Source organism: Chiloscyllium plagiosum, unplaced genomic scaffold (genome assembly GCF_037043375.1).
Source record: "Chiloscyllium plagiosum isolate Xiang-an unplaced genomic scaffold, Cpla_swu_hap1 HiC_scaffold_36, whole genome shotgun sequence".
NCBI classification, from domain to species: domain Eukaryota; kingdom Metazoa; phylum Chordata; class Chondrichthyes; order Orectolobiformes; family Hemiscylliidae; genus Chiloscyllium; species Chiloscyllium plagiosum.
Window position 1 is genome coordinate 3,106,681 of NW_028270174.1, and position 142,787 is coordinate 3,249,467.

Genomic DNA, 142,787 nt, shown 5'->3' on the forward strand with positions numbered 1-142,787 from the left:
CTTGTTGAAAACATTACTGAAATCGAGAGGGCATTTTGAAGTACTTCACTCCTGGGATGTAGGCGTCGCCGGCTGCACCAACACTTATGGCAGGGAGGGCCAGCATTGACACGACGGGCTGAATGGTCTCCTTTACTACCTGCACATTGGGACACCGACCACTTGGGAATATTATTGGTCAAACGGCCCATCAATCACTGGCAGCTGATAGGGTTGATCGGCTCTTGGTCCCGCCTCTGACAGGATTCCGGCTATGGTTGGTCACTAGGCCTGCCCATCAGAGACCGATCAATTAACTCATCCGACATCCGGGTAGTGATTGGTTTATTCGCCCAGGAGCCGGACGACTATTGAGTGAGTCTATTTCCCGCCCATCTCTTGGGTGGTACCAACCGCTGATTGGTCTTAGCGGCGAACAACTTGAATCCGACTGGCTAGCGGTGACGGTAGCCCCGCCCACCTAACAATGCAGGGCTGTGATTGGCCCACCTCCGGATTGGGGCCTGTGACCGGGAGGGGAAGCCGCGGCCTAAATTTCTCAGAGAAGCGGGATGTTTGTTTTGATTTATCTGTAACCCGGCGGTGGGGGAGGGTCTGCTATCCGAGAATGACGGGTTCGGATTGATTTGCTCCCGCGGTGGGAATAAAGAAGAAAAGCGAAGGAAAGGCCGGCTGTGGGAGTAGGGGAAGCCTGCGGCCTAGTCGGTTGCTAGGGGCGACGCGCAGCCTGGGGCTGGCAGTGAGGAGCCCGGGCCCGAGCCATGAGCTCCCGGGTGCGGCCTCAGCCGCCGCTAGCAGCACCGGCGGGGGGAGGAGGAGGAGGCCGGTTCACCCCAGCTGCCGGGTCCCGCACCCAGGGAACCGAACAACTGGAGATGCGGCGGATCCGAGCTCCGGACTCGGCCTCCTCCCGCCAGGCCTGGAGCCGGGAGAACCCGGGATACGAGCCCGGTGATGAGGAGCTGGACTGGGCCGGCATCAGCCCCAGCAGCGGGACGGGAGGCTCCGATACCCGGGGAGAGGCCGGCCCCGGCCCCGGCCCCGGCCCCGGCCCCGGCCCTGGTCCTGGTCCTGAGGACCAGCCACAGCAGCAGCAGCAGCTCCGGGCAGCCCTACCCCAGAGCCTCCTGCAGAAAGCCCGAGGTGAGTGAGACAAACGAGAGCATAAAACACAGGAGCACAAACAGGCCATTCAGCCCATCTAGCCTGCTCTGTCATTCACCTGAATGATCTGAAAATCCTCAACTCTTACTTCGCTTCCTTTCCCCATAATCTTCCTGTTTCAGCCTCCAATATCATAGAATGTGGGTGAAAGTGAGGGCTGCAGATCAGAGTTGAGTGTGTGTTGCTGGAAAAGCACAGCCGGTCAAGCAGCATCCGAGGAGCAGGAGAATCGACGATTTGGGCGAAAGCCTTTCATTGGGAATGCGGCTCGGAGAATGTACACAAGCAGGAGGCCGGAAGAATACAACAGGCCAGGCAACATCAGGAGATGATGAAGTCAACGCTTCGGGTGTAATCCTTCTTCAGGACTGGGGATTGGTGTAAGGGGAGCTGCAGGTGGAGGGGGTGAGGGATAGTTAGGATAAGTGTGGAAACAGGCCATTTGGCCCAACAGGTCCACACTGACGCATTCCCCCCACCCTATCCCTGTAACCCTGCAACCCCATGGTTAATCCACCTCGCCCATACATCTTTGTACACTAGGGGGGAAATTTAGCATGGCCAATCCACCCTAACCTGCACATCTTTGGACTGTCGGAAGAAACTGGAGCACCCAGCAGAAACCCACATAGACACAGGGAGAACATGTACAGCTGCAGCATGATCTCATGGTTCCAAAACTCAATCCCTCTACTGATAAAAGCTAACACACCCATATGACTTCTTAACAACCCTATCAACCTGGGTGGCAACATTCAAGGGTCTGTGTACCTGTGCACTGAGATCTGGTTGAGGCACATAAGGAGGAGGAGGTGTTTGCAATTCTGGAAAGTGTAAAAATATGTTCCCTGGCCGGATGGGATTTATTCTAGGATTCCCTGGGAAGCCAGGAGGAGATAGCTGAGCCTGTGGCTTTGAGCTTTATGTCGTCATTGTCTACAGGAATAGTGCCAGAAGATTAGAGGATAGCAAATGTTCCCTTGAACAAGAAGCAGAGTAGAGATAAGCCTGGAAATTATAGACCAGTGAGCATTACTTCGGTTATGGGTAAAGTGTTGGAAAGGGTTATACGAGAGGAATTATAATCATCTAGAGAGGAATAAGTTGATTATGGATAGTCAAGACGATTTTGTGAAGGGGAGTTGTACCTCACAAACCTTATTGAATTCTTTTGAGATGGTGACCAAACAGGTGGATGCGGTAAAGCAGTTGATAAGGTTCCCTACAGTAGGCTATTGCACAAAATACAGAGGCATGAGATTCAGGGTGATTTAGCAGTTTGGATCAGAGATTGTCTTTTTTCAGCTAGCCAGAGGGTGGTGGTTGATGGAAAATATTCATCCTGGAGTTCAGTTACCACTGGGGTTCCATAAGGATTTGTTTTGAGACCGCTGTTGTCATTTGTATAAATGATCTGGATGAGGACGTAGAAGGATGGGTTAGTACATTTGTAGATGACACTAAGGTCGGTAGAGTTGTGAATAGTGACAAAGGATGTTGTAGGTACAGAGAGACATAAATAAACTGCAGAGGTGGCAAATGGAGTTATGTTATGTGCTGCCCCAATATATTTGATGATCCAACCATAAGAGTGGTAAAGAATTCTACAAATTCCTTCTCATCTCGACTTAAATGTGTGACCCCTTATTTCTGAGATTATACCCTTTGGTTTTAAAATCTCTCACACGGAGAAACAACCTTTACACACTTCTTGTTAACTCCCTCAAGAATTCTATATGCCTCTCATTTTGCTAAATTGCAATGGGAAAGGCTCGACTTATTCATTTTCTTCCCATTTTCTTCCCTCCATATCTAAGATGAACCTAGTGAAGCTTCTCTGGATGTTACAGAAGAAAAGATTGTTTACAACAACAAAAAATCAATGTGGGATAAGACCTACCACTCTGGAACAAATTCAAGCCCCATTTCCAAAGATAAATTGGATATCTAACATACCCCTTTCCATACACTGGTTTGTATATTTTTAAAAGAAATTTACAAACAAAAGTTAAAATGACACTATTGCCTTTGAAGTTTGGAGAAGTGTGCTGTGGTTTTCAAATGTTTTGCAACTTTATGCAAAATCATTTTTAACATAATTTCATAAATATTTAGAAACAGATTTTAACATAGGAACATACAAAAGTTAGGAGCAAGAGTAAGCCATTTAGCACTTGGTGCCTGCTCTTCCATTCAATATGATCACGGTTGATTCTCTACCTCAATGCTATTTGACTCCTTTCTCCCCATACCCTTGATATCTTTAAAATCTGAAAAAGGTCTATCTGTTTCTTAGATGTATTCAATGACTTGACCTCTGCCACCTTTTGTGGGAGAGAATTCGGTAGGTTTACTACCCTTTGAATAAGGATTTTTTTTTCTCAAGCCTAAGTGGTCTATCCTGAATCCTGAAACTCTGACCCCTGGCTCTACATTCACCATTCATTGCAAATGTCTTTAACAAACAAACTTTCACTGCAAAATGTTTGGACATTAAACATTGTAACACTTTTGTGAGGTTTGTGAATAGTAATGTAACCTTTTCTGTCATTACTTTTCAAAAAGTTTATAAAAATGACTTTTCATAGTTTGGGCTTGAAAATTGGAACAAAGTTTGTAAAAGTATGTTATGTGTTCCACAAGTTGGTTTTAACGCACAATAGAATCAAATTCATTATTCTTAGTGTTAACTGTGACAATTGCCACAAATGTTTAAAATCTAATTGGCTTACAGAAGCTGTGCCACAGAGTATAGGAGAAGAAATATATTCCTAGCACATTGAAAGTTCCAAGCAATGAATCTGAAAATGTGATAATTGTGCTTGCTCTTGTACTAAAGAAGAGCTTGGATTGCATTGCCTTAAGTGTCTCAGAAACCCCATGGTGCTGTGCTTACAATCAGTTACTTCAAAGTACAAGCACTTTTCTTACAGTGGGGATAGTTTAAGCTTAGCACTCGGCCTGAATTTCAATCTTTTGCATATTTTCCGAGTATTGAATCCTGGATGTCTAATGTCTAGAGAAAGGCTTCAGATATTTAATGATATGCCAAATCTAAAATGAAATGCAGGAAGAATGAATCAAATGGAAACCAACTGTGGGAGGAAACCAGAGCACCCGGTGGAAACCTACGCAGACATGGGGAGAATATGCAAACTCCAGACAGACAGTACCCAAGTCTGGAATCGAACCCAGGTCCCTGGCACTGAGGCAGCTCTGTTAATCACTGAGCCACCATGCCACCCTAACATACCCTGCTGCTGGGGAATGGACAATAAATACAAACACAGACAGTGACACCCAAATCCTATTAACAAACAAAAATAAATGTATTGTATCTTTTATGACAGAAACTGAATGTCCTTATCCACTCCTGGCCTCTATCTATCTTGACTTCAAATTTCTCTGTCTCATTTTCATATTCCTCCATGGTTTCTCTCCCTTCCTATCTCTCTAACCTCCTCCAGCCCCGACACTTCTTCCTTTCTCTGTAATCTCCTCCAGCCTATACACCCCAACTTATCCCTGGAACCTCATCCAGTCCCTTTAGCCGTCCCTATATCTGTAAGATCCTCTCATCCTTACACCCCTCACTATTTCTGTAACCTCTTCCAGTCCCTACACCCCACCCCTTTTATCTCTAACCTCCTATAATCCTCTGAGATCTCTGCTCTCCTCCAATTCTGGCCTGTCAGGCAACCCATATTTTCCATCATTCCACCATTGATGGCTGTGATTTCAGTTGTCTGGAGCCATGAACTCTGGCATTCCCTCCCTAAATTCTCTCTTGCTCTCTTCGGGCTATGGGTCAAGGCTCAAAAATGGGATTGGAATACTCAGGTGCTTTGTTTTGAATGGTGTGGAGGCGATGGGCTTTTGTTTTTACTGTATTGTAAGCCTCTATGACTTATTGGGAACAGATTTAGGCTGGGGTGGAAGTTTGTTCAAATGGTGAGGCATTACCAAAACCCTATTAAACCTCAGAAGGGAAAGGCCAGGCCTAATGCAGCAATAATCATCTATGCCTAACTGGCAGGTATGTGGCAGGTACATATTGGGACAGGTGCAGTGGATGTTTGGCTTTTTTAAGCACTAATTTAAATTAAAGTTGTATTTCATCAGAAACTAGAATCATTGTTAAACTTTGAGGTTATTATTGAAATGTGTTTGGTTCCATAAGAAACCGTTCTGTCTGCCCAGCTGGTAGGAATGTGATCTGTTAATGTAAACTTTGATTTTGTGACCTTTGCTTTGTTGTTCAGTTGCAGCTCCCTGACACAGCTATTTCCCACTTTGTACCGGTGGTTATATTGAGTGTTTGGGGGTTGTTTAGTTTAGTTGGCTGGACAGTTGCTTTATAATGTAGAGTGCTACCAACAGTGTGTTTTCAATTCCTGCACCAACCGAGATTATCATGAAAGACTCTCAATCTCTCCCATCACCTGATCCCTCTCCCCTGCCAATCTTCTCTCTCTTGTGAGACAACAGTCCTATTGTCTGGTAAGACTGCAGCGGCTTTACCTTAATTTATTAAATGTTAGTCTTTTCCTTGGATAAATCCAGAAATTCTCCTAAGAAGTACCATTGTTAAATACCAAACATACTTCAGTGGAATCACCTTCTATAGTGCATTTAGGAATGACCGATAAATGCTGGCTCAGTCCCGTGAGCAAATAATATATGTAAAATATCTGATTGTCGGGGAGGTCAGTGGATGTGTTGCTCATTCGACTGTAGGCTATTTGATAGAGTGCAATATCCTGATGGAACATTGATAGCTAAGGGAAACCTTTGAATGGTTTTGCAGTTTATCCAAAATGCTAAAGCAAAAGAATGTTAAGTGATACATCATGCAGTGATCGGGTTGATCCAAAAATTGCTTTTGTGGTTCATCAAAGTTATATCACTATGGTACTTTAAACATTTGTGGAATTTGATCTTTTTATGTGTATTTGTGCTCTAAAGTTTGAAGTCTAAATCTTTTTGCTTTGTAATAACCCTCTTTGGAATGGTATACTGGTTTATAACTGTTTGAAACTCTTAATGTTGCTGAATTTTGTGTAGCCTGATTTTACAAAAGTTCATGATGCTTTCCTGTTTTATTCAATCTTAAGCTTTATGGGGAACACGACTGACTGTGGATCACCCTGTGAGCAGAGAAAGATACCTGAAGAGAATGCTGCGAGAATTGGTGACATATAGCATTTTCCTGGTGATTTTGTGTGTCTGTAAGTGGAATCTCTAGTTGCTTAGCTGATCCAAAAGAAATAGTGGTATTATTTTGAGTTCTATACATTCCGAATGGTGTGTGTTCTCTATATGGTAATTTTGAAATTTGTTTATAACAATGGAATCTTTTCAATTTTGTGGTCAACACTTGGAAAAGTTCATTGATTTCAGAAAGGTTAGGAATATCCTAATTGAAGTTTTGAAATTGTAGAAGCAGCAATGTTTCATGTCTGAGCCTGCTTTACATCTGTTATGCTAATAGAAATCATTGGAAAGAATTGTAGAATCCCTACAGTGTAGATCAAGGCCATTCGGCTCATTGAGACTCCCATCCTATCCCTGTAACGACACATTTACCATAGTTAACCAACATAGCCGGCACACACACAGCAGTTTAGCCTGGCCAATTCACCTAACCTCCACATTTTTGGTCTATGGGAGGAAACTGGACCCCCCATGAGGAGAACGTGCAAATTCCACACAGACAGTTGCCCAAGGCTGGAATCAAACATGGATTCTATGAGACAGCGGTACCAACCATTCTGCCATTCTATCAGGACTTTTTTCCCTGGTTTTTTGAGGGTTTTTTCCACTTTTCTGTGCGTGTAGGTATTTTTCTCTCCGTATAAATTCAGCATTTCATTCCACCTGCAGTGTTACTATGAATTCACAGCTCGTTTAGAGACAGGTCAGCTTGGATGGATGGTCAGTTGTTTGCTTGATCCTGAGATTCTCATAATTTTCTTCCATTCCCAGAGATTTAGGCCTAGGGTTGGAGGGAGAAGCAGAAATGTGCTTGTGTTCCAACAAGCAGAAAATGTTGGATTTACACAACAAGTTTGAATGTGCACTAGATTAGATAATAGTATTTATCATAATTAGCCAAGACTGAGGCATCCCTCATACAAGTGATCAAACTACAGAATATGCAATAAAAAGTATAGAAAATAACCGCAGGAGTACACCATTTGACCCATCAAGCCTGCTCCTTCATGATTGATCATCTGTTTCATATCCTGTTCTCTCCCTATATCCACTGACACCTTTAGCTTCTAGAAATCTATCTATTTCTTCCTTAAGTATATTCAGTGACATCAACTCCACAGCTTTCTGTACAAGACAATTCTGCAGGGTCATCACCTTATTTCACCTCTGTTTAGTCCAAAATGACCTTCACTGTATCCAGAGACATGACCCCTTGTTCTGAGTCAGTGTCCAGGGAGGAGCATGATCCCTGTATCCAGTCTGTCCAACCCTGTCAGAACTTTATACATTTAAATGAAATTCACTCTCATTCTTCTGAATTCCAAAGATGCTCAGTCAACCTAATCTCTCCTCATACAGCAAACCTACAGTCCTAGGAATCTGTGGTGAACCTTCTCTGCACACTATGTATGGCAATTATATCATTTCTTGGTTCAGGAGTCCAAAACCGCACACAGTACTCCAGGTGTGGTCTCACCAATGCCCTGCACAGTTGAAGTAAGACTACCTTGCTCCTGTACTCAAACATTTTTGGAAAGATCAACAAGCCATTATCCTCCTCAGCCACAAAGCAGAGATCAAAAATCACACCAATGTTTCTGCTCCAGTGACCCTTTAGAATTGAACTGAGTTCTGAAGATGGGTCACTGGACCCGAAATGTTAACTCTGATTTGTCTCCCCAGATGTTGTCAGATCTGCTAAATTTACAAACAATTTCTGTTTTTGTTTCTGATTTCCAGCATCTGCAGTTCTTCCATTTTTCTTTAAAATTGTTTACTATTCAAGGGGAATTGTGATTCTTCAGCTCTTTTTCTCTGTAGAATGCAGTTGTGCTGTTGAAGGTGGATAGAAATTGATGTGTTTTTTAATTCTTTCGAGGGATGTGGGCATCACTGGCAAGGCAAGCATTTGTTGCCTATCTCCTAACTGTCCTTGATCTGAGTGGCTTGCTTGACAATTTGAGGGCAATTAAGAGTCAGCTTCATTGCTATAGTTTTGGAGTGATACATAGGCCAGGTCAGATGCGGGCAATAGATTTCCTTCCATAAAGGATGTTAGTGAGTCAGATTGGCACCACTACTGAGACTACATTCCAAGTGTATTAATGTAATTTAAATGTGGTCAGCTGTCCCAATGGGTTTTGAATCCATGTGAGCACATTAGTCTGAACCTCTAGATTTCTATTCCAGTGAGTTAGATGCCCCACCCCATAGATTTCTATTCCAGTGAGTTAGAACCTACCCTCTGGTTGCAAAAAGACTAATTTCACTTGTGTTCAGGATGGATTCAGTAAAGTTTATATCGGTTGAGATTGTTCGTCTTGAAATATTTAACCAGCTGGTAAAACCACCTGATCGGATTCAGGGGAATGATTTGATGTGGAATAGGATAAACTTAGAACTGTGGGATTATACAGTGCACGAGACCATTTCTTGTCTGCTGACTCTTGAGGTATCCCAGTTGGAACGTGTACTGCTGGAAAAGCACAGTTGGTCCGGCAGCATCCAAGGAGCAGGACAGTCAATGTTTTGAACATGAGTTCTTTATCAGGAATGAGGGCATCCCATCAATCTCACTACTCTTTCCCTGTAGCCCAGCAATTCTTTTTCTAATCAAATAGATTTCCAGTTCCCTTTGGAAAATTACTGTAGAATCTGTTTGTACCATTCTTTAAGGCAACCTATTCCAGGTCATAGTAAGTTGCTGTGTTTTTAAGAAAAAGATCTCCGAAAGGGAAGTTTCTCACATTGCTTCCATTAATACCCCTTTAATGTTGATTATTTTTTGCTTCTGGGATTCTCTGCTCTGAAGGAAACAATCCCAGTTTCTGTACTCTGCCCAGATGAAGTCCCTCATCCCAAGTGTCAGTAACCTTCCTCTAGGCGAAAGTGAGGAGTGCAGATGCTGGGCTTTTGCCCAAAATGTCGATTCTCCTGCTCCTCGGATGCTGCCTGACCTGCTGTGCTTTTCCATCACCACACTCTTGACAGTAACTTTCCTCTGCAGCTTCTCCAAGGCCATGACTTTCTTAGAAATTGTAATGCCCAGAGATATAGGAAGTGCTGTAGCTGAGTTATAACGCAGGGTGGCTCAGTGGTTAGCCCTGTTGGCTCATGGCGCCAGGGACCCAGGTTTGATTCCAACCTCGGGCGATTGTATGGATTTTAAACGTCTCTGCGTGTTTCCTCCCACAGTCTAAGGATGTGCCGGTTAGGTGGTTTGGTCATGCTAAATTGCTGATACTGTGCCGGGATGTGCAGGTTAGGTGGATTAGCCATGGGAAATTCAGGGTTGAGAAGGGTGGGTGTGTATGGGATGCTCTTCAGGGGGTCGGTGTGGAGTTGATGGGCGAATGGCCTGCTCCATACAGCAAAGGATTCCGTGATCTAACTGCTTACTTTATAATAAAGTTTGACATCCCTTCCTCGTTTTGGGACAACACTGTGGCTCAGTGGTTAGCGCTGCTGCCTCACAGCACCAGGGACCGGGGTTCAATTCCAGCCTTGGGCGACTGTGTGTGGAGTTTACACGTTCTCCCCGTGTCTACATGGGTTTCCTCTGGGTGTTCCGGTTTCCCCCCACAATCCAAAGATGTGCCGGTTAGATGAATTGGCCATGCTAAATTGCTCAGAGTGTCCAGGGATGTGGAGGTTAGGTGCATTAGACAGGGATAAATATAGGGGAATGATCTGGATGGGTTACATTTCGGAGGCTCGGTGTCACCTTGTTGGGCTGAAGGGCCCGTTTCCACACTGTAGGGATTTTAATTCTAATTTTGATTTCTTCATTCTGTACCAAATTTCTTTGTTTCATTGTTTATGGATTCAAAATCTCTTGCTGATATGAAACTGGTGGCTGCCTGTATATTGTGAAACTTTTGCATGTATTGTTTGGCCTTGTTCTTGCTGGCATGGGATGTGGGCAGAGCTGGCCAGGCTAGTATTTATTGTCTATCTCTAATTGTCCCAAGGGTAGTTGAGAGTCAACTATTGTTGCTATAGACCTGAAATCTCACACTGGCTAGACCAGGTGAGGATGGCAGATTTCCCTAAAGGACATTAGTGATCCAGATGGGTTTTTCCAACAATTGGCAACAGTTTCACTATCACCATTAGACGTTTAATCCATGATTTTTATTGGTTTCAAATTCCACCATCTGCCATTGGTAGAATTTAAACTCAGGTCCCCAGGATATTACCTGGGTTTCTGGATTAATAGTCCGGTATAAGACCAGTAGGCTATCACCTTCCTTTATGTGAATAGTTAATAGTTAGCAATGCATAGTTTTTAAAAAAAAAATTCCTGTGGCATTACTCACATTGCCTGAGGTTTCTTTAAGAGATGGGTTTAATGCCATTCAACATGAGCTAGGACATTGACATGACTTGGGGATGTCTTGGGATCTGCAAGCACTCGAAAGGGGCCTGTCATTACTGAGCTTAAGGTCTAGATATTTGAAATCAGAAGCATTGAAATGCTAAATGTATCTTTGTGCTCTGCTGGTGAGTTTGCTGACATATACAATCCGTAGCAAACAAAAATTTCCATAAATTACGTGCTAAAGCCGTTATTGAATGTGCTGCTCTTAAGTTCAAACATAAAATTTCCTCAAGCCTGAGTGTGTTGGGGAAGTTTTCTAACTTGATATAAAACCAATATAAAAGTGAATGACCAAGCAAAGACAATTAATTCACAGTAAACATGTAATTTCCTTCCCATGAAAAGAAGAACCAAGATGACTACTGTCTGCCTGGGCAGTTTGTAATAGAAAAGGGCATTTCCCGTTGACCAACCCTTGCTTAAAATAACATTTGGAATTAAATCCCAAGTTTGTCTTATGGGAAGAGCTAAGAAATTCTTGTATTCTCTCAGGATGTTTGTAATTCCTGTTGATACAGTTTGCAAACTCCAAACTGCACATGTTCTTAGGATAGCCAAATATGATCATTAGACGTTTAATGCATGATTTTTATTGGTTTCAGATTCCACCATCTGCCATTGGTGGAATTTAAACCCAGGTCCCCAGGCATTACCCGGATTTCTGGATTAATAGTCCAGTGATAATACCAGTAGGCTATCACCTTCCTTATGTAAATAGTTAATAGTTAGTAATGAATAGTTTTTAAAAAAAAAAGAAATTTCCTGTGGCGTTAACTCACATTGCCTGTGAGGTTTCTTTAAGAAATGGGTTTAATGCCATTTAGTTCTTTAGCTCTTGCGATAAATGTTGCCATTTGTCACCTAGGTGTTTTGAAGTAAGAAATTTGAAAAGATAAATTTAACTAACTTGCTTTGCAATTCATATCCAACCTTTTGCATCTTGCATTTCACTTCAAATTTTGTTTGTGATTGACCGAGGAAAGATAAGACATGGCCTCCATTCTAGCTGGGACTGAAGGTGCCACTACATGCAGCCTTTAAAATAGATTAGGGCTCCAGTTAAGTTTTATTCTGGAGATAAATCAATAAAATTAGCCATGCATTTGAATGGCGGAGCCTATGCAATGAGGGTGCTTGGCGTATGTCTGTGTTAATTTCTTACTACTTGATATTGAGCCGCTAAAATACTCCAATTCAACAGTCCCAGTTACTTAAACTTGTACATCACTGTATTCATGTGCACTGTCATGAGAACCCCGACTGGTTGAAAATGTTTATATGCCTTAAAATCTCCAGAATGAACATTTGTAACAAAGTTTCCACATATGTTTACACTTGTGTTACAGTGACCTATGGAATGGTCAGCTCCAATATGTACTACTATACCAAAGTCATGGCCAGTCTCTTCCTAGATACTCCCTTTTCCAAAAATGAAAACACCAACTTCAGAAGTGTGTCCAACATGGATGATTTCTGGAAGGTACTGTTGCAGTTTGAATACTTTAAATGTAAGGAGTTAAAATACAACCACAAAGCGTAATGAACCATGATTCATATTCTAGTACTTGTATGTGTTTATATTGCAGATTATCTGGTGGCCTTAGTTTTAAAGTTACTGTAAGTTGGGTATATCAAAGTGTTGTTTTATTGCAAGAAAACTAGAGGTAGATGCCTTTTTGAAGTGCCTTTGTCATTAACCAAGGGGTTTTCTATTTGTTGGAAGTGGGGTTGGAATAGCTTTTTTAAAAAAAGCAATTTAAAAAAACTTTTTAAAAACCTCCCTTAATAAAACAAAATTGGAGGATGTCTGAGGAAAGATATGTTGAGAAGTATTACAGAATTTAAATAACAAAACATATGGCTATTTGGTGAATAGTTTCTGTCTACTATAAGGTAATAACCTGGATTTTTGTGATGGAAAATATTGATAAAGATGTTTGACAAATATAGCATCTGGAAGCCAGGTTTGAGAGAGACTGCAATAATAAAACTAAGGAAGGATTAGAGCAGCAGATGCATGGGATCACTACTTCCTGGAAGTCCCCTTATCCCATTTTGAATTGGAACTGCATCACTTCATTGATGCTGGGTCAAAATCCTCAAATTTACTCCCCAATAGCATCCTGAGTCCACCTAAATTCACTCTCCAACAGCCCTCTGGGTCAACATATAGTGGTCGTTGGGGGGGGGGGGGTGCTGAAGTGAGGGGAGCTGGAAGAGTCTTCATTTGAAATTACAGATTCAAAGTAAAGCATGCATATATACTTTCAAAAGACCCTTTAGGTATTGATACATTTCACAGATGATTGGGAATAATCCAGTGTGTGTTTGTTAAATATCATCTTTCCTAGTTCGCAGAAGGCCCTTTGTTAGATGGGCTGTATTGGGATGTGTGGTATAATAATGAAACACTGGCTGAGAACAGAAGCTTCATTTACTATGAAAATCTGCTTTTGGGAGTGCCTCGCATAAGGCAGCTGAAAGTGAAGAATGAATCATGTAAAATACATGAAGATCTGAAAGATGAAATCAAGGAATGCTATGATGTCTATTCAGTTGCAAATGAAGATACATCACCATTTGGCCTGATGGCTAAAACAGCGTATGTATCATTTTATTTTTAATTTCTGCTATAGTTTTGTGAAAATTCTTCATAATGAGTGATGACTGTCTGAAATACTGTACTGCACAATGGAAAACATAATCTTGAAATGACAATGACGTCTGCTGGGCAGCTGTGAGAAGTTGTTTGGATCTGATTTTTAATTTTCTTAATGGAACATTTGGCATTTGCACTAGTGGTGATGCAATCACTTTGACTGTTCTCCCTGTCAGCATTATCCTGTATGAGAGGTTTTGTGCTTAGCATATGAATTTAATTTGTGCTTTGACTGCATTTGCAGCAAAATGCGTTGACACCCTAAATATTTCAGAGAAGGAAACAAAGGGAAATGCAGTAGTCTATAACCTTAATTGGAATGAGTTGGAGAGTTGGGTTTACTGTGGTGCTGTCCTGTTACTGACTCACCCCTGTCGTGGTACAATTTCTCTTGGGAGCATGGGATCACTTTCCATTTCGGCTTCCTCTGTGGGGATCAAAACATGGGCTCCACTGACACACAAGTTCCATTACGTTGCCGTCTATCAGCTGGTTCTAATTCTTCCAGTTAATCAGTTAAGATAATTCACTATCACTTTCAAATAATCACATTGGGTCAGTGTAACCATACTTTGCCGACTTCCAGATTTGATTTCTGTGCCTGGACTGAATTGACTGATCTCAGCCAGGCAGTAGCTCAGGCACTGTGATGCTGAAAGCAGTTTGGGCACCAAAAATACTTAACAAGTATTGTTGCTGTTATTTGTTGTTTCTTGATCTAAGAAAGAGTAATTTTGTGGCAATTTGTTGTAGGTGATATCAGAGTCAATTGTGATATCTTCTGTAGTCAAAAAGTCTGAAACACAATCCTTGGTCACTTGCAAAGAATGGCTGCTTCAATGAATTATGTGAAAGTGTACTTTAAGTTTTACACGTTCTGTTGCAATCAGATTTTTTGAGGTAATTATTTCACTTCTCTTTGCAAAATAAACCAGCTGGATTTATACAAGTGAAGAAGATTTGAAAGAGACCCGTTACTGGGGGTTAATTGCGACCTACAGTGGAGCTGGATATTACCTGGACCTGGCAAGGAATAGAGATGAGACAATGACAAAGTTAAAACTGCTGAAAGAGAACCTCTGGCTTGATCGAGGCACCAGGGTTGTGTTCATTACTTTCTCCGTCTACAATGCTAACATTAACTTGTTTTGTGTGATCAGGTATGACAAGTTTTAAATGCTTTTCTTGTTTGTCATATGCAGGAAACCTCAAACTCAGTGGCTTTTCTTTTGTAAAAGAAAACTGTGTCCTGACTTTTACAGGACGTGAAATTCTGCTATATTTAAGGAAAATGTCTTTGTACCTGTGTTATGCTCTGCAGTTTGGTTTATTGCTATAAATGATATGTCAGCATTATTTGGAATTGAACAAGTTTAATCTAAGGTAAAAGCAATGACTGCAGATGCTGAAAACCAGATTCTGGATTAGTGTGGTGCTGGAAAAGCACAGCAGTTCAGGCAGCATCCGAGGACAAACTTTGATAGATGTGGAAGGCTCCTTTGGGGCCTTGGATGACGTGAGGGAGGAGGTGTGGGCGCAGGTTTTGCAATTCCTGCGGTGGCAGTGGAAGATGCCAGGACGGGAGGGTGGTTGTTGGGGGGTGTGAGCCTAACCAGGTAGTCACGGAGGGAACGGTCTTTGCGGAAGGTGGAAAGGGATGGGGAGGGAAATATATCCCTTGTGGTGGGGTCTGTTTGGAGGTGGTGGAAATGTCATTGGATGATTTGGTTTATGCGAAGGTTGGTAGGGTGGAAGGTGAGCACCAGGGGGTTTCTGTCCTTGTTGCGGTTGGAGGGGTGGGGTCTGAGGGCAGAGGTGCGGGATGTGGACGAGATGCCTTGGAGGGCATCTTTAACCACGTGGGAAGGGAAATTGCAGTCTCTAAAGAAGGTGTGTTCTGTGGTGGAACTGGTCCTCCTGGGAGCAGATACGGCGGAGGCGGAGGAATTGGGAATACGGGATGGCATTTTTGCAGGAGGTAGGGTAGGAAGAGGTGTAATCCAGGTAGCTGTGGGAGTCGGTGGGTTTGTAATAAAAAAAAATATGTGCTGTAGGAGACCTCCTCCTACTGCCCCCTCGACCATGACCCCACCCTCCATCACCAAACCATCATCTTCCAGACCATACAGAACCTCATCACCTCAGGAGATCTCCCACCCACAGCTTCCAACCTCATAGTCCGGGAATCCCGCACTGCCCGGTTCTACCTCCTTCCCAAGATCCACAAGCCTGACCACCCTGGCCGACCCATTGTCTCAGCATGCTCCTGCCCCACTGAACTCATCTCTACCTACCTCGACACTGTCCTATCTCCCCTAGTCCAGGAACTCACCACATACGTTCGAGACACCACCCATGCTTTCCACCACCTCCAAGACATCCGTTGCCCCAGCCCCCAACGCCTCATCTTCACCATGGATATCCAGTCCCTCTACACCTCTATCCGCCATGACCAGGGCCTCCAAGCTCTCCGTTTTTTTCCTCTCCCGACGTCCCCAACAGTACCTTTCCACTGACACTCTCATTCGTTTGGCCGAACTGGTCCTCACCCTTAACAATTTCTCCTTCGAATCCTCCCACTTCCTCCAGACAAAAGGGGTAGCCATGGGCACACATATGGGCCCCAGCTATGCCTGTCTCTTTTACTACGTAGAACATTCCATTTTCCATAGTTACACCGGCACAACTCCCCACCTCTTCCTCCGCTACATTGATGACTGCATCGGCGCCACCTCGTGCTCCCGCGAAGAGGTTGAGCAATTCATCAATTTCACCAACACATTCCACCCTGACCTTAAATTTACCTGGACCATCTCTGACACCTCCCTTCCCTTCCTGGACTTCTCCATCTCCATTAATGACAACCGACTGGACACCGACATTTTTTACAAACCCACCAACTCCCACAGCTACCTGGATTACACCTCTTCCTACCCTACCTCCTGCAAAAATGCCATCCCGTATTCCCAATTCCTCTGCCTCCGCCATATTTGCTCCCAGGAGGACCAGTTCCACCACTGAACACACCAGATGGCCTCCTTCTTTAGAGACCGGAATTTCCCTTCCCACGTGGTTAAAGATGCCCTCCAAGGCATCTAGTCCACATCCCGCACCTCTGCCCTCAGACCCCACCCCTCCAACCGTAACAAGGACAGAATCCCCCTGGTGCTCACCTTCCACCCTACCAACTTTCGCATAAACCAAATCATCCGCTGACATTTCCACCACCTCCAAACGGACCCCACCACCAGGGATATATTTCCCTCCCCACCCTTTTCCGCCTTCCGCAAAGACCGTTCCCTCCGTGACTACCTGGTCAGGTCCACGCCCCCCAACAACCCACCCTCCCGTCCTGGCACTTTCCCCTGCCACAGCAGGAATTGCAAAACCTGTGCCTACACCTCCTCCCTCACCTCCATCCAAGGCCCCAAAGGAGCCTTCCACATCCATCAGAGTTTTACCTGCACATCCACCAATATCATTTATTGTATCCGTCGCTCCCGATGCGGTCTCCTCTACATTGGGGAGACTGGATGCCTCCTAGCAGAGCGCTTTAGGGAACATCTCTGGGACACCCGCACCAATCAAGCACACCACCCTGTGGCCCAACATTTCAACTCCCTCTCCCAGTCAGCCGAGGACTGGAGATCCTGGGCCTCCTTCACTGCTGCTTCCTCACCACCAGACGCCTGGAGGAAGAACGCCTCATCTTCCGGATCAGAACACTTCAACCCCAGGGCATCAATGTGGACTTCACCAGTTTCCTCATTTCCCCTTTCCCCCACCTCACCCCAGTTCCAAACTTCCAGCTCAGCACTGTCCCCATGACTTGTGCTACCTACCTATCTTCCTTCCCACCTATCCACTCCACCCTCCTCTCTGGCCTATCACCTTCATCCCCACCGCCATTCACCTATTGTACTCTATGCTACTTTCACTCCACCCCAACCCCCCTTTCATTTATCTTTCCACCCTTCAGGCACTCTGCCTCTTTCCTGATGAAGGGCTTTTGCCCGAAACGTCGATTTCCCTGCTCCTCGGATGCTGCCTGAACTGCTGTGCTTTTCCAGCGCCACTCTAATCCAAATTTAATTGAACAAAAATCATCAGTTTTGCATAATTTAAATTATAAGTAACAAAGTTTGAAGAGGACGTACATTCATTTTCTGACGTTAGGGAAGGGGTTAAAGTAGAAGTTGGATATTTTTAAAAACAAGGCTTAGTTCAAATTATTATAAAATTTTCTGCCTTTTGTAACAAAAGCTAAGGTTAGTCTAAATGCAGGTTAATCATGGGACCTCAAGTAAGTATTAAGTGAAATGGAGGTCTTTTTAATATCTACAAGTATGAGAAATCAGAAAGTGTGATGTGGAGGTGCTGGTGTTGGATTGGATGGACAAGGTCAGAAGACACACGACACCAGGTTATAGTCCAACAGATTTATTTGACAAGCTTTCGGAGTGCTGCTGCTTCATCAGGTGAAGAGATTTCAAATAAAGTTGTTGGGCTATATCCTGGTGTCATGTGGTCTCTGACCTAAACCAGAAGGTGACAGCTGTGAAGAAACACAAAGAAGTGAATATACATCGAGCACATTTGGAATCTTGATGAAGTGATTGAAAATATTGGCAATGCTGCTGTTCATGTTTCTTAGAGAGAAAAACAAAGGTGTGTGGATGTTGGTGATCGAAAGCAAACTATGCTGGAGAAGCTCAGCAGTTCTGGCAGCATCTGTGGGTAGAAAAACAGTGGCCCAGCAACCACCTTTAGAATTGTGTATATGTTCCTTAGGTGCTTTGTAGGCAAGATTGTTCCCTTCCGTAAAATTATTGAGTATGGTCAAATAAGATTGGCTTCTACAATATATCATGATCTGGAATTTCTGCAGGAATCCTCCTAATTTTCTGCCCTGTTAGGCCCTCTTGGAGGGGTGGTTGGAATACCTGGTGGCACCATTTTTCTAGGGGTTGCTCTGATTCCTCAATGAAAATGCAGTTCACAACAAACCTCTCCCTCATATGGCAATTATTCAGCTATTTGTCACTTCAACCAAAAGCAGCAAATGATATTTGCAGAAAGTTCATTTTGTTTTCAAGTTGGTAATATACCTAATTGCCAGAGAGCATTTTGAATTTTGACAGTGTATTCTTTCAGTTAATTGTGTCTGATTACATAAGATCTGAAGGAATGGGATCAGGCTTAGGCTGTCAATCTCATCAAACCTGGGACCTGCTTCTCTATTCAGTATCATCAGGATCGAGTTGTGGCCTTGACTCCACTTTCCTGTCTGTGTCCCATGATCCTTCTCTTCCTTCTCATTCAAAAGTCTATCTAACTCAGTTTTGAATGTATTTTATGACCCAGCCTCTACTGCTCACTGCACGAAAGGTGATGCTGAAAATTGTTCATCTCCTGACAGAAAATACATTCCTTCTCATTGCTGTCTTCAACGTGAAACTCCTTATTTTAAATCTGTGCCCCTCCTATGAAAGGAAACATTTTTCCATCCTTGATCTTATCTCAGCTTCTTGGAATCTAGTTTCAATAAATCACTTCTTGTTCTTCTAAACTCCAGTGAGTTGAAACCCGATAGACCACCCCATCATCCCAGGATTAAGGCTGGTTCACCCTCCGTAAATTGCTTCCAATGCAAATATATCCTTCCTTTATGTAAAAGAACCAAAATTGCAGGCAGTAGTCCAGAATAATCGAGGGAAATCAGGGAACTTGCTTTAGATAGTTCTAACCTTTTATTCATCCGACATCTAACTGTGTGGGCCGTGTGATGTATCTTGACCATTCACAATTTGTTGTATGTACTTTGTTTTAATGTAATCTCTGTTAAATCAGGAATTAAGTGATGTTAGTCCTATCTTTCAAAAATGATCTTTTTGTCCCACTTGCCTAGGTTGGTGGTTGAATTTCCAGCAACAGGCGGGGCTCTTTCATCATGGCAGTTTCAGACAGTGAAACTCATTCGCTATGTATCCTCATTTGACTATTTCCTGGCAGCTTGTGAACTTGCCTTCTGTATTTTCATATTTTACTACATAATTGAGGAGATTCTGGAGATCTATATTCACAAGTTATGTTACTTCAAGAGCGTTTGGAACTGTTTGGATGTTGTGATTATTGTGGTAAGTGTCCATCCATGGAAAGAAACTATTTTGCAGCATTTTGTGCTGGAACCTCCAAAATTACTAACTAACATTACTAGCTAAATGAAAGAAAGACCTTCTGCCAGCAACATTACTTATAGAAACGAGAAAACCTTACATTTTAATAGATCTCAGGATGTCGAAGCACTTTACAGCTGGCAAAGTGTAGTCACTGTTTTAACATAGGAAATTCTGGCCCCTGCTAGTTTCTCAGGCCTTTATTTCTGGGACCTGGAAAAGTATATGAGGCATTCTTGCATATCTTGTCTCCACAGTTGTGCAATATTGTACCTTAAAACAATTAACTCCTCCTCCTCCTCCTCCTCCTCGTCCTCCTCCTCCTCCTCCTGCCACCCTATATAGTGGTACTGCACACATGGATCTTGTGTTGGTTGAGTGCTCAATGAGGATTACCATAACTTCTAATGTTGGGTTCTTGTACCCTCCCGTCCTCATCCCAAATAAGCATTGCTTGACTCAAGTTGTATAACTTTGTGATGTTGACTCAATGGTTTAGTAATTGTTTTAATTTCTTGTTTTCCAGTTATCCTTGATAGCAATTTGCATCAATATCTATCGCACATCAATAGTTAATGAGCTTTTGGGAGAGTCGCTTGAGAACCAGAATTCATACCCCAATCTTGAATCTTTAGCTTATTGGCAGATTCAGTTTAACAATATGGCAGCAATGGTTATATTTTTTGTATGGATTAAGGTATGTATACAGCCAGGTTATACAACTTGAACATCCAAATTAAGTTCCTTGATCAACTTTTTAAACTCCTAACTTCCTGATTTCATTTATTTTCAATTAAGTTGTAATAAGGATTATGTTTAAATGTGGATAGTGAACTATGAGGGTGGGTATAAGATGGTAAAAGACAACTATAATTTGGCCCACATGGCGATAGGTTACTAACCCCACTTCATGGTTGTATTTTCATTCATACAGGAGTCATTGCTCTTGAAAGGGTGGGAGCTGGATGAATACTGTATTTTTTAAGTTTGTTCTTTCATTGGACATTGCCATCTTTGACAAAGTGAGCATTTATTGCCCATTCCTGATTGAACTGAGTGTCTCACTAGGGCCATTTCAGAAGACAGTTAAGCATCAGCCAAATTGCAGTTTGTCTGGAATCATGTAGGCCAGGCCTGGTAAGGACAATCGGGTTTCTGTCGCTTAATTACATCAGTCAACCAGATGGGTTTCACTGTCAGAGACCAAATTTATTAACTGAATGTACCTTTCCTGTGGTGCTGCTATGGGATTTGAACTGATGACTCAGTGTATTAACTTGGTTTTCTCAAGTATGAGTCCAGTGATATTATTACAACATTACTTCCATAACTGGGTGACGGGTGATTCAGCTGAAGTGTTTGAGACAATTAAATGATTTCGTGGAATAGATACAGAGAAACTACTTACTCTGTCATGGGACTTTAAATTTAAAGCTCAACCCAAGGTTGATGTTAGGAAGCACTTCACATAAAGGTGAATGAAAATGTGGAACACTTTTCCCTCCAGTGAGTTTATGGGAAGCAATTAAAACTCAATCCTGAGATTCATTTTTGTTTATTTGTTTTAAGGGTATTAGCAAGGTCTGGAGCGAATGTGGTTAGACTGAATGATAGAGCAGACTTGGGGACAGAATGGCCAAATCCTGGTCTTTTTCTTCACTTGTTCAGAGGATCTGGGCATTGCTGGTGGGCCCACATTTATTGCCCATCCCTAGTTGCCCTTGAGAAGGCGGTGATGAGCTGCCTTCTGGAACTGCTGCAGACCCTGTAAGCAGATGCACAATGTCGTGAGGGAGAGAATTCCAGAATTTGACTCAGTGACAATAGACAATAGGTGCAGGAGTTGACCATTCAGCCCTTCGAGCCTACACCACCATTCAATATGATCATGGCTGATCATTCCTAATCAGTATCCTCTTCCTGCCTTATCTCCATAACCCTTGATTCCACTATCTTTGAGAGCTCTATCCAACTCTTTCTTAAATGAATCTAGGGACTGGGCCTCCACTGCCCTCTGGGGCAGACCATTCCACACAGCCACCACTCTCTGGGTGAAGAAGTTTCTCCTCATCTCTGTCCTAAATGGTCTACCCTGTATTTTTAAGCTGTGTCCTCTGGTTCGGCACTCACCCATCAGCGGAAACATGTTTCCTGCTGCCAGAGTGTCCAATCCTTTCATAATCTTATACGTCTCAATCAGATCCCCTCTGTCTTCTAAACTCAAGGGTATATAAGCCCAGTCGCTTCAGTCTTTTAGTGTAAGGTAATCCCGCCATTCCAGGAATTGACCTCGTGAACATATGCTGCACTCCCTCAATAGCCAGAATGTCTTTCCTCAAATTTGGAGACCAGAACTGCACACAGTACTCCAGGTGTGGTCTCACCAGGGCCCTGTACAGCTGCAGAAGCACCTCTTTGCTTCTATACTCAATTCCTCTTGTTATGAAGGCCAGCATGCTATTAGCCTTCTTCACTACCTGCTGTACCTGCATGCTTGCCTTCATTGACTGGTGTACAAGAACACCCAGATCTCTCTGTACTGCCCCTTTACCTAAATTGATTCCATTGAGGTGGTAATCTGCCTTCCTGTTCTTGCTACCAAAGTGGGTAACCATACATTTATCCACATTAAACTGCATCTGCCCACTCACCTAACTTGTCCAGGTCACCCTGTAATCTTCTAACATCCTCATCACATTTCACCCTGCCACCCAGCTTTGTATCATCAGCAAATTTGCTAATGTTATTGCTGATACCATCTTCTATATTATTAACATATATTGTAAAAAGCTGCGGTCCCAGCACGGATCCCTGCGGTACCCCACTGGTCACTGCCTGCCATTCCGAAATGGAGCTGTTTATCACTACCCTTTGTTTCCTATCAGCCAACCAATTTTCAATCCAATCTAGTACTTTGCCCCCAATACCATGCGCCCTAATTTTACTCACTCACCTCCTGTGTGGGACTTTATCAAAAGCTTTCTGAAAGTCCAGGTACACTACATCTACCGGATCTCCCTTGTCCATCTTCAGAGTTACATCCTCAAAAAATTCAAGAAGATTAGTCAAGCATGATTTCCCCTTCATAAATCCATGCTGACTCTGTCCTATCCGACAGTGACAGTAAGGGAACAGTGATAGATGTTTCTAATCAACCTATTCAGACATTTTATGACATACCTATAGCGCATCTCTGTGACTTGAACCTGTGCCTACTGGTTGAGAGGTAGGGACATTACCACTGCACTACTGGAATCCTTGACACTAATGATATACTTGTATTCTATGACATTTGCTGCTTCAGTCAGCAGTTATTAATGGGGAGATGCCATTTAAGGTTTGCAGTACACTTGAGTTAAATTAAGTGAAATGGATTTATGACCTAAACTTTTATTTTCACAGATCTTCAAATTTATTAGTATCAATAAGACCATGACACAGTTGTCTTCTACCATGTCTCGCTGTGCCAAAGACATTATAGGATTTGCCATCATGTTTTTTATTGTTTTCTTGGCTTACGCTCAGTTGGCATACCTAGTCTTTGGCCCTCAGGTTGATGACTTCAACACTTTCCACACTTGCATGTAAGTGTCTTATTTTTAGCCAAGAATGGGAATATGAGTCTGACTCAGATGGAGAGTTCAAAATCATAACTTGTTTTATATTTTCTTCTACATTTTGTGTTTCTTTTTCTGTGTCGACCCATCTAGAAATACAACATTCTAGATGGGTCACCATTTTACATGCTTTTTTTCATATGTGCATGCAAGATCTTTCACTCTCATCTGTCTTTTACTCATTTGGGACTGGTCTGTCTTACTCTGGGCACTCTCACCAATATTTCCTGGTTGTTAACTTAAATTTAAAATTCTCCACAGGTCTTTTATGCAATAACTTGATTCGGGTTCATGGATTAACAAGATTCCCTGAAATAAAACAGTGATTGATATTTTGTTCCACTGTTTTTGTATCCTGGGTCCTCCAGGTCTCCCTCCATCTGTAAATATCCATCTGTTTGGATCTATAAATCTGTGCTGTATTTGACAAAATGGGACTATTGTCTGCTTCTGAATATTTTAAAGAAAAGGGCGCTTTAGCTAGTTGCGACTCTAGCAACATTCCCTGGTACTTCGAGTTAGTGTGTGTCTGTGCTAATGTAGCCTATGTAGATATTGAGATTGGAATATTTGTCATAGAAAATGACAATTTTTGACTATGTACTATTCAATAAAACTCATTGTACAAATAAATTACAACAATGGAGAAATGATCTCCCTTGTCAAAAATATATTCTGTCTTATTTATCTATTCCTCATTGATATCAAATGTAGGTGGAGGTGGCAGAGAAATAAAAGTGGCCAAAACTAATATTTTTCTCTCCTATTCTCTTTTTTCTTTTTCTATCCCTTTTTTGTAGTTTTACTCAATTTCGCATCATTTTGGGAGATTTTGATTTTGCCAAAATTGAAGAAGCTGACCGGATTCTGGGACCAGTTTATTTTGTCACTTTTGTGTTCTTCGTTTTCTTTATTCTCTTGGTGAGTCATAAATGCAGTCATCCCTGAAGGAAGTATATATTTAAAAAAATCCGAATATGCTACTTGCAACATTCTTGGTTAGTTTTATTATTTTCTGTTACTACAAGACCCATCTTTACATGTGTGAATATCTACTCTGATGCTGCCTCAAAGTCTGCCAGTGCGTGGCCTTTGGCTGCTAATCGGGTGCTGATCCAGTCAGGAGAAGTTAGTTGGGGTCAAATTCATTGGAATCATCATTCCATCTGAATTAATACTTTATACACTGGGTTCAAATGCAGTTCTATCAAGAGTTACCTTAAGCTTCAAACTTCACAACAGGCAAGATTATTACAAAGACCAGGCTTTAATAACTCTTAGTATCTCTCAGTTTGTAAAAATAGCCCAATCCTTAATATATACTTCTGCTGTTTGGAGGAGAGTGGGTAGCAGTCCTAGGTTTTCAAATATTCAGGTTCTTAGGGGAGCACTGTTCATAATACTCCTGACATTCTAATGTTGCTGACTCCCCGTGAGCAATGCCAAGGCGATTTGCTAACATATTGTGAAACAAATTGTTTCCATTTATAATTTAGTTTTATTTCTACTTGAGATTTTGTCTTTCACTTGATTTCTGTTCATTTCACCAGAACGTGTTTTTGGCCATTATTAACGACACCTACTCTGAAGTGAAATCTGATATGGCTCAGCAGAAAAATGAGATGGAACTCACTGACCTTATCAAGAAGGTATTGGTTTGTTTTTTGTTATAATGTGGCTTTGCTTCAGTAGAAAACCACATTGTTTTGTGCATTAGTGGACATAGTTGTAGGGTTTAATGATTGTGTTTGTGATTGAGAATGTCATCTGGCCACTTAATATATTGCTGCCTTACAATGTGTTCAAGTTTGTAATCCTAGTAATAATTTACAAAACACAAAGGAAGCGACGGCCTACTGATATCATTACTTGGCTGTTAAGGGTGCAAAGCCTATGGACCCTGACATCATTCTGGCAATAGCTCCAGAACCTGTCACTCTCCTAACTAAGAAATGCATCAAAAATCCTTAGGCAGCACTTTCTAAACCCACGGCGACTACCATCTGGACAGACAGCGCAGCAGATAGATGGGGACATCACCCCCTGCAAGTTTCCCTCCAAACCACTTGCCATCCTGACTTGGAAATATATTACCATTCCTTCACTGTCACTGGATCAAAATCCTGGAATTCCTACCCTCAGGGCATTGCGGGTCTACCTACAGCACATGGACTGCAGCAGTTCAGGAAGGCAACTCAAAGGGCAACTAGGGACGGCAGTAAATGCTGTGCCCAGACAGTGATTTCCATGAGTGAACAGAGAAGTTTATAACTGCTGTAATGTTTTGTATTTAGAAGCTAATGATTGTTGGTCTGATTTGGTGCCAAATGTTTCAGACAAAATGTTTAATTGCTATTAGAAACAATTATACTCAGTTAAGTATTTCACAAGAAACGTCATTAGCACCACAGTGCAATCTGTGCCAGGAGCAGCTCTGAAACCACATTCTTGATTTGGCTGCTTAAAACTCACCCTGCACTGTTCCACTAGCTGGCATGTTGTATTCTACAGATTTAATCTTCAATTCATGGCACACTGACACTATTCCGTATTGTTGCAGTCCTGATTTGAAGATTACTTGGATTTATCGCCAAAGGTTTGGCTCATTACTTGTGTGGTTATTATTATGCTGTTTTATGAAGATACATGTGGCACTAATTGTTTATGAAGCTAGTGACTTTGAGTACCAGAAATCAAAGGTATTCAAAAGCTTAATTCACCGAGAACTACATACGTGTTATATACCATGCATATCCTGCCCTGGAGCACTGATGTATTATGGAAAAATCCTGCCTTGATTTTGTCCTAAACACAACAATTAATTTACATTTCGCATCAACTTTGATCTAGATTCAAGATGTTAGCTTGATGTCTCTCCACAGATGCTGTCTGAAAACAACAAAATCAGTGGTTCAATTAATTCAGCCATAAATAGAAAGGGTTTGTCTAATGAACCTTTTATTCTGAATAAGCCACAGTTTTCCCACAGGTACCCACTTTTGTATTCTATCTGTTTAATTAGCAGTGTTTCGGTAGTCACAATATAATGCAGAATCCTGTTGCCACCGTGGCTAAAGTATATTCTTAATCCAGGATTGACTTGAATGAGCATGCAGTCACGAAGAGATTCCGTTCAGTGATTCAGTGCCCTCCATTTCGGGTAGGGATATTTAACTGTGCAGTCAAGATTTCTGCTAAGTGGTATGCATGCAATAAATATCACTTATGCATACAAAAGAAAGTAAATATTCACTACATGAAACCTTTGAGTACAACACAACTTGTCTGGTTACCAAAGTCTTGGCTGCTCATAATGTCTTGATCCTCAATCCAACTGCTTTCCAACTTATTATCTTGTCTTATGAAAGTTCATCCTGGCTGCAACTCTCTCTTTCTAAACTAGGGATGCAGCAAGGCTATGGTGAAACTCCGGCTGAGGAAGACTACAGTAGATGACATTACTGAGACTCTGCGTCAAGCTGGAGGAAAACTAAACTTTGATGAGTTACGTCAGGATCTGAAGGGGTACTGTGAAAATTGTCATCTTGGAAGATTTCTTTTTCCCAGTTGGTATACAGTTGTTTTTTTTTTAAATGCAATTTTCACTCTGTAGGAAGGGTCATACTGATGCAGAGATTGAAGCAATCTTTGCCAAATATGATCAGGATGGTGATCAGGAGCTGACAGAACATGAACGTCAACAGATGAGGGACGACTTGGAGAAGGAGAGGGTGAGTTAATCATCATCTTTGCTTCATTTGTGTAAGTTGGAGTGTACTTAATATGTTAAATAATCTGTAAATCAGTCTGTGGTGCCATCATGTGCAAATGTAACTTTTTTTTTGTAAATTAGTATGATATTAGTTAAATCTATTTCAAATACTGGATTAATGAAGTGAAAGATAATGGGGGTCAAGAGGGTATAGTCCTACTGGACCGTAGGGCTGATGATTATATAGAGAGACAGAGAGAGACGACTGGTGCTGGTTTCACGTGAGGGTCACCATGTCTCAGGCAAGGGGAAAGTCTGAGAAGGTAGGACCTTTGGTACCAGAACTGGATCCATGCAGTTAGTGTCACTTTGCACCGCAGTCCAGCCATCCAACAATCAAGGTAACCGCCTCAGCAAAGTATTATTAATGGTCTGAGCACCGATTCCAGTGACTCATTTTATTTTTTTCTTAACCAACATCAAGGAGATGAAATCTTCTAGGCAGTCATGGTAAATCATGAAGCCATGTGATGTTCTTAAATCTGTACAAACAAGAAAAGGTGCCTTGTTTATGCGTGTAAGAAGAGTATTGCACTGTATTAATTTACAAACTAGTGTCAAATTCAAGAAAGTAGTGTGTGTGTGTGTTCGTTCAGATTCCAATTCAATCAGGGTAGGAATATAAATTTAGCCACCAAATACTCCCCTTTGTTTTAAAGGATGATTTGGACTTGGATAGGAGCTCACTGCCTCGATCAGCGAGTGGCCGGAGCTTCCCACGGAGTATGGATGATTCTGAGGAAGAAGATGAAGACGACAGTGGGCATAGCTCAAGGAGGAGAGGCAGCAGCTCCAGTGGGGTATCATATGAAGAGTTTCAAGTGTAAGCATTTCAATTTAAATTTCATTTATCAACCCAATCTAAAGCATAATTTACAAGTGTACTGATTTTCTATAGACTTGGAGCTGGTGGTGCAGTAATAATATCATTGGACTGACATGCACAGCCCACACCTATTGCTTTGGGGACATGGGCTTGAAACCCACCATGGCAGGTGGAGAGATTTGAATTCAGTACAGTCTGAATTTTTAAGGAAACCCTCTAAGGGTGCCTATATAACCATTGTTAATTGGTTACATTAAAAATCTGGTTCACTAATGTCCTTTAGCAAAGGAAATCTTAGTCTGCCTTACGTGTGACTGTGAATTTTTCACTGCCTTTTAAAATGACTGAGAGAGCTAATCAGTTAGGGATGGGATGCAAATGGTAGCTTTGCGAGCAGTACCCACAATTCATGTTCACAAATACAAAAGTAGTAAGCTAAGGCACAGAGTAACAGATTTTGGAATGGCATATGAAACAAGAAACCAAGACAACTCTGTTTTTGAATAGAGTTTATTGACTACTCAATCTTATAGCTCCTTTTTAACCTGAATTTTACAGGTGCTACCTATATAGAAATATGGCAATAATTTCCTAGTCAACCTATTCAGAGATGCTCTTACAAACCTTTATTGAACAGGTAGGATTTGATCCCTGGCCTCCGAGATAGAAATATTACCACTGCACCACAAGAGCCTCGAATACCTGTACATCGTTATTTTCTGATCAACCTGTTCAGAGATAGTATTAGACATCCCTAAAGCAGATGTAACTTGAACCTGGGCTTCTTGGTTCAGAGGTAGGAACACTCTCTCTGTGCCACAACACTCCCACTACCTAAATATCAATATTCTCAAATTAACCTGTTCAGAGACGTTATGACACCTCTCTGGAGTAGGTGGGAGTTGAAATCAGGCCTCTTGACTCAGAGGTAGAGACACTAGCTGCTTCCTATATATAATACTTGCTCATCGACCTGTTAAGAGATGTTAATGCTCTTCTCTGGAGCAGGTATGACTTGAACCCGGGTCTCCCGGCTCAGAGGTACGGATACTAACCACAACCTTTTATAGTTTATATTTTCTAATCAACCTGATGCTACGTGGTCCAACAGGTAATAGCCTCCATGTGCTGCTGCTTAACCTTTAATAAACTTCAGTTTTTGTGATTTAACCAGCCATTACCACAAAACCGAGTGGCGTTGGACAGATTAATGCAGTTTGAAATTAATCTATCAATTCAAGTGATGTTATCACTTGTGTGAACAATAAGAAAGCTAATTAAATGGTCTAATTTAAAGGAAGAAGGTTCCAGTAGTGCAGTGGTAGTATCTCTGAGCCAGGAGGCCCAAGTTTTAGGTCCATCTGCATGAAAGATGTGTCATAATGTGGCTGAACAGATGGATTAGGAAATAGCTAGATTTTAAAGGCAATATAGAAATCAAGAGACCTGGATATGCAGATAACCAAATGTTTGAAGTCAGCAGTACATCGGCGGGGGGGTGGCTGATAAGGGGAATGGGATCCTTTGCTTTAGTAATAGTGAAACAGAAGATGAAAAGAAAGGAACTTTGCTAACTTTTAAAGGATGTTGGTTTCAAATATTCCGACATGGATTTTAAATTAATGTAAGAATAGATATTAGGATTCACCAAATAGCAATCTGGGATTATTAAATTGTCTAAAGAGAAAGCACATGAGGGAGAAAGGACTGGGAAGGTGTTGAAAGAACAGAGAGAGTGAGATGAGAGGAAACTAGTATGAAACATAGTATGGGCTGGTTTGGCTGAATAGCCTGTTTCTGTGCTGTAAAACCTTTATTGAACAAAGTAGAGGCTATCCATGTTAATAAAACATCTTCCCAGATGAGTAGGCTTATTTTGCAATGATAAGTCCTGGGAACAGTTTGTAAAGTAAATGACCCGATTCCTTGATGTTCAGGCTGGTGAGGCGTGTGGATCGAATGGAGCATTCCATTGGAAGCATAGTGTCAAAAATCGACGCAGTGATTGTGAAGCTGGAGGCCATGGAGAGAGCCAAGCTGAAAAGGCGAGATGTGCTTGGCAGATTGCTCGATGGTGTTACAGAGGTGAACCTATTTAATATTTAGGAGCATAAGCGGATTTACAGTATTTGGTGTTAACAATTAAGTTGGTGCTGCTGGTCTGTATTATCTTGACCATAGTGGGTTTTGTTTTTTTAATTCGAGTCAAGAGTTTTTACTGCAGGGATGAGGCCTTTTGGCCCATCATTTCTACACCTGATCATCAGGCACTCATCTATTTGAATCCCATTTTTAGGCAAGTGCTCCTTGTCCTTGTGTGCTGTGGCATTTCAAGTGTTCATCTAGATATGTTAAATGTTTTATGGGCATCAGCATCTACCACCCTTTTAGGCAATGGGTTCCAAATGCCTGTTAACCTCTGGGTGAAAAGGTTCATCTAGAATCAATGGATATTTGGTGACCAGTGCAGACATGAGCTGAATTCAGCCATCATCTAATTGAGTGGCAGAACCGATTTGAGGGGGTTGAATGGCTCCGCTTAAAAAGTAGGAGAGGCCATGGAGAGAGCCAAGCTGAAAAGGCGAGATGTGCTTGGCAGATTGCTCGATGGTGTTACAGAGGTGAACCTATTTAATATTTAGGAGCATAAGCGGATTTACAGTATTTGGTGTTAACAATTAAGTTGGTGCTGCTGGTCTGTATTATCTTGACCATAGTGGGTTTTGTTTTTTTAATTCGAGTCAAGAGTTTTTACTGCAGGGATGAGGCCTTTTGGCCCATCATTTCTACACTGATCATCAGGCACTCATCTATTTGAATCCCATTTTTAGGCAAGTGCTCCTTGTCATACTGGAGTTGAATGTTTATGCTGACATACTGGAGTTGAATTGATTGAACCTGGCTTTATATATCCAAATAAAAGCAAAATACTGGAGATCTGAAATAAAAACAAAGCCTTGGAGAAGCTGAGCAGGTTTCGCTGCATCTGTGTCTCCAAATGAGTCATTTCAGGTGTGAAAGTTTAACTGTGTTTCTCTCTCCACAAATGTTGCCAAACCTGCTGAGTTTCTCCAGCAATTTCTGTTTTTATTTTACATTAAACTCCACTCTCCATACACTACTTTGCATTCAGTGAATAAATGACAAACTACGCTTTTCATTTCTAAGCCCGTCTAACAAATGTGAGAAAGGGAACCACGGTGATAATGTTGCACATTCTTTGCTGTTTGTGGTGGGAGGGACTAGAATTCTGGGAAAGGCAGCCCTGTAAAATCGCGTATAAAGCTAAGGAATTGTCTTGTAGGATGAGCGACTGGGTCGTGACAATGACATTCACCGAGAGCAAATGGAGCGTCTGGTGAGGGAGGAGTTGGAACGCTGGGAGTCTGATGAGACCGTGTCGCAGCTGAGTCAGCATCTCGGAACACCTCTGGGAATAAATGGGAGATCCCGCTCCCGCAGTTCCCGCCCATCCTCATCTCAGTCTACTGATGGCCTGGAAGCTGGGGGGCTAGGGGCCAGCCATGTTTAGTCTGTTAATGCCATGGTCAGTTAATCCCTCTCATACATCCCTGAACCTATACTGTCATGGCAGTTTGACAGTAGATCAGTATTTTTGCATTTTAATTTCAAATCACTTTTTTACCGAGTCGTGCCTTGATCAGCTGAGCTTGAATGAATGCACACAACACTTTTTGGGATAATTCACAAAATATATAATCATGAATTTTTGTACACTCTTACCGTTCAGAACAAATGAATTGAGTGCACGTTTCATCCAGGAGTTCAAAGAGAGGTTCACTGTTGAATGCATTAGTGTATTAATAAAAGTTTCTCAACACAATTTTTTTTTGTCTGGCAAATGTAATAAGAATTTTCAAAGGCAAAAAAATTATTTGGCCAGATCCATTTCAGACATATGCGGACTTGCTGCTTTTACACAAATTGATTGTGAGGAATTTTTTTTTAAAACCTCGTTACTGAACAGAGGTTGCAAGCAATTACAGCCTAAAGGTCTTGAAGGGGTTTTCCTTTAGTACTTTTATCAATCTCACATGGGTGATATGTTTCTTTATCACTGGGCCTCTCTGACAGGACAGGAATTACATGGAAACAGTCAAAGTAAACATGTTACATATGTTTGTTTTATAAAGTTATTTGGGAACTTTGTTTGCTTATAGATCCAACACAGATATTTGTTGTATTAGATTAAAAACAATTCCATTTCCAAATAAGAGACCAGAGCAAATCTAAACCTTTTTTTAAGAAAGTATTTGTATTTAAACAGTTACATTTTCAAATTGAGAAGGAATGTGCCTATTGCCAAATGTAAAGACCACTTGTAAAAATGTCTTCCTACCTATTGTATACTTTTTCCTAATAGCCTAGATTTAACATTATGCAAGTGATGTTGAATAAGAATTTACTTGTACCTATTAATGCATCACACAACTTTTATGAACCAAATAAAGCCTGTTAATATGTGATGTGTAGGAACCTTTAACAAACTTCATTTTGGAGTGCGTAATTTCATGGGGTATCCATGTTGTGTCTTGACGCTGTGCGTACCAATGCATAAAGTGTCTAGTTTTGTAGAGTTTGGGTTTTTGTATTCCCTGCATTTTATAATCCCAAATATGAGCTTTAATTTAATTATATAAGCATGTATCATGTAACAACTCACTTTTAGGTTTTTAGAACCATGTGGTAGAGCTACAACTTAAAATGGAAGACTTGTGATCTAAAATTAATAGTGGATTTTTTAGGTTAGGGGCCTGTTGTATTCAAGCACTTTATTCAATAAAGAAAAAAATCTGCACAATTAATTGTCTACCTGTATTTTTTGTGTAGCCAATGTCGGACAGGGCATGAGGAATAAATATATTTTCTAAACCTGTTCAGATGTATTATTACACACTTATGGAACATGTGGGAATTGAATCTGGATCTCCACACCCAGAGGCAAGGACACTACTGGTGCACCACGAGAGCCCCTCATGAAGAAACAAGGCACGAGTCTTGGTAGATGGAACTTAACGTAAGCAAGGGTATGGTAATGCATTGTGGTAGAAATGACTACATGGCAGCCTAGTATTTCAAAGAAACGTAAGTAAGATGTTCTTGTACATGTAACACAAAAGTTAGCATTAGGTGCAGCAAGTAATGAAGTTAAATGTAATTTTAGCCTTTATTACCATGGGATTGAAATTTAAAAATAGGGAAGTCTTGTTTAAAATCACACACCAGGTTATAGTCCAACAGGTTTAATTGGAAGCACGAGCTTTTGGAGGGCTGCTCCTTCATCAGGTGGTTGTGGAGGGTTCAATTGTAAGACACAGAAGTTTTTGTTGCAATTGTACAGGGTGTTGATGAGACTGCCCGTACAGTACCTTATTCCTAGTTTTTATTTTACTGCTGTTGGAGGCAATTCAAAAGAGATTCATTTGGCAGGTTCTTGGGAGGGAGGGTTTGACTTATCAAGGACAGCTAAACAAGTTAAGACTTCATTAATTAGAGTTTAGCAGAATGCAACATGAATCTTATTGAAACAAAATTCTGAGCGGGTTTGACAAGGTAAATGTTGAGAAGATCTTTCCAAGAGTGAGGAAAATCTTGACGTATGGGACATAGTAACGAACTGTGGAGGAATTTCCTCTCCCAGAGAATGGTGGTTGTGTGAAATTCTTGACCATTTAAAGAGATGGTGGATTTTGAAATATCAGGAAATTAATGGCGATACTGAGCTGGAATGAAAGAAGAATTGAGGCCATGGACTGATTGACCTTGATCTCAATAGTGGGCCAGGCCTGAGGAGCTGAATGACCTACATCTGATCCTATTTCTGATGCTCTTCCTGAGAGAAGACACCAATTGTCGGTTTCAAGAGGAGAAAAATTATAAATGTAGCCCTTGTTTATCTGGGAAGGGAGCAGAACAGTGAGTTCCAGATTCCCACTCCCCATTTTGTGAAGAAGCGCCTCCTTCCATTCCTCCCCCCTGCCCCCGAATAGCTCACATTGAATGGTAAAGTTCATTCCTCAGTAAAGAAGTGCTTCCAGTGCCACTCTGAGAATGGAAACCAGGAATGTCCCACCCCCAAAAAACAGACTATACGGTTCTAATTGTCTCTCTGTTGAAGCTGACAATTAGTGTCTTATCTGTGCATGGGATTTTTGGGATCAAGCTAATCTGAATTCATCAGAATTTCCTGATCCCCTTTACATCTGCATTTTTTTAATGAATTGAACTGAAATATTAGCTTTTATTTCTGTCTCTAAAGATACTGCTGACACGCTGAATGTCTCCAACATTTTCTGTTTTTATTACTATATTACAATTCCTTCTCTGGTGAATTATATATGGGGTGGGAATGTTACTGAATAGAATCTATTCTCCCTCTATGTTGCTATCCATTTTTGAATTACCAGTAATTTATACAGCTTGAGCATACCTGTGATACATGACAGTGTGTGAATGTACCAGTATGTTCACAGTTAATCCATGTTGAGTATTTTTTACATGTTGTGTACAGGATGTTGAGATCTATATTAGGGGAGTTAACTCCTTTGTTTACAAAGATAGCCATTCCCAAAACTGGAGCAAAACGTGGACAAAATAAACATATTTATTAAGATACAAGTAAATAATTTCAAAAGGTGAAGCAAATTTCAGTTTGTGCCACTTCCCAGGGATTTCAGTAGCTTGAATAAATATGAACATGATTTTCAGTCTGAGGAGTTGGTAAAGTCCGTGCTCTGTGGCTGCAGGAAGGCAAAGTGATTGAAGTTCATCCACAAATTATTTATTCCATTCTTAATATCCAGACCAAAGGGCAATCCTCGACTTACAGCTCATGAGAATTTCTTCATGTACAAGAGTTTCAAGTATGCAATGCATAGGAAGGTGGTAATTAGTACACTCAATCCCACATGGTTCTGCCACAGATCCCATGAGGCTGTGCCAATCCCCATGTCCTGAAGGTGCTGAGTTCCTGTGCACCTGTAATGTAAAAGGATCAAATCAGGATTTTAACAAAGGGATTTTTAAAATAACATATAACAGTATTTACTGCAGAGAAACTGATGCTTCAGCCCAGTAGGCCTATGGTGCTGTGTGTATTCCACTCCTCCCCCTCTCGCTCTCTCGTGCTCTCTCTCTCTCTCTCTCTCCATATGTTATTCCTAAACCATCACGTTTACCCAGTTTCCCTGTCATTGTATCTACATTATTCACCTCCCCCATTCCACATGGGGCCAAGTTCCACGTTCTCACTGCTCTCTAAGTATTGTGTGCAGTTTGGGTCTCCTTATCTGAGCAGAATGTTCTGGTGATGGAGGGAGTGCAGCAGAGGTTTACCAGACTGGTTCCTCAGATGAAATTACAGACGTTTGAGGAGAGGTTAGATCAGTGAGGATTATATTGCCAGAGTTCAGAAGAATAAAGGAAGTTGGGGGAGATCTTGTAGAAATTTATAAAATTTTATCGGGTGTAGACTTGGGTAGATGCAGGAAGGATGTTCCCAATGACCAGGTAGTCCAGCACGGTTGGTGTGTTGCCTCCCAGATGCCAGGGCTCGTGATGTCTCTGATCGTGTTTTCGGGATCCTTGAGGGGGAGGGGGAGCAGCTCCAACTGGTGGTCCATAGAGGCACCAGCAACATAGGTAGGTAAAAAGAAGGCAGAAATTCAGGGAGCTAGGGTGGAAGCTTAGAGCTAGGACGAACAGAGTTGTTGTCTCTGGTTTGTTGCCCGTGCCACGTGCTAGTCAGGCAAGGAATAGGGGGAGAGAGGAGTTGAACATGTGGCTATAGGGATGATGCAGGAGGGAGGGTTTTGGATTCCTGGATAATTGGGGCTCTTTTTGGGGAAGTTGGGACCTCTACAAACAGGATGGTCTTCACCTAAACCAGAGGGGTACCAATCTCCTGGGGAGAAATTTGCTAATGCTCTTCAGGTCAGTTTAAATTAATTCAGCAGGGAGATGGGAGCTGAAATTGTAGTTTGAGTATACAGGAAGTTGACAGTAGTGAAGTCAGAACTAAGATTTCAAGATCGCAAGAAGGCACCGGTAGACAAGAAGTTGGTTTGAAGTGTGTCTTTTTCAATGCCAGGAGCATCCGGAATAAGGTGGGTGAACTTGCAGCATGGGTTGGTACCTGAGACTTCGATGTTGTGGCCATTTCAGAGACATGGGTAGAGCAGGGACAGGAATAGTTGTAGGTTCAGGGGTTTAGATATTTCAGTAAGAACAGAGAAAACAGTAAAAGAGGGGGAGGTGTGGCATTGTTAGTTAAAGACAGTATTACAGTTGCAGAAAGGATGTTTGAGGACTCATCTACTGAGGTAGCTTGAGCTGAGGTTAGAAACAGGAAAGGAGAGGTCACCCTGTTGGGAGTTTTCTATAGGCATCCGAATAGTTCCAAAGATGTAGAGGATCGGATAGCAAAGATGATGCTTGATAGGAGCGAGAATGACAGGGTAGTTGTTATGGGGGACTTTAACTTTCCAAATATTGACTGGGAATACTACAGTTCAAGTAGTTTTTGTCCAATGTGTGCAGAAGGGTTTCCTGACACAGTATGTAGACAGGCCAACAAGGGGCAAGACCACATTGGATTTGGTACTGGGTAATGAACCCGGCCAGGTGTTAGATTTAGAGGTAGGTGAGCACTTTGGTGATAGTGACCACAACTCAGTTAGTGATGGAAGGGGATAGATATATACCGCAGGGCAAGAGTTCTAGCTGGGGGAAAGGCAATTATGATGTGATTAGGCAAGATTTAGGATGCATAGGATGGGGAAGGAAACTACAGGGCATGGGCATAATTGAAATGTAGAGCTTATTTAAGGAACAGCTACTGCGGGTCCTTGATCAGTATGTCCCTGTCAGGCAGAAAGGAAGTTGTTGAGCATGGGAGCAGTGGTTTACAAAGGAAGTTGAATCTCCTGTCAAGGGGAAGAAGGCGGCTTATGTTAGGATGAGATGTGGAGGCTCAGTTAGGGCGCTTGAGAGTTACAAGTTAGCCAGGGAAAACCTCAAGAGAGAACTAAGAAGAGCCAAGAGGGGATATGAGAAGTCATCAGTGGATAGGATCAAGGAAAACCCTAAGGCTTTCTGTAGGTATGTCAGGAATAAAAGAATGACTAGTGTAAGATTATGGCCAATCAAGCATAGCAGTGGGAGGTTGTGTGTGGAGTCAGAGGAGATGGGGAAATGCTAAATGAATACTTTTCACCAGAATTCACTAGAAAAAGACAATGTGGTCGAGGAGAATACTGAGATACAGGCTACTAGACTGGATGGGACTGAGGTTCACAAGGAGGAGGTGTTAGCAATTCTGGAAAATGTAAAAATAGGTAAGTCCCCTGGACAAGATGGGATTTACCCTCGGATTCTCTGGGAAGCCAGGGAGGAGATTGCCGAGCCTTTGGCTTTGATCTTCATGTCGTCATTGTCAACAGGAATAGTGCCAGAAGACTGGAGGATAGCAAATGTCCCCTTGTTCAAGAAGGGGAGCAGAGACAACCCTGGTAATTATAGACCAATGAGCCTTACTTCAGTTGTGGTTAAAGTGTTGGAAAGGGTTTTAAGAGATAGATTTATAATCATCTAAGAGGAATAAGGTGATTAGGGATAGTCAACACAGTTTTGTGAAGGGTAGGTCGTGCCTCACAAACCTTATTGAGTTCTTTGAGAAGGTGACCAAACAGGTGGATGAGGGTAAAGTGGTTGATGTGGTGTATATGGATTTCAGTAAGGCGTTTGATAAGATTCCCCACGGTAGGCTATTGTACAAAATACGGAGGCATGGGATTGAGGGTGATTTAGTGGCTTGGATCAGAGATTGGCCATCTGAAAGAAGACAGAGGGTGGTGGTTGATGGGAAATATTCATCCTGGAATTCAGTTACTAGTGCGGTACTGCAAGGATCTGTTTTGGGTCCACTGCTGTTTGTCATTTACATAAATGACCTGGATGAGGGCATAGAAGGATGGGTTAGTAAATTTGCAGATGACACTAAGGTCAGCAGAGTTGTGGATAGTGCCGAAGGATGTTGTGAGTTACAGAGGGACATAGATAAACTGCAGAGACGGGCTGGGAGGTGGCAAATGGAGTTTAATGTGGAAAAGTATGAGGTGATTCACTTTGGAAGGAGTAACAGGAATGCAGAGTACTAGGCTAATGGTAAGATTCTTGGTGGTGTAGATGAGCAGAGAGATCTCAGTGTCCAGGTACATAGATCCTTGAAAGTTGCCACCCAGGTTGACAGGGTTGTTAAGAAGGCATACGGTGTGTTAGCTTTTATTAATAGAGGGATCGAGTTTTGGAATCATGAGGTTATGCTACAGCTGTACAAAACTCTGGTGCGGCCACACTTAAGAGTATTGCGTACAGTTCTGGTCACCGCTTTATAAGAAGGATGTGGAAGCATTGGAAACGGTGCAAAGGACATTTACTAAGATGTTGCCTGGTATGGAGGGAAGGTCTTATGAGGAAAGGCTGTTTTCATTAGAGAGAAGGTTGAGAGGTGACTTAATTGAGACATATAAGATAATCAGAGGGTTAGATAGGGTGGATGGTGAGAGCCGTTTTCCTCGGATGGCAATGGCTAGCACAAGGGGACATAACTTTAAATTGAGGGGTGATAGATATAGGACAGATGTCAGAGATAGGTTCTTTATTCAGAAAGTAGTAGGAGCATAGAATGCATTGCCTGCAACAGTAGTAGCTTCGTTGACTTTATGAAAGGCATTTAAATGTCATTGGATAGGCACATGGACGAGAATGGAATAGTGAAGGTTAGATGGGCTTTAGATTGGTTCCACAGGCCGATGCAACATCGAGGGGCCGAAGGGCCTGTACTGCGCTGTAATGTTCTATGTTCTATATCCCATCACGCTGATGTTAGCAGCTGGTTCTGGTATCAGACCAAGAAATCCTGGCTCTTTGCAAGAATTCCATTTCTTGTGCACCTTCCAAACCCATGACCACTTCCATCTAGAAGGACAAGGGCAGCAGATACATGGGAACACCACCCCCTGCAAGTTCCACTCTGAGCCACTCACCATCCTGACTTGGAAATATATCGCTGTTCCTTCAGTGTCACTGGGACAGAATCCTGGAATTCTCTCCCTAAGGGCATTGTGGGTCTACCTACAGCACATGGACAGCAGCGGTTTAAGAAGGCAGCTCACCCCCACCTTCTCAAGGGGCAACTAGGCACGGGCAGTAAATGCTGGCCCAGTCAGTGACACCCATATCCCACGACTGAATACATTTAAAAAATTACTTACGAGATCTCAACCGGGGTTGGATTTGGACAATGACAGCCTTTCCCCATATCCGACACATTATATGAAAAGGTCAAGTCCACAAATTCATTCACCATGAGAGCCTGTGAGATTGAACAGGCCAGGAGTTACACTGGGGAGCCAGCGCATTTGCAATACAGCACAGTATTCTTTGAGGAAGGCCAGGTAAGTGCTGGGATTAGTAACACTGTGCTTTCGTTATTGGGCAAGTAACCTGGAGCTGTGAGTCCATAATCTACCGTGACTTTGAGAATTTTAGTTTCATTAATTAGATATATTCGGAATTTAAAAAGCTAGTCTCACTGATAGTAACCAGGTAACATCAGATTGTTGCGAGAGCCCATCTGGTTCATTAATGTCCTTTAGGGAAAGAAATCTGCCAGCCTTACCTGGTCTGGCCTACATGGGACTCCAGACCCACAGCAATGTGGTTGACCCTTAACTGTCCTCTGAAATCTAGAAGGACAAGGGTAGCAGATACATGGGAACACCATCCCTGTGAGTTCCCCTCCAAGCCATTCACCACCCTGACCTGGAAATATATCACTGTTCCTTCAGTGTCACTGGGTCAGAATCCTGGAATTCCCTCCCTAAGGGCATTGTGGGTCACCTCCACCCTCTCAAGGGGTAATTAGGCAGTGCCCTCCCCTTCCCAGCTGAATAAAGGAGCTCTGCGGTGCCTTGTCCCTCGGCACACAGTCTGCTTGTCTATGTCATTGCGATTTTAACGTCATCACACTTACTTCCAGAAAATAGTCCCATTAATTAGCTTCATAACAATGATGAACATTTTGTAGCCACGAACATATTACAGAGAAGATGAATAGATGACAAAGGGTTCTCTCACAGGTGGTTATATATCAATTCTGTTGTTTTTACTGTTCTGTCAACAATAATTGTTAGTGCCTGGACAATGATATCAATGAAGAAAGTAATTCGATAACAGTTCAGTGCTGGGCACACAGACAATCAAGTTGAATAGTACCAATCAGAGAGTGAGCTAAATTACAGAGAGTATCCTACTGTGTAAACTCAGAGGGCAGGGAATGCACATGTATTTATAGATATACACCGCCTCCCCCACACTCTCAGATGGTCCATCCCAGACCCTAACCACTGCCTCCCCCACACTCTCAGACCGTCCATTCCAGACCCTAACCATGGCCCTCCCCCACACTCTCAGACAGTCCATCCCAGACCCTAACCACTGCCTCCCCCACACTCTCAGACAGTCCATTCCAGACCCTAACCACTGCCTGCCCCACACTCTCAGACAGTCCATCCCAGACCCTAACCACTGCCTCCCCCACATTCTCAGACAGTCCATCCCAGACCCTAACCACTGCCTCCCCCACACTCTCAGACAGTCCATCCCAGACCCTAACCACTGCCTCCCCCACACTCTCAGACAGTCCATCCCAGACCCTAACCACTGCCTCCCCCACACTCTCAGACAGTCCATTCCAGACCCTAACCACTGCCTCCCCCACACTCTCAGACAGTCCATCCCAGACCCTAACCACTGCCTCCCCCACACTCTCAGACAGTCCATCCCAGACCCTAACCACTGCCTCCCCCACACTCTCAGACAGTCCATTCCAGACCCTAACCACTGCCTCCCCCACACTCTCAGACAGTCCATTCTAGACCCTAACCACTGCCTCCCCCACACTCTCAGACAGTCCATCCCAGACCCTAACCACTGCCTCCCCCACACTCTCAGACAGTCCATTCCAGACCCTAACCACTGCCTCCCCACACTCTCAGACAGTCCATCCCAGACCCTAACCACTGCCTCCCCCACGCTCTCAGACGGTCCATCCCAGACCCTAACCACTGCCTCCCCCACGCTCTCAGACAGTCCATTCCAGACCCTAACCATGGCCCTCCCCCACACTCTCAGACAGTCCATCCCAGACCCTAACCATGGCCCTCCCCCACACTCTCAGACCGTCCATTCCAGACCCTAACCACTGCCTGCCCCACACTCTCAGACAGTCCATTCCAGACCCTAACCACTGCCTCCCTCACACTCTCAGACAGTCCATCCCAGACCCTAACCACTGCCTCCCCCACACTCTCAGACAGTCCATCCCAGACCCTAACCACTGCCTCCCCCACACTCTCAGACCGTCCATTCCATATCCTAACCACTGCCTGCCCCACACTCTCAGACAGTCCATCCCAGACCCTAACCACTGCCTCCCCCACACTCTCAGACAGTCCATTCCAGATCCTAACCACTGCCTGCCCCACACTCTCAGACAGTCCATTCCAGACCCTAACCACTGCCTCCCTCACACTCTCAGACAGTCCATTCCAGACCCTAACCACTGCCTCCCCCACACTCTCAGACAGTCCATTCCAGACCCTAACCACTGCCTGCCCCACACTCTCAGACAGTCCATCCCAGACCCTAACCACTGCCTCCCCCACACTCTCAGACAGTCCATCCCAGACCCTAACCACAGCCTCCCCCACGCTCTCAGACAGTCCATTCCAGACCCTAACCACTGCCTCCCCCACACTCTCAGACAGTCCATTCCAGACCCTAACCACTTAATGACTGCAAAACGTTTATCCTAATCTCATCATCACTCCTTTTGTCAGTCTCCACCAATCAATGCCCTCGGATTCTTGATCCTCCTACCAATGGGACCTGGTTTTCTCTCTCTCCGCCCACTCTGCCCAGAACCCTCGTGATTTTGAAAACCTCAATCAAATTTCCTCATGACCATTTCTTCACCAGGGAGAACACTCCCAACTGTTCATTAATTAGGTTTTGAGAGAAGAATGTTAAGAACTTGACAAAGCCTGCTGTTGGATTATAAAATAGACAAGCAGGAGATTGGAAGAATACAGCATCAGGAGGTGGAGGAGTCAACATTTCGGGTGTAGCCCTTCTTCAGGACTGAGGGTGGGTATGGGGGGAGCTGCAGATAAAGCGGGTGGTGGGGGCATGGTGGTGAAGTTGGGATGGTGAACACAGGCAGAGGGAATGACCAGGTTGGCCCACGGGAGGAATGGATCTGGTTGGTGGCAGGAGCAGTGGGTGGGAGAGGGAAAGGTCGGGAAGGAGTCAGGGGATGGGGAGGGAGGCTACTTGAAATTGGAGAAATCATTGTTGTGTCCTCCAGGCTGTAGGATGCCCATGTGAAGATGAGGTGTTGTTCTTCCAGTTTGCAGTTTGGTTCATTGTGGCAATGGAGGAGGCCAAGGATGGTCATGTCAGAAAGGGAGTGGGAAGGGGAATTAAAACGGGCAGTGACTGGGAGGTCAGTCGGTCCCTGTGGGCCCAGCTGAGATGCTCAGAGAGCCGTTCCCTAAGTTTATGTGTAGTCTCCCTGATATAGGGGAGGCCACACTGGGAGTACCTGATGCAGTAAACCGGGTTGGAGGGATTATAATGAGCCAATCTGGGAGTTTGCCAGTGAGCCTGTATCCTTGTGAAAAAACTGACTGGACCAAACCCTCCTTTATCATCTCTGATTTAATTCACCCACAGCATCTGGATTTCCATCGAATACTCAAGGCCTGATCTCCTCAAACTGTTCTCCATTTGTTTAGAAACCTCGTTACCCATTGGCTGGAGCACTCTTTCTAAACTGAGTTTGCCTCAGCAGTGCACTTGTACTTTCCTTCTGTACACAGCCCTCTAGCCCTTTTCCTTCAACCAGCTACTTGGTCAATCACACCGTGGTCCCCCAGCCTGACCCCGGGATTGATGGTGTTTGATCAGTGTTTCTGTGAAGTTTGTAAGGAGGATTTTCCAGTTTAAAGATACTCTCTCTCTCTCTCTCTCTCTCTGTCCCTCTCTTTCTATATATATATATAAATTGTGTGCAGTGATTATAATTGCAAGCCACTTACAGTGATTCCATAGCGAGTGATGCTGAGGTATTGTAACCAGCTCAGCCATTTCACCATTCCTGGCAGATGCACCAATAATCCAGAATAGATCTAAGTGTAATTATTCAGAGTCAATCTTTTTCACAGATAGACCACGGACAACATCACTCCTACAACTAGACCATTCAATCCCAAAACAGGATATCAGGGCCAGGCTCAAAGGGCTGAATGGCCTCGTCCTGTTCCTATATTCCGCTCTCTAATGGCTCGGTTGGTTCTTCTCGTCCCTGAGTCACAGAGTTGTGTGGATAATGTTCCACTGTCGAAGCTCCAGGCAGGAACTGCAGGATTGGTCACTTCCCTCCAGTCCTGAGGGGACTGATTATGACCCCAGCATCCAGAGGCTGAGCAGGGGTTCCCCACCTACACCAAGCCCCACTCCACCCCCGCACCACCCTCCGTTGTGCTTTTTGTATGTTGAACGGCCAGTGATCCAGGGCAGAGAAAGACAACTTAACATAGACAGAAAGACATTCTCCCCTTGACAACGTAACATTGACAACAAAGAGCATGAGGAGTCTGTAACCAATTATTCAAAATGGTGATGGAGTGTCCAACGAGTGGCCTCTCTCTGAGAGTGTCATGGCAAGAACGATGAGGCAGAGTGAAGGAAGCAGACCCCATTCTCTGGATCTCCCTGCCCTCTGGGACCCCAGGAGAGGTAATAAACAGGAACCCCAGAGGAAGGATTTCATAGAATGATGGGAATTCTGTATTTGGGATATTGGGGGATGAAGAAGCAATGAATGTGACAACAATTTGGCAGGTGATGGGTGAAAAATGGGAGCTTCTTGCAAAATGGAAGGAAAGTTACTCCAAGCCAACACTCAGGAAGAGGTCAGCTGTCTAGGCTTTTCCCTAGCAATCCCATTCCTACTGTCACATCCAGGATCTTCCAACATTGACATGCTTCAGGGGTAAATTGGTCACATTTCACCCTTTTACATCCTGACTAAGTAACCTGGAAAACGCGTTTGATTTGTTTGTTGATTTGACTTACCGTCATCATGACGAAAGTGAGCGATAGCATGATGATCGCAATAGTTACAGAATTCCCACCAGCTGCAATTGCCAGGGCCAAAGCTGAAGAGGTGTATGAGACCATGATCAAGGTGAGTATCGATATAAAAATCGCAGGAACTGTCCGTTTCAGACCTGGGACAAAGAGTAAAACAAAAGTCTGAGCTCACAATCACTCTGGCTGAGATTACCATGAAGGAGTCTCCTTCTCACCCTCTCCCCTCGCCTGAGGCACGGTGAGCCTCAGGTTAAACCACCCCCAGTCGTCTCCCTCTCTCTAATGAGGGAGTAGCCCGATGGTCTGCTAAGACAATAGCAACTTTACTCCAAGAACATCAGCAGGACAGCACAGGAACAGGCCCTACAGCCCACTGTGTCTGTGCTGACCATAATGCCATTCCAGACTAATCCCATCTGGATCCCCATTCTCTCCCTCTTCATGTGTCTGTCTAAATGCTTCTTAAACATTGTTAATGTATCTGCTTCTACCCCCTCCCCGGGCCACACATTCCAGGCATCCACTACCCTCTGTGTAAAAACAAACTAACCTTGCACATCTCTTTTAAACTTGCCCCCTCTCACCTTAAACCAAAGCCCCCTGGTAATTGACACTTCCATCCTGGGACAAAGACTCTGATTATCCACTGTATCCATGCCTCTCGGAGTGTTGTATACGTCTATCAGTCTCTGATGTTCCAGTGAAAATATCCGGGTTGGTACAGCTCTTCTTCCAGTCTGTTTTTATGTAACTCAACAACAAACTGTTCAACTGAAGAAGTGTCAAACTGGACCTGAAAGATTCACTCTGTTTCTCTCTCTCCACAGATGCTGCCAGACCTGCTGAGTTTCTCCAGCAATTTCCGATTTTGTTTCAAACTGTTTAATACCAAATGGTTTAAGGAGAAAGAAAATCTTCACGATGTTGGTTCTAAATGAACCATCGAGGAATTCATTTGGTACCTGAAATTATATGCTCTCTCTTATCATATCCTCTTATCCAGGAAATTACTACATGGGAATTTTACTCATAGCTGGAGTTCTTCTTGGGATATGTTCGCCACTTGGTGAGTTCCACAATGGGCCAATCCATTAGGTTCCACAGCTATCAATCTGTTAGTGTCTAATCTGAAACCTTGGGGGTCAGTTCTCCAGGTTACCACCCAGTGAGTCTCGTAATAACGTCAGAGATCCCTAGAAATCAACTGCAGAGTCTCAAGGATATGGATCTTTGCTTGCTCATTATAATGAACAGAATGTGTGCTGACAAATGCCTAATCTCCCCTTCCAGCAAGACAGGAGGAAAGGGATGGGAGGGAAGGAATTCTGAATCTTTACATGCAGCAAGTGGTGATGACTTGTCTACCACTGCCTGTGGATGTGGTGCTAATAGTTATTATATAATATTTATGATAAGTAACTTCCTGCAGAATTTGAGTAGGATCCTGTAGAGAATAAATTGGAGTTTACAGGGATTGGATGAGGGATTGGGGCCCTGCAAAGAGCTGACATCAACTTGATGGGCTGAATGGCCTCTTTCGGTATCATAATGGCTATGCAACTGTTCAGGTGATGAGACTTGTCTGATCTTATCTGATGTCCTTCCTTTGATGCGTTAACAAGTTGCTGGAGTTTGGGTTGAAAGGTGGAAGATGAGTTTCAGTGCAGAAAAGTGGGAGGTGATACACTTTAATTGGAAGAACATTGTAAAACTACATAAAATAGAGGGTACAATTCAAAACGAGGGAGTGTGTAAAGATCATTGAAGGAGGCAGAGTGCACTGCCTGGAAATGTGGTGGAGGCAGCTTCAGCTGAGACTTTCAAGAGGGTATTGGGTGGTTATTTGGATAGAAATGACGCCTGGAGATACAGGGAAGAAGGCAGGAGGTTGGCGCTGGGTAATTTAATGAGCCAGTACAGGCACGATGGACAAATGGCCCCCTTCATGCTGTAACAGTTCTGTGATTCTGAATAGTTTTATGGTGAGAGTTTGAAAACTTAAGGAGCAGCTTGGTTTCCACTTACCTGCGAGAAAGTAAGTTGTGCTGTTATAAATAATGCTCGTCATTGTCCGCAGAGGGATCACTTCAAATAATAACTTGGAGATGAAGTATGCTGGCAATGAGTAGTACCCACTGATATATTCATGGCTAAAGGAAAACAAAATAAAAATCAACAAATATCACTGAGTGACATCAATTACAACTTTGAGATTCTGCTGAAGGGCTGAAAATGTGTTGCTGGAAAAGCGCAGCAGGTCAGGCAGCATCCAGGGAACAGGAGAATCGACATTTCGGGCATAAGCCCTTCTTCAGGAAGATTCTGCTGAAGGCACAACTTTTGAAATTACTGCCAAAAGGTGTCTACACTGGGGTGTCTACACTGGGGTGTCTACACTGGGGTGTCTACACTGGGGTATCTACACTGGGGTGTCTACACTGGGGTGTCTACACTGGGGTCTCTACACTGGGGTGTCTACACTGGGGTGTCTACACTGGGGTCTCTACACTGGGGTGTCTACACTGGGGTCTCTACACTGGGGTGTCTACACTGGGGTATCTACACTGGGGTCTCTACACTGGGGTGTCTACACTGGGGTCTCTACACTGGGGTGTCTACACTGGGGTGTCTACACTGGGGTGTCTACACTGGGGTGTCTACACTGGGGTGTCTACACTGGGGTCTCTACACTGGGGTGTCTACACTGGGGTCTCTACACTGGGGTGTCTACACTGGGGTGTCTACACTGGGGTATCTACACTGGGGTCTCTACACTGGGGTGTCGACACTGGGGTGTCTACACTGGGGTCTCTACACTGGGGTGTCTACACTGGGGTCTCTACACTGGGGTGTCTACACTGGGGTGTCTACACTGGGGTGTCTACACTGGGGTCTCTACACTGGGGTGTCTACACTGGGGTGTCTACACTGGGGTCTCTACACTGGGGTGTCTACACTGGGGTATCTACACTGGGGTATCTACACTGGCGTCTCTACACTGGGGTGTCTACACTGGGGTATCTACACTGGGGTATCTACACTGGGGTGTCTACACTGGGGTGACTACACTGGGGTCTCTACACTGGGGTGTCTACACTGGGGTATCTACACTGGGGTATCTACACTGGGGTGTCTACACTGGGGTCTCTACACTGGGGTGTCTACACTGGGGTATCTACACTGGGGTGTCTACACTGGGGTCTCTACACTGGGGTGTCTACACTGGGGTATCTACACTGGGGTATCTACACTGGGGTGTCTACACTGGGGTCTCTACACTGGGGTGTCTACACTGGGGTATCTACACTGGGGTGTCTACACTGGGGTCTCTACACTGGGGTGTCTACACTGGGGTGTCTACACTGGGGTGTCTACACTGGGGTCTCTACACTGGGGTCTCTACACTGGGGTGTCTACACTGGGGTGTCTACACTGGGGTCTCTACACTGGGGTGGACAGGCTTAACTTCACAATCTGTTTGAATTGTTTCAGAAAGCGCCTGACCAGAGTAATCGAATGCAATCATCTGGTGACCTTTTCCAATAACAAGTGAAAGGCCTTACAAGCAGTTTATCTCAGGATTATGTTGAGATTTAGCGGCTCAAACTGAGGCACATTAAACCCACTGTACACAAGACCATAAGAAATAGGAGCAGGTGTAGGACATTCAGCCCTTCAAGCCCTTCTCTGGGATCGTGGCTGATCCGATGTTCCTCACATCCACTTTCCTGCCCTTTCCCTGTAATCCTCAATTCTCCGACAGATCAAGAAGCTCTTGAACTTGTGAGGTTCTGATAGATTATGGTCAGATTCCAACAGTGTAGGTTCTCTTCAAACCTTCCCTGATATGCCGTGTTTATAATACATAATGTAAGATATAGAATGACAGATACATTCAATAACATTTTTATAATACAATTAAACCACAATGTCTTGCATTTATGTAGCACCTTTACCAAAGTAAAAGTTCCCTAAGATGTTTCACTAACACAAGTTCATCATTCCAGCTACTGAGAGAGTTATTGAGTTTTTATAGGATGGAAGAAGGCCCTTCAGCCCACACTGGTCTTGAGGAATCTTTCTATTCTAGCTCCGTTTCCTCGCATGTGGTCCATAGCGTAGTTTACTGCGACATTTTAAGTGCTCATTGAAATAGTTCTTAAATGTCTGTTCAGACCTATTCAGCCACTGCACTGTGATAAACCCAGCTTTAACCCAGCTAAACCCCACCCTGCTCACAGAGTGGAGAAGAATTAGGGCAGCACAATGGCTCAGTGGTTAGCACTGCTACCTCACAGCACCAGGGACCCGGGTTCAATTCCCGCCTCGGGCGACTGTGTGGAGTTTGCACATTCTCCCTGTGTCTGCGTGCGTTCCCTCCGGTTTCCTCCCGCGGTCACAAAGCTGTGCAGGTTAGGGTGAATTGGCCATGCTAAATTACCCGTAATGTTCAGGGCTGTGTAGGTTAGGTGATTTACTCAGGGGTAAATATCAGGGAATGGGTCTGGGTGGGATACTCATTGGAGGATCAGTGTGGGCTTGTTGGGCCGAATGGTCTGCTTCCACACTATAGGCATTCTCTGATGAATACCTACCCCAGTGATGTTGAATGACAGAATAAATAGTTGTTACTCCTACAGCAGAAGCAAAGTTCTGTTATAAGAATACCAGCAATGATTTCACAAGTTCCATCGCATCCCATTTAACATGCTTGATGGTATTTTTCTGATTAGGCTGTAAGTAAAGTTTGAGGTCATCCAGCTGTTCAATCACAAACTCTCAATAAACATTTTGTATTGGGTCAGATTGCTGACCTTTGACATGGAAGTGAACCTTTATTAAAAGTCGGATTGTTCTCCTTTGAGACTAGGAACATTTAAAAGGGACATTCAAAATAATTTGAATGGAATAAAGGGCGATGAGACACCGCAGCTGAAATAGGCCACTCAGCCCATTGAGACTGCTCTGCTATTCAATGGGCTTGTGGCTGATCTGGTAATCCTCAACTCCACTTTCCTGCCTTATCCCGATAACCCTCAATCCCCTTCCTTATTAAACATCTGTCTCTCTCAGCCATGGATATAAACAAGGAGGAAAAGGGCCAAGAGCTTACATGGGTCAGATGGAACAAATGGCCTGCTTCCATGCTCGGAGATTCTATTTTGAGAATTCTTTGGGTGAAGGTTAGATGGGAGCAGCTGCCACTGAGAGGCCCTGTTCTGATTTAGTTTCGGTACCATTTCATTTCCAACAAGTACCTACATTAAAGTCTTCTTTTCTGTGACCAGAAGTTCAATGCTGGCGATACTGCTGTACATCTGGCAATTAACAATAAAAAACAACAGCCCAGATCTGTAAGGAAAAGAAATGAAATAATTAGTCCTTACAATCACCAAAGGACAGTGTGCAACCCGTGACAGGGTTGATCTCTCAACCACGACAATCTTTCTTGACCACCAACAGTAACTCAGCCCCAGCTCCATTTGTAGAACAATAGACCAGAGGGGCTGAATAGCCTCCTCTTGTTACTGTGTCACAGACCAGAGGGGCTGAATGGCCTGTACACTTTCCAGTGTAACAGTGTGAAGGAGCTGAATGGCCTCCTGTTGCAGTGCCACACACTACCTTGATATGGAGGGATATTAGCATGACTGGGCCATCACTGGATAAAGTTCCTGGAGCAGGGGTTAGTTCTGGGCCTCTGAACTGCTCGTGTAGTGCTCCTCCACATTAAGAGGTCGGGCTGCATTGCAATGCTGGCCTGTAGTTTCTCCCTGTCCCCGTGTTATCGGAGCGCTCCCTGTCCCCGTGTAATCGGAGCGCTCCCTGTCCCCGTGTTATCGGAGCTCTCCCTGTCCCCGTGTTATCGGAGCGCAGTCTCCCTGTCCCCGTGTTATCGGAGCGCTCCCTGTCACCGTGTTATCGGAGCGCTCCCTGTCCCCGTGTTATCGGAGCGCTGTCTCCCTGTCCCCGTGTTATCGGAGCGCTCCCTGTCCCCGCGTTATCGGGTCGCTCCCTGTCTCCGTGTTATCGGAGCGCTGTCTCCCTGTTGCCGTGTTATCGGAGCGCTATCTCCCTGTCCCCGTGTTATCGGAGCTCTCCCTGTCCCCGTGTTATCGGGTCTCTCCCTGTCCCCGTGTTATCGGAGCTCTCCCTGTCCCCGTGTTATCGGAGCTCTCCCTGTCCCCGTGTTATCGGAGCGCTGTCTCCCTGTCCCCGTGTTATCGGAGCGCTCCCTGTCCCCGTGTTATCGGAGCTCTCCCTGTCCCCGTGTTATCGGAGCGCTATCTCCCTGTCCCCGTGTTATCGGAGCGCTCCCTGTCCCCGTGTTATCGGGTCGCTCCCTGTCCCCGTGTTATCGGAGCACCCCCTGTCCCCGTGTTATCGGAGCTCTCCCTGTCCCCGTGTTATCGGAGCACTCCCTGTCCCCGTGTTATCGGGTCGCTCCCTGTCCCCGTGTTATCGGAGCTCTCCCTGTCCCCGTGTTATCGGAGCTCTCCCTGTCCCCGTGTTATCGGAGCGCTGTCTCCCTGTCCCCGTGTTATCGGGTCGCTCCCAGTCCCCGTGTTATCGGAGCTCTCCCTGTCCCCGTGTTATCGGAGCGCTGTCTCCCTGTCCCCGTGTTATCGGAGCGCTCCCTGTCCCCGTGTTATCGGAGCTCTCCCTGTCCCCGTGTTATCGGGTCGCTCCCTGTCCCCGTGTTATCGGAGCTCTCCCTGTCCCCGTGTTATCGGAGCTCTCCCTGTCACCGTGTTATCGGAGCTCTCCCTGTCCCCGTGTTATCGGAGCGCTCCCTGTCCCCGTGTTATCGGAGCTCTCCCTGTCCCCGTGTTATCGGAGCTCTCCCTGTCCCCGTGTTATCGGAGCAGTCCCTGTCCCCGTGTTATCGGAGCGCTCGCTGTCCCCGTGTTATCGGAGCTCTCCCTGTCCCCGTGTTATCGGAGCGCTCGCTGTCCCCGTGTTATCGGAGCTCTCCCTGTCCCCGTGTTATCGGAGCTCTCCCTGTCCCCGTGTTATCGGAGCTCTCCCTGTCCCCATGTTATCGGAGCGCTCCCTGTCCCCGTGTTATCGGAGCTCTCCCTGTCCCCGTGTTATCGGAGCGCTCCCTGTCCCCGTGTTATCGGAGCTCTCCCTGTCCCCGTGTTATCGGAGCGCTCCCTGTCCCCGTGTTATCGGAGCTCTCCCTGTCCCCGTGTTATCGGAGCTCTCCCTGTCCCCGTGTTATCGGAGCTCTCCCTGTCCCCGTGTTATCGGAGCGCTCCCTGTCCCCGTGTTATCGGAGCGCTATCTCCCTGTCCCCATGTTATCGGAGCGCTCCCTGTCCCCGTGTTATCGGAGCTCTCCCTGTCCCCGTGTTATCGGAGCGCTCCCTGTCCCCGTGTTATCGGAGCGCTATCTCCCTGTCCCCATGTTATCGGAACGCTCGCTGTCCCCATGTTATCGGAGCTCTCCCTGTCCCCGTGTTATCGGAGCTCTCCCTGTCCCCGTGTTATCGGAGCTCTCCCTGTCCCCGTGTTATCGGAGCGCTCCCTGTCCCCGTGTTATCGGAGCTCTCCCTGACCCCGTGTTATCGGAGCGCTGTCTCCCTGTCCCCGTGTTATCGGAGCGCTCCCTGTCCCCGTGTTATCGGAGCGCTGTCTCCCTGTCCCCGTGTTATCGGAGCGCTCCCTGTCCCCGTGTTATCGGAGCGCTGTCTCCCTGTCCCCGTGTTATCGGGTCGCTCCCTGTCTCCGTGTTATCGGAGCTCTCCCTGTCCCCGTATTATCGGAGCGCTCCCTGTCCCCGTGTTATCGGAGCGCTGTCTCCCTGTCCCCGTGTTATCGGGTCGCTCCCTGTCCCCGTGTTATCGGGTCGCTCCCTGTCCCTGTGTTATCGGGTCGCTCCCTGTATCCGTGTTATCGGAGCTCTCCCTGTCCCCGTGTTATCGGAGCGCTGTCTCCCTGTCCCCGTGTTATCGGAGCGCTCCCTGTCCCCGTGTTATCGGAGCGCTGTCTCCCTGTCCCCGTGTTATCGGAGCGCTCCCTGTCCCCGTGTTATCGGAGCTCTCCCTGTCCCCGTGTTATCGGAGCGCTGTCTCCCTGTCCCCTTGTTATCGGAGCGCTCCCTGTCCCCGTGTTATCGGAGCGCTCCCTGTACCCGTGTTATCGGAGCGCTGTTCCCTGTCCCCGTGTTATCGGAGCGCTCCCTGTCCCCGTGTTATCAGAGCTCTCCCTGTCCCCGTGTTATCGGAGCACTCCCTGTCCCCGTGTTATCGGAGCGCTCCCTGTCCCCGTGTTATCGGAGCGCTGTCTCCCTGTCCCCGTGTTATCGGAGCTCTCCCTGTCCCCGTGTTATCGGAGCGCTCCCTGTCCCCGTGTTATCGGAGCTCTCCCTGTCCCCGTGTTATCGGGTCGCTCCCTGTCCCCGTGTTATCGGAGCGCTCCCTGTCCCCGTGTTATCGGAGCGCTCCCTGTCCCCGTGTTATCGGAGCGCTCCCTGTCCCCGTGTTATCGGAGCTCTCCCTGTCCCCGTGTTATCGGAGCGCTGTCTCCCTGTCCCCGTGTTATCGGAGCGCTGTCTCCCTGTCCCCGTGTTATCGGGTCGCTCCCTGTCCCCGTGTTATCGGAGCGCTGTCTCCCTGTCCCCGTGTTATCGGAGCGCTGTCTCCCTGTCCCCGTGTTATCGGAGCGCTGTCTCCCTGTCCCCGTGTTATCGGAGCGCTCCCTGTCCCCGTGTTATCGGAGCGCTGTCTCTCTGTCCCCGTGTTATCGGAGCGCTGTCTCCCTGTCCCCGTGTTATCGGAGCTCTCCCTGTCCCCGTGTTATCGGAGCTCTCCCTGTCCCCGTGTTATCGGAGCGCTATCTCCCTGTCCCCGTGTTATCGGAGCGCTGTCTCCCTGTCCCCGTGTTATCGGGTCTCTCCCTGTCCCCGTGTTATCGGAGCGCTGTCTCCCTGTCCCCGTGTTATCGGAGCTCTCCCTGTCCCCGTGTTATCGGAGCGCTGTCTCCCTGTCCCCGTGTAATCGGAGCTCTCCCTGTCCCCGTGTTATCGGGTCTCTCCCTGTCCCCATGTTATCGGAGCGCTGTCTCCCTGTCCCCGTGTAATCGGAGCTCTCCCTGTCCCCGTGTAATCGGAGCTCTCCCTCTCCCCGTGTTATCGGAGCTCTCCCTGTCACCGTGTTATCGGAGCGCTGTCTCCCTGTCCCCGTGTTATCGGAGCTCTCCCTGTCCCCGTGTTATCGGAGCGCTGTCTCCCTGTCCCCGTGTTATCGGAGCGCTATCTCCCTGTCCCCATGTTATCGGAGCGCTCCCTGTCCCCGTGTTATCGGAGCGCTCCCTGTCCCCGTGTTATCGGAGCGCTGTCTCCCTGTCCCCGTGTTATCGGAGCGCTCCCTGTCCCCGTGTTATCGGAGCTCTCCCTGTCCCCGTGTTATCGGAGCGCTCCCTGTCCCCGTGTTATCGGAGCTCTCCCTGTCCCCGTGTTATCGGGTCGCTCCCTGTCCCCGTGTTATCGGAGCGCTGTCTCGCTGTCCCCGTGTTATCGGAGCGCTGTCTCCCAGTCCCCGTGTTATCGGAGCGCTGTCTCCCTGTCCCCGTGTTATCGGAGCGATCCCTGTCCCCGTGTTATCGGAGTGCTCCCTGTCCCCGTGTTATCGGAGCGCTCCCTGTCCCCGTGTTATCGGGTCGCTCCCTGTCCCCGTGTTATCGGAGCTCTCCCTGTCCCCGTGTTATCGGAGCGCTGTCTCCCTGTCCCCGTGTTATCGGAGCGCTGTCTCCCAGTCCCCGTGTTATCGGAGTGCTGTCTCCCTGTCCCCGTGTTATTGGAGCGATCCCTGTCCCCGTGTTATCGGAGTGCTCCCTGTCCCCGTGTTATCGGAGCGCTCCCTGTCCCCTGTGTTATCGGGTCGCTCCCTGTCCCCGTGTTATCGGAGCGCTGTCTCCCTGTCCCCGTGTTATCGGAGCGCTCCCTGTCCCCGTGTTATCGGAGCGCTCCCTGTCCCTGTGTTATCGGAGCTCTCCCTGTCCCCGTGTTATCGGAGCTCTCCCTGTCCCCGTGTTATCGGAGCTCTCCCTGTCCCCGTGTTATCGGAGCGCTCCCTGTCCCTGTGTTATCGGAGCGCTGTCTCCCTGTCCCCGTGTTATCGGAGCGCTGTCTCCCTGTCTCTGTGTTATCGGAGCGCTCCCTGTCCCCATGTTATCGGAGCGCTCCCTGTCCCCATGTTATCGGAGCGCTGTCTCCCTGTCCCCGTGTTATCGGAGCTCTCCCTGTCCCCGTGTTATCGGAGCTCTCCCTGTCCCCGTGTTATCGGAGCTCTCCCTGCCCCCGTGTTATCGGAGCTCTCCCTGCCCCCGTGTAATCGGAGCTCTCCCTGTCCCCGTGTTATCGGGTCGCTCCCTGTCCCCGTGTTATCGGAGCTCTCCCTGTCCCCGTGTTATCGGAGTGCTCCCTGTCCCCGTGTTATCGGAGCTCTCCCTGTCCCCGTGTTATCGGAGCTCTCCCTGTCCCCGTGTTATCGGAGCGCTCCCTGTCCCCGTGTTATCGGAGCGCTGTCTCCCTGTCCCCGTGTTATCGGAGCGCTCCCTGTCCCCGTGTTATCGGAGCTCTCCCTGTCCCCGTGTTATCGGAGCTCTCCCTGTCCCCGTGTTATCGGGTCGCTCCCTGTCCCCGTGTTATCGGAGCGCTGTCTCCCTGTCCCCGTGTTATCGAAGCTCTCCCTGTCCCCGTGTTATCGGAGCGCTCCCTCTCCCCGTGTTATCGGAACGCTCCCTGTCTCCGTGTTATCGGAGCGCTCCCTGTCCCCGTGTTATCGCGTCGCTCCCTGTCCCCGTGTTATCGGAGCGCTGTCTCCCTGTCCCCGTGTTATCGGAGCGCTGTCTCCCTGTCTCTGTGTTATCGGAGCGCTCCCTGTCCCCATGTTATCGGAGCGCTCCCTGTCCCCATGTTATCGGAGCGCTGTCTCCCTGTCCCCGTATTATCGGAGCTCTCCCTGTCCCCGTGTTATCGGAGCTCTCCCTGTCCCCGTGTTATCGGAGCTCTCCCTGCCCCCGTGTTATCGGAGCTCTCCCTGTCCCCGTGTTATCGGGTCGCTCCCTGTCCCCGTGTTATCGGAGCTCTCCCTGTCCCCGTGTTATCGGAGTGCTCCCTGTCCCCGTGTTATCGGAGCTCTCCCTGTCCCCGTGTTATCGGAGCTCTCCCTGTCCCCGTGTTATCGGAGCGCTCCCTGTCCCCGTGTTATCGGAGCGCTGTCTCCCTGTCCCCGTGTTATCGGAGCTCTCCCTGTCCCCGTGTTATCGGAGCTCTCCCTGTCCCCGTGTTATCGGGTCGCTCCCTGTCCCCGTGTTATCGGAGCGCTGTCTCCCTGTCCCCGTGTTATCGAAGCTCTCCCTGTCCCCGTGTTATCGGAGCGCTCCCTCTCCCCGTGTTATCGGAACGCTCCCTGTCTCCGTGTTATCGGAGCGCTCCCTGTCCCCCTGTTATCGGGTCGCTCCCTGTCCCCGTGTTATCGGAGCTCTCCCTGTCCCCGTGTTATCGGGTCGCTCCCTGTCACCGTGTTATCGGAGCTCTCCCTGTCCCCGTGTTATCGGAGCTCTCCCTGTCCCCGTGTTATCGGGTCGCTCCCTGTCACCGTGTGATCGGAGCGCTGTCTCCCTGTCCCCGTGTTATCGGAGCGCTGTCTCCCTGTCTCCGTGTTATCGGAGCGCTCCCTGTCCCCATGTTATCGGAGCGCTGTCTCCCTGTCCCCGTGTTATCGGAGCGCTCCCTGTCCCCGTGTTATCGGAGCGCTCCCTGTCCCCGTGTTATCGGAGCTCTCCCTGTCCCCGTGTTATCGGAGCGCTCCCTGTCCCCGTGTTATCGGAGCTCTCCCTGTCCCCGTGTTATCGGAGCACTGTCTCCCTGTCCCCGTGTTATCGGAGCGCTGTCTCCCTGTCCCCGTGTTAACGGAGCTCTCCCTGTCCCCGTGTTATCGGAGCGCTCCCTGTCCCCGTGTTATCGGAACGCTGTCTCCCTGACCCCGTGTTATCGGAGCGCTCCCTGTCCCCGTGTTATCGGAGCGCTCCCTGTCCCCGTGTTATCGGAGCGCTGTCTCCCTGTCCCCGTGTTATCGGAGCTCTCCCTGTCCCCGTGTTATCGGAGCGCTCCCTTTCCCCGTATTATCGGAGCGCTGTCTCCCTGTCCCCGTGTTATCGGAGCTCTCCCTGTCCCCGTGTTATCGGAGCGCTCCCTGTCCCCGTGTTATCGGAGCGCTCCCTCTCCCCGTGTTATCGGAGCGCTGTCTCCCTGTCCCCGTGTGATCGGAGCTCTCCCTGTCCCCGTGTTATCGGAGCGCTGTCTCCCTGTCCCCGTGTTATCGGAGCGCTGTCTCCCTGTCCCCGTGTTATCGGAGCGCTGTCTCCCTGTCCCCGTGTTATCGGAGCGCTCCCTGTCCCCGTGTTATCGGAGCGCTGTCTCCCTGTCCACGTGTTATCGGAGCGCTCCCTGTCCCCGTGTTATCGGAGCGCTCCCTGTCCCCGTGTTATCGGAGCGCTGTCTCCATGTTCCCGTGTTATCGGAGCGCTGTCTCCCTGTCCCCGTGTTATCGGAGCGCTCCCTGTCCCCGTGTTATCGGGTCGCTCCCTGACCCCGTGTTATCGGAGCGCTCCCTGTCCCCGTGTTATCGGGTCGCTCCCTGTCCCCGTGTTATCGGAGCGCTGTCTCCCTGTCCCCGTGTTATCGGAGCGCTGTCTCCCTGTCCCCGTGTTATCGGAGCGCTCCCTGTCCCCGTGTTATCGGAGCGCTCCCTGTCCCCGTGTTATCGGAGCTCTCCCTGTCCCCGTGTTATCGGAGCGCTCCCTGTCCCCGTGTTATCGGAGCTCTCCCTGTCCCCGTGTTATCGGAGCGCTGTCTCCCTGTCCCCGTGTTATCAGAGCGCTGTCTCCCTGTCCCCGTGTTATCGGGTCGCTCCCTGTCCCCGTGTTATCGGAGCGCTGTCTCCCTGTCCCCGTGTTATCGGGTCGCTCCCTGTCCCCGTGTTATCGGAGCGCTGTCTCCCTGTCCCCGTGTTATCGGAGCGCTATCTCCCTGTCCCCGTGTTATCGGAGCGCTGTCTCCCTGTCCCCGTGTTATCGGAGCGCTATCTCCCTGTCCCCGTGTTATCAGAGCGCTGTCTCCCTGTCCCCGTGTTATCGGAGCGCTATCTCCCTGTCCCCGTGTTATCGGAGCGCTGTCTCCCTGTCCCCGTGTTATCGGAGCGCTGTCTCCCTGTCCCCGTGTTATCGGAGCGCTATCTCCCTGTCCCCGTGTTATCGGAGCTCTCCCTGTCCCCGTGTTATCGGAGCGCTGTCTCCCTGTCCCCGTGTTATCGGATCTCTCCCTGTCCCCGTGTTATCGGAGCGCTGTCTCCCTGTCCCCGTGTTATCGGAGCTCTCCCTGTCCCCGTGTTATCGGAGCTCTCCCTGTCCCCGTGTTATCGGGTCGCTCCCTGTCCCCGTGTTATCGGAGCGCTGTCTCCCTGTCCCCGTGTTATCGGGTCGCTCCCTGTCCCCGTGTTATCGGAGCGCTCCCTGTCCCCGTGTTATCGGAGCGCTGTCTCCCTGTCCCCGTGTTATCGGAGCGCTCCCTGTCCCCGTGTTATCGGAGCGCTGTCTCCCTGTCCCCGTGTTATCGGAGCGCTCCCTGTCCCCGTGTTATCGGAGCTCTCCCTGTCCCCGTGTTATCGGAGCGCTCCCTGTCCCCGTGTTATCGGAGCGCTGTCTCCCTGTGCCCGTGTTATCGGAGCGCTGTCTCCCTGTGCCCGTGTTATCGGAGCTCTCCCTGTCCCCGTGTTATCGGAGCGCTGTCTCCCTGTCCCCGTGTTATCGGAGCTCTCCCTGTCCCCGTGTTATCGGAGCGCTGTCTCCCTGTCCCCGTGTTATCGGAGCGCTCCCTGTCCCCGTGTTATCGGAGCTCTCCCTGTCCACGTGTTATCGGGTCGCTCCCTGTCCCCGTGTTATCGGAGCTCTCCCTGTCCACGTGTTATCGGATCGCTCCCTGTCCCCGTGTTATCGGAGCTCTCCCTGTCCCCGTGTTATCGGAGCTCTCCCTGTCCCCGTGTTATCGGAGCTCTCCCTGTCCCCGTGTTATCGGAGCGCTGTCTCCCTGTCCCCGTGTTATCGGAGCGCTCCCTGTCCCCGTGTTATCGGAGCGCTGTCTCCCTGTCCCCGTGTTATCGGGTCGCTCCCTGTCCCCGTGTTATCGGAGCGCTCCCTGTCCCCGTGTTATCGGAGCGCTCCCTGTCCCCGTGTTATCGGGTCGCTCCCTGTCCCCGTGTTAACGGAGCTCTCCCTGTGCCTGTGTTATCGGAGCGCTGTCTCCCTGTCCCCGTGTTATCGGAGCTCTCCCTGTCCCCGTGTTATCGGAGCGCTGTCTCCCTGTCCCCGTGTTATCGGAGCGCTCCCTGTCCCCGTGTTATCGGAGCGCTCCCTGTCCCCGTATTATCGGGTCGCTCCCTGTCCCCGTGTTATCGGAGCTCTCCCTGTCCCCGTGTTATCGGAGCGCTGTCTCCCTGTCCCCGTGTTATCGGAGCGCTCCCTGTCCCCGTGTTATCGGAGCTCTCCCTGTCCCCGTGTTATCGGAGCGCTCCCTGTCCCCGTGTTATCGGAGCGCTGTCTCCCTGTCCCCGTGTTATCGGAGCGCTCCCTGTCCCCGTGTTATCGGAGCGCTCCCTGTCCCCGTGTTATCGGAGCTCTCCCTCTCCCCGTGTTATCGGAGCGCTCCCTGTCCCCGTGTTATCGGAGCGCTGTCTCCCTGTCCCCGTGTTATCGGAGCGCTCCCTGTCCCCGTGTTATCGGAGCTCTCCCTCTCCCCGTGTTATCGGAGCGCTCCCTGTCCACGTGTTATCGGAGCGCTGTCTCCCTGTCCCCGTGTTATCGGAGCTCTCCCTGTCCACGTGTTATCGGAGCGCTGTCTCCCTGTCTCCGTGTTATCGGAGCGCTGTCTCCCTGTCCCCGTGTTATCGGAGCTCTCCCTGTCCCCGTGTTATCGGAGCGCTCCCTGTCCCCGTGTTATCGGAGCGCTGTCTCCCAGTCCCCGTGTTATCGGAGCGCTCCCTGTCCACGTGTTATCGGAGCGCTGTCTCCCTGTCCCCGTGTTATCGGGTCGCTCCCTCTCCCCGTGTTATCGGAGCGCTGTCTCCCTGTCCCCGTGTTATCAGAGCGCTCCCTGTCCCCGTGTTATCGGAGCGCTCCCTGTCCCCGTGTTATCGGAGCGCTGTCTCCCTGTCCCCGTGTTATCGGAGCTCTCCCTGTCCCCGTGTTATCGGAGCGCTGTCTCCCTGTGCCCGTGTTATCGGAGCTCTCCCTGTCCCCGTGTTATCGGAGCGCTGTCTCCCTGTGCCCGTGTTATCGGAGCTCTCCCTGTCCCCGTGTTATCGGAGCGCTGTCTCCCTGTCCCCGTGTTATCGGAGCGCTCCCTGTCCCCGTGTTATCGGGTCGCTCCCTGTCCCCGTGTTATCGGAGCGCTCCCTGTCCCCGTGTTATCGGAGCGCTGTCTCCCTGTCCCCGTGTTATCGGAGCGCTCCCTGTCCCCGTATTATCGGGTCGCTCCCTGTCCCCGTGTTAACGGAGCTCTCCCTGTGCCTGTGTTATCGGAGCTCTGTCTCCCTGTCCCCATGTTATCGGAGCGCTCCGTGTCCCCGTGTTGTCGGAGCGCTCCCTGTCCCCGTGTTATCGGAGCTCTCCCTGTCCCCGTGTTATCGGAGCGCTCCGTGTCCCCGTGTTGTCGGAGCGCTCCCTGTCCCCGTGTTATCGGAGCTCTCCCTGTCCCCGTGTTATCGGAGCTCTCCCTGTCTCCGTGTTATCGGAGCGCTCCCTGTCACCGTGTTATCGGAGCGCTCCCTGTCCCCGTGTTATCGGAGCGCTGTCTCCCTGTCCCCGTGTTATCGGAGCGCTCCCTGTCCCCGTGTTATCGGAGCGCTCCCTGTCACCGTGTTATCGGAGCGCTCCCTGTCCCCGTGTTATCGGAGCTCTCCCTGTCCCCGTGTTATCGGAGCGCTGTCTCCCTGTCCCCGTGTTATCGGAGCTCTCCCTGTCCCCGTGTTATCGGAGCTCTCCCTGTCCCCGTGTTATCGGAGCGCTGTCTCCCTGTGCCCGTGTTATCGGAGCTCTCCCTGTCCCCGTGTTATCGGAGCTCTCCCTGTCCCCGTGTTATCGGGTCGCTCCCTGTCACCGTGTTATCGGAGCTCTCCCTGTCCCCGTGTTATCGGAGCTCTCCCTGTCCCCGTGTTATCGGGTCGCTCCCTGTCACCGTGTGATCGGAGCTCTCCCTGTCCCCGTGTTATCGGAGCTCTCCCTGTCCCCGTGTTATCGGAGCTCTCCCTGTCCCCGTGTTATCGGAGCGCTCCCTGTCCCCGTGTTATCGGAGCTCTCCCTGTTCCCGTGTTATCGGAGCTCTCCCTGTCCCCGTGTTATCGGAGCGCTGTCTCCCTGTCCCCGTGTTATCGGAGCGCTGTCTCCCTGTCCCCGTGTTATCGGAGCTCTCCCTGTCCCCGTGTTATTGGAGCGCTCCCTGTCCCCGTGTTATCGGAGCGCTGTCTCCCTGTCCCCGTGTTATCGGAGCTCTCCCTGTCCCCGTGTTATCGGAGCGCTCCCTGTCCCCGTGTTATTGGAGCTCTCCCTGTCCCCGTGTTATCGGAGCTCTCCCTGTCCCCGTGTTATCGGAGCGCTGTCTCCCTGTCCCCGTGTTATCGGAGCGCTCCCTGTCCCCGTGTTATCGGAGCGCTCCCTGTCCCCTTGTTATCGGAGCTCTCCCTGTCCTCGTGTTATCGGAGCGCTGTCTCCCTGACCCCGTGTTATCGGAGCGCTATCTCCCTGTCCCCGTGTTATCGGAGCGCTCCCTGTCCACGTGTTATCGGAGCGCTGTCTCCCTGACCCCGTGTTATCGGAGCTCTCCCTGTCCCCGTGTTATCGGAGCGCTCCCTGTCCCCGTGTTATCGGAGCGCTGTCTCCCTGTCCCCGTGTTATCGAAGCGCTGTCTCCCTGTCCCCGTGTTATCGGAGCGCTCGCTGTCCCCGTGTTATCGGAGCTCTCCCTGTCCCCGTGTTATCGGAGCGCTCCCTGTCCCCGTGTTATTGGAGCACTGTCTCCCTGTCCCCGTGTTATCGGGTCGCTCCCTGTCCCCGTGTTATCGGAGCTCTCCCTGTCCCCGTGTTATCGGAGCGCTCCCTGTCCCCGTGTTATCGGAGCTCTCCCTGTCCCCGTGTTATCGGGTCGCTCCCTGTCCCCGTGTTATCGGAGCGCTGTCTCCCTGTCCCCGTGTTATCGGGTCGCTCCCTGTCCCCGTGTTATCGGAGCTCTCCCTGTCCCCGTGTTATCGGAGCTCTCCCTGTCCCCGTGTTATCGGAGCGCTGTCTCCCTGTGCCCGTGTTATCGGAGCTCTCCCTGTCCCCGTGTTATCGGGTCGCTCCCTGTCCCCGTGTTATCGGAGCGCTGTCTCCCTGTCCCCGTGTTATCGGGTCGCTCCCTGTCCCCGTGTTATCGGAGCTCTCCCTGTCCCCGTGTTATCGGGTCGCTCCCTGTCACCGTGTGATCGGAGCTCTCCCTGTCCCCGTGTTATCGGAGCTCTCCCTGTCCCCGTGTTATCGGAGCGCTCCCTGTCCCCGTGTTATCGGAGCTCTCCCTGTTCCCGTGTTATCGGAGCGCTCCCTGTCCCCGTGTTATCGGAGCACTGTCTCCCTGTCCCCGTGTTATCGGAGCTCTCCCTGTCCCCGTGTTATCGGAGCGCTCCCTGTCCCCGTGTTATCGGAGCGCTGTCTCCCTGTCCCCGTGTTATCGGAGCGCTCCCTGTCCCCGTGTTATCGGAGCTCTCCCTGTCCCCGTGTTATCGGAGCTCTCCCTGTCCCCGTGTTATCAGAGCTCTCCCTGTCCCCGTGTTATTGGAGCGCTCCCTGTCCCCGTGTTATCGGAGCTCTCCCTGTCCCCGTGTTATTGGAGCGCTCCCTGTCCCCGTGTTATCGGAGCGCTGTCTCCCTGTCCCCGTGTTATCGGAGCTCTCCCTGTCCCCGTGTTATCGGAGCGCTGTCTCCCTGTCCCCGTGTTATTGGAGCTCTCCCTGTCCCCGTGTTATCGGAGCTCTCCCTGTCCCCGTGTTATCGGAGCGCTGTCTCCCTGACCCCGTGTTATCGGAGCGCTATCTCCCTGTCCCCGTGTTATCGGAGCGCTCCCTGTCCACGTGTTATCGGAGCGCTGTCTCCCTGTCCCCGTGTTATCGGAGCTCTCCCTGTCCCCGTGTTATCGGAGCGCTCCCTGTCCCCGTGTTATCGGAGCGCTGTCTCCCTGTCCCCGTGTTATCGAAGCGCTGTCTCCCTGTCCCCGTGTTATCGGAGCGCTCCCTGTCCCCGTGTTATCGGAGCTCTCCCTGTCCCCGTGTTATCGGAGCTCTCCCTGTCCCCGTGTTATCGGAGCGCTCCCTGTCCCCGTGTTATCGGAGCGCTGTCTCCCTGACCCCGTGTTATCGGAGCGCTATCTCCCTGTCCCCGTGTTATCGGAGCTCTCCCTGTCCCCGTGTTATCGGAGCGCTGTCTCCCTGACCCCGTGTTATCGGAGCGCTATCTCCCTGTCCCCGTGTTATCGGAGCGCTCCCTGTCCACGTGTTATCGGAGCGCTGTCTCCCTGTCCCCGTGTTATTGGAGCTCTCCCTGTCCCCGTGTTATCGGAGCTCTCCCTGTCCCCGTGTTATCGGAGCGCTGTCTCCCTGACCCCGTGTTATCGGAGCGTTATCTCCCTGTCCCCGTGTTATCGGAGCGCTCCCTGTCCACGTGTTATCGGAGCGCTGTCTCCCTGTCCCCGTGTTATCGGAGCTCTCCCTGTCCCCGTGTTATCGGAGCGCTCCCTGTCCCCGTGTTATCGGAGCGCTGTCTCCCTGTCCCCGTGTTATCGAAGCGCTGTCTCCCTGTCCCCGTGTTATCGGAGCGCTCCCTGTCCCCGTGTTATCGGAGCTCTCCCTGTCCCCGTGTTATCGGAGCGCTCCCTGTCCCCGTGTTATCGGAGCTCTCCCTGTCCCCGTGTTATCGGGTCGCTCCCTGTCCCCGTGTTATCGGAGCGCTGTCTCCCTGTCCCCGTGTTATCGGGTCGCTCCCTGTCCCCGTGTTATCGGAGCGCTGTCTCCCTGTCCCCGTGTTATCGGGTCGCTCCCTGTCCCCGTGTTATCGGAGCGCTGTCTCCCTGTCCCCGTGTTATCGGGTCGCTCCGTGTCCCCGTGTTATCGGAGCTCTCCCTGTCCCCGTGTTATCGGGTCGCTCCCTGTCCCCGTGTTATCGGAGCGCTCCCTGTCACCGTGTTATCGGAGCTCTCACTGTCCCCGTGTTATCGGAGCGCTGTCTCCCTGTCCCCGTGTTATCGGAGCTCTCCCTGTCCCCGTGTTATCGGGTCGCTCCCTGTCCCCGTGTTATCGGAGCTCTCCATGTCCCCGTGTTATCGGAGCGCTCCCTGTCCCCGTGTTATCGGAGCGCTGTCTCCCTGTCCCCGTGTTATCGGAGCGCTGTCTCCCTGTCCCCGTGTTATCGGAGCGCTCCCTGTCCCCGTGTTATCGGAGCGCTCTCTCCCTGTCCCCGTATTATCGGAGCGCTCCCTGTCCCCGTGTTATCGGAGCGCTCTCTCCCTGTCCCCGTATTATCGGAGCGCTCCCTGTCCCCGTGTTATCGGAGCTCTCCCTGTCCCCGTGTTATCGGAGCGCTGTCTCCCTGTCCCCGTGTTATCGGAGCGCTCCCTGTCCCCGTGTTATCGGAGCGCTCCCTGTCCCCGTGTTATCGGAACGCTGTCTCCCTGTCCCTGTGTTATCGGAGCGCTCCCTGTCCCCGTGTTAACGGAGCTCTCCCTGTCCCCGTGTTATCGGAGCGCTCTCTCCCTGTCCCCGTGTTATCGGAGCGCTCACTGTCCCCGTGTTATCGGAACGCTGTCTCCCTGTCCCCGTGTTATCGGAGCGCTCTCTCCCTGTCCCCGTGTTATCGGAGCTCTCCCTGTCCCCGTGTTATCGGAGCGCTGTCTCCCTGACCCCGTGTTATCGGAGCTCTCCCTGTCCCCGTGTTATCGGAGCGCTCCCTTTCCCCGTATTATCGGAGCGCTGTCTCCCTGTCCCCGTGTTATCGGAGCTCTCCCTGTCCCCGTGTTATCGGAGCGCTCCCTGTCCCCGTGTTATCGGAGCGCTCCCTTTCCCCGTATTATCGGAGCGCTGTCTCCCTGTCCCCGTGTTATCGGAGCTCTCCCTGTCCCCGTGTTATCGGAGCTCTCCCTCTCCCCGTGTTATCGGAGCGCTGTCTCCCTGTCCCCGTGTGATCGGAGCTCTCCCTGTCCCCGTGTTATCGGAGCGCTGTCTCCCTGTCCCCGTGTTATCGGAGCGCTGTCTCCCTGTCCCCGTGTTATCGGAGCTCTCCCTGTCCCCGTGTTATCGGAGCGCTCCCTGTCCCCGTGTTATCGGAGCGCTGTCTCCCTGTCCCCGTGTTATCGGAGCGCTGTCTCCCTGTTCCCGTGTTATCGGAGCGCTGTCTCCCTGTCCCCGTGTTATCGGGTCGCTCCCTGTCCCCGTGTTATCGGAGCTCTCCCTGTCCCCGTGTTATCGGAGCGCTGTCTCCCTGTCCCCGTGTTATCAGAGCGCTCCCTGTCCCCGTGTTATCGGAGCGCTGTCTCCCTGTCCCCGTGTTATCAGAGCGCTCCCTGTCCCCGTGTTATCGGAGCGCTGTCTCCCTGTCCCCGTGTTATCGGAGCGCTGTCTCTCTGTCCCCGTGTTATCGGATCTCTCCCTGTCCCCGTGTTATCGGAGCGCTGTCTCCCTGTCCCCGTGTTATCGGAGCTCTCCCTGTCCCCGTGTTATCGGAGCTCTCCCTGTCCCCGTGTTATCGGAGCTCTCCCTGTCCCCGTGTTATCGGGTCGCTCCCTGTCCCCGTGTTAACGGAGCTCTCCCTGTCCCCGTGTTATCGGGTCGCTCCCGGTCCCCGTGTTATCGGAGCTCTCCCTGTCCCCGTGTTATCGGGTCGCTCCCTGTCCCCGTGTTATCGGAGCGCTGTCTCCCTGTCCCCGTGTTATCGGATCTCTCCCTGTCCCCGTGTTATCGGAGCGCTGTCTCCCTGTCACCGTGTTATCGGAGCGCTCCCTGTCCCCGTGTTATCGGAGCGCTGTCTCCCTGTCCCCGTGTTATCTGAGCGCTCCCTGTCCCCGTGTTATCGGAGCTCTCCCTGTCCCCGTGTTATCGGAGCGCTGTCTCCCTGTGCCCGTGTTATCGGAGCTCTCCCTGTCCCCGTGTTATCGGAGCGCTGTCTCCCTGTCCCCGTGTTATCGGAGCGCTGTCTCCCTGTCCCCGTGTTATCGGAGCGCTGTCTCCCTGTCCCCGTGTTATCGGAGCGCTCCCTGTCCCCGTGTTATCGGAGCTCTCCCTGTCCACGTGTTATCGGAGCTCTCCCTGTCCCCGTGTTATCGGAGCGCTCCCTGTCCACGTGTTATCGGGTCGCTCCCTGTCCCCGTGTTATCGGAGCTCTCCCTGTCCGCGTGTTATCGGGTCGCTCCCTGTCCCCGTGTTATCGGAGCTCTCCCTGTCCCCGTGTTATCGGAGCGCTGTCACCCAGTCCCCGTGTTATCGGAGCTCTCCCTGTCCCCGTGTTATCGGAGCTCTCCCTGTCCCCGTGTTATCGGAGCGCTGTCTCCCTGTCCCCGTGTTATCGGAGCTCTCCCTGTCCCCGTGTTATCGGGTCGCTCCCTGTCCCCGTGTTATCGGAGCGCTCCCTGTCCCCGTGTTATCGGAGCTCTCCCTGTCCCCGTGTTATCGGGTCGCTCCCTGTCCCCGTGTTAACGGAGCTCTCCCTGTGCCTGTGTTATCGGAGCGCTGTCTCCCTGTCCCCGTGTTATCGGAGCTCTCCCTGTCCCCGTGTTATCGGAGCGCTGTCTCCCTGTCCCCGTGTTATCGGAGCTCTCCCTGTCCCCGTGTTATCGGGTCGCTCCCTGTCCCCGTGTTATCGGAGCGCTCCCTGTCCCCGTGTTATCGGAGCTCTCCCTGTCCCCGTGTTATCGGAGCGCTCCCTGTCCCCGTGTTATCGGAGCGCTCCCTGTCCCCGTGTTAACGGAGCTCTCCCTGTCCCCGTGTTATCGGGTCGCTCCCTGTCCCCGTGTTATCGGGTCGCTCCCTGTCCCCGTGTTAACGGAGCTCTCCCTGTGCCTGTGTTATCGGAGCGCTGTCTCCCTGTCCCCGTGTTATCGGAGCTCTCCCTGTCCCCGTGTTATCGGAGCGCTGTCTCCCTGTCCCCGTGTTAACGGAGCTCTCCCTGTCCCCGTGTTATCGGAGCGCTGTCTCCCTGTCCCCGTGTTATCGGCGCTCTCCCTGTCCCTGTGTTATCGGAGCGCTGTCTCCCTGTCCCCGTGTTATCGGAGCTCTCCCTGTCCCCGTGTTATCGGAGCGCTGTCTCCCTGTCCCCATGTTATCGGAGCGCTCCCTGTCTCCGTGTTATCGGAGCGCTCCCTGTCCCCGTGTTATCGGAGCTCTCCCTGTCCCCGTGTTATCGGAGCTCTCCCTCTCCCCGTGTTATCGGAGCTCTCCCTCTCCCCGTGTTATCGGAGCGCTGTCTCCCTGTCCACGTGTTATCGGAGCGCTGTCTCCCTGTCCCCGTGTTATCGGAGCGCTCCCTGTCCCCGTGTTATCGGAGCGCTGTCTCCCTGACCCCGTGTTATCGGAGCGCTGTCTCCCTGTCCCCGTGTTATCGGAGCTCTCCCTGTCCACGTGTTATCGGGTCGCTCCCTGTCCCCGTGTTATCGGAGCGCTCCCTGTCCCCGTGTTATCGGAGCGCTCCCTGTCCCCGTGTTATCGGGTCGCTCCCTGTCCCCGTGTTATCGGAGCTCTCCCTGTCCCCGTGTTATCGGGTCGCTCCCTGTCCCCGTGTTATCGGAGCTCTCCCTGTCCCCGTGTTATCGGATCGCTCCCTGTCCCCGTGTTATCGGAGCGCTGTCTCCCTGTCCCCGTGTTATCGGGTCGCTCCCTGTCCCCGTGTTATCGGGTCGCTCCCTGTCCCCGTGTTATCGGAGCGCTGTCTCCCTGTCTCCGTGTTATCGGGTCGCTCCCTGTCCCCGTGTTATTGGAACGCTGTCTCCCTGTCCCCGTGTTATCGGAGCGCTGTCTCCCTGTCCCCGTGTTATCGGGTCGCTCCCTGTCCCCGTGTTATCGGAGCGCTCCCTGTCCCCGTGTTATCGGAGCTCTCCCTGTCCCCGTGTTATCGGAGCGCTCCGTGTCCCCGTGTTATCGGAGCGCTCCCTGTCCCCGTGTTATCGGAGCTCTCCCTGTCCCCGTGTTATCGGAGCTCTCCCTGTCTCCGTGTTATCGGAGCGCTCCCTGTCACCGTGTTATCGGAGCGCTCCCTGTCCCCGTGTTATCGGAGCGCTGTCTCCCTGTCCCCGTGTTATCGGAGCGCTCCCTGTCCCCGTGTTATCGGAGCGCTGTCTCCCTGTCCCTGTGTTGTCGGAGCGCTCCATGTCCCCGTGTTATCGGAGCTCTCCCTGTCCCCGTGTTATCGGAGCGCTGTCTCCCTGTCCCTGTGTTGTCGGAGCGCTCCATGTCCCCGTGTTATCGGAGCTCTCCCTGTCCCCGTGTTATCGGAGCGCTGTCTCCCTGTCCCCGTGTTATCGGAGCTCTCCCTGTCCCCGTGTTATCGGGTCGCTCCCTGTCCCCGTGTTATCGGAGCTCTCCCTGTCCCCGTGTTATCGGAGCGCTGTCTCCCTGTCCCCGTGTTATCAGAGCGCTCCCTGTCCCCGTGTTATCGGAGCGCTGTCTCCCTGTCCCCGTGTTATCGGAGCTCTCCCTGTCCCCGTGTTATCGGAGCTCTCCCTGTCCCCGTGTTATCGGAGCGCTGTCTCCCTGTCCCCGTGTTATCGGAGCTCTCCCTGTCCCCGTGTTATCGGAGCTCTCCCTGTCCCCGTGTTATCGGAGCGCTCCCTGTACCCGTGTTATCTGAGCTCTCCCTGTCCCCGTGTTATCGGAGCGCTGTCTCCCTGTGCCCGTGTTATCGGAGCTCTCCCTGTCCCCGTGTTATCGGGTCGCTCCCTGTCACCGTGTTATCGGAGCTCTCCCTGTCCCCGTGTTATCGGAGCTCTCCCTGTCACCGTGTTATCGGGTCGCTCCCTGTCACCGTGTGATCGGAGCTCTCCCTGTCCCCGTGTTATCGGAGCTCTCCCTGTCCCCGTGTTATCGGAGCTCTCCCTGTCCCCGTGTTATCGGAGCGCTCCCTGTCCCCGTGTTATCGGAGCGCTGTCTCCCTGTCCCCGTGTTATCGGAGCTCTCCCTGTTCCCGTGTTATCGGAGCGCTCCCTGTCCCCGTGTTATCGGAGCACTGTCTCCCTGTCCCCGTGTTATCGGAGCTCTCCCGGTCCCCGTGTTATCGGAGCGCTCCCTGTCCCCGTGTTATCGGAGCGCTGTCTCCCTGTCCCCGTGTTATCGGAGCGCTGTCTCCCTGTCCCCGTGTTATCGGAGCTCTCCCTGTCCCCGTGTTATCGGAGCGCTGTCTCCCTGTCCCCGTGTTATCGGAGCTCTCCCTGTCCCCGTGTTATCGGAGCGCTGTCTCCCTGTCCCCGTGTTATTGGAGCTCTCCCTGTCCCCGTGTTATCGGAGCTCTCCCTGTCCCCGTGTTATCGGAGCGCTGTCTCCCTGACCCCGTGTTATCGGAGCGCTATCTCCCTGTCCCCGTGTTATCGGAGCGCTCCCTGTCCACGTGTTATCGGAGCGCTGTCTCCCTGACCCCGTGTTATCGGAGCTCTCCCTGTCCCCGTGTTATCGGAGCGCTCCCTGTCCCCGTGTTATCGGAGCGCTGTCTCCCTGTCCCCGTGTTATCGAAGCGCTGTCTCCCTGTCCCCGTGTTATCGGAGCGCTCGCTGTCCCCGTGTTATCGGAGCTCTCCCTGTCCCCGTGTTATCGGAGCGCTCCCTGTCCCCGTGTTATCGGAGCGCTGTCTCCCTGTCCCCGTGTTATCGGAGCGCTGTCTCCCTGTCCCCGTGTTATCGGGTCGCTCCCTGTCCCCGTGTTATCGGAGCTCTCCCTGTCCCCGTGTTATCGGAGCGCTCCCTGTCCCCGTGTTATCGGAGCTCTCCCTGTCCCCGTGTTATCGGGTCGCTCCCTGTCCCCGTGTTATCGGAGCGCTGTCTCCCTGTCCCCGTGTTATCGGGTCGCTCCCTGTCCCCGTGTTATCGGAGCTCTCCCTGTCCCCGTGTTATCGGAGCTCTCCCTGTCTCCGTGTTATCGGAGCTCTCCCTGTCCCCGTGTTATCGGAGCGCTGTCTCCCTGTCCCCGTGTTATCGGAGCGCTGTCTCCCTGTCCCCGTGTTATCGGGTCGCTCCCTGTCCCCGTGTTATCGGAGCTCTCCCTGTCCCCGTGTTATCGGAGCGCTGTCTCCCTGTCCCCGTGTTATCGGGTCGCTCCCTGTCCCCGTGTTATCGGAGCTCTCCCTGTCCCCGTGTTATCGGAGCGCTCCCTGTCACCGTATTATCGGAGCTCTCACTGTCCCCGTGTTATCGGAGCGCTGTCTCCCTGTCCCCGTGTTATCGGAGCTCTCCCTGTCCCCGTGTTATCGGGTCGCTCCCTGTCCCCGTGTTATCGGAGCTCTCCATGTCCCCGTGTTATCGGAGCGCTCCCTGTCCCCGTGTTATCGGAGCGCTGTCTCCCTGTCCCCGTGTTATCGGAGCGCTCCCTGTCCCCGTGTTATCGGAGCGCTCTCTCCCTGTCCCCGTATTATCGGAGCGCTCCCTGTCCCCGTGTTATCGGAGCGCTCCCTGTCCCCGTGTTATCGGATCGCTCCCTGTCCCCGTGTTATCGGAGCGCTGTCTCCCTGTCCCCGTGTTATCGGGTCGCTCCCTGTCCCCGTGTTATCGGGTCGCTCCCTGTCCCCGTGTTATCGGAGCGCTCCCTGTCCCCGTGTTATCGGAGCTCTCCCTGTCCCCGTGTTATCGGAGCGCTCCGTGTCCCCGTGTTATCGGAGCGCTCCCTGTCCCCGTGTTATCGGAGCTCTCCCTGTCCCCGTGTTATCGGAGCTCTCCCTGTCCCCGTGTTATCGGAGCTCTCCCTGTCTCCGTGTTATCGGAGCGCTCCCTGTCACCGTGTTATCGGAGCGCTCCCTGTCCCCGTGTTATCGGAGCGCTGTCTCCCTGTCCCCGTGTTATCGGAGCGCTCCCTGTCCCCGTGTTATCGGAGCGCTGTCTCCCTGTCCCTGTGTTGTCGGAGCGCTCCATGTCCCCGTGTTATCGGAGCGCTGTCTCCCTGTCCCTGTGTTGTCGGAGCGCTCCATGTCCCCGTGTTATCGGAGCTCTCCCTGTCCCCGTGTTATCGGAGCGCTGTCTCCCTGTCCCCGTGTTATCGGAGCTCTCCCTGTCCCCGTGTTATCGGGTCGCTCCCTGTCCCCGTGTTATCGGAGCTCTCCCTGTCCCCGTGTTATCGGAGCGCTGTCTCCCTGTCCCCGTGTTATCAGAGCGCTCCCTGTCCCCGTGTTATCGGAGCGCTGTCTCCCTGTCCCCGTGTTATCGGAGCTCTCCCTGTCCCCGTGTTATCGGAGCTCTCCCTGTCCCCGTGTTATCGGAGCGCTGTCTCCCTGTCCCCTTGTTATCGGAGCGCTCCCTGTCCCCGTGTTATCGGAGCGCTCCCTGTACCCGTGTTATCGGAGCGCTGTTCCCTGTCCCCGTGTTATCGGAGCGCTCCCTGTCCCCGTGTTATCAGAGCTCTCCCTGTCCCCGTGTTATCGGAGCACTCCCTGTCCCCGTGTTATCGGAGCGCTGTCTCCCTGTCCCCGTGTTATCGGAGCTCTCCCTGTCCCCGTGTTATCGGAGCTCTCCCTGTCCCCGTGTTATCGGAGCGCTCCCTGTACCCGTGTTATCTGAGCTCTCCCTGTCCCCGTGTTATCGGAGCGCTGTCTCCCTGTGCCCGTGTTATCGGAGCTCTCCCTGTCCCCGTGTTATCGGGTCGCTCCCTGTCACCGTGTTATCGGAGCTCTCCCTGTCCCCGTGTTATCGGAGCTCTCCCTGTCCCCGTGTTATCGGGTCGCTCCCTGTCACCGTGTGATCGGAGCTCTCCCTGTCCCCGTGTTATCGGAGCTCTCCCTGTCCCCGTGTTATCGGAGCTCTCCCTGTCCCCGTGTTATCGGAGCGCTCCCTGTCCCCGTGTTATCGGAGCGCTGTCTCCCTGTCCCCGTGTTATCGGAGCTCTCCCTGTTCCCGTGTTATCGGAGCGCTCCCTGTCCCCGTGTTATCGGAGCACTGTCTCCCTGTCCCCGTGTTATCGGAGCTCTCCCGGTCCCCGTGTTATCGGAGCGCTCCCTGTCCCCGTGTTATCGGAGCGCTGTCTCCCTGTCCCCGTGTTATCGGAGCGCTGTCTCCCTGTCCCCGTGTTATCGGAGCTCTCCCTGTCCCCGTGTTATCGGAGCGCTGTCTCCCTGTCCCCGTGTTATCGGAGCTCTCCCTGTCCCCGTGTTATCGGAGCGCTGTCTCCCTGTCCCCGTGTTATTGGAGCTCTCCCTGTCCCCGTGTTATCGGAGCTCTCCCTGTCCCCGTGTTATCGGAGCGCTGTCTCCCTGACCCCGTGTTATCGGAGCGCTATCTCCCTGTCCCCGTGTTATCGGAGCGCTCCCTGTCCACGTGTTATCGGAGCGCTGTCTCCCTGACCCCGTGTTATCGGAGCTCTCCCTGTCCCCGTGTTATCGGAGCGCTCCCTGTCCCCGTGTTATCGGAGCGCTGTCTCCCTGTCCCCGTGTTATCGAAGCGCTGTCTCCCTGTCCCCGTGTTATCGGAGCGCTCGCTGTCCCCGTGTTATCGGAGCTCTCCCTGTCCCCGTGTTATCGGAGCGCTCCCTGTCCCCGTGTTATCGGAGCGCTGTCTCCCTGTCCCCGTGTTATCGGAGCGCTGTCTCCCTGTCCCCGTGTTATCGGGTCGCTCCCTGTCCCCGTGTTATCGGAGCTCTCCCTGTCCCCGTGTTATCGGAGCGCTCCCTGTCCCCGTGTTATCGGAGCTCTCCCTGTCCCCGTGTTATCGGGTCGCTCCCTGTCCCCGTGTTATCGGAGCGCTGTCTCCCTGTCCCCGTGTTATCGGGTCGCTCCCTGTCCCCGTGTTATCGGAGCTCTCCCTGTCCCCGTGTTATCGGAGCTCTCCCTGTCTCCGTGTTATCGGAGCTCTCCCTGTCCCCGTGTTATCGGAGCGCTGTCTCCCTGTCCCCGTGTTATCGGAGCGCTGTCTCCCTGTCCCCGTGTTATCGGGTCGCTCCCTGTCCCCGTGTTATCGGAGCGCTGTCTCCCTGTCCCCGTGTTATCGGGTCGCTCCCTGTCCCCGTGTTATCGGAGCTCTCCCTGTCCCCGTGTTATCGGAGCGCTCCCTGTCACCGTATTATCGGAGCTCTCACTGTCCCCGTGTTATCGGAGCGCTGTCTCCCTGTCCCCGTGTTATCGGAGCTCTCCCTGTCCCCGTGTTATCGGGTCGCTCCCTGTCCCCGTGTTATCGGAGCTCTCCATGTCCCCGTGTTATCGGAGCGCTCCCTGTCCCCGTGTTATCGGAGCGCTGTCTCCCTGTCCCCGTGTTATCGGAGCGCTCCCTGTCCCCGTGTTATCGGAGCGCTCTCTCCCTGTCCCCGTATTATCGGAGCGCTCCCTGTCCCCGTGTTATCGGAGCGCTCTCTCCCTGTCCCCGTATTATCGGAGCGCTCCCTGTCCCCGTGTTATCGGAGCTCTCCCTGTCCCCGTGTTATCGGAGCGCTGTCTCCCTGTCCCCGTGTTATCCGAGCGCTCCCTGTCCCCGTGTTATCGGAGCGCTCCCTGTCCCCGTGTTATCGGAACGCTGTCTCCCTGTCCCTGTGTTATCGGAGCGCTCCCTGTCCCCGTGTTAACGGAGCTCTCCCTGTCCCCGTGTTATCGGAGCGCTCTCTCCCTGTCCCCGTGTTATCGGAGCGCTCCCTGTCCCCGTGTTATCGGAGCGCTCCCTGTCCCCGTGTTATCGGAGCGCTCCCTCTCCCCGTGTAATCGGAGCGCTGTCTCCCTGTCCCCGTGTGATCGGAGCTCTCCCTGTCCCCGTGTTATCGGAGCGCTGTCTCCCTGTCCTCGTGTTATCGGAGCGCTGTCTCCCTGTCCCCGTGTTATCGGAGCGCTGTCTCCCTGTCCCCGTGTTATCGGAGCGCTGTCTCGCTGTCCCCGTGTTATCGGAGCTCTCCCTGTCCCCGTGTTATCGGAGCGCTGTCTCCCTGTCCCCGTGTGATCGGAGCTCTCCCTGTCCCCGTGTTATCGGAGCGCTGTCTCCCTATCCCCGTGTTATCGGAGCGCTGTCTCGCTGTCCCCGTGTTATCGGAGCTCTCCCTGTCCCCGTGTTATCGGAGCTCTCCCTGTCCCCGTGTTATCGGAGCGCTCCCTGTCCCCGTGTTATCGGAGCGCTGTCTCCCTGTCCCCGTGTTATCGGAGCGCTGTCTCCCTGTTCCCGTGTTATCGGAGCGCTGTCTCCCTGTCCCCGTGTTATCGGGTCGCTCCCTGACCCCGTGTTATCGGAGCGCTGTCTCCCTGTCCCCGTGTTATCGGAGCTCTCCCTGTCCCCGTGTTGTCGGAGCTCTCCCTGTCCCCGTGTTATCGGAGCGCTGTCTCCCTGTCCCCGTGTTATCGGAGCTCTCCCTGTCCCCGTGTTATCGGAGCTCTCCCTGTCCCCGTGTTATCGGAGCGCTGTCTCCCTGTCCCCGTGTTATCAGAGCGCTCCCTGTCCCCGTGTTATCGGAGCGCTGTCTCCCTGTCCCCGTGTTATCGGAGCGCTGTCTCCCTGTCCCCGTGTTATCGGAGCGCTGTCTCCCTGTCCCCGTGTTATCGGATCTCTCCCTGTCCCCGTGTTATCGGAGCGCTGTCTCCCTGTCCCCGTGTTATCGGAGCTCTCCCTGTCCCCGTGTTATCGGAGCTCTCCCTGTCCCCGTGTTATCGGGTCGCTCCCTGTCCCCGTGTTATCGGAGCTCTCCCAGTCCCCGTGTTATCGGAGCTCTCCCTGTCCCCGTGTTATCGGGTCGCTCCCTGTCCCCGTGTTATCGGAGCTCTCCCTGTCCCCGTGTTATCGGAGCTCTCCCTGTCCCCGTGTTATCGGAGCTCTCCCTGTCCCCGTGTTATCGGAGCGCTGTCTCCCTGTCCCCGTGTTATCGGAGCGCTCCCTGTCCCCGTGTTATCGGAGCGCTGTCTCCCTGTCCCCGTGTTATCGGAGCGCTCCCTGTCCCCGTGTTATCGGAGCGCTGTCTCCCTGTCCCCGTGTTATCGGAGCGCTCCCTGTCCCCGTGTTATCGGAGCGCTGTCTCCCTGTCCCCGTGTTATCGGAGCGCTCCCTGTCCCCGTGTTATCGGAGCTCTCCCTGTCCCCGTGTTATCGGAGCGCTGTCTCCCTGTCCCCGTGTTATCGGAGCGCTGTCTCCCTGTGCCCGTGTTATCGGAGCTCTCCCTGTCCCCGTGTTATCGGAGCGCTGTCTCCCTGTCCCCGTGTTATCGGAGCGCTGTCTCCCTGTCCCCGTGTTATCGGAGCGCTGTCTCCCTGTCCCCGTGTTATCGGAGCGCTCCCTGTCCCCGTGTTATCGGAGCTCTCCCTGTCCACGTGTTATCGGGTCGCTCCCTGTCCCCGTGTTATCGGAGCTCTCCCTGTCCACGTGTTATCGGGTCGCTCCCTGTCTCCGTGTTATCGGAGCTCTCCCTGTCCCCGTGTTATCGGAGCTCTCCCTGTCCCCGTGTTATCGGAGCGCTCCCTGTCCCCGTGTTATCGGAGCGCTGTCTCCCTGTCCCCGTGTTATCGGAGCGCTGTCTCCCTGTCCCCGTGTTATCGGAGCGCTCCCTGTCCCCGTGTTATCGGAGCGCTGTCTCCCTGTCCCCGTGTTATCGGAGCTCTCCCTGTCCCCGTGTTATCGGAGCGCTGTCTCCCTGTCCCCGTGTTATCGGAGCGCTCCCTGTCCCCGTGTTATCGGAGCGCTCCCTGTCCCCGTGTTATCGGAGCGCTGTCTCCCTGTCCCCGTGTTATCGGAGCGCTCCCTGTCCCCGTGTTATCGGAGCGCTCCCTGTCCCCGTGTTATCGGGTCGCTCCCTGTCCCCGTGTTAACGGAGCTCTCCCTGTGCCTGTGTTATCGGAGCGCTGTCTCCCTGTCCCCGTGTTATCGGAGCTCTCCCTGTCCCCGTGTTATCGGAGCGCTGTCTCCCTGTCCCCGTGTTAACGGAGCTCTCCCTGTCCCCGCGTTATCGGAGCGCTGTCTCCCTGTCCCCGTGTTATCGGAGCTCTCCCTGTCCCTGTGTTATCGGAGCGCTGTCTCCCTGTCCCCGTGTTATCGGAGCTCTCCCTGTCCCCGTGTTATCGGAGCGCTGTCTCCCTGTCCCCGTGTTATCGGAGCGCTCCCTGTCCCCGTGTTATCGGAGCGCTACCTGTCCCCGTGTTATCGGAGCGCTGTCTCCCTGTCTCCGTGTTATCGGAGCGCTCCCTGTCCCCGTGTTATCGGAGCTCTCCCTCTCCCCGTGTTATCGGAGCGCTCCCTGTCCACGTGTTATCGGAGCGCTGTCTCCCTGTCCCCGTGTTTTCGGAGCTCTCCCAGTCCCCGTGTTATCGGAGCGCTGTCTCCCTGTCCCCGTGTTATCGGAGCGCTCCCTGTCCCCGTGTTATCGGAGCGCTCCCTGTCCCCGTGTTATCGGAGCGCTCCCAGTCCCCGTGTTATCGGAGCGCTGTCTCCCTGTCCCCGTGTTATCGGAGCTCTCCCTCTCCCCGTGTTATCGGAGCGCTCCCTGTCCACGTGTTATCGGAGCGCTCCCTGTCCCCGTGTTATCGGAGCGCTGTCTCCCTGTCCCCGTGTTATCGGAGCGCTGTCTCCCTGTCCCCGTGTTATCGGAGCTCTCCCTCTCCCCGTGTTATCGGAGCGCTGTCTCCCTGTCTCCGTGTTATCGGAGCGCTCCCTGTCCCCGTGTTATCGGAGCGCTGTCTCCCTGTCCCCGTGTTATCGGAGCGCTGTCTCCCTGTCTCCGTGTTATCGGAGCGCTCCCTGTCCCCGTGTTATCGGAGCGCTGTCTCCCTGTCCCCGTGTTATCGGAGCTCTCCCTCTCCCCGTGTTATCGGAGCGCTGTCTCCCTGTCTCCGTGTTATCGGAGCGCTCCCTGTCCCCGTGTTATCGGAGCGCTGTCATCCTGTCCCCGTGTTATCGGAGCGCTGTCTCCCTGTCCCCGTGTTATCGGAGCTCTCCCTGTCCCCGTGTTATCGGAGCGCTGTCTCCCTGTCCCCGTGTTATCGGAGCGCTCCCTGTCCCCGTGTTATCGGAGCGCTGTCATCCTGTCCCCGTGTTATCGGGTCGCTCCCTGTCCCCATGTTATCGGAGCGCTGTCTCCCTGTCCCCGTGTTATCGGAGCGCTGTCTTCCTGTCCCCGTGTTATCGGGTCGCTCCCTGTCCCCGTGTTATCGGAGCTCTCCCTGTCCCCGTGTTATCGGAGCGCTGTCTCCCTGTCCCCGTGTTATCAGAGCGCTCCCTGTCCCCGTGTTATCGGAGCGCTCCCTGTCCCCGTGTTATCGGAGCGCTGTCTCCCTGTCCCCGTGTTATCGGAGCGCTCCCTGTCCCCGTGTTATCGGAGCGCTGTCTCCCTGTCCCCGTGTTATCGGAGCGCTGTCTCCCTGTCCCCGTGTTATCGGAGCTCTCCCTGTCCCCGTGTTATCGGAGCGCTCCCTGTCCCCGTGTTATCGGAGCGCTCCCTGTCCCCGTGTTATCGGAGCGCTGTCTCCCTGTCCCCGTGTTATCGGAGCGCTGTCTCCCAGTCCCCGTGTTATCGGAGCTCTCCCTGTCCCCGTGTTATCGGGTCGCTCCCTCTCCCCGTGTTATCGGAGCGCTGTCTCCCTGTCCCCGTGTTATCAGAGCGCTCCCTGTCCCCGTGTTATCGGAGCGCTCCCTGTCCCCATGTTATCGGAGCGCTGTCTCCCTGTCCCCGTTTTATCGGATCTCTCCCTGTCCCCGTGTTATCGGAGCGCTGTCTCCCTGTCCCCGTGTTATCAGAGCGCTCCCTGTCCCCGTGTTATCGGAGCGCTCCCTGTCCCCGTGTTATCGGAGCGCTGTCTCCCTGTCCCCGTTTTATCGGATCTCTCCCTGTCCCCGTGTTATCGGAGCGCTGTCTCCCTGTCCCCGTGTTATCGGAGCTTTTCCTGTCCCCGTGTTATCGGGTCGCTCCCTCTCCCCGTGTTATCGGAGCGCTGTCTCCCTGTGCCCGTGTTATCGGAGCTCTCCCTGTCCCCGTGTTATCGGAGCGCTGTCTCCCTGTGCCCGTGTTATCGGAGCTCTCCCTGTCACCGTGTTATCGGAGCGCTCCCTGTCCCCGTGTTATCGGAGCGCTGTCTCCCTGTCCCCGTGTTATCGGAGCGCTGTCTCCCTGTCCCCGTGTTATCGGAGCGCTCCCTGTCCCCGTGTTATCGGAGCGCTGTCTCCCTGTCCCCGTGTTATCGGAGCTCTCCCTGTCACCGTGTTATCGGAGCGCTCCCTGTCCCCGTGTTATCGGAGCGCTCCCTGTCCCCGTGTTATCGGAGCGCTGTCTCCCTGTCCCCGTGTTATCGGAGCTCTCCCTGTCCCCGTGTTATCGGAGCGCTGTCTCCCTGTCCCCGTGTTATCGGAGCTCTCCCTGTCCCCGTGTTATCGGAGCGCTGTCTCCCTGTCCCCGTGTTATCAGAGCGCTCCCTGTCCCCGTGTTATCGGAGCGCTGTCTCCCTGTCCCCGTGTTATCGGAGCGCTGTCTCCCTGTCCCCGTGTTATCGGAGCGCTATCTCCCTGTCCCCGTGTTATCGGAGCGCTGTCTCCCTGTCCCCGTGTTATCGGATCTCTCCCTGTCCCCGTGTTATCGGAGCGCTGTCTCCCTGTCCCCGTGTTATCGGAGCTCTCCCTGTCCCCGTGTTATCGGAGCTCTCCCTGTCCCCGTGTTATCGGAGCTCTCCCTGTCCCCGTGTTATCGGGTCGCTCCCTGTCCCCGTGTTATCGGAGCTCTCCCAGTCCCCGTGTTATCGGAGCTCTCCCTGTCCCCGTGTTATCGGGTCGCTCCCTGTCCCCGTGTTATCGGAGCTCTCCCTGTCCCCGTGTTATCGGGTCGCTCCCTGTCCCCGTGTTATCGGAGCGCTGTCTCCCTGTCCCCGTGTTATCGGAGCGCTCCCTGTCCCCGTGTTATCGGAGCGCTGTCTCCCTGTCCCCGTGTTATCGGAGCGCTCCCTGTCCCCGTGTTATCGGAGCGCTGTCTCCCTGTCCCCGTGTTATCGGAGCGCTCCCTGTCCCCGTGTTATCGGAGCGCTGTCTCCCTGTCCCCGTGTTATCGGAGCGCTCCCTGTCCCCGTGTTATCGGAGCTCTCCCTGTCCCCGTGTTATCGGAGCGCTGTCTCCCTGTCCCCGTGTTATCGGAGCGCTGTCTCCCTGTGCCCGTGTTATCGGAGCTCTCCCTGTCCCCGTGTTATCGGAGCGCTGTCTCCCTGTCCCCGTGTTATCGGAGCGCTGTCTCCCTGTCCCCGTGTTATCGGAGCGCTCCCTGTCCCCGTGTTATCGGAGCTCTCCCTGTCCACGTGTTATCGGGTCGCTCCCTGTCCCCGTGTTATCGGAGCTCTCCCTGTCCACGTGTTATCGGGTCGCTCCCTGTCCCCGTGTTATCGGAGCTCTCCCTGTCCCCGTGTTATCGGAGCTCTCCCTGTCCCCGTGTTATCGGAGCGCTGTCTCCCTGTCCCCGTGTTATCGGAGCGCTCCCTGTCCCCGTGTTATCGGAGCGCTGTCTCCCTGTCCCCGTGTTATCGGAGCTCTCCCTGTCCCCGTGTTATCGGAGCGCTGTCTCCCTGTCCCCGTGTTATCGGAGCGCTCCCTGTCCCCGTGTTATCGGAGCGCTCCCTGTCCCCGTGTTATCGGAGCTCTCCCTGTCCCCGTGTTATCGGAGCGCTGTCTCCCTGTCCCCGTGTTATCGGAGCGCTGTCTCCCTGTCCCCGTGTTATCGGAGCGCTCCCTGTCCCCGTGTTATCGGAGCGCTCCCTGTCCCCGTGTTATCGGGTCGCTCCCTGTCCCCGTGTTAACGGAGCTCTCCCTGTGCCTGTGTTATCGGAGCGCTATCTCCCTGTCCCCGTGTTATCGGAGCGCTGTCTCCCTGTCCCCGTGTTAACGGAGCTCTCCCTGTCCCCGCGTTATCGGAGCGCTGTCTCCCTGTCCCCGTGTTATCGGAGCTCTCCCTGTCCCTGTGTTATCGGAGCGCTGTCTCCCTGTCCCCGTGTTATCGGAGCTCTCCCTGTCCCCGTGTTATCGGAGCGCTGTCTCCCTGTCCCCGTGTTATCGGAGCGCTCCCTGTCCCCGTGTTATCGGAGCGCTACCTGTCCCCGTGTTATCGGAGCGCTGTCTCCCTGTCTCCGTGTTATCGGAGCGCTCCCTGTCCCCGTGTTATCGGAGCTCTCCCTCTCCCCGTGTTATCGGAGCGCTCCCTGTCCACGTGTTATCGGAGCGCTGTCTCCCTGTCCCCGTGTTATCGGAGCTCTCCCAGTCCCCGTGTTATCGGAGCGCTGTCTCCCTGTCCCCGTGTTATCGGAGCGCTCCCTGTCCCCGTGTTATCGGAGCGCTGTCTCCCTGTCTCCGTGTTATCGGAGCGCTCCCTGTCCCCGTGTTATCGGAGCTCTCCCTCTCCCCGTGTTATCGGAGCGCTCCCTGTCCACGTGTTATCGGAGCGCTGTCTCCCTGTCCCCGTGTTATCGGAGCTCTCCCTCTCCCCGTGTTATCGGAGCGCTGTCTCCCTGTCTCCGTGTTATCGGAGCGCTCCCTGTCCCCGTGTTATCGGAGCGCTGTCTCCCTGTCCCCGTGTTATCGGAGCGCTGTCTCCCTGTCTCCGTGTTATCGGAGCGCTCCCTGTCCCCGTGTTATCGGAGCGCTGTCTCCCTGTCCCCGTGTTATCGGAGCTCTCCCTCTCCCCGTGTTATCGGAGCGCTGTCTCCCTGTCCCCGTGTTATCGGGTCGCTCCCTGTCCCCGTGTTATCGGAGCTCTCCCTGTCCCCGTGTTATCGGAGCGCTGTCTCCCTGTCCCCGTGTTATCAGAGCGCTCCCTGTCCCCGTGTTATCGGAGCGCTCCCTGTCCCCGTGTTATCGGAGCGCTGTCTCCCTGTCCCCGTGTTATCGGAGCGCTCCCTGTCCCCGTGTTATCGGAGCGCTGTCTCCCTGTCCCCGTGTTATCGGAGCGCTGTCTCCCTGTCCCCGTGTTATCGGAGCTCTCCCTGTCCCCGTGTTATCGGAGCGCTCCCTGTCCCCGTGTTATCGGAGCGCTGTCTCCCAGTCCCCGTGTTATCGGAGCTCTCCCTGTCCCCGTGTTATCGGGTCGCTCCCTCTGCCCGTGTTATCGGAGCGCTGTCTCCCTGTCTCCGTGTTATCGGAGCTCTCCCTGTCCCCGTGTTATCAGAGCGCTCCCTGTCCCCGTGTTATCGGAGCGCTCCCTGTCCCCATGTTATCGGAGCGCTGTCTCCCTGTCCCCGTTTTATCGGATCTCTCCCTGTCCCCGTGTTATCGGAGCGCTGTCTCCCTGTCCCCGTGTTATCAGAGCGCTCCCTGTCCCCGTGTTATCGGAGCGCTCCCTGTCCCCGTGTTATCGGAGCGCTGTCTCCCTGTCCCCGTTTTATCGGGTCGCTCCCTCTCCCCGTGTTATCGGAGCGCTGTCTCCCTGTGCCCGTGTTATCGGAGCTCTCCCTGTCCCCGTGTTATCGGAGCGCTGTCTCCCTGTCCCCGTGTTATCGGAGCTCTCCCTGTCCCCGTGTTATCGGAGCTCTCCCTGTCCCCGTGTTATCGGAGCGCTGTCTCCCTGTGCCCGTGTTATCGGAGCTCTCCCTGTCCCCGTGTTATCGGAGCGCTGTCTCCCTGTGCCCGTGTTATCGGAGCTCTCCCTGTCCCCGTGTTATCGGAGCGCTGTCTCCCTGTCCCCGTGTTATCGGAGCGCTCCCTGTCCCCGTGTTATCGGGTCGCTCCCTGTCCCCGTGTTATCGGAGCGCTCCCTGTCCCCGTGTTATCGGAGCGCTCCCTGTCCCCGTATTATCGGGTCGCTCCCTGTCCCCGTGTTAACGGAGCTCTCCCTGTGCCAGTGTTATCGGAGCGCTGTCTCCCTGTCCCCATGTTATCGGAGCGCTCACTGTCCCCGTGTTATCGGAGCTCTCCCTGTCCCCGTGTTATCGGAGCGCTCCGTGTCCCCGTGTTATCGGAGCGCTCCCTGTCCCCGTGTTATCGGAGCTCTCCCTGTCCCCGTGTTATCGGAGCTCTCCCTGTCTCCGTGTTATCGGAGCGCTCCCTGTCACCGTGTTATCGGAGCGCTCCCTGTCCCCGTGTTATCGGAGCGCTGTCTCCCTGTCCCCGTGTTATCGGAGCGCTCCCTGTCCCCGTGTTATCGGAGCGCTCCCTGTCACCGTGTTATCGGAGCGCTCCCTGTCCCCGTGTTATCGGAGCGCTGTCTCCCTGTCCCCGTGTTATCGGAGCGCTGTCTCCCTGTCCCTGTGTTGTCGGAGCGCTCCATGTCCCCGTGTTATCGGAGCTCTCCCTGTCCCCGTGTTATCGGAGCGCTGTCTCCCTGTCCCCGTGTTATCGGAGCTCTCCCTGTCTCCGTGTTATCGGAGCGCTCCCTGTCCCCTTGTTATCGGAGCGCTCCCTGTCCCCGTGTTATCGGAGCGCTGTCTCCCTGTCCCCGTGTTATCGGAGCTCTCCCTGTCCCCGTGTTATCGGAGCTCTCCCTGTCCCCGTGTTATCGGAGCGCTGTCTCCCTGTCCCCGTGTTATCGGAGCGCTGTCTCCCTGTCCCCGTGTTATCGGGTCGCTCCCTGTCCCCGTGTTATCGGAGCTCTCCCTGTCCCCGTGTTATCGGAGCGCTGTCTCCCTGACCCCGTGTTATCGGAGCTCTCCCTGTCCCCGTGTTATCGGAGCGCTGTCTCCCTGTCCCCGTGTTATCGGAGCTCTCCCTGTCTCCGTGTTATCGGAGCTCTCCCTGTCCCCGTGTTATCGGAGCGCTCCCTGTCCCCGTGTTATCGGAGCGCTGTCTCCCTGTCCCCGTGTTATCGGAGCTCTCCCTGTCCCCGTGTTATCGGAGCGCTCCCTGTCCCCGTGTTATCGGAGCGCTGTCTCCCTGTCCCCGTGTTATCGGAGCTCTCCCTGTCCCCGTGTTATCGGAGCGCTGTCTCCCTGTCCCCGTGTTATCGGGTCGCTCCCTGTCCCCGTGTTATCGGAGCGCTGTCTCCCTGACCCCGTGTTATCGGAGCGCTGTCTCCCTGTCCCCGTGTTATCGGAGCGCTGTCTCCCTGACCCCGTGTTATCGGATCGCTGTCTCCCTGTCCCCGAGTTATCGGAGCTCTCCCTGTCCCCGTGTTATCGGGTCGCTGTCTCCCTGTCCCCGTGTTATCGGAGCGCTGTCTCCCTGTCCCCGTGTTATCGGAGCGCTGTCTCCCTGTCCCCGTGTTATCGGAGCTCTCCCTGTCCCCGTGTTATCGGGTCGCTCCCTGTCCCCGTGTTATCGGAGCGCTGTCTCCCTGTCCACGTGTTATCGGAGCTCTCCCTGTCCCCGTGTTATCGGAGCGCTGTCTCCCTGTCCCCGTGTTATCGGGTCGCTCCCTGTCCCCGTGTTATCGGAGCGCTGTCTCCCTGTCCCCGTGTTATCGGAGCACTCCCTGTCCCCGTGTTATCGGAGCGCTGTCTCCCTGTCCCCGTGTTATCGGGTCGCTCCCTGTCCCCGGGTTATCGGAGCTCTCCCTGTCCCCGTGTTATCGGGTCGCTGTCTCCCTGTCCCCGTGTTATCGGAGCGCTGTCTCCCTGTCCCCGTGTTATCGGAGCGCTGTCTCCCTGTCCCCGTGTTATCGGATCGCTGTCTCCCTGTCCCCGAGTTATCGGAGCTCTCCCTGTCCCCGTGTTATCGGGTCGCTGTCTCCCTGTCCCCGTGTTATCGGAGCGCTGTCTCCCTGTCCCCGTGTTATCGGAGCGCTGTCTCCCTGTCCCCGTGTTATCGGAGCTCTCCCTGTCCCCGTGTTATCGGGTCGCTCCATGTCCCCGTGTTATCGGAGCGCTGTCTCCCTGTCCCCGTGTTATCGGAGCGCTGTCTCCCTGTCCCCGTGTTATCGGAGCTCTCCCTGTCCCCATGTTATCGGAGTTCTCCCTGTCCCCGTGTTATCGGAGCGCTTTCTCCCTGTCCCCGTGTTATCGGAGCGCTCCCTGTCCCCGTGTTATCGGAGCGCTGTCTCCCTGTCCCCGTGTTATCGGAGCTCTCCCTGTCCCCGTGTTATCGGAGCGCTCCCTGCCCCCGTGTTATCGGAGCTCTCCCTGTCCCCGTGTTATCGGAGCTCTCCCTGTCCCCGTGTTATCGGGTCGCTCCCTGTCCCCGTGTTATCGGGTCGCTCCCTGTCCCCGTGTTATCGGAGCTCTCCCTGTCCCCGTGTTATCGGAGCGCTCCCTGTCCCCGTGTTATCGGAGCGCTGTCTCCCTGTCCCCGTGTTATCGGAGCTCTCCCTGTCCCCGTGTTATCGGAGCGCTGTCTCCCTGTCCCCGTGTTATCGGAGCGCTGTCTCCCTGTCCCCGTGTTATCGGAGCGCTCCCTGTCCCCGTGTTATCGGAGCGCTGTCTCCCTGTCCCCGTGTTATCGGAGCGCTCCCTGTCCCCGTGTTATCGGAGCGCTGTCTCCCTGTCACCGTGTTATCGGAGCGCTCCCTGTCCCCGTGTTATCGGAGCGCTGTCTCCCCGTCCCCGTGTTATCGGAGCGCTCCCTGTCCCCGTGTTATCGGAGCGCTGTCTCCCTGTCCCCGTGTTATCGGAGCTCTCCCTGTCCCCGTGTTATCGGAGCTCTCCCTGTCCCCGTGTTATCGGAGCGCTGTCTCCCTGTCCCCGTGTTATCGGAGCGCTCCCTGTCCCCGTGTTATCGGAGCGCTGTCTCCCTGTCACCGTGTTATCGGAGCGCTCCCTGTCCCCGTGTTATCGGAGCGCTCCCTGTCCCCGTGTTATCGGAGCGCTGTTCCCTGTCCCCGTGTTATCGGAGCGCTGTCTCCCCGTCCCCGTGTTATCGGAGCGCTCCCTGTCCCCGTGTTATCGGAGCGCTGTCTCCCTGTCCCCGTGTTATCGGAGCTCTCCCTGTCCCCGTGTTATCGGAGCTCTCCCTGTCCCCGTGTTATCGGAGCGCTCCCTGTCCCCGTGTTATCGGAGCGCTGTCTCCCTGTCCCCGTGTTATCGGAGCTCTCCCTGTCCCCGTGTTATCGGAGCGCTGTCTCCCTGTCCCCGTGTTATCGGAGCTCTCCCTGTCCCCGTGTTATCGGAGCGCTGTCTCCCTGTCCCCGTGTTATCGGAGCTCTCCCTGTCCCCGTGTTATCGGAGCGCTGTCTCCCTGTCCCCGTGTTATCGGAGCTCTCCCTGTCCCCGTGTTATCGGAGCTCTCCCTGTCCCCGTGTTATCGGAGCGCACCCTGTCCCCGTGTTATCGGAGCGCTGTCTCCCTGTCCCCGTGTTATCGGAGCGCTGTCTCCCTGTCCCCGTGTTATCGGAGCTCTCCCTGTCCCCGTGTTATCGGAGCGCTGTCTCCCTGTCCCCGTGTTAACGGAGCTCTCCCTGTCCCCGTGTTATCGGAGCGCTCCCTGTCCCCGTGTTATCGGAGCTCTCCCTGTCCCCGTGTTATCGGGTCGCTCCCTGTCCCCGTGTTATCGGGTCGCTCCCTGTCCCCGTGTTATCGGAGCTCTCCCTGTCCCCGTGTTATCGGGTCGCTCCCTGTCCCCGTGTTATCGGGTCGCTCCCTGTCCCCGTGTTATCGGAGCTCTCCCTGTCCCCGTGTTATCGGAGCGCTCCCTGTCCCCGTGTTATCGGAGCGCTGTCTCCCTGTCCCCGTGTTAACGGAGCTCTCCCTGTCCCCGTGTTATCGGAGCTCTCCCTGTCCCCGTGTTATCGGGTCGCTCCCTGTCCCCGTGTTATCGGGTCGCTCCCTGTCCCCGTGTTATCGGAGCTCTCCCTGTCCCCGTGTTATCGGAGCTCTCCCTGTCCCCGTGTTATCGGAGCGCTCCCTGTCCCCGTGTTATCGGAGCGCTCCCTGTCCCCGTGTTATCGGAGCGCTGTCTCCCTGTCCCCGTGTTAACGGAGCTCTCCCTGTCCCCGTGTTATCGGAGCTCTCCCTGTCCCCGTGTTATCGGAGCGCTGTCTCCCTGTCCCCGTGTTATCGGAGCGCTGTCTCCCTGTCCCCGTGTTATCGGAGCGCTGTCTCCCTGTCCCCGTGTTATCGGAGCTCTCCCTGTCCCCGTGTTATCGGAGCGCTCCCTGTCCCCGTGTTATCGGAGCGCTGTCTCCCTGTCCCCGTGTTAACGGAGCTCTCCCTGTCCCCGTGTTATCGGAGCTCTCCCTGTCCCCGTGTTATCGGGTCGCTCCCTGTCCCCGTGTTATCGGGTCGCTCCCTGTCCCCGTGTTATCGGAGCGCTCCCTGTCCCCGTGTTATCGGAGCGCTCCCTGTCCCCGTGTTATCGGAGCTCTCCCTGTCCCCGTGTTATCGGAGCGCTGTCTCCCTGTCCCCGTGTTATCGGAGCGCTCCCTGTCCCCGTGTTATCGGAGCTCTCCCTGTCCCCGTGTTATCGGAGCGCTCCCTGTCCCTGTGTTATTGGAGCGCTCCCTGTCCCCGTGTTATCGGAGCGCTCCCTGTCCCCGTGTTATCGGAGCGCTCCCTGTCCCCGTGTTATCGGGTCTCTCCCTGTCCCCGTGTTATCGGAGCGCTCCCTGTCCCCGTGTTATCGGAGCGCTCCCTGTCCCTGTGTTATCGGAGCTCTCCCTGTCCCCGTGTTATCGGAGCTCTCCCTGTCCCCGTGTTATCGGAGCGCTGTCTCCCTGTCACCGTGTTATCGGAGCGCTCCCTGCCCCCGTGTTATCGGAGCTCTCCCTGTCCCCGTGTTATCGGAGCGCTGTCTCCCTGTCCCCGTGTTATCGGAGCGCTCCCTGTCCCCGTGTTATCGGAGCTCTCCCTGTGCCCGTGTTATCGGAGCTCTCCCTGTCCCCGTGTTATCGGAGCTCTCCCTGTCTCCGTGTTATCGGAGCTCTCCCTGTCCCCGTGTTATCGGGTCGCTCCCTGTCCCCGTGTTATCGGAGCGCTGTCTCCCTGTCCCCGTGTTATCGGAGCGCTGTCTCCCTGTCCCCGTGTTATCGGAGCGCTCCCTGTCCCCGTGTTATCGGAGCTCTCCCTGTGCCCGTGTTATCGGAGCTCTCCCTGTCCCCGTGTTATCGGAGCTCTCCCTGTCTCCGTGTTATCGGAGCTCTCCCTGTCCCCGTGTTATCGGGTCGCTCCCTGTCCCCGTGTTATCGGGTCGCTCCCTGTCCACGTGTTATCGGAGCTCTCCCTGTCCACGTGTTATCGGGTCGCTCCCTGTCCCCGTGTTATCGGAGCTCTCCCTGTCCCCGTGTTATCGGAGCTCTCCCTGTCCACGTGTTATCGGGTCGCTCCCTGTCCCCGTGTTATCGGAGCGCTGTCTCCCTGTCCCCGTGTTATCGGAGCGCTCCCTGTCCCCGTGTTATCGGAGCGCTGTCTCCCTGTCCCCGTGTTATCGGGTCGCTCCCTGTCCCCGTGTTATCGGAGCCCTCCCTGTCCCTGTGTTATCGGGTCGCTCCCTGTCCCCGTGTTATCGGAGCTCTCCCTGTCCCCGTGTTATCGGAGCTCTCCCTGTCCCCGTGTTATCGGGTCGCTCCCTGTCCCTGTGTTATCGGAGCCCTCCCTGTCCCCGTGTTATCGGAGCTCTCCCTGTCCCCGTGTTATCGGGTCGCTCCCTGTCCCTGTGTTATCGGAGCCCTCCCTGTCCCCGTGTTATCGGGTCGCTCCCTGTCCCTGTGTTATCGGAGCCCTCCCTGTCCCCGTGTTATCGGAGCTCTCCCTGTCCCCGTGTTATCGGAGCGCAGTCTCCCTGTCCCCGTGTTATCGGAGCGCTGTCTCCCTGTCCCCGTGTTATCGGAGCTCTCCCTGTCCACGTGTTATCGGGTCGCTCCCTGTCCCCGTGTTATCGGAGCGCTGTCTCCCTGTCCCCGTGTTATCGGGTCGCTCCCTCTCCCCGTGTTATCGGAGCGCTGTCTCCCTGTCCCCGTGTTATCAGAGCGCTCCCTGTCCCCGTTTTATCGGAGCGCTCCCTCTCCCCGTGTTATCGGAGCGCTGTCTCCCTGTCCCCGTGTTATCAGAGCGCTCCCTGTCCCCGTTTTATCGGGTCGCTCCCTCTCCCCGTGTTATCGGAGCGCTGTCTCCCTGTCCCCGTGTTATCGGAGCTCTCCCTGTCCCCGTGTTATCGGAGCGCTGTCTCCCTGTCCCCGTGTTATCGGGTCGCTCCCTGTCCCCGTGTTATCGGAGCGCTCCCTGTCCCCGTGTTATCGGAGCGCTGTCTCCCTGTCCCCGTGTTATCGGAGCTCTCCCTGTCCCCGTGTTATCGGAGCTCTCCCTGTCCCCGTGTTATCGGAGCGCTGTCTCCCTGTGCCCGTGTTATCGGAGCTCTCCCTGTCCCCGTGTTATCGGAGCGCTGTCTCCCTGTCCCCGTGTTATCGGAGCGCTCCCTGTCCCCGTGTTATCGGGTCGCTCCCTGTCCCCGTGTTATCGGAGCGCTCCCTGTCCCCGTGTTATCGGAGCGCTCCCTGTCCCCGTATTATCGGGTCGCTCCCTGTCCCCGTGTTAACGCAGCTCTCCCTGTGCCTGTGTTATCGGAGCGCTGTCTCCCTGTCCCCATGTTATCGGAGCGCTCCCTGTCCCCGTGTTATCGGAGCTCTCCCTGTCCCCGTGTTATCGGAGCGCTCCGTGTCCCCGTGTTATCGGAGCGCTCCCTGTCCCCGTGTTATCGGAGCTCTCCCTGTCCCCGTGTTATCGGAGCTCTCCCTGTCTCCGTGTTATTGGAGCGCTCCCTGTCACCGTGTTATCGGAGCGCTCCCTGTCCCCGTGTTATCGGAGCGCTGTCTCCCTGTCCCCGTGTTATCGGAGCGCTCCCTGTCCCCGTGTTATCGGAGCGCTCCCTGTCACCGTGTTATCGGAGCGCTCCCTGTCCCCGTGTTATCGGAGCTCTCCCTGTCCCCGTGTTATCGGAGCGCTGTCTCCCTGTCCCCGTGTTATCGGAGCGCTCCCTGTCCCCGTGTTATCGGAGCGCTGTCTCCCTGTCCCCGTGTTATCGGAGCGCTCCCTGTCCCCGTGTTATCGGAGCGCTCCCTGTCCCCGTGTTATCGGGTCGCTCCATGTCCCCGTGTTATCGGGTCGCTGTCTCCCTGTCCCCGTGTTATCGGAGCTCTCCCTGTCCCCGTGTTATCGGGTCGCTGTCTCCCTGTCCCCGTGTTATCGGAGCGCTGTCTCCCTGTCCCCGTGTTATCGGAGCTCTCCCTGTCCCCGTGTTATCGGGTCGCTGTCTCCCTGTCCCCGTGTTATCGGAGCGCTGTCTCCCTGTCCCCGTGTTATCGGAGCTCTCCCTGTCCCCGTGTTATCGGAGCGCTTTCTCCCTGTCCCCGTGTTATCAGAGCTCTCCCTGTCCCCGTGTTATCGGAGCGCTGTCTCCCTGTCCCCGTGTTATCGGGTCGCTCCATGTCCCCGTGTTATCGGAGCGCTGTCTCCCTGTCCCCGTGTTATCGGAGTTCTCCCTGTCCCCGTGTTATCGGAGCGCTTTCTCCCTGTCCCCGTGTTATCAGAGCTCTCCCTGTCCCCGTGTTATCGGAGCGCTGTCTCCCTGTCCCCGTGTTATCGGAGCGCTCCCTGTTCCCGTGTTATCGGAGCGCTTTCTCCCTGTCCCCGTGTTATCGGAGCGCTCCCTGTTCCCGTGTTATCGGAGCGCTGTCTCCCTGTCCCCGTGTTATCGGAGTTCTCCCTGTCCCCGTGTTATCGGAGCGCTTTCTCCCTGTCCCCGTGTTATCGGAGCGCTCCCTCTCCCCGTGTTATCGGAGCGCTGTCTCCCTGTCCCCGTGTTATCGGAGCGCTGTTCCCTGTCCCCGTGTTATCGGAGCGCTCCCTGTCCCCGTGTTATCGGAGCGCTGTCTCCCTGTTCCCGTGTTATCGGAGCGCTGTTCCCTGTCCCCGTGTTATCGGAGCGCTGTCTCCCTGTCCCCGTGTTATCGGAGCGCTCCCTGTCCCCGTGTTATCGGAGCGCTGTCTCCCTGTCCCCGTGTTATCGGAGCGCTCCCTGTCCCCGTGTTATCGGAGCTCTCCCTGTCCCCGTGTTATCGGAGCGCTGTCTCCCTGTCCCCGTGTTATCGGAGCGCTGTCTCCCTGTCCCCGTGTTATCGGAGCGCTCCCTGTCCCCGTGTTATCGGAGCGCTGTCTCCCTGTCCCCGTGTTATCGGAGCGCTGTCTCCCTGTCCCCGTGTTATCGGGTCGCCCCCTGTCCCCGTGTTATCGGAGCGCTGTCTCCCTGTCCCCGTGTTATCGGAGCGCTGTCTCCCTGTCCCCGTGTTATCGGAGCGCTCCCTGTCCCCGTGTTATCGGAGCGCTGTCTCCCTGTCCCCGTGTTATCGGAACGCTGTCTCCCTGTCCCCGTGTTATCGGAGCGCTGTCTCCCTGTCCCCGTGTTATCGGAGCGCTGTCTCCCTGTCCCCGTGTTATCGGAGCGCTGTCTCCCTGTCCCCGTGTTACCGGAGCTCTCCCTGTCCCCGTGTTATCGGAGCTCTCCCTGTCCCCGTGTTATCGCAGCTCTCCCTGTCCCCGTGTTATCGAAGCGCTCCCTGTCCCCGTGTTATCGGAGCGCTCCCTGTCCCCGTGTTATCGGAGCTCGCCCTGTCCCCGGGTTATTGGAGCGCTCCCTGTCCCTCTCTCCTTGTCCGTGAATCATACTGACCGGTTGTGGAGTCCCACACGATTGGTCTTCATTCGGTAAAAGGCACATCCCATAACCAGACACAGTAACACTCCAATTGTTATCTAGAGCCAACCAAAGAGCTATCAGTGCACCTCGACCTGCCCAAACGATTGAAACAAACAATAACAATAACTTCTGACATTCCGATGATGTGTCTAAACTTGTTAAAATCCTTCTTTCAGATCGACATTGACCTGAAACTCTGCTGCTCTCTCAGGTCGATGTTAACAATTCCCCAGTTACTGTTTCCGAAAGGGAGGGAGGAGACAGAGCACTCTCCCTGATATCCCCTGCTCAATATCTACCCCTTAACTCACCTGGATCGAAAAGAGATTACCTTGGCATCATCCCATTTTGGTGTGTGGGATCTTACTGTGCGATAATTGGCTGTTGCATTCCTATACAATAACAATGACTGCACATTGTTATTGTTTTTATCGGCTGTCAGGTTTGGGTAGCCTGAAGAAGTATGAGTCTTTCCTTAAACACGTTACAGCTCTTTTCCCAACTCCACATTTGTGGGAATTCCAGGCGTTCTCAGTGTTAACTCTCAGTGTCTCTCGTGATGGTGCTCTCTGGGTTTACACACATCGGCACATTAACATGCCTCTGCAATTGTTTATTGGCCCCTAGCAGCTACAAACCCCGTCAAAAGGAGTAGGTGGTTATCATTCTGATGGCTACAAGGATGAAAGGGATGATGGGGAGAAGGTGGGGACTGAGTTGGATGGTCAGCCACGATTCCATTGAACGGTGGAGCAGAATGGCCTACTCCTGTTGCTATTCTCTATGTTTTGATGTCACCATGGAGTATTCGTACAGCCACCATCCCTGATAGCCCTCGTATGCATGAACTCAGCAGCTGGGATCAGCAGTTTTGTTGAATTGCAACTTGTTCATGATTTTTTCACTAACTGTGGTGCCCTCCATCATTCGTTCATCAATTACAAACTGGAATTTGATGAAAATTTGGTCACATTAAAGTAATGCTGTAATGAAAAGCAGGGTGAGGTACACGAGAGTTCTTGGTGGGGGAACCATGTAACACAGGGGATGGAGCTTTACCTCTGAGCATGTTTCCAGATGTGTTATAAACTCTCTGAACAGGCTGGTTAGAATGACTTCCAAAATAACCCCAATGGTAAGACTCTGGCATCCTGGTTGGTTGGAAGTAGTTAGTTTTGCAAACACATACCACGTGCTCTCCCTCCACCTCCCCCCTCCCAATTTCTCTTCTCCTTTGGTAAATTCTTTGCTCTTCCGCTGACCTATCCCTTACCCACCCGAACAGAGAGCCCAAAGACAGGACTGGGATTGTTAGGCTGTACAGGGAGAGGCTCCACAGGAATACACACACCATCCCGTTTCTAGAGCATTGAGTTCAAACTCAATCTGGCAGGAAATCCCCAGTATGTTTCATTGAGTCTGAGAATTGCTATTTCTTCATTTACTAATGATGTGGAGGAGCTGGTGTTGGACTGGGGACAAAGTTAAAAAATCACACCACACCAGGTTATAGTCCAACAGGTTTATTGGGAAGCACGAGCTTTCGGAGCAGCAGCCACCTGAAGGAGCGACGCTCCGAAAGCTAGTGCTTCTAAATAAACCTGTTGGACTATAACCTGGTGTGGTGTGACTTTTTAACTTCATTTACTAATAAAGTTTAGCATGGTTTAGCAACTATTGTCTAACATTTTAACGTTTCTTAACCTAATTAAAACAATTGATAATGTGCTTTTTGAATGTATCTGAAAATTCAAATCAGCAAATGCAAATTCACCCCATAGACGTCTGTGTGTGTGTGTGTGTGTGTGTGGGTATGTGGGTGTGTGGGTGTGTGTGTGTGTGTGTGTGTGGGGATGTTTGGGTGTGGGGGTGTGTGTGTGTGTGTGTGTGTGTGTGTGTGTGTGTGTGTGTGTGTGTGTGTGTGGGTATGTGGGTGTGTGGGTGTGTGTGTGTGTGTGTGTGTGGGGATGTTTGGGTGTGGGGGTGTGTGTGTGTGTGTGTGTGTGTATGTTTGGGTGTGTAGGTGTGTGTGTGGGTATGTGGGTGTGTGTGTGTGGGGATGTTTGGGTGTGGGGGTGTGTGTGTGGGTGTGTGGGTGTGTGTGTGTGTGTGTGTGTGTGTGTGGATGTTTGGGTGTGTGGGTGTGTGTGTGGGTGTGTGGGTGTTTGTGTGGGTGGGTGTGTGTGGGTGTTTGTGTGGGTGTGTGTGGGTGTTTGGGTGTGAGTGTGTGACTTAACAAGCTATCTAGGTATGTTAAGTAAATTCACATCAGTTGTATTTCCAATATATCCTCCCTTCCTCTCAACTGACAAAGGGGCAGCGCTCCGAAAGCTTGTGATTTCCAATAAACCCGTTAGACTATAACCTGGTGTTGTGTGAATTTTGACTTTGTCCATCCCAGTCCAACACCAGCGACTCCACATCTTAAGTTATCAAGAACAGTTAAATAGGGTCAGCCTTTATTGGTCAGAGTTTCGTGAGCTGAGGGTGATCGCATTGAAATGTACAAAGTTCTGAGGGGCTTGCCAGGGGACAGGGTGAGATGATGTTCCCACCAGTTTTGGGGTGGGGGTGGAATCTCAGACAAGGGAACACAGTTAGAGAATAAGGGGACACTTGTTTAAAATTGAGATGCAAAGGAATTTGTTCTCCCAGAAGAGGGTAATTGTCTGGAATTCTTCGCCCAAGGGTGGCGGAGACTCAACCAGAGAGTATTTAAAGTGGAGGTGGGTAGGGTTTTGGAGGGGGGTAGGGTATTGGAGGTTGGTACAGTTTTGGAGGTGAGAACAGTTATGGAGGTGGGTAGGGTTTTGGAGGTGGGTAGGGCTTTGGCAGTGGGTACAGTTTTGGAGGTGGGTACAGGTTTGGAGGTGGGTAGGATTTTGGTGTTGGGTATAGTTTAGGAGGCGAGTAGGGTTTTGGAGGTGGGTAGGGTTTTGGTGGTAGGTATAGTCTTGGAAGTGGTTCGGGTTTTGGAGGTGGATACAGTTTTGGAGATGGGTAGGGTTTTGGAGGTGGGTACAGTTTTGGAGATGGGTAGGGTTTTGGAGGTAGATACAGTTTTGGAGATGGGTACGGTTTTGGAGGTGGGTACAGTTTTGGAGGTGGGTACAGTTTTGGAGGTGGGTACAGTTTTCGAGTGTATACGGTTTTTGAGGTGGGTAGGGATTTGGAGGTGGGTAGAGTTTTGGAGGTGGGTAGGGTTTTGGAGGTGGGTACAGTTTTGGAGGTGGGTAGGGTTTAGGAGTTCGGTAGAGTTTTGGAGTTGGGTACAGTTTCTGAGGGTTTTAGGTTTTGGAGGTGGGTAGAGTTTTGGAGGTGGGTAGAGTTTTGGAGGTGGGTTGGGTTTTGGAGGTGGGTAGAGTTTTGGAAGTGGGTAGGGTTTTGGAGGTGGGTACAGCTTTGGAGGTGGGTACAATTTTGGAGGTGGGTACGGTTTTGGAGGTGGGTACAGTTTTAGAGGTGGGTATAGTTTTGGAGGTGGATATAGTTTTGGAGGTGGGTACAGTTTTAGAGGTGGATATAGTTTTGGAGGAGGGTACAGTTTTGGAGGTGGGTACAGTTTTGGAGGTGGGTAGGGTTTTGGAGGTGGGTAGAGGTTTGGAGGTGGGTAGGGTGTTGGAGGTGGGTAGAGTTTTGGAGGTGGGTACAGTTTTGGAGGTGGGTAGAGTTTTGGAGGTGGGTAGGGTTTTGGAGGTGGGTAGAGGTTTGGAGGTGAGTAGGGTGTTGGAGGTGGGTAGAGTTTTGGAGGTGGGTACGGTTTTGGAGGTGGGTAGAGTTTTGGAGGTGGGTACGGTTTTGGAGGTGGGTAGAGTTTTGGAGGTGGATACAGTTTTGGAGGTGGATACAGTTTTGGAGGTGGGTATGGTGTTGGACATGTGTAGGGTTTTGGGGGTGGGTAGGGTTTTGGAGGTGGGTACAGTTTTGAAGGTGCGTAGGCTTTTGGAGGTGGGTAGGCTTTTGGAGGGGGTAGGGTTTTGGAGGTGGGTAAGGTTCTGGAGGTGGGTACAGTGTTGGAGGTGTGTACAGAATTGGAGGTGGGTACTGTTTTGGCGGTGTGTGGAGTTTTGGAGGTGGGTACGGTTTTGGAGGCGGGTAAGGTTTTGGATGTGGTTACAGTTTTGGAGGTGTGTACAGTTTTGGAGGTGGGTACAGTTTTGGAGGTGGGTAGCATTTTGGAGGTGGGTATTGTTTTGGAGGTGGGTAGAGTTTTGGAGGTGGGTGGGGTTTTGAAAATGGGTAGGGTTTTGAGGTGGGTACAGGTTTGGAGATGGGTAGGGTTTTGGAAGTGGGTACTGTGTTGGAGGTGGGTAGGGTCTTGGAGGTAACTATGGTGTGGAGGAGGGTATGGTTTTGCAGGTGGGTACGGTTTTGGAGGTGGGTAGGGTTTTGGTGTTGGGTATAGCTTAGGACGTGGGTAGGGTTTTGGATGTGGGTAGGGTTTTGGCGGTGGGTATAGTCTTCGAGGTGGGTAGGGTTTTGGAGGTGGGTACAGTTTTGGAGGTGGATATAGCTTTGGCAGTGGGTAGCGTTTTGGAGGTGGGTAGGGTTTTGGAGGTGTGTAGGGTTTTGGAGGTGGGTACAGTTTTGGAGGTGTGTATAGCTTTGGAGGTGGGTAGAGTTTTGGAGGTGGGTAGAGTTTTCGAGGTGTATACAGTTTTGGAGGTGGGTAGAGTTTTGGAGGTGGGTAGGTTTTGGAGGTGGGTAGAGTTTTGGAGGTGGATACAATTTTTGAGGTGGATACAGTTTTGGCGATGGGTATGGATTTGGAGGTGGGTAGAGTTTTGGAGGTGGGTAGGGTTTTGGAGGCGGGTAAGGTGTTGGATGTGGGTACAGTTTTGGAGGTGGGTAGGGTTTAGGAGGTGGGTAGAGTTTTGGAGTTGGGTACAGTTTCGGAGGTTTTTACAGTTATGGAGGTGGGTAGGGTTTTGGAGGTGGGTAGAGTTTTGGAGGTGGGTAGAGTTTTGGAAATTTTTATAGTTTTGGGGGTGGGTAGGGTGGGAACTGTACAGAATTGGAGGTGGGTAGAGTTTTAACGGTGGGTAGAGTTTTGAGGTGGGTATAGTCTTCGAGGTGGGTAGGGTTTTGGAGGTGGGTACAGTTTTGGAGGTGGATATAGTTTTGGCAGTGGGTAGAGTTTTGGAGGTGGGTAGGGCTTGTGGGCGGGTAAGGTTTTGGATGGGGTAGGGTTTTGGAGGTGGGTAGGGTTCTCTCGGTCGGTACAGTTTTAGAGGTGGGTAAGGTTTTGAATGTGGGTAGGGTTTTGAAGTGGGTACAGTTTTGGAGGTGTGTAGGGTTTTGGAAGTGGGTAGGATTTTGGAGGTGGGTACAGTGTTGGAGGTGGGTAGGGTTTTGGAGGTGGGCACAGTTATGGAGGTGGATACAGCTTTGGAGGTGGGTAGGGTTTTGGAGGTGGGTACAGTTTTGGAGGCGGGTAGGGTTTTGGAGGTGGGTGGAATTTGGAAGTGGGTAGGGTTTTGGAGGTGTGTACAGTTTTGGAGGTGGGTAGAGTTTTGGAGGTGGGCAGAGTTTTGGAAGTGGGTAGGGTTTTGGAGGTGTGTACAGTTTTGGAGGTGGGTAGAGTTTTGGAGGTGGGTAGGGTTTTGGCGGTGTGTACAGTTTTCGAGGTGTATACAGTTTTCGAAGTGGGTACGGTTTTGGAGGTGGGTGCGGTTTTGGAGGTGGGTGCGGTTTTGGAGGTGGATAGGGTTTTGGCAGTGGGCAGGGTTTTGGAGGTGGCTAGAGTTTTGGAGGTGGGTAGGGTTTTGGCGGTGGGCAGGGTTTTGGAGGTGGCTAGAGTTTTAGATGTGGGTAGGGTTTTGGAGGTGGGTATGGTTTTGGAGGTGGGTACAGTTTTAGAGGTGGGTACGGTTTTGGAGGTGTGTAGAGGTTTGGAGGTGGGTAGGGTTTCGGAGATGGGTACAGTTTTGGAGGTGGGTACAGTTTTGGTGGTGGGTAGGGTTTTGGAGATGGGTACAGTTTTGGAGGTGGGTAGGGTTTTGGAGGTGGGTACGGTTTTGGGGGTGAGTAGGGTTTTGGAGGTGGGTAGAGTTTTGCAGGTGGGTACAGCTTTGGAGGTGGGTAATGTTTTAGATGTGGGTACGGTTTTGGAGGTGGGTAGGGTTTTGGAGGTGGGTACGGTTTTGGAGGTGGGTTCAGTTTTGGAGGTGGGTAGAGTTTTGGTGGTGCGTACAGTTTTGGAGGTGGGTACAGTTTTGGTGGTGGGTAGAGTTTTCGAGGTGTATACAGTTTTGGAGGTGGGTAGAGTTTTGGAGGTGGATACAATTTTTGAGGTGGATACAGTTTTGGCGATGGGTATGGATTTGGAGGTGGGTAGAGTTTTGGAGGTGGGTAGGGTTTTGGAGGCGGGTAAGGTGTTGGATGTGGGTACAGTTTTGGAGGTGGGTAGGGTTTAGGAGATGGGTAGAGTTTTGGAGTTGGGTACAGTTTCGGAGGTTTTTACAGTTATGGAGGTGGGTAGGGTTTTGGAGGTGGGTAGAGTTTTGGAGGTGGGTAGAGTTTTGGAAATTTTTATAGTTTTGGGGGTGGGTAGGGTGGGAACTGTACAGAATTGGAGATGGGTAGAGTTTTAACGGTGGGTAGAGTTTTGAGGTGGGTATAGTCTTCGAGGTGGGTAGGGCTTTGGAGGTGGGTACAGTTTTGGAGGTGGATATAGTTTTGGCAGTGGGTAGAGTTTTGGAGGTGGGTAGGGCTTGTGGGCGGGTAAGGTTTTGGATGGGGTAGGGTTTTGGAGGTGGGTAGGGTTCTCTCGGTCGGTACAGTTTTAGAGGTGGGTAAGGTTTTGAATGTGGGTAGGGTTTTGAGGTGGGTACAGTTTTGGAGGTGTGTAGGGTTTTGGAAGTGGGTAGGATTTTGGAGGTGGGTACAGTGTTGGAGGTGGGTAGGGTTTTGGAAGTGGGTAGGATTTTGGAGGTGGGTACAGTGTTGGAGGTGGGTAGGGTTTTGGAGGTGGGCACAGTTATGGAGGTGGATACAGCTTTGGAGGTGGGTAGGGTTTTGGACGTGGGTAGAGTTTTGGAGGTGGGTGGGATTTGGAAGTGGGTAGGGTTTTGGAGGTGGGCAGTGTTTTGGAAGTGGGTAGCGTTTTGGAGGTGTGTACAGTTTTGGAGGTGGGTAGGGTTTTGGAGGTGGGCAGAGTTTTGGAAGTGGGTAGGGTTTTGGAGGTGTGTACAGTTTTGGAGGTGGGTAGAGTTTTGGAGGTGGGTAGGGTTTTGGCGGTGTGTACAGTTTTCGAGGTGTATACAGTTTTCGAAGTGGGTACGGTTTTGGAGGTGGGTACGGTTTTGGAGGTGGGTGCGGTTTTGGAGGTGGGTACAGTTTTGGAGGTGGGTAGGGTTTTGGCAGTGGGCAGGGTTTTGGCGGTGGGCAGGGTTTTGGAGGGGGCTAGAGTTTTGGAAGTGGGTAGGGTTTTGGAGGTGTGTACAGTTTTAGAGGTGGGCAGGGTGTTGGAGTGGGTAGAGCTTTGGAGGTGGGTAGAGTTTTGGAGGTGGGTAGGGATTTGGAGGTGGGTAGGGATTTGGCGGTGGGTACGGTTTTGGAGGTGGGTACAGTTTTGGAGGTGGCTATAGTTTTGGAGGTGGGTAATGTTTTAGAGGTGGGTACGGTTTTGGAGGTGTGTAGAGGTTTGGAGGTGGGTAGGGTTTCGGAGATGGGTACAGTTTTGGAGGTGGGTACAGTTTTGGTGGTGGGTAGGGTTTTGGAGATGGGTACAGTTTTGGAGGTGGGTAGGGTTTTGGAGGTGGGTACGGTTTTGGAGGTGGGTACAGTTTTGGATGTGGGTAGAGTTTTGGTGGTGCGTACAGTTTCGGAGGTGGGTACAGTTTTGGTGGTGGGTAGAGTTTTGGAGGTGGGTAGAGCTTTGGAGGTGGGTAATGTTTTAGATGTGGGTACGGTTTTGGAGGTGGGTACAGTTTTGGAGGTGGGATCGGTTTCGGAGGTGGGTACAGTTTTGGTGGTGGGTACAGTTTTGGAGGTGGGTACAGTTTTGGAGGTGGGTTCAGTTTTGGAGGTGGGAACGGTTTCGGAGGTGGGTACAGTTTTGGTGGTGGGTACAGTTTTGGAGGTGGGTACGGTTTTGGAGGTGGGTTCAGTTTTGGAGGTGTGTACGGTTTTGGAGGTGGGTACAGTTTTGGTGGTGTGTAGAGTTTTGGAGGTGGGTATGGTTTTGGATGTGGGTTCAGTTTTGGAGGTGGGTAGGGTTTTGGAGGTGGGTTCAGTTTTGGAGGTGGGTACAGTTTTGGAGGTGTGTAGAGTTTTGGAGGTGGGTATGGTTTTGGAGGTGGGTTCAGTTTTGGAGGTGGGTAGGGTTTTGGAGGTGGGTACGGTTTTGGAGGTGGGTACGGTTTTGGAGGTGGGTGCCGTTTTGGAGGTGGGTAGAGTTTTGGAGGTGGGTACGGTTTCGGAGGTGGGTACGGTTTCGGAGGTGGGTACGGTTTCGGAGGTGGGTAGAGTTTTGGAGGTGGGTACGGTTTTGAAATGTTGGGGAGATGAGGTCAATGAGGAGCTGATATCGAGAAGGAGGTGAGGCCTGGTTTGGCGGGGCCGTGATCCTTTACCATAGTGGGGTAGATTGGGGGGACAGAAAGGCCTCTCCTGCTCCTCGTTCAGTCAGAATCTGTCTGTTGTATCAGATTCCAGTGTGGGCCCTTTTGCTGAGATTCCTGTCTGTTGTCACTCTGTACATGATGCTGGCTGTACATGCCTCCCTCCCTCAGCAGGGTACTCCTGAGAGCATCACACCTTCCCTCAGAGACCCATCTACAGATTTATTAAACCTAATTCTTACAGCAGCTAATGCAAACCCCGCAGATTACAAATGAAACTCTCCGAACCTTACCGTTAAAATTGGCACACGTGGATCCCCCAGGTACTTTCTGAAAATCCGCCTGCCCAGCCATTTCAGCTGGTGGGAGAACGATGTTGCCTGTGTGATGTGATTTGGGGAATGTAAGATCTGGTGCAGCCGGCTATAATCAGAGAGTTTCACTAGTTGTGTCATCAGCTGATTGAAATGTGTCGATGCGTGATACCAACGCAGCAATGTCTCACAGATCGTGGAGTCTCCCTGCTGGCCAGTGGGTCCAAAACCTACAGTGAAATGTCAGGAAACACTTCAGTGCATTACTGATACACTTGCCATTGCAGAACCTGAACCAGTCAGTACGTCTGGTATCCCACTGTCCCATTTATCCCACTGCTAACCCTCTATTCCCTGTCATGGAAATCTCTCTGCTGCTAACAATAAAATTATTCAAAGATTCTGCCCCCACCACCCTCTGAGGCAGAGAATCCAAACTTGCCTAAAACTCAGAGAAAATCATTCGCATCATCTGTATCTTAAAACGGAGTTCCCTAACTTTTAACACATGCCCCCCCAGCTCTGGACTCACCCACAAGAGGAATTGTCAGAGTCGACTCTTACACACTTCAAGCAGGTTGTCCCTGACTGTTCTAAACTCCAGTGGGTAGAAGGCCAGCCTGTTCAAACTCTCTTCATCAGAGACACCACTCAGTTCAGCTGAAATACAGGAAACCTCCTGAGAACCGTGTCCAACTCAATTACATCCTCCCTTCAAAAAGGAGGGCTGAGTGAAATGGGAGCAATGAGTGCGACAAGGTAGCAAGCTCCTACAGAGACTCAAAGGGTGAAATAGCCTCCCTCTGGACTGCACCATTCAATCAGGAGCCTTGATACAAGCAACTGGGACCCATCTGTTTCTGGTACCCAGTCAAACTAAAGCTTTCTCCATTTGTTCCAAACATTTCCCTGAGGCAGCCAACCAGAGATGACAGAGATAGGGAGGGGTGTAGAGGCTGGAGGGGGTTACAGAGATAGGGAGAGGTGTAGGGACTGGAGGGGGTTCCAGAGATAGGGAGGGTCTCTACTCAGACTCCTTGGTATCATGGTAGCCCACAAACCCACCAACACACTAAAACAACAGCTAATGAACTTGAAAGACCCTTTACAGACAACAAGAAAAACTAATGTCATTTACACAATGCCAAGCAAGAACTGTAACACACACTACATTGGACAAACAGGCAGAAAACCAGCCACCAGGATACATGAACATCAACTAGCCACAAAAAGACATGACCCTCTCTCACTAGTATCCTTACATACAGATAAGGAAGGATACCACTTCGACTGGGACAACACATCCATCCTAGGACAAGCCAAACAGAGACACGCACGAGAATTCCTAGAGGCATAGCATTCCAACCGGAACTCTATCAACAAACACATGGAGTTGGATCCCATTTACCAACCCCCTGAGCAAAAGAACAGAAAATGACATCACCAACCCAAGGAAACCCAAACATATAAATAGAAAGCAGGAATCATCAGCATTGCTTCATCCGGAGGCTCACTGATGATGTTACCGAGTATGGTGACAAAATGTCTGAAAATGAACTTTCCAGCTCAGCGAGCAAACCTACATGCAGAACCTCAACCTGAGCTACAAATCTTCTCAAACCTCGCTATAGGGAGGGAGTGTAGGGGGCTGGAGGAGGTGACAGAGATAGGGAGGGGTGTAGGGGCTAGAGGAGGTTACAGAAATAGGGAGGGGGTGTAGAGGCTGGAGGAGGTGACAGAGATATGGAGGGGGTGTAGGGGGCTGGAGGAGCTGACGGAGATAGGGAGGGGGTGTAGGGGCTGGAGAAGGTGTCAGATAGGGAGGGATGTAGGAGCTAGAGGAGGTGACAGAGATATGGAGGGAGTGTAGGGGCTGGAGGGGGTTACAGAGATATGGAGAGGGTGTAGAGGCTGGAGGAGGTGTCAAGGATAGGGATGGGCTGTAGGGGATGGAGGGGGTTACAGAGATATGGAGGGGGTGTAGAGGCTGGAGGAGGTGTCAAGGATAGGGATGGGCTGTAGGGGATGGAGGGGGTTACAGAGATATGGAGGGGGTGTAGAGGCTGGAGGAGGTGTCAAGGATAGGGATGGGCTGTAGGGGATGGAGGGGGTTACAGAGATATGGAGGGGGTGTAGAGGCTGGAGGAGGTGTTAGGGATATGAAGGGCAGAGGGGGATTTGAAACAATAATAGAATTTAAAATGAGAGTCCTGGTCGGGTGGATCTCTTCTAGTGGACACACAGATTTCTGAATTGATTTGAACAAAGTTTAAACCGTTCAAACTGCCCTCTTTTCTGTTTACCTGGATGAAATAAATGATGGATCGAAAAGCCAAAAGTGTGCGATACAGGGGTATTATTTTTACATGCTGAAAATGTGTTGCTGGAAAAGCGCAGCAGGTCAGGCAGCATCCAAGGAACAGGAGAATTGATGTTTCGGGCATAAGCCCTTCTTCAGGAATGAGGAAAGTGTGTCCAGCAGGCTAAGATAAAAGTAGTCCAAGGACCTGCATGTCCTTGGTGGAGTGGGAGGGGGAGTTGAAGTGTTGAGCCACGGGGTGGTTGGGTTGGTTGGTCTGGGTGTCCCAGAGGTGTTCTCTGAAACGCTCCGCAAGTAGGCCTTTTCCAGCAACACATTTTCAGCTCTGATCTCCAGCATCTGCAGCCCTCACTTTCTCCCATTATTTTTAAGTGGCAGTAATAGCAGTATAGGGAATTATTAAATAAATGATGGAACGCTGCTCATTGTTAGAACATACCATTCTCCATTTGATTTACTGCAGCTTTGCACAAGATATCAAGCACAACATCAACAGGGTTACTATGCACATGAAATTTGTATCCTGCGATCACAAAAGAAATAATATATTAAACCTCCATAACTGACAACAAATTTGTTATCAATCCTTATTAAAGTTTTAGTGATTGTGACAACATCAATCAGATGGACCTCATAGAATCTGAGTTCCCTGATTGGGGCTGTTAATCTGGTCCAATCAGAGAGCCCTGGCTGACAGATACACACAGGGGAGTCCAGAAGAAAAATAAGATTAAAAAAATAAATAAACAGGAGAGTCACAGGTTCTGCTCACTCTGAGAGCTGGTCTGAGGGAGCTGGATCAGTGTGAAGGACTCTCCCCATATAAATAAAAGGGGGACTTGGTGATGGGATACCAGCCTCTGTGGAGTTATTTCATTAGGATCTTCAGAAAAATACAGAACAAATAATTCCAGGAGAGAGAGAGAATAGATAAGAGAACAATGCGCTGGCAGATGTTCAAATAAAATTTGTGGAGATGACAGTATATAATGGATTTCAGGCAAATCTGTGCCACACAAGTGGATACCGTTTGTTCCTGAGAAAAATTCTCTCCATCATATTCATAATAGTGCCTTTTTGATGGTATAGACTCAACTGTCTGATGGGCTTTTTCTGTACTGAATGATTCTATGATTCTCTGATCATGAATAAGGTACTTAACATTTTAAAAATTAATTTATTTTCATTTATCCAGCAGCCAGATGAAGAGGAAATTGGATGTTATTATTCTAGTCCCTGGCGAGCTCTCTGTTTCCCATTAGGTCCCAGAGTTCAGGAGAGCACGCGCGGGATGGGTCACAAACTCCAATTCCATTTCTTTTCAAACAGCTAAAGGACTCAGCCGTTAAGATGATGGTGCTCCTGTGTGGTGGAGAGTGGTAAAAACAACAGGAGACAAAGGGACAAGGGACCAATGGGAGGGCAGCCTGGCTAACAGAATCAGATAGAGAGTGGCAGAAAGGGAGACCCTGGTGGGAGAGATGCTGTGGTTAGCAGGCACCATGCTGTCAGAAATCAGGAGAAGCCAGAAAGCTACTGGAAAATCTCTGACTCTGCATTGGATCGAGACAGTCTAAGTTGAAGTGTTGTATTTGACTCTGAGAATCTGGCTCATCGAATCCTGGCAGACAATGAGTGTAACTGGGACTTGGGGTTAACATTTGGAAGCCTTTTAGTTGTTCAGTGCAGCTGGGAGTGGGGGTGAAGGAAGCCCACAGGCAGTATCTGCTTGGGGCAGCTTCGTAAAAACGCTGGGGTAGTGCCAGCATAGTGAGGCTAGCTGCCTGTGAAAGACCCGGAACTGTACCCTTAATGCCGTATAATAGATGCTGCATTGCACTCTTGGAAATCCAATGGAATTCAATCTCATGGAAAGAGATGATGTGAGCAGTCATTAAATCAAACTGTAATCAATCGGCTTTTGAGAGAGTTTCTCAGTCTCTGGTAACATTTGAATGAGATTGGTGACCCACTGTGTCATCTTAACTGGGGAGGGGGTGGGAGGGGAGGCTTTTGAGAAATCCATGGGATAGATGTTTCTTAACTGCATCTTGCTATTCCTTGTGCTATGATGGGTGTTTGAAACCAGCTTGTCTGCCTCGCTATATTTAACTCAGGTTAATTATCAATGTTTGAGTATAAATTGCATATGAAGACCATTTTATTTTTCTAACTCTGTATAATAAAATTTTATTTGTTCAGACCCGCAGAATGAGATTTATTCATTTCTCTCAGTAAGTACCTGGAATCTCAAACCTTGGTCTATCTTTATGAAGATGAAATTGGATTCTACCCAGCCTGTAAATGTGGTGGTCTCATTGGGACTAAAACATTGATAAACAAAAGAGTGAACAGAGGAATGGAGGGGTTCAGTAGGAGAACATTGACCTACACTTCCTCAATGTATCTCAAGAAATTGAAAATGCCATTCTCCTGGTTATAACAAACCCTGACCACAGTATATCACTCCCATTATTGTACATCCAGGATCCCTTAGCTTTATTCGGAGAAAGCAGGAGAACGGGGTTGAGAAACATATATGTTATGACCAATCAGTGCAGCAGACTCAATGGGCTGAATGGCCACACTCTGCACTTGATTTCTCATGGTTTTCAGGTCATAATTTTGAAAAAGAATAGGTGAGTTCTCCCTGGTGTTTTAGTCAATATTTCTCCCAATACCAATATCACCAAAACAGGGAATCCAGTCATTATCACACGGCTGTCTGTGGGATCTTGGGTGAAAATTGTTTGGCACACTTCCCGTGAGTACAGTCGAGAAGCATGTCAATGATTTCAAAGCGTCTTGGGCTGTCCCCTTGTGTAATGAAGAATCTCTAAAAATGCAAGCCCTTCCTCAAACTGGATAATTCTTGAATTCTCAACAAAATCCTTTCTCTCAAGATCAGCTATTGAGTCAGTCAGTTAACGTTTATTTGGCATTCTCTTTGGAATTTGAAAGTGAGAAATTGGCAAAAATGACTTAATAAACTCAAAGAAAAAGCCCCAACACATTTCTGATTCATTCGAAATCCTTACCCATTGCTTTAAAGTGATCAATGGAGCTCCGAGCAGGCCCATGGTACATTACTTTGCCATTGGTCAGCAGTGTCAGGGAGTCGAATTGTTTAAACATTGAATAGCGAGGCTGGTGAACTGAGAAGATAATAGTTTTCCCTTGCCGTGCTAACCTGTGAAGAATGCATTTGGACATTTGTGAATATTTGTGGCAAAAAAAAATCCCTGAAGCCTTCTCACGGAGTCGACAGAAAGGCAACTTTCACTGATGGTGACTCACTGCTGCAGACCAGGAGACCAAATCCCACAGCAGTAGATGGTGGTTTTTAAATTCAATGGATAAACCTGGGATATAAAGATAATCTCAACATTGGTGGCCATGACAACTATTGTGAAAGCTCAACAAGTTAATTAATGTCCTTCAGGGAAGGACATCTACTACCCTTACCCTTAATGTAGGTGACTCCGAATTGAGATGATCCAGCACATCCCTGAGACCAAGGGCAGTTAGGGACAGGTAAAGAATGCTGTCCTAACCAGGGATGCCCACATCTCATAAAAGAACCATATATCTCCAACAGGCACAGTATATCTATATCAAAACAGTTCTTCCAAAGAGCTACCACAAGTGTGATGGGCTGAATCACCTCCTATCTCTATCCAACAACAGATGTGTAAAATCCTGCATAACACCATCCACCAAACCTCACTCCCACTCCAAGGGAGAGCAAACAGAGATCTTTTAAAGTAAAGGGGGTTTGTTAGGATGGATTTTTTTAAAAATCATTTGTGGAATGTGGGTGTCGCTAGCTGAGCCCAGCATTTATTGCCCTGTCCCTAGTTGCCCCTTGAGAAGGTGAGGGTGAGCTGCCATCTTGAACCGCTGCAGTCCATGTGCTGTGGGTTGACCCACAATGTCCCTTAGGGAGGGAATTCCAGGATTCTGACCCAGTGGCACTGAAGGTGATATGTTTCCAAGCCAGTTTGGTGAGTGGCTCAAGGGGAACTTGCAGGGGGTGGTGATCCCATGTATCTGCTGCCCTTGTCCTTCTGGATGGAAGTGATTATCGGTTTGGAAGGTGCTACCTAAGGATCTTTGGTGAATTTCTGCAGTGTACCTTGTAGATGGTACACACTGCTGTTACTGAGCGTCAGTGATGGAGGGAGTGGATAATTGTGGATGTGGTGCCAAACAAGCACCTGCTTTGTCCTGGTTGGTGTTGAGCTTCTTGAGTGCTGTTGGAGCTGCCCCCATCCAGGGCAAGTGGGGTGCATTCCATCACACTCCTGACATGTACCTTGTAGATGTTGAACAGGCTTTGGGGAGTCAGGAGGTGAGTTAATCTCCACAAAATCCCCAGCCTCTGACCTGATCTAGTAGCCACTGTATGTTGATAGTGGGGGATTCGGTGATGGTAGCACCATTGAATGTCAAAAGGACGGTTGTCAGATCGTCTCTTATTGGAGCTGATCATTACCGATGTTTTCGCTAAGCTGCATGCGCGTGCAGCCATTCCAAGATTCTTTGTACACTGATCATGGAATTGACTTTGGCTCGGGAAATTTCTGCTGTGCATGGAGCTTGGAGTCTGTGCAGTTGGAATGCAAGTTAGAGGGAAGAGTGGGCATTGCCTTGTGTGGGGTGAATCTTCCTGATGACCTGAGCTACAGCCTCTGGCCAGTAGGTGGCTCAGTTAAATGACTGGAATCTTGCCCAGTTGCATGGCTGTCTATAGTTATAATGATTCTGGATCAGTGGTGCTGGAAGAGCACAGCAATTCAGGCAGCATCACTTGCTGACAGTGTGCAATATGAGAGACACACACCAGCACATGGTCAGAAATATTCTTCTGATACTCTCACTGTGTGGTAACATTTCTAGCTCATGCTTTTGCTGCATTTCTCTCAACTTTGTTTCATTCGAAATCCTTTAATTGATATTTATTCTGTTTTCTACCAAGGGCATTTCTCACTGTAACTGGCCAGTCAATTATGCCAAATCACTCCATGGGTTTGACAAACAAAAAATACCTATATTTTTGGCAATTACATTTCTAATGTTTAATGTAAAAGTTAAATTTTTTCTTTAAATTGCACATTTTCAAACAGTAGATTTAAATGCATTGAATTATCTGTCATTTAAATATTTGCATTAAATATATTGCATTGAGTTTTATTGTGGTCTAATGGGAGCTTCCTGTTTCTACATACAGATAGGAACATGGCTGTATATTTATATATGTGTGTATATAGGTATACACCTATATGTATCAACATGTATATAGTAGATTGCTTAACAGGATGTTGGATTTACAGCAAATAAACAGGTCATTTGACTAACTATGAAGATGACTTCTTCCTTCCTTTTATGTACCACATATCATTGCTTCACCTCTTATTCTACTTTCTCCTTCTGCCTATCTATGGTCTTTGCCTCAACCATTCCCTGAGATCTCAGGGTCCCCATTCTCACTACTCTCGGGCTAACACAATCGCTCCCCCAGCTCCAATGGGGGTGATTAGTGACCATCTCATTTTGATGATCATTCCTCTTTGATCCTTCTTGAGTGGCAATCATTGATGCATCTGACCCTAAATAGCAAAGCAACCCCCACCCTCCATCCCAATTAATGTAAAGGGAATGGAGTGTAAAATCAGTGAGGAGCTCTGGCTGAGACAATACAAGGCACTAGTCAGAGCACAGCTGGAATACAGTGAAAAGCGATGGGCCCCGTGTCGAAGGGAATGTAGACTGAGATCGGAGAGAGTCCAGAAAAGGTTCACTCAGCTGATTCTGGGGATGGAGGGACTGTCTAATGAGGAGAGATTGGGTAGGTCGGGCCTGTATTTATTGGAGTTTAGAACAATGAGAGGTGACCTTATTGAAACACGATGAGGAGGAATTCCTTCTCTGAGAGTGCAGTGAAACTGTGGAATCCTTTACCACAGAGAAAAAAAATGGCTGACCAACTCAATACATCCTTTGGTTCTGTGTTCCCAAAGGAAGACACAACTAACTTACCAGAAATGTCAGGTAACACAGGATTTAGAGAATGGGAGGTACTGAAGGAAATCACTGTCAGTCAGGAAATAGTATTGGGGGAATTTGAAAGGATTGAAGACTGATAAATCCCCAGGGTCTGATAATCTACATCCCAGAGCACTTAAAGCAGAGGCTCTAGAAATAGTGGATGCATTGGTGATCATCTTCAAAAATTCTATACACTCTCAAGCAGTTCCTACAGATTTGAGGGGAGCTAATGTGGTATCTCTATTTATGAAGGGAGACAGAGAACCAACCAGAAACAGTAGATCATTCTGCATGTTGTTGGTACTGGGGGAGTTCCAGAGTCCATTGTAAATGATTTAATAGCAGAGTGCCTGGAAAACAGTGACAGGATTGTATTTACAAAAGGGAAATCATGCTTGACAAATCTCCTAGATGTTTTTGAGAAGGTAGCTAGCAGAATTGATGAAGGGGAGCCAGTGGATGTGGTTTATTTGGAATTTCAAGGGCTTTTGACAAAGTCCCACATAAGAGATCAGTGTGTAAAATGAAAGCACATGGGGTCAAGGGTGATGTATTGGAAAAGATAGGAAACTGTGGCAGGAAACAAAGAGTAGAAATAAACATTATATTTTCCCAAATGATTCAGTGATGAGTGGAGTACTTCAGAGATCGGAGCCCAGCTATTCCCTAAATATATTAATGTTTTGGATGAGGGAACGAAATATAATATCTTCAAGTTTTCAGATGACACAAAACTGGATGAGCTGGGAGAAGGATGCAGAGATGCTCCACTGTGATTTGGATAAGCCAAGGGAGTGGGCAAATACATTGCAGATGCAGAATAATGTGGATAAATGCGTGGTTATCCAATTTAGTAGCAAAAATAGAAAGACAGCTTATTTTCTGGACGGTGATAGACTGGGAAAGGGGAGGTGCGATGGGATCTGGGTGTCCTTGTACACAAGGTGCTGAGCGTAAGTAGCTGTAGCAGGTGGGGAAGAAGGTAATTGGTACACTGAGCAACAAGGATGTGTTGCTGCAATTATACAGGGGCCTTGGTGAGATGACATCTGGAATACCGTGCACCGTTTTGGTCTCCTTATCTGCGAAAGGATGTTCTCGCTATCAAGACAAGATTGGGCTGGTAGGCTGATGTATGAAGAGAGGTTGAACTGGTTAGGATTATATTCCCCAGAGTTCAGAGGAATGAGGGGGATCTCACAGAGCTCCCCCGTAACAGGACCAGACAGAGTAGATGCAGGAGGGATATTCCTGATGGTCAGGGAGACTAAGACCAGGCTTACAGTAGTTTACAGGTTAAGGATATGGGGTGGGCCATTTAGGACTGAGATGGGGAGAGATGTCTTCACCCAGAGAGTGGGGAGCCTGTGGAATTCTCTGCCGCAGAGAGCGGCTGGTGTCAAAAATATTGAATGTTTTCAAGGAGGTGGTGGATGTAGCACCTGGGTTAAAAGGGCCAAAGGGTGTGGGAGAGAAAGCAGGAAAAGGGGACTGAGTTGGATGATCAGCCATGACTATACTGACTGGTGCAGCAGGTTCAAAGGGCCGAATAGCCTACTCCTGCTCCTGTTTTCTATCTTTTTATGATGGAGTACCACTCTCCTGCTTTTTCCCCATTTCCCTGCACTACATCACTCTCCAAATACCCATCCAATGTCAGATTGAAGACCACAATGGAATCTGCCTCCACCATATTTCCAGGCAGTACATTGAAGACCCTAATCACACGCTGGTGATAAGGTTTCTTCTCACTTCACCCTTGCTTCGCTTGCACTTCACTTTAAATCTACACCCTCTCATTCTTGTTTCCTTTTACGAGCAGGAACAGCTTCTTCCTGTTTACTCTGTCCAGCCTGCTCATGATTTTGAAAATCTCCTCTTGGCTTCCTTCTCTTCAGGGTCAACAGCTCCAACCACTTCAATCTCTCCTCATCACCGAAGCTTCTCATTCCTGGAACATTCTAGTAAACCACGTCCGCTCTATGTCCAGGGCATTCCCGCCTTTCCTATAATGTGGCGGTCACACCTGGGCATGACACTCCTGCTCAGTCTCACAAGTGTCTTGTACAAGTTCAACATCACCGCCTTGCTCCTGTACTCTGTGCCTTTATTAATAAAGTCAAAGACACTGTGTACTTTATTAATGGCTCCCTCCCACCTGTCCTGCCACCATCAGTGATCAGTGCACATATACACCCAGCTCCCTCTGCTCCCTCACCCCTTTTACAGCGATTGCACCCTTTCCTTTATGTTATCTTCAATGTACTTCCAACCAAAGTGCATTGCCTCACACGACTCTGCATTGACTGTCACCTGTCACCTCTCTGCCCACTCCACCAACATGTGGGGTTCCACACTATCCTCCAGTCAATTTACAAAGCTTCCAAGTTTAGCGTCACCAGAAAACTGTGAAATTGTCCCCTGCCAACTGTGATCCAGATCATTAATATCATTATAAGGCCAATCATTAATACCACATCAATAGCTGCGGTTCACAGTGGCCTTTTGTTTTTGATCAGACAGCAGCTCAGGAAGCTGGAGACAAGATCGAACACTCTGGGGAAGAATTCCGAGAGAAGGACATCTTTCATTTGACACTAGTACCTTCTCAGTAACTGCAGAACAGCATTTGCGTTACTAGTATCCAAACCACTTGTCGGTTCATCCAGGAAGAGAACACCAGGATCCTTCAGCAGCTCCATCGCAATACTGGCTTTTCTTTTCTCTCCATCAGAGACACCACGAGTCAACGATGTTCCAATCTGGCAAAAACAGCAAAATGTTTCGGAATAAGTACTGGCCTAACTAGCAATACCTGCATCCCATGTGCAAATAAATAATTGTTAAAAACCTGATTCTCAAGATACATGATACAAGGTTAAGGCAAAATGGAACTGCAGGAGCCAGTTCAGCCCATCGTGATAGTATCAGCTGGGTAAAGTGTGACAGGAAGATACCCATGAGTGGAGACTGTGGGGGGGTGGTGTAGGGAAGGGTCAGAGAGCAGATCATACTCAGCTACTCGTTCTCAGGAGAGGTCTATCAATCTAGTAACCCTCCCAGACCTCAGCAAAGCAGAAGATTCTGGAATGTGTATCCTGACTAGTATCACCAGGTTTATTCAAATCTAGACAATGTGTTGCTGGAAAAGCGCAGCAGGTCAGGCAGCATCCAGGTAACAGGAGAATCACCGTTTCGGGGATAAGCCCTTCTTCAGGAATGATTCCTGAAGAAGGGCTTATGCCCGAAACGTCGATTCTCCTGTTCCCTGGATGCTGCCTGACCTGCTGCGCTTTTCCAGCAACACATTTTCAGCTCTGATCTCCAGCATCTGCAGACCTCACTTTCTCCTCAAATCTAGACAACCCTTTAAATCTGTGTGCTCTGCTTCCCAATCCTCAATCAAATCTCCCCCTCACCCTCTCCCCTTCAAGGTAAACAGTCCCAGCCTTTCCAATTGATCCATGTCACCGAAATTGCTTATCCCTGGAACCATTCCCGTGAATGCATTTGATTATCCTCTCTAAAGCCTTAATGGAAACTTCATGTAAAATGTAAATTTACATCTAAATTTAAATGTAAACTTACATCCTTCTGAAAGTATGGTGCCCATGATTGGATGTAATCCTCCAGTTGAGGTCATTCCAAAATGCTTCTCATCTAATCAGGTGAATTGGCCATGCTAAATTGCCCAGAGTGTTAGGTGCATTAGTCAGCGGGAAATGGGTCTGGGTGGTTACTCTTCGGAGGGTCGGTGTGGACTGGTTGGGCCGAAGGGCCTGTTCCCACACTGGAGGGAATCTAATCTAATCTCATCTCATCTCATGCTCTATGGGACTTTATTTGCTTTGTTGGCCACTTTAAAGCGACCTTCATTGTTTGATGCATTCGCCCTGTGCTCCTCCTGCTCCTGCACTTGCTGGAACACAGAAAACAGGAGTAGACCATTCGGCCCTTCCAGCCTGCTCCACTATTCAATATGATCATGGCTGACCATCCAACTCACTCCCCTGTTCCCACTTTCTCCACCATACCCTTTAGTCCTTTTAGCTCTGAGAACTCCTTCCTGAAAACGTTCAATGTTTTCACCTCAACTGCTTCCTGTGGCAGAGAATGCCACAGCTTCCCCACTCTCTAGGTGAAGACATTTCTCCCCATCTCCATCTTTAGGCTGGGACCCCCTGCACCTGGATTCCCTGCTCACATGTGAACACCCTTCCTGTGTTTACCCTGTCTAGTCCTGTTAGAATTTTACAGTTTACAGTGAGATCCCCCCTTATCCTTCCAGAATTTCATCTTCATAGTTTCATCTCTTTAATTTTATTCAGTATTGTCCCTCTGTTTCCTCCCAAAATAAATCGTTCACCATTTCTCTGCATTAAATTCCATTGAACACAGACTGTGTGTTTCACTAACTTGCAAATGTTCTGGAGTCAATTAATATTCTCCAGAAGCTCTCAATATTTTCACGTTTCGAGTAATTTACAAATTTTGAAGTGATGCCCTGAAATCACAAAGGTCACTGGGTCACAAATAAACATCCAGAAAAGCAATGGCTCTAACATTGACATCTGGCAAACTCTATACATCACTGCACTCAGAAAACCCATCGTTCACCAGGACTCTGTTACCCATCACTCAATCAACTCCACAGCCAAGTTACCAGTGTCCCTCTTATTCCAAGGATTTCAACTTTGTTGAGACAACTGCATGATGCAACAACTGATCAAGTGCCTTTTGGAAGCCTTTGTAAAACAAATTGGTCAATTCCACTTTGCAACGTTCTCAGTTACTTCATCAAAAAACTCAGTCGAAATTAGTTAAACTGACTATTTGCCTTAGCAAACCCACACTGGCTTTGCTCAATACACCTACATTTCTCGAAGTTCCTGTTAGTTTTGTCCTTACCATCGCTGTGGTCAGTGAGGTGACAGCCAATATTCAGTGGTTACCTCTCCTGAATCTGAGTCAGGACGTTGTGGCTTCCAATGCTGCCCCAGGGATGGGAACAGTTTGGAGGGAGGGCAGCACTGTCAGAGGTACTGCCTCTCAGAGGGTAGTTTAAATTGAGCCCCTCATCTTTCCCTGAAGGGGACATGCAAGTTCCCAACAACAGCAGCGTTTGGCCAATATTTATCACTCAATTAAAATCACAACATCAGAGTGGCCATGAGAAGCATTTGTAATAAAATTAGGAAGCAGAAAGAAATAGCTCCGAGAGATGAAAAGGGTTTTGAACTGAAATGCAATCCTTGGTGGTGTGGGTTTCCAAAGCTACTGGATTCTACCCAGTGAGAATACAATGAGGGGATGGAGGGGATCTGCTTTCACTTAATGTAATTTAATTCAGCTTGATCTAAGGGTCTCTCTCACAACCTGACAGGGCACAACGTTTGAGGCACAATGTTTGAGGCACATCTTGCTATTTGCACCAAAGTTCAGACCATCCCAGTGGATCATACAGCAGGCCCCATCAAAATACAGGAACAGCGGCAATGTGCATTTCTGTAGCACCATTAACATGGCGAAGCACGTCAAGATGCCCCATGGGTGCATAAGGAAAACTGACAATGAGCCACATGAGGGGACAGAGGGACAGGTGGCTAAAGGCTTGGTCAAGGAGTCAGGTTTTGAGGGGCTGCATCTGAGGGGAGAGGACAGAAAGAAATGGCAAGAGGTTCAGGGCTCAGACAGCTGAAGGTCGGTCCTGCGAGGGATGCCTCAGCCTGAGTACAAGTCCACACTGGACACAGACATCACACTCCCTGAAGCATGGTGTCTGAGTGAGGAACTAGCCCCAGTGAAGATGCTGGTATCAATGCTAACAGAGGAGCTAGTAATGTGAACAACTCCACCAGGGACCTCATGGAGGAAGTAACTCTGAATCAGAGTCAAGTCACATGAGTCCATACAGCAGACAGGAGGAACAGTAATGTATTATAACAGAAGGCAGCAAAATAACCAGACAGGACTCATCATTTTCGCCAGTCACAAGCTGTACCCTAGAGTTCTCTATTTTACTGAGTCCAAGCTCTTCAATAAGTTTATTGATTCGTTTTGTTCTTTCAGATTTGGTGAGATTCTTAGGCAGCCTCAGTGCAGCACAGAATTCTAAGTTCTCTCTCACAGTCAGAGTCCCAGTCATCATGTAATCCTGTACAATGAAAGAGGTTTTCATTATGTGAAGAACAGCACATTCAGAAACACCAATTACTGCATCATATAAACACAGGGAATGCCAATTATGAAACAATTACATTGAAAGCTGTCTCATGAGGGATGTGACAAAATGAGAAATGCATATCCATCAATTTGAATGGATTTTAAAAATAAATTCATTCAGGGGATCAGGGGGTCACTGGCTGGTTCAGCATTTAGAATTTTAGAATTAGATTACCTAGATTACTTACCGTGTGGAAACAGGCCCTTCGGCCCAACAAGTCCACACCGACCCGCCGAAGCGCAACCCACCCATACCCCTACATTTATCCCTTACCTAACACTACAGGCAATTTAGTATGGCCAATTCACCTGACCCTGCACATCTTTGGACTGTGGGAGGAAACCGGAGCACCCGGAGGAAACCCATGCAGATACGGGGAGAACGTGCAAACTCCACACAGTCAGTCGCCTGAGGTGGGAATTGAACCCGGGTCTCGGGCGCTGTGAGGCAGCAGTGCTAACCACTGTGCCACCGTGCCGCCCACTAACTGCCCATCCCTAACTGCCCAGAGGGTAATTTAAGAATCAGCACATTGCTGTGGCTCTGGAATCACTTGTCAGCCAGACTGGATAAGGATGGCAGATTTCATTCCCTAAAGGACATTAGGATAATTGAATTAAAACCTGGTTTAGCTCCCCAAACTGGCCTGTGCGAACATCAGGTCGGGTGTGTTTGTTTGAGTTTGTAACTTGGCAATGCTTCAGTTTAAAAATCCTTATCCTGGTTTTCAAATCCCTCCATGCCAGCAACCACCTGAGTCTCTACACCTCTCGAAGGTGAGTGTCACTCAGAAGGGGTGCTATTCCCATGTATCTATGGCCTGTCCTTCGAGATTTCTAAATTGAAGTGGTTGTGGGTTTAGAAGGTGCTGTCTAAGGGTCTTTGTGAATTTCTGCAGTGCATCTTGTGGATAGCACACACTGCTGCTACTGAGTGTCCGTGGTTGAGGGAGTGGATGTTTGTGGATGTGGTGCCAATCAAGCACCTACTTTGTCCTGGTTGGTGTCAAGCTTTTTGAGTGTTGTTGGAGCTGCCCCCCTCCAGGCAAGTGGGGAGTATCCCATCCCACTCCTGACTTGCGCCTTGTAGATAGTGGACAGGCTTTAGGGAGTCAGGAGGGGAGTTGAATTCTCAGCCAGTATCAATGTTCCAAAGCAGCTAGATTAGGGTTAGAATCGTGGAGTCTTTACAGTGCAGGAGGAGGCCATTTGGTCCATCCAGTCCATGCTGAGTCTCTGTACAGCAATCCAGTCAATCCCTCAGCTCCATACTATCCACCTAAAAGTTAGTCACCATGCATTAAAACATAATTCATAATATTACAGAAGACCAGATACATATAGGGAAGGTATAAAAAAACAGGAATTGTTGGAGAAACTTAACAGCCTGCGTGGACAGAAAAACAGAGTTAACATTTAAGTCTAGTCTGATCTCCAGATAACAAGGTACTTAGAGAGTGAAGTGTCACAATTCTCACATATACGACGTATCCAGCGATGCAGTTGAAGTTTGTTGGTTGCTGGACACCATCAACGAGGACCTCCCCACTAAACCCTGAGGGCTCTTTCCTCGCAGCCAGAATGTCCAATAACCTGGGACAGACAGAGAGAGAGAGAGAGAGAGAGAGAGACTGTAAGCAGCTAACCTTCGCCTGTACTTACACAGAGCCAGGGCTGAGACAAATACCAAGACACTCACGTGGTTTTCCCACTACCCAGGGGGCCCATGATGGCATTCAGGCCAGGCTTCATGATCCCACTGCAAAACAAGGAAACACGCAAACAGTAACACACATGTGCTCATGTACACATACCAAACACAGGAAACATCAGCTACACGCAGTGCTCTCAGGCCAGCCCTTTTTGACAACCATGGCCCTCCATAATAAAGCGAGCAGGTCCGCTGGCCAATCCGGTTTATCCAGCTGCAGTCATACCTCCTTGCTCCTGCACCCAAGCCCTTTCACACTGAAAACCTACATACCATCCGCCTTCCCATCTGCTCACTACATCTTTCAGTGACCAATGTACAAGTCTACAGTGTATAATCATGTGCTATAGAGTGCATAAACATGTGGTATACAGTGTATACCCATGTGCTATACAGTATATAATCATGTGCTATACAGTGTATAACCATGTGGTATACAGTGCATTACCATGCGCTATACAGTATATAATCATGCGCTATACAGTGCATTACCATGTGCTATACAGTGTATAACCATGTGCTAAATAGTGTATAATCATACGCTATACAGTATATAATCATGTGCTATACAGAGCATTCCCATGTGCTATGCAGTGCATAACCATGTGCTATACAGTGTATAATCATGTGCTATACAGTTAGAACCATGTGCTATACAATGTATAGGAGAAAGTGAGGTCTGCAGATGCTGGAGATCAAAGTTGAAACTTTATTGCTGGAACAGCACAGCAGGTCAGGCAGCATCCAGGGAACAGGAGATTCGACGTTTCAGGCACAGGCCCTTCTTCAGGAATGTGTATATTGTGTACAATGTATACCCATGTGCTATGCAGTGCATAACCATGTGCTATACAGTATAGAACCATGTGATATACAGTGTATAATCATGTGCTATACAGTGTATACCCATGTGCTATACAGTGTATAACCATGTGCTGTACCGTGCATAACCATGTGCTATACAGTGTATACCCATGTGTTATACAGTGTAAAACCATGTGTTGTACAGTGCATAACCATGTGTTGTACAGTGCTATACAGTGTATAATCATGTACTATACAGTGTATAACCATGCGCTATACAATGTATAACCATGTGCTATGCAGTGCATAACCATGTGCTATACTGTGTATACCCATGTGCTATACAGTGTATAACCATGTGCTATACAGTGTATAACCATGTGCTATACAGTGTATACCCATGTGCTATACAGTGCACAACCATGTGCTATACCGTGCATACCCATGTGCTATACAGTGTATACCCATGTGCTATACAGTGCATAACCAGGTTCTATGCAACGTATAATCATGGGCTACACAGTGTATAACCATGCGCTATATAGTGTATAATCATGTGCTATACAGTGCATAACCATGTTCTATACAACGTATAATCATGTGCTATACAGTGTATAATCATGTGCTATACCGTGTATAATTATGTGCAATACAGTGTATAATCATACGCTATACAGTGGATACCCATGTGCTATACAGTGCATATCCATGTGCTATACAGTGTATAATCATGTGCTATACCGTGTATAATTATGTGCAATACAGTGTATAATCATACGCTATACAGTGGATACCCATGTGCTATACAGTGCATATCCATGTGCTATACAGTGTATAATCATGTGCTACATAGTGCATAATCATGTGCTATATAATATATAATGATGTGGGCTATACAGTGTATACCCATGTCCTATATTGTGTATAACCATGTGCTATACAATGTATACCCATGTGCTATGCAGTGCATAACCATGTGCTATACAGTATAGAACCATGTGATATACAGTGTATAATCATGTGCTATACAGTGTATACCCATGTGCTATACAGTGTATAACCATGTGCGGTACCGTGCATAACCATGTGCTATACAGTGTATACCCATGTGTTATACAGTGTATAACCATGTGCTATACAATGCATAACCATGTGCTATACAGTGTAAAACCATGTGTTGTACAGTGCATAACCATGTGCTATACAGTGTATAATCATGTACTATACAGTGTATAACCATGCGCTATACAATGTATAACCATGTGCTATGCAGTGCATAACCATGTGCTATACTGTGTATACCCATGTGCTATACAGTGCATAACCATGTGCTATGCAGTGCACAACCATGTGCTATACCGTGCATACCCATGTGCTATACAGTGTACAATCATGTGCTATACAGTGTATACCCATGTGCTATACAGTGCATAACCATGTTCTATGCAACATATAATCAGGGGCTACACAGTGTATAACCATGCGCTGTATAGTGTATAATCATGTGCTGTACAGTGCATAACCATGTTCTATACAACGTATAATCATGTGCTATACAATGTATAATCATGTGCTATACCGTGTATAATTATGTGCAATACAGCGTATAATCATACGCTATACAGTGGATACCCATGTGCTAAACAGTGCATATCCATGTGCTATACAGTGTATAATCATGTGCTACATAGTGCATAATCATGTGCTATATAATATATAATGATGTGGGCTATACAGTGTATACCCATGTCCTATATTGTGTATAACCATGTGCTATACAATGTATACCCATGTGCTATGCAGTGCATAACCATGTGCTATACAGTATAGAACCATGTGATATACAGTGTATAATCATGTGCTATACAGTGTATACCCATGTGCTATACAGTGTATAACCATGTGCTGTACCGTGCATAACCATGTGCTATACGGTGTATACCCATGTGCTATACAGTGTAAAACCATGTGTTGTACAGTGCATAACCATGTGCTATACAGTGTATAATCATGTGCTATACAGTGTATAACCATGCGCTATACAATGTATAACCATGTGCTATGCAGTGCATAACCATGTGCTATACTTGTGTATACCCATGTGCTATACAGTGTATAACCATGTGCTATACAATGTATACCCATGTGCTATACAGTGCATAACCATGTGCTATGCAGTGCACAACCATGTGCTATACCGTGCATACCCATGTGCTATACAGTGTACAATCATGTGCTATACAGTGTATACCCATGTGCTATACAGTGCATAACCATGTTCTATACAACGTATAATCATGGGCTATACAGTGCATAACCATGCGCTATATAGTGTATAATCATGTGCTATACAGTGCATAACCATGTTCTATACAACGTATAATCATGTGCTATACAGTGTATAATCATGTGCTATACTGTGTATAACTATGTGCAATACAGTGTATAATCATACGCTATACAGTGGATACTCATGTGCTATACAGTGCATATCCCTGTGCTATACAGTGTATAATCATGTGCTACATAGTGCATAATCAGGTTCTATACAATATATAATGATGTGGGCTATACAGTGTATACCCATGTCCTATATTGTGTATAACCATGTGCTATACAGTGTATACCCATGTGCTATTAAGTGCATAACCATGTGCTATACAGTGTGTACCCATGTGCTATACAGTGCATAACCATGTGCTATACAGTGTATAACCATGCGCTATACAGTGTATAACCATGTGCTATAAAGTGCATGAGCATGTGCTATATAGTATATAATTGTGTTCTATACAGTGTATAACCATGTGGTATACAGTGCATAACCATGTGCTATACAGTGTATAATCATGCACTATACAGTGCATTACCATGTGTTATACAATGTATAACCATGTGCTAAACAGTGTATAATCATACGCTATACAGTGTATAACAATGTGATAAACAGTGTATAATTATACGCTATACACTGTATATCCATGTGCTATACAGTGTATAATCATGTGCTATACAGTGTATACCCATGTGCTATGCAGTGTATACCCATGTGCAATACAGTGCATAACCATGTGCTATACAATGTATAACCATGCGCTAAACAGTGTATAATCATACGCTATACAGTATATAACCATGTGCTATACAGTATATAACCATGTGCTATACAATGTATAACCATGCGCTATACAGTGTATAACCATGTGCTATAAAGTGCATGAGCATGTGCTATATAGTATATAATTGTGTTCTATACAGTGTATAACCATGTGCTATACAGTCCATACCCATGTGCTATGCAGTGCATAACCATGAGCTATACAGTGCATAATCATGTGCTATACAGTGTATAACCATGTGATATACAGTATATAATCATGTGCTATACAATGTATACCCATGTGCTATACAGTGTATACCCATGTGCAACACAGTGCATAACCATGTGCTATACAATGTATAACCATGCGCTAAACAGTGTATAATCATGTGCTATACAGTATATAACCATGTGCTATACAGTGTATACCCATGTGCTATTAAGTGCATACCCATGAACTATACAGTCCATACCCATGTGCTATGCAGTGCATAACCATGTGCTATACAGTGTATAATCATGTGCTATACAGTGTATACCCATGTGCAATACAGTGCATAACCATGTGCTATACAATGTATAACCATGCGCTAAACAGTGTATAATCATGTGCTATACAGTATATAACCATGTGCAATACAATGTATACCCATGTGCTATGCAGTGCATAACCATGAGCTATACAGTGCATAATCATGTGCTATTCAGTGTATAACCATGTGATATACAGTGTATAACCATGTGCTATACAATGCATACCCATGTGCAATACAGTGTATACCCATGTGCAATACAGTGCATAACCATGTGTTATGCAGTGCATAACCATGTGCTATACAACGTATAACCATGCGCTAAACAGTGTATAATCAAGTGCTATACAGTATATAACCATGTGCCATACAGTGTATAACCATGCGCTATACAATGTATAACCATGCGCTATACAGTGCATACCCATGTGCGGCCTGTGCCCGAAACGTCGAATCTCCTGTTCCCTGGATGCTGCCTGACCTGCTGTGCTGTTCCAGCAATAAAGTTTCAACTTTGATCTCCAGCATCTGCAGACCTCACTTTCTCCTATGCAGTGCATAACCATGTGCTATACAGTGCATAACCATGTGCTATACAGTGTATACCCATGTGCTATACAGTTTATAACCATGTGCTATACAGTATGTAATCATGTGCTATACAGTATAACCATGTGCTATACAGTGCATAACCATGTGCTATACAGTATATAACCATGTGCTATACAGTGTATAACCATGTGGTATACAGTGCATAACCATGTGCTATACAGTATATAACCATGTGCTATACAGTGTATACCCAGGTGCTATACAGTGCATAACCATGTGTTATGCAGTGTGTAACCATGTGCTCTACAATGTATAACCATGTGCTAAACAGTGTATAATCATGTGCTATACAATATATAATCATGTGCTATACAGTGTACATCCATGTGCAGTACAGTGCATAACCATGTGCTATACAACGTATAACCATGCGCTAAACATTGTATAATCATGTGCTATACAGTATAACCATGTGCTATACAGTGCATAACCATGTGCTATACAGTATATAACCATGTGCTATACAGTGTATAACCATGTGGTATACAGTGCATAACCATGTGCTATACAGTATATAACCATGTGCTATACAGTGTATACCCAGGTGCTATACAGTGCATAACCATGTGTTATGCAGTGTGTAACCATGTGCTCTACAATGTATAACCATGTGCTAAACAGTGTATAATCATGTGCTATACAATATATAATCATGTGCTATACAGTGTACATCCATGTGCAGTACAGTGCATAACCATGTGCTATACAACGTATAACCATGCGCTAAACATTGTATAATCATGTGCTATACAGTGTATAACCATGCGCTATACAATGCATACCCATGTGCTATGCAGTCCATAACCATGAGCTATACAGTGCATAATCATGTGGTATACAGTGTAGAACCATGTGATATACAGTGTATAACCATGTGCTATATAGTGCATAATCATGTGCTATACAGTGTATACCCATGTGCTATATAGTGCATAATCATGTGCTATACAGTGTATACCCATGTGCTATATAGTGCATAATCATGTGCTATGCAGTGCATCATCATGTGCTATACAGTGCATACCCATGTGCTATACAGTGTATAACCATGTGCTGTACCGTGCATAACCATGTGCTATACGGTGTATACCCATGTGCTATATAGTGCATAATCATGTGCTATACAGTGTATACCCATGTGCTATATAGTGCATAATCATGTGCTATGCAGTGCATCATCATGTGCTATACAGTGCATACCCATGTGCTATACAGTGTATAACCATGTGCTGTACCGTGCATAACCATGTGCTATACGGTGTATACCCATGTGCTATACAGTGTATAACCATGTGCTGTACCGTGCATAACCATGTGCTATACAGTGCATACCCATGTGCTATACAGTGTATAACCATGTGCTGTACCGTGCATAACCATGTGCTATACGGTGTATACCCATGTGCTACACAGTGTAAAACCATGTGTTGTACAGTGCATACCCATGTGCTATACAGTGTATAACCATGTGCTATACGGTGTATACCCATGTGCTACACAGTGTAAAACCATGTGTTGTACCGTGCATAACCATGTGCTATACAGTGTATAATCATGTACTATACAGTGTATAACCATGTGCTGTACAATGTATAACCATGCGCTATACAGTGTATAATCATGTGCTATACAGTGTATAACCATGCGCTATACAGTTTATAACCATGTGCTATACAGTTTATAACCATGTGCTATACAGTGTATAACCATGCGCTATACCATGTATAACCATGCGCTATACAGTGTATAACCATGTGCTATACAATGCATAACCATGTGCTATGCAGTGCATAAACATGTGCTATGCAGTGCATAAACATGTGCTATACTGTGTATAACCATGTGCTGTACAGTGCATAACCATGTGCTATGCAGTGCATAAACATGTGCTATACTGTGTATACCCATGTGCTATACAGTGTATAACCATGTGCTATACAATGCATAACCATGTGCTATGCAGTGCATAAACATGTGCTATACTGTGTATACCCATGTGCTATACAGTATATAACCATGTGCTGTACAGTGTATACCCATGTGCTATACAGTGCATAACCATGTGCTATGCAGTGCACAACCATGTGCTATACAGTGTATACCCATGTGCTATACAGTGTATAACCATGTGCTGTACAGTGCATAACCATATGCTATACAGTGTACAATCATGTGCTATACAGTGTATACCCATGTGCTATACAGTGCATAACCATGTTCTATACAACGTATAATCACGTGCTATACAGTGTATAACCATGCGCTATATAGTGTATAATCATGTGCTATACAGTGCATAACCATGTTCTATACAACGTATAATCATGTGCAATACCGTGTATAACTATGTGCAATACAGTGTATAATCATACGCTATACAGTGTATACGCATGTGCTATACAGTGCATATCCATGTGCTATACAGTGTATAATCATGTGCTATATAGTGCATAATCATGTGCTATATAATATATAATGATGTGGGCTATACAGTGTATAATCATGTGCTATACAGTGTATACCCATGCGCTATACAATGTATAACCATGTGCTATGCAGTGCATACCCATGCGCTATACAATGTATAACCATGTGCTATGCAGTGCATAACCATGTGCTATAAAGTGCATGAGCATGTGCTTTACAGTATATAATTGTGTTCTAGACAATGTATAACCGCGTTCTATACAGTGCATAATCATGCGCTCGACAGTGTATAACCATGTACTACACAGTGTAAAACGATGTGCTATAAAGTGTACAACCGTGTGCTATGATTTTGAACAATACCCTCTGTGGTGGGACATCAGCAAAAGCTTTCTGAAACCCAAATACATCACATCCACCTATTCTCCCTCATCTACTCTACTAGTTACATCCTCACTAAGCTCTAGTAGGTTTCACAAGTATGATATCCTGGTCATTAATACTGCATGCTGACTGTGTATCTGTTGATATTTTTACATATCCTGTCACCGTATCCTTTACAATAGACTCCCCGGTATTCCCCTTCTCCTGATCCTAGACTACCTGGTCTCCCTCCATTCTTTTTAAATACTTTGGTTGCATTTGCCACCCTCCAATCTGGTGGGAATGCACCAGAATGTACACACGTTTGGAGGATGATAACCAATGCATCCAGTATTTCCTTAGCATACCTTTGGTACACTGGGATATCGATGATCAGGCCCTGGGGAGTTACTAACTTCCAGTACTGTTAATCTCTCTAGAACCATTTCTGTTACTAATACATTTCTTTTTAAATTCATCTTGGTCCCTGTATCTTTTAAGCAACAGAGCTAACCAATAAAACCACCTTGTCCATAAGACCCCAATCCCAACTTCACCAACCTCTCCTCGTAACTGAGAGTTTCATCTCAATGGAGTTAAACTTAAGGAAAGGAAGCTACCTGACACCAATTAAGACCTCCTTAGTGGATTTGGTACGTCGATAAAAGTAACCGTGTTTTATTTTCACTTTATAGGAAACATTGAAGAAACTGATAATCATGCCGTGAGGGTATTTCATGAGATTAGGTTCCTCCTGTTCGTGCTGTCTAGGTTTGAAGAGCCTCATTTCTGAATCAGGATTCATTCTGTCGCCTGTTGCTGATGGTTCAGAAAGATCATATGTCGCAGCGTGAGATGTCATCAGAATGCTGTTAATTTTCATGGCGATAGGCTCTTCCTCCATTATCAGTTCATCAGTGCCCACAAGTTTTTCCACTGTATTGGGTACTTTTGCAGAAAGGTCTAAACTGCTCCCTGATGATTCTGCTGAAGACACTGTTGTACTCAATAATTCTTCATATGATGTAGTTACTGTCAGGTCACGCACTATGTCAGTCACACCATGCTCGCTATCCATTGCTGTCTCTTGGTCAATGCTTGGTTTTTCACTGCCATCAGCGTTCACACCCACTTCAGTCTTTGCTGCAACACTCTGTGATGTTCCATTTTTGGTGAAATTGTCCATGTTTGTTCAACCTTTTACCCTTCCATTTGTCATCTGTGTGCAAAAAGAATGTCCAAAAACAATCAGCATTCTAGGGTGGGGTCACCATTGGTCAGAAAACAAATGGGAACATCCACATAACACCATGGCACCAGCAACTTGTCACCCTGAGGCTGCAGGCTCAACTGGAGAGGTTCAGCTCCTGGCTCAGCAAAACCTGCCCAGCAGAACCAGCAGAACTGTGATGGGGACCTCTCCTGGTGTCAAGTTCTTTTTTCTCCTTACACACTTGATGCAACTGCAACATGCCAACTTCTGTGAACAAACAACATTTTATTAAGCAAGTGCAGTACAAGCTTTGGAGAAATCGTGAATACTCCTCGCCACGCCTCCGAGTCGTGTCCAGGGGTCTCTCTCTAGAGGAACCTTTAACACACACCTTGCAGGGCTTACAGGGTCATGGCAAAAGCCCTCCCTGAACAAAGGAAACAGTCCTTCCTTTATACAAAATATTTACCTCACTGTCAGTAATGCCCACAAAACAACCCCCAGTCACTCCGTCATAGTCACATGCCACTCAAGATACAACGTAGTGACCACCTCACCTCCAGAGACAGTGTGATGTAAATCATCCCTTGTTGGTCAAATCTGTTGCAAATCATGTTTTGTAACTATAGGGGAGTAGTCAAATTCCAACTGTAATGTTCTTATTGAGTTCTGGATGAAAATGTAAATCATCCCTGAATGGCAAGGAAATGGCCATGTCAACCTCCCACATTCCTTATACAAAACAAAGACACACCATCTTACCGTTGAAACTTTATTGCTGGAACAGCACAGCAGGTCAGGCAGCATCCAGGGAACAGGAGATTCGACGTTTCGGGCACAGGCCCTTCTTCAGGAATTATTAAACTAAACCCTTCACTATTTCCTGGAGAAAGGAGGGATTGACTCGTTTTAGCTGTGTCTTCCATGCCCTTAGCTCTAGTCCCAGATGAGTATGATTCCTGAAGAAGGGCCTGTGCCCGATTCCTGAAGAAGGGCCTGTGCCCGAAACGTCGAATCTCCTGTTCCCTGGATGCTGCCTGACCTGCTGTGCTGTTCCAGCAATAAAGTTTCAACGTTGATCTCCAGCATCTGCAGACCTCACTTTCTCCACACCATCTTACCCCCCAGCGCATTCAATTTCTTGCAGGTCAGTAGACAAAATTAACACCTTAATATCTCACTGTTGTGGCTGAATGCAGCTCCAACAAGGCCCAAGCAGCTCAATACCTCCAGGAAATGGCGAGGTATCTTATTCACAAGATGTGGGCATGACAGACTAGGCCAGTGCATATTATCCATCCCTAATTGTCAATTAAAAGTCAACCACATGCCTGAAGCCTGGGTAAGGATAGCAGATTTCCTTGCCTAAAGGATATTATTGAACCAGATGGGTCTTTTACAATTGATGGCAATTACATGGTCACTGCTCCAGATTTGTTTATTGAATTTAGATTTTACCAACTGCCATGGAGCCTTAACCAGTGAATCACTGATCGGCTAAAACAGTCAATCCTTCCATCAGCAGCAGTGCCCCACAGAGACAGCACTGTGCATCATCCACAAACCTAGCTCTTTCACAATCACCTCATACTCATCTGGGACTAGAGCTAAGGGCATGGAAGACACAGCTAAAACGAGTCAATCCCTCCTTTCTCCAGGAAATAGTGAAGGGTTTAGTTTAATAATTCATTCATGGGAAGTGAGCATCACTGGCTGGGTCAGTATTTATGATCCATCCTTAGTTGCCCTTTGAGAAGGTGGGGGTGAGCTGCCTTCTTGAACCGCTGCAGTCCATGTGCTGTAGGTTGACCCACAATGCCCTTAGGGAGGGAATTCCAGGATTCTGACCCAGTGACACTGAAGGAACGGTGAGATATTTCCAAATCAGGATGGTGAGTGGCTTGGAGGGGGACTCACAGGGGGTGGTGTTCCCATGTATCTGCTGCCCTTGTCCTTCAAGTTGGAAGTGGTGATTTGGAAGGTGCTGTCTGAGGATCTTTGGTGAATTTTGATGAATGTAGTGAAGATACTTCCACACGTGAGAGGCTTCAAACTGTGAGACTATCAACATTAAACAGTTACTAACTAATCCCATCAGAAATTCAGGAAAAGCATTTTCATCCAGAGGATGGTGAGAATGTGGAAATTACTTCAATAGGGAGTGATTGAAGTGAAAGGTTTTGATACATTTACATTTTGAAATAGATGAGGGAAGAAGGAGTAAAGGGATATGTTGATAAAGTCTGAAGTGTCTTCACTATGGATTGTAATAGATTGAAAATGGTGTATTTTCATTTCAGTTGGAGGTTAATCAGAGCCTGTTACCCACAACTCTCCTGCCCCATGTTTACATCACGTTGGAACGGGATTAAAAAAAAGAAACTCACTTCAGAACGGTTGGTGCACCTGCTCCAGAGACAAGGAACTGCATCCGACAGCTGAGATTGGGCTTGATCATCTGATTCAGAGAATTTAGGGAGATGATGATGCCACCAATCCCCTTGAAACAAGAATAAAATTAAAGAGATAGAAATGATGACCCAAACAAGGAGGATGAACAAGAAAGATGGATAAAGAGGCCTTCCCATTCCTAAAGGTTGAACATTTATTCAATAGATGCATTGGAATTACTAAGGAGTCAAGTGCAGGAACATGTATTATCAAAATGCAATCCAATATACAGGGGCAGGAAATAGTTAACAATTGGAACTAAACTAAAACAAACATTTATAAATTCCTTTTAAAATTTAATATTTGAGCAGAATCGTATTTTGCTAGACCACAAAATTCCAGTAATGACCCAATCTGAAACACAGGGCAATATGGAGGGAGTGTCACTGTCAGAGGGAGTGTGCTGAGGGAGCGCCACACTGTCAGAGCGTCAGTACTGAGGGAGTGCCACACAGTCAGAGGTCAGTGCTCAGGGAGCGCCGCACTGTTGGAAGGTCAGTGCTGAGGGAGTGCCGCACTGTCAGAGGGTCAGTGATGAGGGAGTGCCAGACTGTCAGAGGGTCAGTGCTGAGGGAGTGCCGCACTGTCGGAGGATCAGTGCTGAGGGTGTGCTGCACTGTCGGAGGGTCAGTGCTGAGGGAGTGCCACACTGTTGGAGAGTCAGTGCTGAGGGAGTGTCACACTGTCGGAGGGTCAGTGCTGAGGGGGTGATCCTGCTGATTTAAGGTCCTCCCTCAATGCATGCCCACTTTGAGTTAAAGGTGTAAAGTTGTTATCGCAATTTTCCAACTAGCACTCACTGGAAGTGTTGCAATGTGTTTATGGGAGCTCGAGGCTGGAGGTTGTTAGTTTACAGGGAATGAACATGCAGTCCAGCTGGGAACCTCACTCAGCTGCTGGATCCCTGCAGCCATCCCCAGACAGGATCAGGCCCCATCCATCATTAATTTCCTCCCATTTGCCAAAATCTTATAGAACCTTCTCACAGCCTCATTGTGACCTAAAGGGTTTTACTGCCAATGAGTTACCTCTGAAGTCTGCTCATTCCTTTCATGTAAAATGACAGATAAGTTGTACATGGTAACATGCCCAAACTGCAGAGTAACAATGACCAGATTATCTGTTTCTTCACCCTGGTCAAGGGTCATTTTCTTTGAAGAAACAGGGAATGAGCAAAAGCCCTTGTCACTTCCCATTCTGCTGCTGGAAGCAGAGATTAATCGTCAGCCCCTGGAAGATGATTAACCAATCTGGGTCCCACTGTTCGGGCAGTGTTTAAACCTGGGAGCTCTTACCTGGTGACAGGAGCCCAGTGGAAGGGAATTATTTAACTTTGAGATCCCTCCCTGCCCCTGGAGCCAAGAATCATGATTGGAGCTCACATTGTGATGTCAGACATGGTAATTGGGTTACTGGTCAGCTGACCCATTTTGTTTTGCTGTGATTGTTGTATGGAGTTGCTCTCGCTCTGAATTACATTGTATTGAGATATTCAAGACATCTTGACACGGAACATCTTCTTACTGAGTATCCCAACACTCAATATCTTGATACTAAATATTTTGATACTGAGTATCTTGAAGTACTGAGATATTCTCTATCAAGACATTGATTATTGAGATTTCTGTTTTGAGATATGCAGTATTGAGACATTCGGTATAGAGTAATCCTGCATCAAGACACTTGGTATCAAATTGTTCTGAATTGAGTTACTTTGTGTCGAGTAATATTGAGTTGAAAGTATGGTGCTGGAGAAGCATAACAGGTCAGGCAGCATCCAAGGAGCAGGAGAATCGACGTTTCAGGCAAGAGCCCTTCATCAGGAATCAAGGGTTTATGCCTGAAACATTGATTCTCCTGCTCCTCGGATGATGCCTGATCTGCTGTGCTTTTCCAGCAACACTCTCTCGACTCTGATCTCCAGCATCTGCAGGCCTCACTTTCTCGTTCTTCGAGTAATTCAGTGTTGATACATTCAGTATGGACAGGGCTTTAAACTGACAGAGAGGGTGCAGGGACAGGGTTCAGGTGAAAGGAGCTTTCCAAATCCAAAGCGAAAAGGTGAAGCACCAGAACAGTATGGAGATGTGGCTGAAGACAACAGGAAGGAGCAGGAAGGGACAGAGTTTAATGAAAATTGCACATCAGCGGATAGGTTTGTATCATTTCGCATCAATCAATTTTGACAGTAATTCTGTATTGATTAATTTTGTGTGGGTTACTTTGTATCAACTAATGTTTTATTGAATAATTCTGCATCGAGGAATTTTGGCACAGTCTGGTTGGTTGAAATGTAAATATAAGACCATAAGACCATAAGACATAGGAGCGGAAGTAAGGCCATTCGGCCCATCGAGTCCACTCCGTCATTCAATCATGGCTGATGGGCATTTCAACTCCACTTACCCACATTCTCCCCATACCCCTTAATTCCTTCTGACATCAAGAATTTATCAATTTCTGCCTTGAAGACATTTAGTGTCCCAGCCTTCACTGCACTCTGTGGCAATGAATTCCACAGGCCCACCATTCTCTGGCTGAAGAAATGTCTCCGCATTTCTGTTCTGAATTTACCCCCTCTAATTCTAATGCTGTGTCCATGGGTCCTAGTCTCCTCGCCTAATGGAAACAATTTCCTAGCGTCCACCCTCACCAAGCCATGTATTATCTTGTAAGTTTCTATTAGATCTCCCCTTAATCTTCTAAACTCCAATGAATACAATAATATCTGTGTGTGATGCAGTCAAAAGATTCGAACAATTGAAGAACTGAATTATATTACCTCCAGCTTTAACCATTTCAATGTGCTTCCCAACTCACCTGGAACTTTCCACTGTCTTTAGATCATTCAAAAACCTGCTGCTTCATATCCTGATGTGTTTAAAATCTTGGGCTTTGTAACCTTGTGCTCTCTGGGCAACATTCCTGGTTCAGTGACAACTTCCTTTCCAACTTCTTGTATTCAACTCCCTCGATGTCCTCGGCTCTTACTATCGCTGTCAACCTCTCCAACTCCTATGCCCTCCCTCCCTATCTCTGTGTCCTCCTCCAGCCCATAACCCCCTCCCTATCTCTGTCCCCTCCTCCAGCCCACACGATTGACGGTTTTCCCTGGTGTTTTATTGCTGGCTTGTTGTCACCATCCCAGTTTCCCTCACTGTACTATGGCCAGCTCTGGCTTAGCCATGGGTCTTGCTTGCTGAATCCCTTAACATCTTCTCCTCCTTCCTCTTTGTAGATGCTCCTGAAATCTTCCCTCTTTGATCAAATTCCTGGTCATCCAATCCCCGTTTATCTTGTTGTCAAATTTTGTTATGGTCAGCTTTTGTGATACACTTTGTGATGTTTTATGATGTTACAGGTCTTATATAATGACCTTCCCTCCACCATAAGGTCAGGGGTGGGGCTGTTTGCTGATGATTGTGCAGTGTTCAGCACCATTTGCGACTCCTCAGACATTGAAGCACTCCATGTTCAAATGCTGCAAAAGCTGGACAATATCCAGGCTTGGACTGACAGTGGCAAGTAACATTCACAACATACAAATGCCAGGCTATGACCATCTCCAATAAGAGACAATCTAACCACCACCCCTTGACATTGAAAAGTGTTACCATCACTGAATCCGCCACTATCAACATCCTGGGGCTTACCATTGGCCAGAAACTCAACTGAACTCACCACATAAACACCGTGGCTACAAGAGCAGGTCAGAGACAAGGAATACCACAGCAAGTAATTCATCACTTCACTCCCCAACTCCTGTCCACCATGTACAAGGCACAAGTCAGCAAGGTGATGGAATACTGCCCACTTGCCTGGATGGGGGCAACTCCAACAACATTCAAGAAGCTCAACACCATCCAGGACAAAGCAGCCTCGTTTATTGGCACCACATCCACAAACATCCCCTCCCTCCATCACACGACGCTCAGTAGCAGCAGAGTGTACTGTCTACAAGATGCACTGCAGAAATTAACCAACAATCCTCAGACAGCTGACAAAACCGTGGATGCTGTCATTTAGAAACTAAAACAGAAATTGCTGAAAAAGCTCAGCAGCTCTGGCAGCATCTGTGGAGAGAAATCAGAGTTAACGTTTCAGGGCCAAGTTCTGAGGAAGGGTTATTGGACCCAAAATGTTTACTGTGATTTCTCTTCCCAGACCTGCTTAACCTTTCTGGTAATTGCTGTTTCTGATTCTCAGACAGCACCTTCCAAACCCATGACCACCGTTCATCCAGAAGGACAAGGGCAGCAGATACATGGGAACACCACCCCCTGCAGGTTCCCCTCCAAGCCCCTCACCATCCAGACTAGGAAATATATGACCGTTCCTTCACTGTCACTGGGTCAGAATCCTGGAATTCCCTCCCTAAGGTCATTGTGGGTCACCTACAGCACATGGACTGCAGCGGGTCAAGAAGGCAGCTCACCCCCACCTTCTCAAGGGGGCAACTAGGGACAGGCAATAAATGCTAACCCAGCCAGCAACATCTCATCTGATGAGTGAATAAAATAAAATACAAATCATTGTCGTTTTAGTTGTTAGGTTTGTGGTTCTATAACGTTCACACCACAGGCAAATTTGCACTGTTACCCCTGCAGATGGGAAGGCTATCACCTAAAGGGACTGAGCTGGCTCAGAGGTCAGCCCCTGGCCTGTTATCTCACAGCCTGTGGGTCACTTTCATTAACACTTTCCCGAGATGATGCTGATTGATTAAAATGAGGAAATGATGACATTTCCTACAGCAACTCGTTATCAGTAAGTTTTGATCATAAACTTATTTCTTTTCTCTTACAGCATGAGTTAGATCAAAATTACACACATGGTCTACATAAACTTTACCATCACAAAGAGGGAGGCCATTCAGCCCAACACCTTGTAGTGGTGCTAGCTCTTCAGGCAGAGCTGTTTAAACTGATCCCATTTCTCTGCTGTCTCTCCATATTCTTTAATGCTCTTCCTTACCCAAATACCTGACTATCCCCCTTTGTGTCAGTCCCCACATTGTACCAAGCTGCTGGGTGAACAGGAGAAACTCAGTAACAACCAGACAGGCCCGTGCTGTGGAGTCAGGAGAGACCTCAGGCCTGGGGAAGGGAGGAGAGGGGAGGGCTGGAGAAGGCCCTCATGGGGAACATCCATGTGGAACCCTGGGGTCAAACCCGGGGCTGTACTGAGAAGGAGGGAGAGTGTCCCTGCACATTCTGTCAGCAGGTTTAACCCCTGGTGATGCCTATCCCTCCTCTGTAAAGCAGAGGGAACGGAGACTGAAAACAGTCATTGTGCGATCTGAGGGTGGAAGGGATGTTTATTTGTTTACCTGGTTCCCAGGCAGAAACCTGTGTGGCTTCCTCTTCTGTTTATATTCAGAGTGACAAATTAGACAGGGCTGACCCCAACCACTGAACCCAGCACAGGCAGAGCATCCCACAGCCTCGCCATTCCTATTTTAAGTGGGTGTTGTTTCCCTTCATGAGTAAGATTGGTGGGAGACGGAAGTTCTTGCGAATGAATCATTTCTGGAGTAATGAGTTTCATACAGTGAAGTGGCCAGGGTTTTCTGGGGAATTGAGTAACTTTCTCACTGAATAGAAAACAGCCAATCTCTGCCCAAACCACCTCTCACTTGCCTGGACCATTCACCAGGAACAGTCAGCTTTGGCAGTTACTCAATAACATCAGTGAAAGGTCAGACATTCTAATGACCTTTTTACTATGGGGTCATCACCACCCCCCCCCCCCCCACACACACACACACACACACACATTGTGCTTCATCTGAGGCTGTATATATTTCTACATATCCTGCTCAAGCTGATGGGAGGTGATAGTGATGGAAGGGTGCAGTGATCACACTGTCCAGGTGCAGTGAAGGAATTCAGTCTCCACCTTCATAAAAAAACTTGCATTGACACTGGGCCTTTCATAAAAGCTGGACATCCTGATGTACCTAGCTGCCACAGTGTGCTGGCAAGAGGTACAAACACCAAGGCAGCAACTTAACAAATAATCTGTCCTTTGTGATTTTAGTTGGTGGCTAAATATTGACTAAGATCTCATGAGGAATCTGCTGATCAAATTTAAATTAATGGCTGTGAGGTCTCTTATGGCCAGATAAAATAGTTAGCACCTGAAAGGGTTAGCTGACACCATGAGATAAGCTCCATACATCTTGATATAACTAGTGTATGTGTAAGGAAGCTCCAGCTTTAAGTCTATGTGGCAAGGAGTAATGTAAACTAGCTCTTAAACTAACCTGAGGTCTCATTAGAGACTGCGATGTAACTGTTAACTGCTGTGTAGTAAACCTATTCTGTTCAGTAAGACTGAGCTTCTCTTCTCCTGAAGACTTTATGTGAACTGGGGATGGCACGGTGGCTCAGTGGTTAGCACTGCTGCCTCACAGCGCCACAGACCCGGGTTCGATTCCAGCCTCGAGTGACTGTCTGTGTGGAGTTTGCACATTCTCCTCGTGTCTGCATGGGTCTCCTCTGTGTGCTCCGGTTTCCTCCCACAGTCCGTACATGTGTAGGTTCGGGTGGGTTGGCCATGCTAAATTGTCCATGGAGTCCAGGGATGTGTTGGCTAGGTGCATTAATCAGGGATAAATGTAGAGTAATAGGGAGGGGGAATGGGTCTGGGTGCGTTACTCTTCGAAGGGTCAATGTGGACCCTACTATTGTAGGGAATCTAATCAAGCTCCCTTTCTCATTTGGTTATGGTAACAACAATCAGGAGGACTAGTAGCACCGAATCTAACAAAAGTATCTCAGGTGGTACTTGGTGAACACAACCACAACATACACAACAGAAAGGACTCCCTGTAACATCGCATCTGAAAAGCCAACATGCCCAATTGTCTTGAGGAAGGGTCACTCGACCTGAAATGTTAACTATGATTTCTCTCTTAGATGCTGCCAGACCTATTGAGCTTTTCCAGCAATTTCTGTTGTTGTTTTGTCCAACAGTGCAGCACTCCTTCCTTACTGCCCTGGAGTGTCAGCCTAAATAATTGTGTGCTCGACTTCAGCTGTGAGATCAACTCAATGACTCTGTTTCTCTCTATCTTCCTCTCTGCAGGGTTACAGGGATAATGCTGGGGATGGAGGGAAGGGGTGTCGATGTGGGGTGCTGCTTGGAGGGGCAGTATCAACTCGATGGGCTGAGTGGCCTGCTTCCACACTGTCAGAATTCTATGATTCTATCAAGTTCTACCCAACAGAATATATCCAGCATTTTCTGTTTTGATTTCAGATTTCTAGTGTTTGTTGTATTTTTGCTTTTGGACAATAGTCATATGTTGTTTTTTCATTTTTATATTCCCACAGTAAATGCTTATGTACTTTATTTTACACCCTCTTGTCAATAGTGCAGGAGTGCCCCTACTGAACAGAAATGTAATTGCAGTGTGACATGTTTACTCACTAAATCTCCACGATCAATGTGGATGCAGGACTTCATCACAGCAGTTACATACCTGCACTCTCAGACAAGATTCAGACCATTTGATTGCAAATGTTTACATTAACTAACCTTCCAGAAATAAAATACTGATGAGGGTTTAAGAAATAGTTGGAACAAACATGGTTTTTAATTTCAGAACAAGCACTGTTTTCTGAACATTTGCTGAGGTTTGGTTAAGGATATTTATTTAACGTCCTCCTCCACAGCAGAAAAAAAAATTCCAATAAAGTAAGTACGTTCTTATTTTTTGTGTAGAATTTTATGTTTCCCACAGCTTGGTCTAAAATACAGTAATGCCAGTGTGTACTTTTTATACGTGGCCACAGTAAAAATAAACCCAATCTGTTTTTGTGGACAGCTTGGGTACCATGTCTAACTTTCAATCAGGACCAAGTGGAGAATAAAAAAAAATTGCAAAGCTGTTTAAATATAAGAAACCATTAAACGCTCTGAATAGCAAAGAGGGTGCTTGTTTGAAAAGTGAGTCATTATAACTCACTTTAACAGGCCCTGTTGGAGGAGAATGGGTGGGACATTCTGCACATTCTGCAGTGAGTGAAAAGGGATTCTGAAACGTAGGTGTGTAAAACCAGAATTGTGCCTGATTTTCTCAGTTTCCCAGTTGACGTGTTGGGTCATTGGCTTTCAGTGTCTCAGTGACTGATACGAGACAGATCATTATCACATCATGGAGTAATCCTCATTGTAGTCAGCTCCTCCTCACCTCGGTAGCAGGGAGTAATTGTCGATCAGACTGCCTTGCACACTGTTTAATGGACATTGCTCACTTAGTCTTGAGTGTAAGATACTGGCCCAGCATTTGATGTCAAAGTAATCGTTTTGTTTGATAGATCTCATTACTATTTCAGCTTAAATTGTCCAGCAACTTGTGATGAGGAAGCTACTCCCTATCAATGTAAAGGGCCACTAGTTACTGGATAATTTGGGCCATGCACCCCACAGGAGGTCAGCTCTGTGTCGCCATGAGTTTCAGAGATTTGATGCTTTTTGTCCATTAAACTCACTGACTCCTTCCCAATATTTTTCCATCAGTCAGATTGGTTGGTCATGATATCACATTCCTGCTTGTGGACTCTTACTGTGCACAGGCTGATTTTCCTGCATTGCAATAATATAATAAAAGTGTCTACCTGATTGTTGTGATGGGGGGAGATTGGGAAGGCATCTATATAAATACAAATTGTTTCTTTATGTATTGCACATTGATCTATGGTGGGACAATGTCCCAAACCAGCTGGGAATCCAATGATGGGAGAAGCTCTGCTGGATATTTTGCAGAATTCCTGGTGCATCCTTTGCAGATAAATCCCTGGAAAGTGTTCACACCAACAACTCTGGCTCAATACAAAGAAGTTATCAGTCTTCACTAGAAACTGAGAACTCCATTTCCAAGAACAGAGAATGGGTTGGGATCTAAAAGGTTTCCAAAATGTCTAAACATTGTAAGACAAAACGTATCCACCTTTTGACCAATCAATGCCAAGAGGTGATAGTTAACACATTAGACAAGTTGTGGTCAGATGGACTGTGAGATAACATATACAGGAGAGGACCAGTTTGAACATCCTTTTGCAAACACCAATCAATGTGAAATTTGAACCTGATTTTGAAAGATTTTTATTAATCAAAGACTTTTAGGCGTTTCGGGTAATGATGATTATTTGGCTTCTAACTTCCTGCCACTTCAACACAGGAATGTATTCCCTGGTCACTGTCTCTGTCTCTGTCTCAGGCTTGTTGTAGTACTCCAGAGAAGCTCAGCATGAGCTGGAAGAACAACATTTCATTTTCCATTTGGGAACGCTGAGTTTGATTTTACCCACTCCACACCCTGCTATGGCATGGGTTACTTTCAGCACAGACTACTCATTCTCTACTATGCTCAGCTCCGCCTGCCCAGCCATCCACAATCCCCTGGTTTACCTACCCCATTCCTCTCTCTGTCTCTCTCTCTCTGTCTCTGTCTCCGGGCTCTCTCTGTCTGAACTCTGTGTCTGCCTATCCACTCACCTCTCCCTTCTTCCTCCTCAACTCCCAACTTCATCATCAGCAATAAATTCCAGCTACCATCAGTTCTGTAGAAGGGACACCAGGCTCGAAATATTAACTCTGCTTTCTCTCCACAGATGCTGCCAGCCCTGCTGAGTTTCTGTAATGATTTCTGTTTTTGTTTTAGATCCCCAGCTGCTGCAGCTGTTTAGTTTGTGTTGGTGGTGATCTAGAATTGGATAACACAACAGTGGAGGAGGCTTGGGGGGCTTTTCCCAATGTTTCTGTGGTACATGAGCATCATCCCTCTGTCCGTCACCTCATTGTATCAATATCCTTCTGCTCCTTTCCATCTTTTACTTATTTCCTTTCTCGTTAAATCTATCTGCAACTTTCACCTTAACTGCTGTGACCATAAAAACCAGGGGGTCACAGTTTAAGGAAACTGGGTCAACCTTTTAGAAATGAGCTAAGGAGAAATGTTTTCACCCAGAGAGTGGGGAGCCTGTGGAATTCTCTGCCACAGAAAGCAGTTGAAGCCAAAACATTGTGTGTTATCAGGAGGGAGGTAGATAAAGCTCTTGTGGCTAAAGGAATAAGGGATATGGTGAAAAGCAGGGACAGGCAATTGAGTTGGATGATCAGCCATGATCATAATGTATAACAGAACATGTTCGAAGGGCCGAATGGCAACTCACATCTTTCCACCATTCAATATCATCATGGCTAGTCTGAGTATGTTCTCAAATCCCCTGTCCTGTCTGGTCCCCCCTTGATAACCCTCAACTTCCTCATCAAACAAAACATCTGTCTCACTCAACTGTGATTATATTCAATGACTCAGCTTCCATTGCTCTTGGGGAATGAGAATTCCAGAGATTAATGACTTTGAGAAAAGGAATTCCTCCTCCCCTCCATTTAAATGGGAGGCTCCTTATTCTGAAATTGTGTCCTCTAGCTCTGGACTTGCACTTTATCACCCCCAACCCCAGCATCTTATTGTCTCAATAAGATCACCTCTTATTGTCCTAAACTCCAATGAGCATATGCCAAGCCTTCGCAAACTTTTCTCATAAGACAAAACCCTGATTCAAACCCTAAAGACCAATCTATGAACTGTTTCCAATGCAAGAATATCTCTCCTTAAATAGGAGACCAAGCAATCCACATTACTGCAGGGCTGGTGTCACCATTATCCTGTACAGCTGCAGTGAGACTTCCCTCTCTTTATAATCCCTCCCCTGCACTATAAAGGCCAACATTCCCTTTACCTTCCCGATGCTGTGCTGTACCTGCAATGTTGACCTTTCCTGATTTATGTACAAGGATCCCCAGATCCCTCTGCTCCACACCATTCTGCAGTTTCTCTCCATTTACACAATATTCTGCTTTTCTGTACTTCCTACCAAAGTGGACAATTTCACATTTTCCCACAATATACTCCATCTGCTAAGCTTTATGGTCTCTCTGTCTCCCTTTGCTACCAATCCCCATATCATCAGGAAACTTGGTGACATGACGATTGGCCGCTCGATCTAAATCACTGTAAGAGTTTGTCAATAGTTGAGGCCCCAGCACGGAGCCCTGTGTCACTGGTTACAGTTTTCCAAATGCAAACAATGACCCACTTAATCCTGCCTCTGTGATTTGTAGTCTTTATATCGTTTATGTTAATATACCATCCCCAACAGCATGAGATCTTGTGCAATAACCACACGCCTTTTGGAAATCCAAATGCAGGTACATCACACCAACTGACCGCACTTCATTGACCTGATTTGTTACATTCTCAAAGACGCAAATAAATTTGTCAAATATGACATCTCTTGCACAGAACCATGTTGACTTTGCCAGGAGATATGATTAACTGACCCAGAGTTTCCTGCCTTCTGTCACCTTCCTTATCTTGGATAATGATGTAGCATGAAGTTCTTTATTCCTCTGGGATCTTTCCCAGAATCCAGTGAATCCATTGGATTTTAGAAGATTACAATCAATGCACCTATTATTCCCACAGATCATCTCTCAAAGCAACTAGTCAGCAGTTAGCATGGTCAATTTTACGTGTAATTAACCTCAAAAGTCAAATACTTTTCCAACTCTGATCCCATTTTCACTCTTCAGAATTGACGTGATTCTAGATGCCAACAAAAACAAATAATTAATGATTTGGTTCAAAATTAAAGCTAAGCATTATATACGTACAATCATCTGTGCTTTTAAATGATTTTGTGGAAATGCTATCTAAATGTTCTGGTTGATGTACTGTTCAGCTCCATTGTTACTGAAGTAACATTGCCCGGAGAAGTTCTAGAAAGTTCTGCACAGGGGCTCCTTTCTAGCCCCACCCCTTCATTTCAACCCTCCAATTGCAACGTAGCCTTCTTTCCCCCATTCACATGGCTTCATTTATTGATGTGACCCAATCATGTGAGGGGTTGTTGGAAGGTCCTCTCACCTCCCACTGACCCAGAGGTTGAAAGGAAATTGGGCAAGTGTTTGTGACTGGGCCTGGCCATGACTCAGTGACTGGTTTAAACTCTCTCCTTTTTTTGAGATGTTTTTTGCATCTTCTGTTGTAAAATCCATTATATAATGTTTCCTGCCATTTTGTTATTAAATTATTATTAAATTCCATTGCAACCTCTAAAGTTCCAATGTCACACTTTTCCCTTCTATGTTTTTAAAATTCAGCCACGTGATGTGGCTGAGCAAGTATTCATTGTTCATCCCTAACTTCCCCTTGAAAAAACCATGGAAAGCTGCCTTAGAACATAAAGAATGGAGCAGGAGGAGGCCATTCAGCCCCTCAAGCGTGTTCCATCATTCAATGGGATCATGGATGATCTGTGGTTTAACTCCATATACTGGCCTTTGGCTCATACCCCTTAATACCTTTTGCTGAACAAAAATTTATCCAATTCAGATTTAAAATTAACACCTGATCCTGCATCCATTGTGGAAGAGAGCTCCAAAGCTCTCCCACCCTTTGCGTATAGAAATGCTTCCTAACATCTCTCCTGAACGGTTTGGCCCTCATTTTCAGATTATGCCCCTCATTCTAGAATCCCCAATCAGTGGGAATAGTTTAACTTTATTTACCCTGCCTTTTCCTGATAATATCTTGGAGACTTTGATCAGAACACTCCTTAACTTGTTCAATTCTAGAGAAAACAGGCTTAATTTATATAATCTCTCCTCACAATTTAATCTCCGAAGTCCAGAGCTCGTTCTTGTAATCTTACATTGTACTCCATCCAAGGCCATCTGTCCTACCGAAGGTGTGGTTCTCCAACTGGGGTCAAACCAGGGGTTTCTCTAACTTCAGCATAACTTCCATATCCTTGTATTCCAGTCCTCTCGATATAAAGGCCAATGTTCCATGAGCTTTCTTGATTATTTTCTGCACTTGTTCATGGCATTTTATAAACTATGCGCCTGAATCCCTGAGTTTCTTTGGATGTCCACTGTATTTAACTTCATAGCATCTAGAAACTAGCCTGGTCTATCCTTTTTCAGTTAAAATGGATACCCTCACACTTGCTTGCATTGAAGTCCATCTCAGTCCCATTCACTTAGTCCATCAATATCACTGTGTAATTTTATGCTATCATCTACACTGTCTGCAATGATGCCTAAATTTGTGTCAGCAGCAAATTGGAATAGATGGTTTTATATGCCCCTATCCATTTGCTAATAAATAATGAGGCCCTAACACAGATCGTTGTAGGAAACCAACAGTCACATCCTGCCAACTTCAGTACTCACTCATTTTCCATTTTGTCTGTAGCCTGCCACCCAACCAAGTTCCCAGCCATGTTTGCCCTCAATTCCATGGGCCTTGGCCTTAGTTAAAAGACTCTTGTGTGGGACTTTATCAAATGCTTTATGAAAGTTCATTTTAACAGCAGACATAGACATTCCCCTGTCTACTACGTTAGTCACCCCTTCAAAAAATTCAATCTCATTTCAGCCTCAATGCTTCTCTCCATTACCCTTCAGCCCATTACTAATTAAAAATCTGTCAACCTCCTCCTTAAATTTACCCAATGTCCCAGAATCCTCCGCTTTCTGGGGCAGTGAATTCCACAGATTCATGACCCTTTGAGAGAAATGACTTCTCATCTGTGTTTTAGATTTGCTGCCCCTTATCCTAAAACTGGGATCTCTCATTCCAGAACTTTCTCGAACAGCTGCAGTCCACACACTGTACGTTGACCCACAATGCCCTTAGGGAGGGAATTCCAGTGACAGTGAAGGAACAGTGATATATTTCCAAATCAGGATGATGAGTGGCTTGGAGGGGAACTTGCAAGGGGTGGTGTTCCCATGTATCTGCTGCCCTTGTCTGTCTAGATGATAGTATTCATGGGTTTGGAAGGTGTAGAACATGAAACAACACAGTGCAGAACAGGTCCTTCGGCCCTTGACGTTGCACCGACCTGTGAACTAATCTAAGCCCATCTCTCTACACTATCCCACATCATCCATGTGCTTATCCAAGGACTTTTAAATGCCCCTAATGTTGCTCAGTTAACTACATTGGCAGACAGGGCATTCCATGCCCTTACCACTCTCTGAGTAAAGAACCTGCCTCTAACATCTGTTTTAAATCTGTTACCTCTCAATTTGTAGTTATGCCTTCTCGTACTAGCCAATGCCATCATTCTAGGAAAAAGACTTTCACTGTCTCCCCTATCTAATCCTCTGATCATCTTGTATGTCTCTATCAAATCCCATCTTAGCCTTCTTCTTTTACAATGAGAACAGACCCAAGTCTCTCAGCCTTTCCTCATAAGACCTTCCCTCCAGACCAGACAACATCCTGGTAAATCTCCTCTGCACCTTTTTCAATGTTTCCACATCCTTCCCGAAATATGGGGACCAGAACTGTACACAATATTCCAAGTGTGGCCGCACCAGTGTTTTGTATAGTTGCAGCACGATATTGTGGCTCCAGAACTCAATCCCTCTACCAATGAAACCTAACACACCGTATGCCTTCTTAACAGCACTATCCACCTGGGTGACAACTTTGAGGGATCTATGTACATGGACACCATGATTCCTCTGCACATCCACACTACCAAGAATCTTTCCATTGACCCAGTATTCTGCTTTCCTGTTATTCTTCCCAAAGTGCATCACCTCACATTTAGCTGCATTGAACTCCATTTGCCACCTCTCAGCCCAATTCTGCAGTTTATCCAAGTCCCCCTGCAACCTGTAACATTCTTCCACACTGTCCACTACTCCACCGACTTTAGTGTCATCTGCAAACTTACGAACCCATCCACCTCTGCCTGTGTCTAAGTCATTTATAAAAATGACAAACAGCAGTGGTCCCAAAACACATCCTTGTGGCACACCACTAGTAACTGAGCTCCAGGCTGAATATTTTCCATCAACCACCACTCGCTGCCTTCTTACAGAAAGCCAGTTTCTAATCCAAACTGCTAAATCACCCTCAATCCCATGCCTCTGTATTTTCTCCAACAGCCTACCATGTGGAACCTTATCAAAGGCTTTACTGAAGTCCGTGTATACCACGTCCACTGATCTACCCTCATCCACATGCTTGGTCACTTTCTCAAAAACCTCATTGGGGATTGTGAGACATGACCTGCCCTTGATGAAACCATGTTGCCCTGTGGCATGTACCTAGTCCTTTCCATCGCTAAACTGAACATAATCAAATTGTGGTCACTGTCTCCAAAGTGCTCACCTATCATTAAATCAAACACCTGGCCTGGTTCATTACCAAGTACCAGATCCAGTGTGGCCTCCCCTATTTGTCGGCCCCTCGACATACAGTGTCAGGAAACTCTCCTGTACACATTGGACAAAAACTGATCCATCCGATGTACTAGAGTTATAGCATTTTCAGTCAATGTTGGGGAAGTTACAGTCCCCTATAATGACCACCCTGTTCCTTTCACTCCTGCCCAGAATCGTTTTTCCAATCCTCTCCTCCACATCTCTGGAACTTTGTGAATGCCTATAGAAAATTTCTCAGAAGTGTGACCTCTCCTCTCCTGTTTCTAACCTCAGCCCATACCACCTCAGTAGACAAGTCCTCGTCAAAAGTTCTTCCAGCCACTGTTATACGGTCCTTGACTAACAAAGCCACACCTCCCCCTCTTTTACCACCTTCCCTGATCTTAATGAAAGATCTAAACCTTGGAACCTGCAACATCCATTCCTCACCCTGCTCTATCCATGTCTCTGAAATGGCTACAACATCAAAGTCTCAGGTACCTATCCAGGCCGCAAGCTCACCTACCTTATTTCGGATACTCCTGGCGTTGAAGTAGACACACTGCAAACCACTTCGCTGTCTGCCAGCACATTCCTGTGACCATGAAATCCTGTCCCTGTCCTTCCTACTCTCATCCTCCTGTGCGCTGCAACTACACCACTGGTTCCTATCCCTCTGCTGAGCTAGTTGAAACCCACCCGAATAGCACCAGCAAATTTCTCACCCAGGATATTAGTATCCCTCTGGTTCAAGTGAAGGCCATCTTGTTTGTAGAGGTCCCACCATCCCCAGAATGAGCCCCAATTATCCGTATACCTGAAACACTCCCTCCTGCACGATTCCTGCAGCCATGTGATCAGCTGAGATCTCTCCTTGTTCCTTGCCTCGCTATCATGTGTAATTGTAGAAGAAGCTTTTACAGTCCGTTTTTTAGATCTTTTCCCTATTCTATCTGCTCCATGGAATGGGACAGACAATGAAATAAAGGAATTAGAATTGGACAATGAGGCAAAGGGGAAACAAATGCACTTGGCAGTTCATTTCCTTGTGTTTCCCCCAGGTCAGTGCTGGGGGTTACTAACCCTACAGGATAG

At 49.2% G+C, this 142,787-nt stretch overlaps 2 protein-coding genes across 3 annotated transcripts; one reads left to right on the forward strand and one right to left on the reverse strand.

Moving 5' to 3' along the window:
* Positions 1–527: 527 nt before the first annotated feature.
* pkd2 (polycystic kidney disease 2) lies at positions 528–32,631 on the forward strand. Of its 2 annotated transcripts, none has more exons than XM_043674498.2 (15): positions 528–1,143; positions 6,279–6,392; positions 12,106–12,239; positions 13,111–13,361; positions 14,354–14,578; positions 19,327–19,555; positions 20,121–20,291; positions 22,997–23,178; positions 24,012–24,132; positions 24,762–24,860; positions 26,615–26,736; positions 26,825–26,942; positions 27,643–27,806; positions 29,747–29,894; positions 31,114–32,631. In XM_043674498.2, the coding sequence occupies exons 1-15, from the start codon at positions 762–764 to the stop codon at positions 31,339–31,341; spliced, it is 2,688 nt and encodes an 895-aa protein (XP_043530433.2). In that variant the 5' UTR covers positions 528–761; the 3' UTR covers positions 31,342–32,631. The 2 variants fall into 2 exon arrangements, with proteins under 2 accessions (XP_043530433.2, XP_087835991.1); XM_087979865.1 differs by lacking the exon at positions 528–1,143 and adding an exon at positions 5,445–5,664.
* Positions 32,632–34,660: 2,029 nt separating this feature from the next.
* Positions 34,661–114,997, reverse strand: LOC122539266 (broad substrate specificity ATP-binding cassette transporter ABCG2-like). Its single transcript, XM_087979827.1, has 13 exons — positions 114,938–114,997; positions 114,717–114,831; positions 113,018–113,170; positions 109,621–109,778; positions 104,007–104,158; positions 101,408–101,491; positions 98,623–98,878; positions 49,311–49,400; positions 46,074–46,198; positions 44,031–44,185; positions 42,992–43,081; positions 39,104–39,204; positions 34,661–34,808 (listed from the first exon to the last, which is right to left on the reverse strand). The coding sequence occupies exons 1-13, from the start codon at positions 114,988–114,990 to the stop codon at positions 34,661–34,663; spliced, it is 1,680 nt and encodes a 559-aa protein (XP_087835953.1). The 5' UTR covers positions 114,991–114,997.
* Positions 114,998–142,787: the final 27,790 nt, after the last annotated feature.

Bases quoted from the DNA above. Each gene is read 5' to 3' on its own strand.
- pkd2 (XM_043674498.2), top strand. From the start codon at position 762: ATGAGCTCCCGGGTGCGGCCTCAGCCGCCGCTAGCAGCACCGGCGGGG. The intron at 1,144-6,278 runs GTGAGTGAGACA...TTCAATCTTAAG, and splicing joins CCTCCTGCAGAAAGCCCGAG to CTTTATGGGGAACACGACTG. The intron at 19,556-20,120 runs GTAAGTGTCCAT...CTTGTTTTCCAG, and splicing joins TGGATGTTGTGATTATTGTG to TTATCCTTGATAGCAATTTG.
- LOC122539266 (XM_087979827.1), bottom strand. From the start codon at position 114,990: ATGAAGCCTGGCCTGAATGCCATCATGGGCCCCCTGGGTAGTGGGAAA. The intron at 114,832-114,937 runs GTGAGTGTCTTG...TGTCTGTCCCAG, and splicing joins CTGGGTAGTGGGAAAACCAC to GTTATTGGACATTCTGGCTG. The intron at 104,159-109,620 runs GTACTAGTGTCA...CATTCTTCACAG, and splicing joins GTTCTGCAGTTACTGAGAAG to GTTAGCACGGCAAGGGAAAA.